Source organism: Semicossyphus pulcher, unplaced genomic scaffold, assembly GCF_022749685.1.
Source record: "Semicossyphus pulcher isolate SPU_LCO1_2020_fin unplaced genomic scaffold, fSemPul1.0.p SCAF_18, whole genome shotgun sequence".
Classification (NCBI taxonomy): Eukaryota; Metazoa; Chordata; class Actinopteri; order Labriformes; family Labridae; genus Semicossyphus; species Semicossyphus pulcher.
The window spans coordinates 1,180,907-1,302,802 of NW_027211691.1; the positions used below are offsets into that span (position 1 = coordinate 1,180,907).

General features: G+C 44.5%; 3 protein-coding genes across 6 annotated transcripts; 1 reads left to right on the forward strand and 2 right to left on the reverse strand.

The window, feature by feature from the left end:
- The first annotated feature begins 27,621 nt into the window (after positions 1-27,621).
- Positions 27,622-38,693, forward strand: tecrl2a (trans-2,3-enoyl-CoA reductase-like 2a). Of its 2 annotated transcripts, XM_069667219.1 has the most exons (14): positions 27,622-27,665; positions 28,303-28,324; positions 32,506-32,556; positions 32,871-32,922; positions 33,251-33,295; positions 34,586-34,689; positions 34,856-34,971; positions 35,823-35,928; positions 37,013-37,085; positions 37,322-37,365; positions 37,456-37,513; positions 38,261-38,349; positions 38,441-38,486; positions 38,566-38,693. In XM_069667219.1, exons 1-14 carry the CDS (start codon positions 27,622-27,624, stop codon positions 38,691-38,693), a joined length of 978 nt encoding a protein of 325 aa, XP_069523320.1. The 2 variants fall into 2 exon arrangements, with proteins under 2 accessions (XP_069523320.1, XP_069523323.1); XM_069667222.1 differs by lacking the exon at positions 28,303-28,324 and having other exon boundaries at positions 27,622-27,645.
- Positions 38,694-41,484: 2,791 nt separating this feature from the next.
- abca4a (ATP-binding cassette, sub-family A (ABC1), member 4a) lies at positions 41,485-79,588 on the reverse strand. The gene is made up of 51 exons (XM_069667215.1): positions 79,523-79,588; positions 78,660-78,753; positions 78,428-78,569; positions 78,115-78,254; positions 73,141-73,268; positions 71,164-71,361; positions 67,711-67,800; positions 65,797-66,031; positions 65,500-65,639; positions 63,031-63,147; positions 61,405-61,602; positions 58,780-58,985; positions 58,524-58,700; positions 58,211-58,433; positions 56,884-57,105; positions 55,510-55,714; positions 55,340-55,417; positions 55,042-55,227; positions 54,132-54,152; positions 53,587-53,764; positions 53,362-53,493; positions 53,125-53,264; positions 52,878-53,015; positions 52,442-52,620; positions 52,071-52,167; positions 51,039-51,244; positions 50,686-50,740; positions 50,468-50,548; positions 49,427-49,602; positions 49,159-49,283; positions 48,969-49,067; positions 48,694-48,883; positions 48,155-48,249; positions 47,868-47,900; positions 47,439-47,544; positions 47,248-47,322; positions 46,976-47,145; positions 46,666-46,843; positions 46,443-46,558; positions 46,064-46,211; positions 45,850-45,973; positions 44,846-44,975; positions 44,620-44,740; positions 44,450-44,512; positions 44,260-44,366; positions 44,038-44,179; positions 43,191-43,325; positions 43,007-43,110; positions 42,839-42,931; positions 42,476-42,725; positions 41,485-41,604 (listed from the first exon to the last, which is right to left on the reverse strand). The coding sequence occupies exons 1-51, from the start codon at positions 79,586-79,588 to the stop codon at positions 41,485-41,487; spliced, it is 6,972 nt and encodes a 2,323-aa protein (XP_069523316.1).
- Positions 79,589-81,663: 2,075 nt separating this feature from the next.
- On the reverse strand, positions 81,664-121,507 carry arhgap29a (Rho GTPase activating protein 29a). 3 transcript variants are annotated; one of them, XM_069667216.1, is made up of 22 exons: positions 121,204-121,507; positions 103,319-103,462; positions 99,193-99,289; positions 97,955-98,027; positions 97,437-97,497; positions 96,478-96,624; positions 95,367-95,428; positions 95,169-95,279; positions 94,972-95,052; positions 94,359-94,541; positions 93,826-93,963; positions 93,539-93,729; positions 91,244-91,413; positions 90,509-90,637; positions 88,993-89,091; positions 88,696-88,859; positions 87,618-87,806; positions 86,962-87,099; positions 85,502-85,737; positions 84,795-85,110; positions 84,569-84,677; positions 81,664-83,563 (listed from the first exon to the last, which is right to left on the reverse strand). In XM_069667216.1, exons 1-22 carry the CDS (start codon positions 121,505-121,507, stop codon positions 82,581-82,583), a joined length of 4,125 nt encoding a protein of 1,374 aa, XP_069523317.1. In that variant the 3' UTR covers positions 81,664-82,580. The 3 variants fall into 3 exon arrangements, with proteins under 3 accessions (XP_069523317.1, XP_069523318.1, XP_069523319.1); XM_069667217.1 differs by having other exon boundaries at positions 81,664-83,560; positions 121,204-121,495; XM_069667218.1 differs by lacking the exons at positions 103,319-103,462; positions 121,204-121,507 and adding an exon at positions 100,206-101,224.
- Positions 121,508-121,896: the final 389 nt, after the last annotated feature.

A 121,896-nucleotide genomic window follows, 5' to 3' on the forward strand; every position in this document is an offset into this window, starting at 1 on the left:
ACAGGCCATAAGGGAATATGTTAGTATAAATAAATACATCACATCATGTTACAGACGAAACTCGGGTGCGATCTCTCCCTCTCTCCCCCTGCTCGCTCTCCACCTCTTCATCTCGGCTCATACGGTCGTTTTCGCTGTGTTTCTAATGTCAATACGATCGTTTAGAACAACCCACGGAAACCTTTAAAACAAAGAGCAGAAACTTCCCCTGGATATGCGCGCTGCGGACGTAAAGAACCCCCGCCTGCTCCCCGAACAAAGTATCCAGAGCCATGTGGAGAGAGAGTCACGTCAGTGGAGGTCCAATATGCTCCATGATCCGCCATCGGGGTGTCGCAACTCTCTCTCTGTATGGCTCTGAAAGTACCGTCACTCAGTCAGTCGCTCAGTCACACACAGACCCATGTGTAGGGCTGACCCCGGCTTCCACAGGTGACTTATGACCTACACAGGTTTGATAGTTGAAACAGTGTGTACAGTGTGTCTAGATTCCCGTAGATGCAGTCAGGATTTGAACACATACTACGAGTTACAGGCACATTGGACGTTTGTTTTGTCCACTAGTTGCTGAGATTTGCTCGACTAACAGACCCACATCCCAACAGAGCCAGGATGCTTGTGTGGCTAATAAAAAACATATTGTAATAAACAGAAATGAACATCTCGACCTGGATGGACGCTTTCATCACCTTCAGCAGAACATCACGTCACCCATCAGATCACATCTACAGCCCCACACTCAGCAGAGCAGCAGACCTGCAGAGCTCGCACAGCTTGAATGAAGCAGCATCGACAGATCTTTGGTTTGCTGTGAAATAACTTTGGTTTGCTCGGTCTGATTGTATCCTCATGAGGTTCATTCATTCGCCAACATTCACCCTCTGAACAGAACCAGAAAGAACCTTGATTAATTTTTAAACTCTGCTTTAGAACAACACGTCCTCCCCTGCTCTCTGCATCGGAGGCGTTCTTGTTACCTGCTGCACCTCGAGCTTCAGTGCTGTTCAGGTGTCCTCCAATGTGTCGGCATCCTGCACACATCACAAAGCTGTATTTGTGCCATTGTGCTGTGTGAAGGACTGATGAGAAAGTACAGTTTGATTAGGTGGATTTTAACATTGCTGAATGAAACCTGTGACCTCTGTCACAATGACAAACACTTCTAAATGCACCGATGGAGTCTTGTAAATCTGAACCAGCGTGGGTTTGGTTCAGAGAAGGATTCGTTGTGTTGTCTCTTCCTGCCCGTGTTCACATCATGTATTTTTCACATCATTTGTCGTCCTCGTGTGTTCTTCATGCGTTTCACTCTTTACACTCTTTATAGGAGCCTTCTTCCAGCAGGGAGGGCATGCAGCTGTTACTTTATAAGTCAGGCCTTGGCTGAAAACCCAAACTAATGAGGTCTTGTACTCTTGAACACCTTGTCAGTTATCAGTGAGGTAATCTCATTTTTCACTCGATGCTCCTACATCTCTGTGTTTCACTCACTCCTTTTTTTGCAGCCGTGTGTGCAGACAGACTGTCGCATCGCCTGAACGCTCCAGCTTTAATCTTGCAACAATCAACATCCATCGACAGACGTGTGTCTTGATCAGGTGACCCTGAGCAGGCGGCTGACGCCCACCTGATCGCTCAGTGTGAGCAGGTAGATGTCTGATGAAGTGAAAGTGTGTAGCAGTCTTTAGAAGCAGTTCTCTTCTGCATCGGTCTGTGACATTTAAAATGTTGGAACAGAAATACAGACACGTCTTTGTCTCTGTCTCTGTGTGCACGGCACGAGTGTTACCAGAGGACGTACGGTGATGAGAGAAACCCTCATGTTGACTCTGTGCTGCACATTTTGAATTTACCGACATCTTCCCCCAGATACTGGGACAGAACTCTGCAACACTTCCAAAGTTACAAGAAACAGGCGACATTAAGACTGCTGAGCCAGGTGAAAAACACCTTTCCTACAGCACCCTGCCATCCCTGTCTTACATCTAATCACTTCCTGATTTCACTCTTCTGATGGATTTGAGCTCTTTCTGAAAATCGTTCTCCACGCTGTGCAGCGAGATGAGACTCCTGACTTTGAACCAACATGCTTTAAAACATTCATCTTGTAAAACAGCCTCCGTAACTCACGTCTGAAACAAAAAGAGAACCCAAACCACTGATGCTGATTCGTGCTGGACTTTTATTATGTGTGTGCGAAAACATTGCAGGTCATTTGTGGTAGAATTTTAACTGAACACGACAGAAGAGCACGAGAAAGCTGAGTAGAGCTTGTGCTACTCGATGTCGGGAACCTTCCTGCAGTCAGGAGGGCAGCGAAGAAGCTGCACCTGCAGGCGGCGCGAGCAGAGGTCGTATTTAACCAAACTCAAGAACCGAGCACAGCCATCACTCAGACAGTAAACACTAAATGTCTCCATCTTTGTATCTCTCACATTCGTCCACCATCTGTTCAGTCTGACTTCTAATTTTTTAATTTGCATTTCACATTTGGGAGAGCGGGGGAAGTTAAACTTCAATGTCATGTTTATTTTTACGGCACATTTTACAGGAAACGTTTACTCCAGTACCGATGACCGAGCGCGAGGACGGCGAGGGGACACGGGGTTAAATCAAAGAGTCAATCGAGTCAGCGCGGGCGTTATCTGAAAGAGCCACCCGCCTCCCCCGATGAGAATCCACCTCACACTCAGCATCACTCAGCACGACGAGGACGAAACACCTCTCTCCATAAAATAATCCATAAACTGTCGATGGGAGTGACTGAGAGATTCTGGAGCTGCACTGACATTTTTAAGGGTCAACCATAAAAGACAAGAACCATCCAAGATGGAGGGAAATCATTACTCAGCTGGTTCACGCCTCCTTATCACGCTCCAACAGCCGAGGAGGAGAGAGGCAGAAACATATGCAGAGCGCAGAGGAGGAAGAGTCTTGTGTTTTTATGCACGTCAGGTGTCCAGGCTGCTGCTCCAGTTTCAGCTCATCATTCTTACATTAATGACACACTCAGACTGAAAACTTAGAAGCTGCATGAAGAGGGACATAAATCTGACACATCAGGCTGGAGGACATGAATCAAACGGCAGAGTCAAAATGTGAAGTGCTGTCAGTAAATCAAGAGAAGATTGTGAAATGAAATGTTGGATAATGTGTTCTGCAGTGTTGGTCAAAGAAGAGACGCCTGTAATTTAAGACACAGGTACGCGTAGATTTATTCACCCGCGGCTTCAGCAGCGACATCACGCGCTCGCAGCCTTCAAACAACCTGCCTCTTGTCTTCCAAGCTAATAAATCACACCATGCCCGAACCATCCGCGCTGTACGGTGCCGAGCTAGCAGCATGAGAAGAATACATGCAAGGAAGCGTTGTTTCCATCGCTCGTCTCTGAGGCGGCTCGGCTCTGCCTTTAGGCTACGCTTTGTCTTTGCCTCCCGACTTCTGACAATCCTCAGGGGTCGCTGTGCGCAAAGTAAGAAGTGATTGAACTTATAGCACACTCACAGACACTCCCATACAGCAGCTGTGTAGGAACAGCAGGCGAGCTCTATTTGCCATGAAACATGAAACAGGATGCAGTAATAATGGCATACCACAACAGAGAGGCGGATCATTATGGATTCAGGCTGCCCGGTTCCTTATCGCAGCAGCTCCGAGCAGAATGGCAGATTGTGGTAGCAGCTTCATCTCCCTTCACCTCTTCTCATTAGCTGCACACATGATGCTGAAACACCGGGGACAGTGTTCATTAAAGTCCCATGTTAGCTGCAGCTCCGCTCAGCAGCTCAGGTTGAAAAATCATGTGAGATGAGGGTTCAAGTGCCGGTTCCTCTCGCTGCTGGATAACAATCACTTTAGGGACGCACACAGATGATTTAGCCCCGGGCGAGGTCACCCCCATCCCATATACATAAAGCTTTAATCTGCCTGCAGCGGAGGAACACGAGCCTGCAGGTCACCTTTACTGTCAGGCTCTCTTTACTGCTGGAACAGTGTCGACAGGAGATTGCTTTGATGAGACGTTAAAGCACAAAGAGTTTCCATCATTGAACTGTTTCTAAATCAGATCTAAAACTTCGGATCTGAACGTCTCTGAAACAGGAGCTGTTTTGGTTCCAACAGTGTAAGAACGATGGCGCTTACATTTTTAACGTCCCCTACAGGTCTGCTGTGACACAGAGAACAACTCAGAGACAGATGTGAGACATTTTACAAAAGAAACTCAAACTGAGAATCAAAATGGCAACAAAGACGTGCGACGAAGCAGAAGAAGCTCCAAGAGTTCAATGAGCGATTTTTGTCATGTCTGAAGTTTGATGAACTTCCAAACATCAGAACGAGATTCTTTTATTTCACTCTTATTGTATAGGAACGAGTCTGTAGCATGTAAACATGTCACACAGTATTTTCTGCCTCAGCTAATTTCTCATTATCACTTGGAAACATGTTTTTATTTTATTTATGGGAGTCAAACAGAACTCATGGAGCCGAGGGCTGCCGTGGTACGGGCCCACAGTGTTTGTAAAATATAACAATTATCATGACAGTGGATAAAAGAAGAACACAGTGAATGCAAACAATGACAACAATATCAAAACTGGCATCCATCATGGACAACTCCTCTCCCCCCCTGCGATCTCCGTTTTCTCCAGCCACACGTCCTTTACATTCTTTGACTCTGTTTTCACTTCACCCGTCCCTTGTGTATTTCTTCCCGTATTTTGCCCACTTACCGGGCGTCATGTTTCTCCCCGGCCGGGGTTGCTAGCTTGAATTGTCCGGCGTGTTAAAGGATTCTGCTGCAGGTGTCACTGCTGTGACATGCATTAACAGAGCTTTTTTGCTGTGGCCAAAGGTGTCGCTATGAGGGAGGTGAGAGCGAACCAGAACAGAAAATAAAAACACTGACGACCTGAGGGAACTGCAGAGACGATCACGGATAGGGATTGACAAAAAGTGGTCTATTGTTGTTTTAAAGTATTGATTAGAGGCCTTCAGTGTAAGTGTACTCTTTGTTATTAACGACACGCAGCAGAACTCTGAGCACAGATGCTGCTGGTGCACGTTTCCTTCCCTAAAAGCAGCTCCTGCAGCGTTCTGCAGGTTTAACATTCACAACAACATCCTGACCAGAAGACGGGTGTCAAACACTTTGACAGAGTGTCAAGAACAAGAAGCGGGTGTGATGAACCCCCCCATCCCACAGAGACGTCACCGTCCTTTCATCCTCCGCTGTGAGCTGAATAAACCCGGGAAGAGTCTACATGTGCGGACATTTTCGGTGTCATGGCTCGGGACAGCAGCGTTGGATGAACCCCCCCCGGCATGGAGCCGCCTCGGGCTGTTTAAGGAGAGCTCTTACTGTCTCACCCCGAGGACACGCTGCTGACAGCCACACTCAGGCAACTTGAATCAGACGCTCAGGTTAGCTCAGTGACTAGCTTCAGCTAGAATGTTGACATGCAGAGGGAAGGGCTAACATTTAGAGCGCTGACACGCTGTCAGGTTGATGTTTCCAGGAGCTCGCTGAAACTCACAAATCCTCCTGCTGGTCAGCAGACAGCGTTTTACCCTCAGAGCAGCAAGAAGATAGATTTATATCCCAAAGATATAAAAGTGTTTTAATTGCATGTTGACTTTTAGGGAAACGTCTGATGAAATCCAGCGTAACTCCAGAGCAGTCTTATGCATATGCACATCCTGCAGTGGATAGTTCATCTGCTTTTTCAATCACACTTACTTCTGAGGTTCATAATGAGGGCAGCAGGGAGGCGGTGAAACGCAGCGATGTGAGCAAATGAGACACAGAAGAAAAACAAGAGAGAAGTCAGAACAAAGATTAGTACATACGTGTCGGTGCAGGACACAGGTGAGACGTACGTAGGGCTCCGTCATGGAGAGAGAAAGTGTATCTGTCTAACTTCTCCACAGACATCACAGCTCACAGCGCTGACTTCCTCTCTGGTATCACAAACTTGGTGCAAAGCGACATCCCTGGAATCTGGTTGGTCCTCCAGGGAGACTCGGAGGAGCCGTGTGTTTTCTGTGCTGAGTTAACTTTTACACGACCAGAAAAAAAAGTGAGACGACTTAAGAGAATGAAACTTTTCAAAACAAGTGAAAGAAACAAATGTTCACCTGGTGGTGCCTGCACAAGTTTGAAAGCAGGTCGTCTCAGATACGTCGGTGATGGTTTACAACATTAGTCAGAGGGGACTGACTGGGTGACTGCTCGCTGAGTTTCATTCATTTAAAGTCGCGCTGCTCAATATGCTCCTACTCTTAATACATGACAAACCTCTGACATGGTATTTAAATGATACCTGCTTAAAGTCCTGGAAGATACACCTAGTTATACACCATGCTGCCCAAAGACTGACCACAGTAACTACAGAATAAGACTCAAAATATGCCACATCCTACCAGACAATTCCACACTCCATCCATCCAAGTTACATCAGCGACTGTTCACCAACATGTGACCTGAACGGCTGAACATGGAGCAAAGAGTTCTGAGTGACAGGAGTGAAACAGGATACAGAGAGAAGAGAGTCTGAATCTGATCGTCATCAACACTGTTTACAACAACCATGGAAATAAAGACGATGATGTGAGGTTGGATTAACAGGATAATGATATCATGAGGTGATAAGGTCAAGTTAAATAAGACTAAGTCCAGACTATTAAAGACACACAGATACATGAAATCAACTTGTCTGTTAGCTGGAGTTAAAACACTTTAGACACTAGACTCTAACATCTCTGTAGTTTCTGTTTAAAGGCGAGCAGAGCAGTGGAGGAGGTTTCCTCGTTGTTGTGGACAGAGAATATGGAGTTCATTTTGTCTTTATTATGCAATAGGCTGATTCCAGTCATTTACAAACAAGTTTAACCAAAGTTGTCTGAATGTAGTCTTGCTGTTTGGCTTTGCTTTTTTCACCTGTCTTAAAATGTAGGAGTAAATCTGTCAGTAGAAATAAGAAGGTTGAGGACCCAGATGCAGACTTAGATATGACGAAAAAAAATCCAACGAAAGACAAAAAAGGAAAATCAAAACACTAGAAACCAAACTCAGGACTACAAAGTGAAACAGGAAATTCTCTACATGAATGCAGAACTAAACCAAACTAAACCCAGACAGGGACACGATATACTAAATACAAAAGTAAACAACAAGAACTCAAGACAACAAGAGGCTAAGAGACAAAGGAAAACAGGAAATCATATCTAAACACCAAAATACAAATCAACAACAAAACTAAACTAGAAGACTCACGACACAATCTGAGCAGACTCAGTGAGGTTCCTGATGTCAGTCTGACACAGTGGGTTAACAGCAGACCATGTGCTCCTGCTGGTGTAGAACAACAACCTGGAGCCCCTCCGGTCCGTCTGATGAGGTAACCCACTCATGATAGGCTGAAGGTTTCTGGAAGGATTTTTATTACTCTGAACCGGAGACTATAAAAAGTTATGAACCCACTTCTTCGAGTTTCGGTTGCCAACAGTTTTCATGCTTTGAAGCTAAGGTTAGCTAACGGTAGCATCCATCGGTAAAAGCCCCCCATCGTGGTTAACCTTATTTACCATCTGTGATAACGTCACACGTCAGGGACACGTTACGAACACGTGGACATCAATAAAAGACAACTGAGGATGTTTTTAGACTCAGAACGGTTGAATCAGCGAGGAGAGCCGCACTGCAGCACTTTGATGTGGCGGCTTGGAGCTGGAAACAGTTTAATGCAGAGGCGTGACGTCGCCACTTAACAACCGGGTTGAACAGTGGATGTTGCCAAGCTGTTGGTTCAAGCTGAACCCGAATGAAACTTGTGTATTTGCATAAAAACATTTTAATCACAAAAACATGTTTTTATCGCAGTGTGGAAAGTTTTGCTTTCAAACGTTTTCTGTTTGATTTTATAATAAAGACATAAAATTAACTCTGTGAGAGAAGATGTTTCAGACGTGATGCAGCCGTTAATCAGAAAACAGACAAACTGTGTGCTGAGGTGAAACATGATCAGGTAACGTGCAGCAGCTCACCGTTTCTTTGGTTTACAGCTGGAGGATCACTTTCTATCACTTAACATGCGTTCATCTGTTGACTGCGACGGTTTGCTTATCCACACATTTTTAGGGATGTTGAAATTAGAAGGAACTAATTCCTGCCTGACATGTTGGAAGTCAATCGATCACCTTTACGCTTTAGAAAACAGGTCAGGTGAGCAGTTAATGGGCCAGAACATGAAAAACCACCGGTGTGGTGTTTTAAACCCACCACACTGAGTATTACTGGAAACACCAACAGCTTCAGGATGTGTTGACATTTCTATTAAAACTTTGGACAGCACTTTGCTTTCATTGCCTCAGGATATGATGCACATTATAAATGATAAATAAATAAACACACAGTGAGGCTGAAACATGGATTACCTGTACGAGGAAAAGAGAAAAAGACTTACCTGAACAAAGTCAGCCGAAGATTCAATTCATGAAATACAAAGTGTAAATTAAAGTTGTTGATTGTTCTTGGAACATCATCAGAGATCTTCAGATGATTTCAGCTCTGATTTTTAGTCTCAGGCTTTTATTGAAACAAACTAACTACAGAACAGGATATCAGCAGCAGCCGTAGCAAGGCCGAGGCTCTGGCCACTGGCAGGCAATGCATCCTGGTACCTGTAGGCAGCACCAACACAGCCTACTGATCTGTTGCGTCTTTGAAGCGAGTGGAGACAACAATTATTGAAATGGATCCAGTGTTCAGGGAGGGAGCACCGGCCGGCAGCCGCCAAATGAGATGCAAGGTAACTAACGGGGCAGCGCGCATCACATCACAGCCACTAGAAGCGCTTGTTGTTGCTCCTGACAGGCTCAGGTCGTTTTAAGTGTCTGACAGCACTGTGGCAGCCATGCTATTTTACCTTATGCTCTCTGTTGTTGTCTCTAACCAAGTCTCGCTCACGGAGAAGTCTCGCGCAAGACCGTAGTTGTTGCAGGAAGGAGAGAGGAGTGAGAGAAGATGAAGACGTAGAGGGAGAGAGGATCTTCAGCCATCTTTTAGATAGCACTGAGCAACGCTTTCTGTACTCCAACACAACAAACAGTACTTCCCCTCTTCGTCTTCTCTCACTCCTCTCTCCTTCTTCCTGCAACAACTAGCAAAGCTGCAAACAGATGGGCAGCAGAAACAGACAGGAGGGAGAGCAGCGGCGATGGCAGCACCGGCAGACAAGCAACAGTGGAACACAGAAGAACGGCAGCCCAGCCGGAAAGCAGCACAGGGGAAGAGCCGCCATCAGCACGGGAGCGGCCACCAGTGGAGTGAAAGGAGAGGAATACAGAGTTCAGGAAGTGTTACGACGTGATGTTATGGCAGCGGCAGAGTGAGGAGGTCTCCCAGGCTGCGTGTATATCCTTTGGGTTGAGCAACATTCTGGCACGTGAAGAAGAAACTGTATTTGAGTAGGGGTTACCGTTGTGCACACGCTGGTCTGTACCTCAGTGAAAATGCTGCAGCAGAGACTCATGTTAGAAGCATGTTTATCCCAGCAGCAGCGTGGCACGAGTCACACAGGGAGACATCTGTTCACACACAATCTGTCATCCCCCCCCCCCCAAGCATTTCAGCAGGAACACACACACGTACATGCAGCGTGCAGAAACACACTCACAGGGCAACCCACTCACACAATCCCACGCTTCAGCCCTCCGTAAACATCAGACCACAGGACAGAGGGTTCATCCTGGAGCAGTTTGGTCTTTTCACACCTTTCGTTACAGCCTCTCTCTCTCCCTCTCACACACACACACACACACACACACACAAACACTCATCGGGTTTTCAATATGCCTTATCAGTGAAGGGCAAACCTTGGCCTTGGTGTGCCACCTTTCTGTGCAGAAAATAGCATAACTCTGAACATTTATGCTTCAACAGATCACGTCTGCTAAAACATCAGGATCAGAGCTGGTGTGTGTGTTAGCACGTGATGGTAACACTACTTAGAAGAACTAATGAACTAAGAATACATTGTGATTTAACATTAACAGGATTATTTGTGTTTTGTTTTCCACTTGAGATTATGACTGCAGCCTGTTCCTCATCAGCTGTCTGTGTCTGCTTTTATCTGCTTGCTCCTCTTAACGGTTAATAACCAGTTAACTGACAAGATTAAAATGTACTTCTTAGATTGGATGAAAGTCTGAGACTAGGGATGCTTATTTAGAGTTTTTTCTGACTGATAACCGACCTGTTAACGGTCATAAATCGTACGCTTACAGTTGGTCCAAAATGCTGCTGCTCGTCTTTCAACAGGCACCCGTAATCCAGGGTCCCCCCATTCTGGCCTCCCTCCACTGGCTCCCCGTTCGTTTTAGGATTGATTTTAAGATTTTATTGTCCGGTTTTAAATCTTTAAATGGGTAAGCAGCTCAGCACATCTCTGACCTCCTGCCTGTTTATAACCCTCGAGGTCTCTGAGGTCCGCTGACCAGCTGCTTCTTGTTGTTCCTGAGACGAGGCTGAAAACCAGACTGACGTGCATGTTCAGCGCTTTGATGTTTGTTGTGCTTTATAAATCAAGTGAAGAGGATCGGATCATGCTCGCTCATTCTCTCTAATACTCACAGAAACACACACACACACACACACACACACACACACATACACTAAGAGGTAAATTTATTGTCCTCAAACATAACTACCAGGGACACCGAGCTGCCCACAGACTCACTGTCCATTGTGCACACACAATAGGAAACATATTGATATATTTACAGATGACAAGGTGAACATTGTATTGATTCCATTTGTAACAAACATAAAGACTGACATTGAACACCTGTTGATTTGTAGAGTCTGCAGGTTCTATAAAAGCTTATATTGATGTCAGCGTACCAACATGAACGCCGGGACTAGACAGAAAACTCTCAGTCGTTCATCCAGTCGTGTTTGTTTACTTCTTTACAGTGAAGAACACTGAATGAGACGTTCAGGAGCTGCTGCTGCTCCTGGTCACGTGTCTGCCGCTCCTCGCCGTCTCCATGCATCACAATCACAGAATCACTTCAGCAGGATTTTGTGTTTAATAGCTGATATTGTAATCAATGAATTACAACTATGTCTATCTAAGTCTGTTGCTGTTTAATACAAATGCAGATAAAGTGCATCAACCAAGTACCTCGATCTGGGTGTAGTTTGTGCTGTGAAGCTGGAGCCCGTATCCAGAAGCCTTTGGGCGTAGATGGGTCATTTTCAGGACTGCCCCCAGTCCGCAGACTTCAAACACTGCTGCCTCCCTCCAGAGGCAACGCTGCACCTGCCCCCGTCCCAGTGCGTAGCTTACTTGCTTCAGTTTGGTTTGCCGGAAGGGAATTTCCTCCCGTCCCTGTGTGCTCCGCCTGACTGCAGACAGCTGAAAGGTGGTTTGTGTGTTGATTTAAAATGTATTGGTAATCCCAAAACAGGAGAAACCAGACACTATTAACTTGTGACTATTTTATTTTCACAGCATAATTAACTTACCTGAACACCCTCTGCCTCCATCGTCACCTGGCCCCTCATGTCCCTGGTGGTTTTCAGAGGGGGGGGGCTCTGCCTGTCGCCTCAGCTGCTCAGTGATTGTAATGGGAGAGCTACGGAACAAAACAGCCTCCCTCGTCAGGTTAAAGGTGTAGGGAGGAGAGTCCCCCCTCAGGCTGTCCTCTGAGGACGGAGCTGCCGCCCTTTTTCACTTGGCCCACTAAGAGCTCCTTCAGCCACAGAGCTGCGGTCTGCGACTCCCGCGACTGCAGGTTTTTAATGGTCGATGGCTTGGCAGAGTGAAAGATCCCATGCCACCACCTTGGGACAATCCTGCATTTTCACTATGCACAGGTGCAGTGGCTGAGGCTTGGGATCGGGCGTCTTCAGCCTGGACTGTAGAAGATTGGACACAGTGACGTTCTGAACTAATCCTAAAGACAAATGAACACAGTGAGCGAGCCTGCTCTCAGACAAAGTTATACATTTTTATAGTATTCAGTGGTTATTTTTATTTATCGTTATTAGAAAAGATTTACTGTCTTTTTTTGCCTTGCTGATAAATTACAGCTCTTCACAGGATTAGTAACTGAGCTAACAGTTAGCCCGTTAGATAGACAACACATTGAGTTTTTATTTATATATTTATTTATCTGGGACGTAACTCATGCCAGTTTCCTTCACATAAGTCAAAGAAATTGAAACGTCACCGTATGAATGATATTACTGTTTCAGAATCATAAATACTTTGTCCCCGTGGGGGAATTTGGGCATTCCAGTTGCTCCGACAGACAGAAGCATGAAGAAATATAAATAAGAAACCCGTCCAGTATGTACAGTTTATATACACAATAAGAAGAAATAAAGATAAAACATAAAAATGCTGAGAAATGGGCTCTATGGGGATTTAAATAGGAATGTCAGAAATAAATAGAATTGCCAGATTAAGTGCAGGAACAACATTATTAACAGTGTAAATGCAGTATGTCAGATTATTGCAAAGGCCAATAAAGTGAAAATCAAATCAAACAAGTCTATTTATATTCAGACACCCAAAATACCAAAGCTGCATTAACACATGATACACATATAAAATTGATGAATGTTAACATAAGTTCATAATCATTATAATAACTCCCTTTGAAGGTTTGGAGCATCCAGAAGTGAGATCTTTCCTGTTGGCGTTTGTGGCTTTAAGCTTAAAGCTTGTTGTCTCTCAGCAACAGGCCTGAAGCATCTGAACCACGGTGACGGTGGACAAAAGACAGGTGACTAATGGGGAAAATGTTTGTGTGGATTGCTTTAAAAAAAAAAAGCATTGTAATTGCTAATTGCTAATGTAATTGTTGATATGATCATGTCTCTTTTAAATGTGTTAAAAACATAAACTGTTGGATTGTTTGTTGTTTTGGTTCAGATTACAACCTCAGCGTGGGACGCTCGATATCCCATCGGACTGCTGTACCGCAGGTTGTCAGTCTTATAAACTTGGGAATCCGAAAATCGTTATAATTGAAGCACTTTAAGTTTAATCAGCAACAGACAACAGACAGTGAAGATCCTGGACTACACCGAGCTGAACCTCTAGTTTAAGAATCATTTCAGCATCTCCAAGTTGTTTGTTGTCATTTCAGGACCTGAACTTCACTGCTGTCGTGTTCTCAGTACTCACCCTCTTTCTCAGCTAATATGCAATTATTCACATTACACGTTCCCCATCAGCCCTGCCTCAGCCGCAGCAGGCCGCTGTTTTCAGGTGGAGAAGCTCTGGTAAACCCACTGCAAGCTACCTGTTAGCGGTTAGCGACTAGCTGGTGAAGCATGTAGCATTTTAACAGCAAGAGTCGGTGGTGGCCAAACTAGAGGTAAAAAGGTTTTGGACTTATATTTGGTTATGGGTCGAGAACAACAACCCCACATGAGTGTTGATGCTGCTTCATGTTTGTCAAAGTGTTAGCCACGTCAACTTTAAAAGGTGAGAATACGTCCGTCTTGTGTTTGGTAGCTTGTTCTGCTGCGCACGCATGGCCAAAACATCGATTTAAGTTGAAGGACGTTTAAATGTTGTCAGTTAACTATGATACGCAAATGATTGGTTATAACAAACACGACTTTCCATTTTCATGCGGAAAAGAACTGGTGAGGGATTGAACTCCACACCTAAAGTCTACAATCAGCCAGACAGAGGCAAGAGTCATTCCAGGTGTTACAGCCTGCCCTCCATGAAGCTGCCCAGTCATTTCCATTACTCATACCTCATCTTTATAAAATGGTCAATACAGTGTAGAGCAGGCGCCTTTGCTGCATGTCATCCCCCACTCTGTTCCCCCAACATGTCCCGTCTCTCCTCAGCTGTCCCAGCAAGAAAGGCAAAAATATTCTTAACAAAATACAGCCTCAATAGATACAACAGATCTGAACTTAGCCCACATGAATGTGAAAAGAAAGCAAAGGTTAGTATCAGAAGAGCACACCTGCTGGATGTCAGCACGTCCACATCTGACAGCACGATTACACTGTTACCATGACACCACGATACCACCAAAGACGACAGCCTCATCAATCTTCTGCTGTCTTTCAACACACACGCACACACGCACACGCACGCACACACACACGCACACACACACACACACACACACACACACGCACACACACACACCAAGTTATTTTTCCTTTCCGTAGCTAGTGAAATGTCTTTGAGGCTTTGGACAAAATCATCATGAAGCAAACCTCAGAAACTCTGCAGTTAGAAATGAGAGGCGAACGTCTTTACACATTTTGACTTTCTCACTGATTCTTCCTCATTTTCTTTTCTCCCGTTTTTATCTCCTCTGTGAACAATATTTGATTTCCATCAGGAGTTTGTCTCTTTGTCCTTGTCGTCTCTCATCCGTCCTGCGGCGCCGTGTTTCTGCTCTAATAGAATCCTGAAGTTCTCCATTAAGGTGCTCTTCTTTCTGTGTCTTATCTGATTTCTCTGCCGTCTCGTGTGCTTCACTTTCTCCCACTCTTCTTCCATGGTGGCTCCTTATTTTCTCTCTGCCGTGTGTTACCATGTTTTTCATGGTTTCTGCACCTCTGCAGGTCTGAACATCCTGTGCCTGCAGCTTTTATTTCCTGTGTCTGTCTGAGCTGTTCCATTCCCCGCTCCTCTGAGTCTGACCTTTCTCTGCTTATTGCCCCGAAGGTCATTTCTATTTCCTCATTCTGACTTGAGGGTCCTTCTTTTGCAGTTTAACACCCAGATTTTCTCCCGGGCGGCTCCTAGTTAACAAAGCAGTCAGAGGAGAGCAGCATCTCATTGCCTGCTAACATGCACAGCGAGCCCACAGGTCAAGGTCTGGATTTCATTTCATTCAAAGCCCCGCTGAGATTTGTGCAGCGTTTTGATGGATCTGTTGGTAGCAATGAAAACATGTCCTGGTGATGGAAAGATGTGAATGTAATCTGAGGTACGAGTGGACTGTTGAGACTTTCTCAGTTCAGTTTCTGTTGCAATAAACTCATTGACCTACATACAGGTACATACGTATATAGAGTGTTTATTGTTACCTGTCCTTCTCAAGCAGGAAAGGATTAAAGTCTGGACATCAGCGCTCTTTCTTCAGGCGCTCTTTGGACCGGAGCACCAAGACGAAACAAGAGAAGAACATGCAAACTTCTCACAGCTGAGAGGAGGCCGGAGGCAGTGAAGGAGCCAGGAATGTTTTTGTGAAGCCAAAAACACTACGAAGTCAACGACACATATTTAGTCAAAATAAGGCCCTCAGTTTGTGCAGAGCCTCGTGAAAGACGTGAATTCTGTGATGCAAATGAACAAATACACAAATGTGCATCATTCAAGTCTTCCTGCGAGTTTGTGTTTTCAGCGAGACTTCCTCCCAACGTCCCGAGACTGCGTCAGAAAAGGTCGATCCAAACTCCAGACGGACCATGTGATGTGGTTATTTCTGCATCCCTCAGCACATGTGTTGCTCTTCATTCAGAGGTAAATCTGTTTCAGGTTCGTGTTTATAAAACCAGACACATCAGTGCCTGGTGTTTCTTGAAAGGTGAATTTCTGTGTTTAACTAATGGTCTTGAATCAGTCGGGTCAAAGTGTTTGCTTCGCTTGTGGTCTAAACAGATCTTTATAGAAGTTGGTCAGACTTTTGTTTGCCAGATGGAGCAATAATGTTATCAACGCTAACATCGGCGTGGCAGGTATGATGATGAATTTATCTGAATCTATAGTTTCTGTAAATCTCTTTTTGAGAAATGATGCAAAATAAACTGAAAAAAAATCTCTTACGAAATAAAAATATAAAGAACAACAACAACAAAACAATGTCAGACGAAATATTAGTTCAGCACTGAGGATCACGACGAGCAGGGAGGGCATCTGTGTGGAACTACACGGAGGTTACGATGTATAAGACGGAGTATTAAGACGACGAAGATTACGAGAATAAAGTTGTAATTTTAGTTTATATGTTGTTATGTAGGGGAATATCAGAAGAGCAGCAGCTGCCTGCATAAACTGAGGAACGTGGAGCCTCTTGTGAAGTTAAACTTGTAAATGATGATTGCACAGGAGGCTGTCTCCTACGTGTCACTGCAGACTGCGTCACCGTATAACACATGATAATAATAACAATGATAATAACTTTATTTATATAGCACCTGTAAAACAAGTTGTGCTTTGACAACGAAGCAAAGCAGGCAACAAGCAAATCATAAAACCAGCAGATCACAAGAACAAGCACAGAACCCGACCACAGGAGAACCCACACAACATGGCCCGGCACCCGGCCCGGCACCGAGGGGACGAAGCAGGAAGAAGTACAAACAATAAATATAAATAAACTAAACAAGATAAAAGAGAGGAAGTGAAGCAAACAGAGAAATAAAAGCTGGAAAAGCAACAAAATAAATAAATAAACAGCAAGGGCTATAAAACAATAAAAGACTTGAAGGCAATATAAGCAATAAAAAGAAATAAAAGCAATAGAAGCAATGTTAGAGAAAAGAGCAATAAAAGGGAAAAAAGCAATATAAGCAATAAAAGAGCAACAAAACAAAAGAAGTAAAAGCAACAAAAAGATGAAAAAGAAAGAATAAAGTGAAGTAAAGAAAAGAAAAGATAAAAGCCAATAAGAAGACGACGTCACATAAAAGTGAGTTTTAAGAAGAGCATTACACAGCTTTATATTTAATAAAGGTTTCACAAATACAAACACAAATACGAATCTTTTTCTATTATTATAAATATATCAGGACTCTGAGTCAGATTTGAGCTCCTTTCTAACCAACACACAGGCTGACAGGGCCTAAAATCCCAACGTTAGTCTCTTAATGTCAGACTCTTTTCTTTAATGTGGCCCTGACACTCGTACAGAAGAGCTTCACAGAGTCCTGATGACACCAGTGATTTTACAGCTGAACTCAAACTTCATGCAGCTGAAGCAGCAGGTTTCTGTTTGATAAGAAAGTAAAACAGAGCTCACAGTCAGACGCAGGAATGTATTACTGTCAGATCCTGTGTTTGCACTGCACCATAGCAACAGAGATATTACAAGAGAAGAGGAGACTCGACTGATGTAAAGTGCTGATTTCAGGTCTGCTTCAAAAGTGTGAAATGTTCAGTTATTCAGAAGAGCATGAAACGCGGGACACTTGAACAGTACGAAGCATCAAGGATGCACCTCGCTCGAGGTGGTGGAGAACATGCCTTCTCTAAAGACAGGTTAGATGGACCCAAGTGATTAGAGCTCATTGAGGGCAAGCCTTCAACCTGTGAGCTCGTCCAGCCTTGAAATCTTAAACTGTGTCGGTAAGAAAGTCTGCAGGAGGCATAAAAACATCACAGCTGTGTGAGGATGTGGAGGAATGTGCGAAGAAAAGGTTCAACAAACAAACAAACAAACAAACGAACAAACGAACAAACAAACGTGCTGCTGAAATGAAGTGAACGTGTGAGTGTGACACGTGCGGCTGAGGTCATCTGAGGTTAAAACAAACGAGTTCCATGAAGAAGAAAAAGTTCTGCAGCCTTTCAAAGCAGCTCTGTAATTTACTGTTTCAGAGAAAGGTTTAACATCGTCAAACGCTGCACTCGTAGCGAGGTGACGGAGCTTTGTTAGCTGCTGGAGAAGCTTTTCAAAATGTTAAAACTCAAGAAACAGAGGAGGGGTCAAAGTCATCATTCGCTGCACTCAGGGAACCACTCAGTGTTTGGTATTGATCGACAGCTCGTCAGCCCACACTCATGTTTTAAAGTCGCCTTCACTGAAATGAGACTTTGAGTTTTTGGGGGATGAGTTTGTGAAGCAGTGCAGATAAAGCTGCTGTGCTGCTGAGTGACATGAAGAGCTGTACTGTGTCTGAGAGGCCGGAGATATACCTGCTTTTTAACCGCCTGCGTCATGCACGGTTACTGTGATGTTCATTCTGATTCTCTTAATATTCTGTCCTTTTTCTCGTTATCTCTGCTCTAATACTTCTCGCGTACGCGTAGCACAGCCCAAGTTCCAGACAGACACAGGGAAAACATGACAGCCATCATTCGCACGCGAACATGTAGTTAAAAGCAAGTATATCTCCGGCTATACGGTCACATGACCTGCTGCAGGCTCACATACAGGACAGAGAAAGAAAACAGTTTTGTCCCTTGTGTCCGTCCTCCTGCTCCCTGTGGTCTAAACATTATAGACTTATGAAAGATGGTGAATCAGTTGCATCCAATTACATAAGGTATGTGCAAAATGATATATGTGCAAGAACAGTACATATATATATATATATGTATTTTTTGTGTTAATGTTAATTGGCTCAATGTCTCCTTTTACACTTTTAGAAAGTTTGTATTCTGTAGTGAACACTTTTTAATCTGTATTCGACTTCAGTTCATTCTGACGCTCTTCTCTCTTTTACGTTGTATTTCTAAAGCTGACTCTGGACTCCTGCACCTGTGTGAAGGGCAGTAAACATCTATCTATCTATTTTCTATCTCCAGCACAAATTGTTCCAAAGAAGTCAATGCCAGGAAAGTGATCGAGGGTTCAGCGTCACTCCTTCAGACGTGTGTACTGTTGGCTGCACTGTGAGAGATTTAGAAAGACATGTCTACCTTCATGTTGGGAAATAAAACTGCCTCTCTTTATTTCATAACATCCTAAAAGAAGTGTAGAACGTTTCCTGTGATACGGCAGGTATCACCTGTTTCACTAAATAATGTTCTGAGAAAGAATATTGAGTTTCTGCTGCTGAGTCAGAATCTCACTTCCTGCTCGGGCTTCATCTTCCATCACGAGTCACTTCAGAGCAAAACCCACAAAGAAAACGTTTCGTTTCTTTACAGTTAAAAAGATGTCACCATTTTCTGCTGCATATCAGTGAATTCCTCCCCTTTAAACAGGTATCAGCCTGAACGTGTCACAGCAGTCTGGCTGATTGACACACAGACCAAACGTTTCATCTTACAGAATCTGACGTCAGACGATGAACACGGATCTTCCAGCAGGATGTAAGGATGTCGGTGTTTGGGGTCGAGCTGCTGGCTGTTCACACAGTCTGTACACCTGCTGCCCCCGTACCTGTCTGCTGCACCATCTGTGTGGACGCTGACTCCGACATCACGCGAGTAAAACTAATGAAACGATGATGTGTGAGGCTGCAGTGACACGTCGTAATATGTTGACTGATTACTGAGGATCTCTTCTGCAGCGAGGCTAATATCTGCTCCCTGTGGTGTTGATGAGGAAACACACACACACACACACACACACTCCCTATGAGAGGCAGTTAATGTGCTGAAACATTTACTTCATGGTTGTTGTGATGAGGACTTCAGAGATGTTCGCAGCAGATGTTACTCTCTCGTTCACTCAGCTCCTGCTACAGACATCAAAGCTAACTCTCCCTCTATATGGATTTTCACAAAATTGTCATGGCTTCTGTTTTAACAGCCTCTAGCTCCCACAGAATCCAAACCAAAGGTTGTTTTTACCTTGGAAGGCATTTTAGAGCATCAGCTCCTTTGTTGAGTCCTCCCACTTAGTTTGCTTCTTCGCTGATGAAGGGGAGCGAGAGCTTCAAAACAAAAGTGCCCAAATTTACGAGGTCAAAAGTTCACATCTGTCTCCTTTTATCCAACCTGTGCTCGAATGCAAATACTGACGTCATGGCCCTTTTAACGGAAGCGTTAAAGACAAGGGATCAAAATATACACAACGAAAACAAAGTGGTAAGCGCGCTGTCGCGTCACTGAGAAGGCTCTCCCGGTTCAGATGTAGTGGGCCGTCTGCATGTTCTCCCCGTGCATGTGTGGGTTCCCTCAGGGTTCTCCGGCTTCCTCCCACAGTCCAAAGACATGCTCGTTAGGTTCACTGGTGACTCTAAACTGCCCGTAGGTGTGAGTGTGAGCGTGTCTGTCTCTGTGTGTCAGCCCTGTGATTGACAGGTGACCTGTCCAGGTGTAAGCCCGCCTCTCGACCAGTGACAGCTGATGGATGGAATGATTCTTTAACTTTTTTGATTATTTACTTTTACTTTCTGTTATAAAAACAAAGTGTTCATTTTCCTCCTCTAAACTTGTTTTTTAGCAGCAAGGATTTTTTTTCTCTATCAATGATGAAGTTTGTGTAAACCCTGATCAGACTCTCCACCTGCTGCAGGACTTCACACCCTCTCAACATAAAGCAGAATAAAAGGCAGCCTGAGCCGACTCCCTCGTGAGCAACATGCTTCAACACAAACCAGATTCTTTAAAAAAGATCAAACAGAAACATAAAAGAAACAAATTTAAGAATTGAAGAGCTGCCTGCTCGGTGCAGCGCCGCCTGCTGCTGGCTCACCATCTCCCCCTACTGGAGGAAGCCCGCCTGTGCTGGAGCTCAGGCTCTAGCAGAGTGCAGCAGACCATGTGGGACTAATATATAGTGTGTGGATGAGTTTACAGATTGTAATTTGCAGCAGGCTCTCTGCAGCGTGAGGAGGCTGAGCTGTGTAATTGTTGGACTTTAGATTAATAAATAAATGAGTCACAGCGTGCTGAAGTTTGAACGCACAGCCGACTGTTCCACAGGCTCCTTTATATTCAGACCCACGTCTCTGTCACCCTTCAAGCACCCACATGAGAGGCTCACATGGAGGAACGGCCGCAGGTCCCCCGACCCTCCGTGTCACAAGATGTGTGGGGTGCACTTCAGTTAAGATCCAGGGCCGTAAATATCATCCTGAGGGACTGTGTGAAAATGATAATCGGGCGAAGGGAGCGCGATGAAGAAAAGCAGCAAAAGGTCATTATTTCTTTGACGGTGCATATTATAAGTTCTGTGAAGACGTTTAGGTTGAAAGTGGAATTTAACACTGATTATGATTTTCATGCGTGCAGGGTGCTGCAGAGGAGAGTTCAAAGATAACATCATTAAGGGCCCGATCAGACAGAACGCGCACCGCACTGCCTTTTTTGTGGAAGTAAACACCTGATCAGACAGAGCGCGTTTTAGCAGCTGGGGGCGGCTTTTTTTTCTACTGTTGTTAAGGCAACCACCGAATCATTAGCTGTCATTAGAGTAACCCTATATTGTAAACTGACAGAAGGCCCGCCTCTCCTTTCATCCGATTGGACAATGACAAAAAACGCCCATGACGTCGGGCGCTTTTCTGCTTTGAGTTGAAGTTTTTTCAACTCGAGGCGCTCGGAGCGTTTCCTTAAAAACACGAGGCGCTCTGCAAAGCAAAAGCAGCGCGCATAAAGCCTCTCATTGAAAACAATGTCAAAAAAGCCATCAGCTGCTAAAATGCGCTCTGTCTGATCGAGCCCTAACCCTGGTGCAGATTCAGCCCCACACACAACTCTTATTCTGACACTTTGTATCACAAGTGCCTTTGATAGAGTCTAAAACGTAGGCTCAGGAGACAGCGAGTGAGGCAGTCGATGCATTGATTACCAGATACCAGACCACATATAAGTTCTCAGAAAAAACATGTTTTAAACTGAATTGTTCGCTGTGGTTCAAAACAGCTCTCCGACACAGCATCGGGAGAGGTTCGGATCTCTGCTGCCGTGCTTCAGTAGCTCCTGTTTCAGACAGATATAAAGGATCAAATTATTTATCAAGTGAAGACAGAAAACAACAACATGATCTGCAGACAACATAGTAAAAGATAGTTCTGTCAGCATCATGTGTTTGGTCATGTAAAGTGAGCCAGGCCACAAAACAATGATAGAGATGATATCACATCCATACACGGTTTCGGACCAGGTGTAAGAATATCAAACTTTATATCTTTACTCAACAACCCTGTACCTGACGTCTCTCAGTGTTGTGTCCTTTTGTCTGCAAGCTTCAGCTAACGCCCGCACATACGCACATACAGTGCTACACTGATTCTGGGATAATGTAGCTGAGCGTACGTTCGAGCAGGAGGACTGTTCGTATTCATTCATTCATGTCTTGTTCTCTCTCTCCCTCTCTGTCCTTCCTGTATCCTGCTGCTGTCAAACTTGAAATCTGCTCTCCTCTCTTCCAGACCCTCCTCCACCACGTTCATCGCATCAGTGTCTGAGTCCAGCTCCTGAGCTCATCCTGTCTTCACCATCACCACCACCACCAACAGTGTCTAGACTCCAGGTGGTATCCTATCCTGCTCTCGGCCTCTCGACATCTACAAGTTCATGAAGACTTTGCACATTTCATTCTTTCCAAACTTCCATCCATTATCTATACCACTTATCCTGTTCAGGGGGTCGCGGGGGGCTGGAGCCTATCCCAGCTGTTATTGGGCAAAGGGCGGGGTACACCCTGGACTGGTCGCCAGTCAATCACAGGGCTGACACACAGAGACAACCTTTTGCACTCACACATACACCTATGGGCAATTTTAGAGTCACCAATTAACCTTACGAGCATGTCTTTGGACTGTGAGAGGAAGCCGGAGACCCCGGAGGGAACCCATGCATGCACGGGGAGAACATGCAAACTCCGCACAGCCCCCAAACCGGGGTGCTAACCACTGCACCACCATGCAGCCCCTCTTTCCAAACTTGTAAATAAATCATTGTTCAGTCTGAATGAAGTCTCTCCTGAGTGAAATATATTTATAAAACACATAAAGGCTCACAGCCTGCAGACCAGCAGGACACAGACCGCGGCTGTGATGTCTCAAACCTGTGATCATAGAGGGAAACATCTGAGCTACGGACACACATAAAGGCTGCTTCACACGGACTTTTCCTTTAAATGAACTCTCACATTTTACATGCATCAAAGATCACACAATCCCTCCTAACCTGATCTGTAATCATACAAACAGATCACAGGTGCCGACACGATCCTTTACTGTGCAGCAGTCCATGATGATCAGAGGTGCTGACCGTACTGACCAGCAGAGGACAGTGTCCTCCCATGTGCATGAAGCATGCAGGTCTGCATCACACTCATCAGTGCATGGCAGCGACTTTACTGCATGTAATCAAAAGAAAGATTTAAAAGGTGACAAGTCCATATCCATATCTTCTAATGTTAAAGCTACATGTGTGTCTGATGACCTCCTCCTGGTGTTCATATTACCGGCTCTGTTGCTGAAACCCGCTGCTCCTTAATGCTGTATTTCTTAGTTAGGGCTGCGTAAGAGGATGAAAACACTCGTCTCTCTCTCTTCACTGCTGGTTTACATTTGCCCGAGGCCTTCGGGGTCTGCTCCGGCTCTGCATCTCCCCTTTTCCCCCAAATTGAATCCCCTCAGGCGGCAGAGCGACTGCACGCTCAACTTGAAGGGGACGAGTGGCAAAAACTCAGCTGAGTAAGCACATCTGAAGAAGAGCGGGCGGAGCAGGCGGAGAAGAAAACACAAAACTCAGAGACATTTCTCACCGACAGTGTGTGTGACAGGGGGAGCTGTGCTTTGTCTGTCGGCTCAGACAGCTTCAGTCACTTATAATGCAGTTATGTGTTTGTGTTTATGCACACCTGAGGGCTGAATGCATCTAAATAAAACCCTTTAACCAGGATGATTCTGCCTAAACGGGCTCAGCCTGGTTCAGGAGTTGTTTTAGTACCAATAACTGTAAATGCCTCTGATACAGCCTAAACGTCAGTTTAGGTACCTGCAAGACGCCATATGCAACCATCCAACACTGTAATTTACATCCCAGAAACTAATTAAAGAGTTTTACCTGAAATCAATAATTCTTCGCTGCTAAACAGCAGCCCGCACATGGACGTATCAATGAATTATGGATGCAGTTGATAACAGCTGGTTTAGAGCAGCGTAGAAGATTTCAGGTGATTGATCATGTGACAATAACAAATAACTACGCTGGTTAGAGCTACGCTGAATAAATCTGTTCCATGTTGAACATCGTCGTTTCTCCGTCACTCTTTGCAGACAGGCCGTCAGGAGGAGCAGTGAGCAGAGCTGCTGCTCACAGTAACTCAGCTGGTTAGGGTTCCTTCTGTGTTCATCACTCATGTTTTTAACAGGAGCCGAATTATCAGCAGAGGTCAAAACACACAGATGTGGTCATTAAAGCCAGAAAAAACAGTGAATGAAGCCGTTTCAGGTTAAAGTCAGTGTCTTCTCGCTGCTCTTTGGTTGACGCATGATGTCTGTGAGGGGGCTGCAGGCTGAGCTGCTGCTATCATCCTTATAAGTGATGCCATAACACCATTTTTTTGTCAACAGTTTCTGAATATGTGTAAAAAATATGTAAAAAAGGGAGCCCACTTTCCTGACACCTTCATGCCAACTGGTTCCACTCCTCTTTCACAGTCGGCATCTCGTTCTTCTAAAGCAGCTCAAGCAATGATTAGCAGAGGGAAGTCGGCCTGGACTTAGCAGACTGACTGGCTGTTGTCACTGTTTTTTTTAACCTTTATTGATTGGACAGCTGAAGAGGAGGAGAGTGGGAAACGACATGCAGCAAAGGACCAATGGTGGGAGGAGTACCTGCTGCCCTTGTCGGTCCCAAGGACTGTAGCTTCCGTCTATCGGGCGCTTGCTCAACCCACTGAGTTAAACCAGCGCCCTGTTGTCTCTACTTCTGCTGTAGGCTCTTTGATCTTTCCTTATTGAGTTGAAAACGTTGAGGTTTATCATTCTTAAGGGCATCAATTTGATCCTGATCCAGTATCAAGTTCATTTTATCAAACCAATCTCTACCATCACAACCGGAGGCCTGGAATTGAAGACAAACTCATCTAACGTCATCAATGTTCTTCCTCTGACAAACATCTACCTGAAACTTTACACTGACCTCTGAGGAGCCACCACCGTATCCTCACCTCCTCTTTCACTGTGTGGTGCTCTACATCCTCCGCCCACTACCACTCCGTTCACAGGTCAGGAGCAGGTCCCTGTGAGGGTCCTGCATGATGCCATCCTATCACACTGCCTCTTCAGAAAGCTTCCATCCCATCTGCTCCATCAGCATCAGGACCACACCTGAACAGTTGTTGTAATATGTAAAGGGCCCGATGGAAGCAGCCATCCTCCCTACGACTATGCAACATGAGCAGACTGAGCACACCTGCAGCTTGTCGTCATCACTCGTAACATGTACGTACAATTCATACGTACATACGTACATACGTACATCCAGCATCATGTATTTATTTAGTTTTAGCTTTGACTTGATCTTTACCTGTCCTTCGTTCATCCTGCTTCCTCACCAGGTCACATCCCTGTGAGAACATGTGGTGAATAAGAGATTCTGATAGCTAAGATGATCTGTAGTCTCTATGCGTTGTGTTGTTACCTTCAGGCTGTAGTTCTCACCTCATCCTCAGTACATAGAAAATATTGCATGTTTTGCTTTACAGGAAGCAGCTGCTATAAACAATCTATCAATGCATGCTTTAAGTAATGCCCTCTCCACACGGGCATGCAGTGGGAATGAAACCGACACAGAGGCAGACTGCTGGAAGGAGAAAGTCTGTTTTTTATGCCCTCTGAGTTTCACCATCAGCAGATTTTGCACCACTGCTTCTTCACTTAGCAAAGAAAGTTCTTTAAAGAGAAAGAGCACAGGGCCCTGAGTCAGACTGATGCAGGGCTCGTGACACGTTGACTCTCAGAATCTGTTTTAAAAGCTTAAAGAGGAACTCAAATTAAACTTGAGGATGAAGTTATCTGTTTTTAGTGACCCCCTGACAAGATTATAAAACTTACAGAGCACGTCTGCATGAACCACAGACTGTATAAAAAGGTGGCCGACATGACAGCTCGCTAAAAGTGAGTCCAAACCCTCTCTATCGCCCCCTGCTGACTGGCTGCAGTATAGCTCATAAAGCCCGCCTCCTCCATGTTAACAGATGGGACATGAGTCAAACTATAAAATCAAAATACACGTCAAATAAATTTTTCTCACACATGGTTTCTGTCATTATAGTTAGTTCTTATCATGCTGATTTATGTCCTGATTTACTTTTAATTAGTTATTTGATGCTATAAAAAAGGGGTGTGACCTTATGATTGACAGCTCTGTGGACCAATACGGCTCCTGCAGCCGATCTGTTCGGGATTAGCAGATTAGAGGACGATCGGTGAGAGGAGACGTAACTAAAACAATCACTAGTCAATGAAGTTTCCATACCTGTGAACGTTAACCTCAGACCAACACAAGAAGCTGTTCTGCTGTGAGACACGCCGTATGCGTTTGGGTTAGCGGAAGTGGCTACAGCTCTGGCTCCAAATGACGTCACCATCGCAGACGGCAGCGCCTATCACGGCGGCTATTTTGGCATCACTTCCGCACAATGACAGCAGATGGAGACGCGTCGTTTTTGGCATGAACACAGCGACTGCTCAAAGTGAAGTCATTCATAGTACAGTTCACTATTTCAACAGTTTCTTACCTTCTTTCATAAACTACATTCTGCCACTCTGATTTAAGCCCCTTATATTTTATTTTGATGTGATGTTTGAGCCTCTTTAGTTCTCCCTTTAACTTGTCTACATTATATAAAGGATACTTTGCTTGTCAGCAGCTCTGCTGGGATCATCTGCTGACAAAACTAAAGTTACACACACAAAAGGACTCTTAAAAGACTTTGGTCTGACCTGTAAAAGGCCGTGTATCGTTACTATTAACAGACAACAACTAGCTTCCTGTTGAGATTATTTCCCATCATGCTCCTGGTGGAAATTTACAAGAAGACAAACACTGGAGCAGAAACGGACGCAGCTTTAGTCCTCTCATGTGTGCAGAGGTTTGTTTTATGTGCAGAGATCACGGCCGTATCTGGGTTAGCATTACGAGCTAGCAGCTTAGCGAGGCATCTTCTTACTACCTACTTCAAACTTTCACCAGGGTTCACCGCTGCCATGCTAACACCTTGTGCTAACAGTTAGGTAGGGTCCAATGCTAGCGCCACATTCAGTGAGGACATGGCGACGGCAGCCCTACACAGAGTCCCCTCCATGTTTACTATCTATCCTGTTTAATACTTCCTGTTTGGTGCTGCAAAAAGCGCTCCTATTGGTTGATAACAATGTTCATGTTATTGCCTTTACTGTTTGCATGTGTAGACTAAAAACTCATGATAACATTAATTATATCAAAACATCAAGAGGAGTAAAGACTGACCTAAGACAGCTCAGACACCTCACAGCAAACGATCGACGGGAGATCAAAGTTCAAGTTAAAAGTTGTGTTTCTTGCAGAGATGTGAAAGTTTTGTGTCTTCTCAGGTGTGTTATCATCCTCTGTTTTCTCCTTCAGTCTTCTGTTCGGCTGCCTCGCTCTCAGGTGGGAACCTGCTACCTGAGCCAAGTCTAGTTTCTCTCCAAAGAGAAAAGGAGATGCAGGAGGAGGAAGGAGGAAAGACGAGCAGCAGAGAGAGAGAGTGCAGGCTTTCTGGAGTGCCTCGAGTGATTCTGTGTCCCAGCACTATCTCAGAGAAGAGAGAGAGAGGGCGAGAGAGGGAGAGTGTGCATGAGAGAGCGAGGAGAGAGAAGGAGGTGGTGAAGAATAAAGGGTCAGTCCAGGGATTGTCCTCGAAAGGAGAGGAGCTTCTGTATGTGTGTGTGTGCGGACTGAGTGTGTGTGTTGTGTTTACTTACACTTACTTTTTACAGCCAGAGGACAAATTAATAACCCGCCGCCATGAGCCGGACCACCTTCTTTGAGGTAAGTCTGAACAGGATTAAGTGTTTGAGTTTGAGAGGTTAAAGTTTCACGTGTTTGTTTCATAAGGCCTCAAGAGACTAACTGAGATCAATATTAACACATAATAAGGTTGATTTAATCATTTCTTCTTTATTCTTTTAATGGTTTGGATTCTCGTAAACATCTTTAGACTCTTATTTTGAAAATATCGCACTGTCAGATGACCTCAGGCATGCAGCTTTGGGCATCACTTACAGTCAAACAGAATAACTTCACACACGTTGAAGCTCTTAAATTAGAGGAACACATGCAGGGAAACTTCACGAACTAAAGTCATGACTTGAGTAAATGTCTGTCTGGTTTTTGGGAGATCTTTCTTCTCTGCGGCCTCGTTAGGAAAAGACAAATTTACTTCTTTCTGAACTCTAAAAGTACAGCAGAAGTTTAAAGTGTCTGCAGAGTTTTTAATGAATGAAGCAAACTGAGCAGAAGTCGTGATTTTCCTCTCTGCCTCCAGTCTCGTCTCCCGGGGTCTGATGAGTTCTAATGAAGAGGCAGACGAGTAATTCTCTGTTAGTGCAGCGGGCCTCTGAACTCAGGATAATTTACAGCATGCTCTGGATGTGATCCACGCTCGCGCTGTTACAGGAAGGCTGCAGCACATCAGCAAATATGTAGATGGTCTTTGGGAAGGATCAAAGTGATCCGGCCTGATCTGTAAAGTTTAGAAATGAAAAGATGACTGTACTTTACATATAAAGACACAGCCAGCAGCTGGTTAGCTTAGCTTAGCATGATGACTGGAAACAGCTAGCCTGGCTTTGACTTTAACAAAATGTAAACGTTTCTTGTCTCCAAACTAACACATATTGATGGCTTCTGTGGAGAAAACAAGCTGAACAAAGTGGTAGCCTATCTATAATGAAGTATAATTAACATGTAGATGCATGTAAAATATGACTCAAACTTTTAATGTTGACAGGTTTTTTCTGTTTAAAATTTTGCATGTCAGTTCGAACAAGATGGCGGACTCTCAAGCGGCCGAGGAGTTCACTTTAAATGTAAAAGTTTTTGGTTTCAACTCGATGGAATAGCTAGAGCTAGCAAATGTTAAAAATAATAGGTTAAGTTACGTGAAATTGGTTTTGATATCTTGCCTGCTAGCTGCCTGTTGCTAGGCGACAGGAGCAGCGGGAACAGCTAGTGCAGAGAAACAGGAAATCGTCCGTAGACCAGACCGTGTCATCCTTGGAAGGATGCAGCCCCTGAATTGAGACACAGCTTATGTTCTTTCAGGAACACTCGATTGAGAGAAGCTGGTACACACGTTCAGCTTCAGACAGAGACAGACTGGCTGTTTCCCCTGTTTCAATTCATTGAGCAAAGTAAGCTAAGCTAACTGGCAGCTGGATGAAGCTTCATATTGAATAGGTGAGACATAATTTCTGGAACCTTTATCCTGCAGCAGAGTGAGCACTAAAGATTTGTGTACAGACAACACGAATATCAGATTCCAACATGCTTAACTTGTGGAACTTCAAAACACAAGTTTTTAACCAAAATAAACGTGAACATTTTTTGGGAGCTACTTTTCAAGGAACCAGTCGTGTGTTTCCACTGTGGCTCAAAGGCCGGTGACATTCAGGCAGATAGTCGCTGACTTGCGAAAAAGTGAACACTGTTTTGGACTAATTGGGGAGTAACTCTCCTCATGTTGGGAAAGTTATCTTCAAAGAAAGCGCAGTGAAAGTGCCCTCTGTATTTTCTGCTGTTAGCCGATCATTCCACTGTAACCAATTTCTCACACTAGAAGTAGTTTTTTAAAGTTACACTCTGAGAACCAACGTTGAACTTTTTCTGAGCCGTACCAAAATAAAAGGTTCAACCATTTTTCAACCAGAGCGTGCTGGAACAGAAAGCAGAAGGCAAACTGTGAGCAGCATGCAGAGTGCCCGCTCAGAGCTCAGGTGTTCACTTCCTTTGACTGAACTTTAGTACAGTTTGAACTGAGAGCAGGAAGGACAAGCGTTAACACTTGGCAGCCACATGCAGCTAATCAGCTTCAACATTTTCCCTCTCGGTGTTTGGACTGATGATTCCTGAGGTTCAAGATCAGCCATTACGTTCATCAGCTCGCACATTAACAGGAGCCATTACTGCTGAGAGACCTCTTCAGTTAGCATCCATTACTCTGATTATTAAAGCCAGGGACGAACAAACTAATTATTTCACCTTTGATCTTTTTAAAAACACGGAGAAGAAAAACACTTTAATTCTCCTCACACAAACAGAAGCCCTCTGAAGTGCTCTCAGGCACGTACGCTCATGTTCTGTATGACCTGTGCTGTCAGCAGCGCCACGCGCTCCCCCGAGAGGACCGGAGCGTCTGATAATCACATTTACAAGGGCACAGCACAAGCCAGTGCACACCATTTTACAACACAGGCCCTAATGACACTCCTGATGCTCTGAGTGAACACGCAGATGCATCAACATGTGCCCCGAGAACGCAGCTGGGGAGGTGAGCAGATGGAAGCAAAACAAACCAATCTCCCAGGATGCCCTTCACCGAGACGTCAGCGTGCTCGGTGCTCACATCCTGCAGAGCATGAACATGCAGCAAAGAATGACGAGATGAAATGCTCTTATTGTTTATGTTTGAAGAGGTGTTTTTAAGTGGAACCTTCACTGTCTCTGTATCAGGAGTGTCGACTGTTTAAAGATAAGTGTGTTTAGAAAAGAGGAAGAAAAGGAGAGCGGGTTGATGTGTGACGCTGTGATTCATCTGCTGAAGGTGAAGGTGCTGCTGACAAATTAAAAGAGAATTACTTTTAATTTTCCACAAGATTAAATGACTGAATCATTTTGTGTTTGAGCAACACAAACAGCAGATGGTATATACATAGAGCCCTCTCTCTCTCTCTCTCTCTCTCTCCTCTGTGCACTCAGCAGATCTTTAGGTATCCATTAGCCGGTTATTACACTGTCCAGTAAGGGAACCAATTTAGCGAGGACAGCTCTGCTGAGCAGCACAGTACGGAGTGCTTTCAGGGCAAATTGTGGGCTGCCACCCGCCGTCCTGCTTGCATATGCTGTACATCACCAGTGACATGCTCTAATTAAAATGAAGAAGATGTGTGCAGGAGAGCAGCAGCACGACAACACGCCTGCTTCTTTCCCAGCAGAATAAACAGAGTCCTTATTCAGACGGAGATTACTGCAGCTGATCGGGAGGACAGGACAACACCACTGGGGAGAGTGTCAGCTGTGATCATATTCATATATTCTATAAGACAATTCTGATAAAGCATATTTACATACATACTTTTTAGTTAAAGGTATAATAAGGAGGATTTTGTCAACAACACATTAAACTGGGCCCCTCCTCCTCCTGAGCTCTTCACCACCAGAAGCTCACGCTCACGCTCTCATGGGAGAACACGCCCACCCCGCCGAGCTAACACCGACAGCATCACGGTTACCTTTGTGCTAGCATGCTTAGCGCCGGTTACCTTTGCGCTAGCATGCTAACTGCCGGTTAGCTTTCCGCTAGCATGTTAACCGCCGGTTAGCTTTCCGCTAGCATGCTAACCACCGGTTACTTTCGCGCTAGCATGATAACTGCCGGTTAGCTTGTCCCACCCAGCTGTCCAACGGAAAGAAGGCCAACTGCATCGCTCTCTCACCATGTTCGCCGGTCTGAATGGGGCCCAGTTGCTAATTTGAACCAATCCCACACTCACCTGTACGCTGTGATTGGCTCAGGGAACCACGACAGCGCCCCTCCTGAAAACGTCCCGTGCAAAGCAAAACAACAGAACAGCTGCAGATGGAAGGGTCTCACAGGGGTCTGCACACACACTCACCAACACACATGTATAGGGGCCCAAAGTGATGATATGTTTGTAAAAGTCTATATTTTATTTTTCTCCTACTTATTAAACCTTTAAGTAAGTTTTTTTGTTTTTGTCTGTATTTCATTCAAAGGGGTTCTGATTTTAATTTTCAGATTTTGGACATTTCTTTAAAAGAAACCAGAAGGATAAAAGGCATGCAAAGTCTAAGGAAACAAGTATGTACATATGTATGCAGTTCAACCCATGCATGTTTTAAAGCAGCAACACTGGGTTCGACTGCATGTTAAGGTCATTGTAAAAGTGTTTGTGGTTAATAAGTCCTGAATAGATGCATAGTAGGTGTGAGGACTAACATTAGGACGATATCAGTGTGAGGAACAGGAAGAACTCTAAGCAACACTCGAGGTCCTGATGTTCATCTGAATATCAGCTGTGATTCGGTCATAGGTTCCTGGCTGAGGCGGAGTGATACACTAAGTGAAAAGTCCCACTGATGTTGTCTCAGCACTCATTGAAGGCCTCTTGTCCAATCAGATTACCTGGTCAGAACTACCTGTTACTACTTATAAGAAGCTTTGAACAGACTGCAAACATATAAACCTTTCCAGTTAGATACCTGCACACAGTTTCTTAGTCATGTTATTATATATTATTAATAATAGTCAAACTCACTAAACATGTTAGTAACACTGTTAATAACAGCAAATAGAAATGACGGGCGAAATCCTCACAGCTCAGTCTGAGAGGGATGTGAGAGTGTGTGTGTGTTTACTTTGTGTGTTTTCTGTGTGTGGTTACTGTGTGTGGTTACTGTGTGTGTTTACTGTGTGTGTTTTCTGTGTGTGTTTTCTGTGTGTGTTTTCTGTGTGTGGTTACTGTGTGTGTTTTCTGTGTGTGTTTACTGTGTGTGTTTGCTGTGTGTGTTTTCTGTGTGTGTTTTCTGTGAGTGATTTCGAAGCATAAATGAGTTTATGAACACGTACTTCCTGCTTTATAAAGATGACACACTTTGTGTTTTCTGCAGGTGAAAGTCCTCGATGCTGAAACCAAAGAGCAGCTTTGTTTTCTAGATAAGGTACGCCGACACTTTGACACTTTGAGTTTGACTGTTTGTTTTCCCTTTAACAGACAGACCGAGCATGTTCTGTTTCTGTTTATCGAAGGCTTCATTAATAATCTATCATGAGAGTTTTTTTCTTTTTTGTCTGCATGGTCCCATCAGTGATCATCGTCGTGTCATTGTAGACACATGTTCCTTCATCTTTGGGATCTTCACCAGAGTTTAAAATGAAGCTCTTTGAGTTCAAACAACTTTTGAGTTTGTAATGACCGTAAACCTCTCCACAGATGTGACACCAAGGTTATATACTTTGTTTGTTTCCTGTTCAGGTGGAGCCGAACTCAACGATAGGAGACATCAAGAGCCTTTTTCACAGGTCATGTGAGTGTTTGTGTTTGTCCTGTTAACTGTTGCTGTGATACTGTGTGCACTGCTGTTTTCTGGCCTTTCATGCTGTACAGAATGTGAGAGATGTCAATTATTTTTTATTTTAGGTCATTATATAAGATCAACATTATAATTATTATTACACTGCTCCACTTTTTTGTCTTTAATCGCACATTTACTGTAAACTCAAACTTAGGAAGAGCGGTCCTGTTAGTCCTCAAACGTTCCTGAGGTCGTCAGCCTCCATCAGAGCTGCAGAGCTCAAACTTATTGATGTAGTGTGTGTGTGTGTGTGTGTGTGTGTGTGTGTGTGTGTGTATAGATCCTCACTGGTATCCAGCGAGGCAGGCCCTGAAGCTTGATCCCAGTAAGTAGCCATGTTGTCATTATTTACTTTGTGTGTCTGAGCGTGTCATTAAAGCTGCAGTAGAAAATGTGGCTCCACTTTGGACTTCATTACCCACAATCACTGGGAGGAAATGCACTAAACTGCGGACAGTGTTTTATTTACCACGGAGTCGCCCAGAGTCTGGTGCTGCGTACAAAATAAAAAAGATGTTCAGCGATGTAACAAACGCTCTCTTAGAGCCATAAAGCTCACAGCTTCTGTCTGCAGGTCTTTGATTATCAGAGCAGCCCGATCTATTTCAGGAGAATACCATGCTGCTCTGTTTATTAGGTATGAACAGTTTGCATTGTGATTCTACGGGTGCCCTGAAGGTCTAAACACAACAACATTTCATAAAACATTATGAGGTTTCACAAAACGCATGTCTCTCACTTTCCTGAAATGCTTTGTGAAGAATCATTTTATGAAGTCTCTTTGTATTTTGGCCTTCAGGGCCACCGTATGTTTATAAGTTCTGTGTGTACGTGTGCGTGGGTTTTTATTGTTACATTCCAGAAGTTTTGACAAAGTTTTTTTTGTTTTTCATATTCAGCTCATGAGCACAAAACGCACAAACATGTTGCATGTAGTCTAATCAATATCACACGTATAGTGATCGATGGACGACAAACCGCTAACCGGACGTATGTTCGCGTTCGCGACAATGCAGTCCGACTTTACATGATGCCATGAACTCATCAGGAAGCTTTTTACTGGGTTAATAAAGCACTGCTCATTTTGTCACGGACCCCGAGGCTTCGTCCACTCCCTGTGATCCAAAGGTTCAATCACCTTTGTTCACTTCTTCACTATAGAAGAGCATGAAAGCCATTTAAGGCCACGATCACTGTCCTGTTCTGCTCTTTATGTTCTTAATAAACAAACTGCAAATTAAAACATTAAAGGCACAGAAACAAGATGAAATGTACCATGAGTACTGTGTAACATCTGATGTTACAGGGTGTTTCTCTGACTTTGACTGAAGTCTTTGGACGATGATGTTGTTACTGAAAAGCAGAGTGAGCCTTCAGTTCAAAGCTAAGTGGGCCAGTTCTCCCCGAGGATGTGCTAAAAATGTCATCCAATTAGTTCAACATATTAACTGTGCCTCCGTGAGCCGTCAGGTAGAGAGGACGTGTGCTGAAACCTGAGCAGACGTCAGTTTGACACGAGATGTTTTTTACACACGTTCACTGCTTCAGATGAACTCGATAGTGTTTCAGTTTATTGTGATTTATTATAAATGAAACGTTTCTTCTTCTTCCTCAGAGGATAAATCCCTCAGAGACGACGAGATCTTACAGAATCTACCTGTGGGGACGTCTGCCACCTTTTACTTCAGAGATCTGGGTCCTCAGTTAGGATGGACTATGGTGAGATATATATATATTTAATGACATGCAGGCTGTCATCATATTGAGCGACTTCAGTGTGGGAAAATCCGACTGAATACTTAATAAAGACAGGATTAGGATTTAAAGTGAAGGAGAAAATATTGTTCTCCATCACTGAAAAGTTTACCTGTCCCTTTTTTCACAGGTGTTTCTGTCGGAGTGCGTCGGGGCCCTCCTCACCTACCTCCTCTTCTACTTTAGAGTGCCGTACATTTACTCACACAGATTTGCCTTCAGCTCCAGTCCCCATCCTGTTGTCACGTGAGTGGAAAAAAAGAACTTTTCTTACCTAAACCTGAGGAGCAGATCAAGGTTCGGTCCACGTCAATGATGACCTGGTGCAGTGACATTAATCACCTGCATGAGAAGGTCTTGACGCATGTCCAAAATCAACTGTCCAGAAGGAAAACGTCTTTGTGTGACGTTCCCGTTTCTTGTAAAGTGTCCAAACAGACAAAATGACCGTTTGATGAGATGATGATGCTTACGAGCGAACGGTTAAATCTAAAGTCTGCGGTAGCTTACAGTTTAGTTATGTTAAGTTTATGTTTGTTCTTGCATGTTGTCAACAACACATTAAACTAGGCCCCGCCTCCTCCTGGGCTCTTCGTCACCAGAAGCTCACTCTTACGCTCTCTCACCCTGCCAGCTAACACCAACAGCATCATGGTTACCTTTACGCTAGCAATGTGACCCATTACCCCAACACAATACAGACCCTAGTGGTCAGAGTGAATCCTTCTACCAATATTTATACACAACTATTTACAATATTAGACAACACTAATCACATGCTTCACACTACACTTTGTTTTATGTGACACAGCGACAGTTTTGTTGTAGAGAAACTACAGCTGCTTAAAGCATTGTTTGTTTCCTCTGCACAGTGCTATGCTAACCGTCTTCCCCTTGTACTCATTGTTCGTACTAAGCTAAGCTAAGCTAACTGCCTATTCCTTTATATTAACCACAAAGGCATGAGAGAGTCAGTTTTGTTGCTGCAGTGACCCAATTCAGCACCAAGACTCATTTTAATTTAACCTTTTCTATGTAACATTTTAAATCTGCTGCAGAGGTATTATATGATGTTTGCCCTCCTCTCTGTCTGTCAGGCTGGCCTGTGCCTGTCACTCCTTCCACTACATGAAGAGGTTGGTAGAGACGATCTTCGTGCATCGTTTCTCCCATGGCACGATGCCTCTCAGGACCATCGTCAGGGTGAGGACGTGACTGCCCTTGAAAAGAAGAACCTCTGATTACGTGCTCACCTCTTTTACAGGTGTGGCCTCTTTTCCCGCTCCCCTGCCAGCTGTTGTGTTTTAGCCTGAGGACTTCTTCTGATACAGAAACCTGCTTACAGTCTCAGAGCACAGTGTGGTGAGGAGAGGTGGGAGGTTTCATATTGTGCATCTTTAAGCTGTGCAAAACAATAAATCAAACCAAGTAATCATCTAGTTTATTGGTCTTAATTTTCCCCATAGACGATAGGTGATTGTAGCAACTTGGATGCTAGCATGCTAGCACTTGTGTAAATTGAGCAGCTAACTTTGGCTAAAAAAAGAAAAGGCTTTCAACAAGGATTGCTGAATGATTAGACATTTAAAATGACAAGTCCCGCCCGAAATCCTCTCGTCTATTTGTTGTGACAACAGCAATCACGCTGCAACAGCCCAAACGGTTTCCATTGGAAACTGCAAATTCAAAAACACAAAAGTCCAAAATAAATGAAACGTGCTGCAAAAAGCCGAAACAAAAGCATCAACATGAAACGCGCTGCAGATACAGAAACAATGTAAAGTCAGGAACACACAAACTCAGAAAACACGTGCAAAAGAAAAACGCTGCAAATCCAGTCAACATAACGGAAGTGCTGCACACCTGTAGGGGGCGCTCAGTGTAACAGCTAAGACCAATGTAGCTTCCGTTAGCTACGGATCTAAGTTAGCAGAGCGCAGCTAGCAGTACTATCAGCTGACTCTGCCTGGTTTCAGGGCTCAGGGCACAGGAGTGTGTTAGTGTTCACTCCTCAAGCATCAGTGACTAAATGAACATCATGCTGTGTTGAAGAAGACTTGAAACTAGAGACTGAGACCATAAACTCATTAGGAACATGTTTACTGAGGGAACACATCAGGAGAGGAGGAGGAGCATGTTCTCATAGACTTCTATAGGATCACATTTCTTTTTTGTCGCTCCCTGCTGGCCATTAGAAAGAATGCAGGGCTAAGGTATTTACCTAGAGGATTCATCCACATACACAGAGTCTGCTTTTCACACCTGTTGTGTTTGTTTCCTCTCTCAGAATTGTGCCTACTACTGGGGCTGCTCAGCCTGGTTGGCCTACTATATCAACCACCCTCTTTACACACCTCCATGTGAGTCAGCCTCTGTATACACACACACACACACACACACACACGCACACACACACACACACACACACACACACGCACACACACACACACACACATTGATGTTTTTTTCTCTATTTCCTGCAGCATATAAACACCATCCTCTCTCTGTCTCTCTCTCTCTCTCTCTCTCTCTCTCCCTCTCTCTGTCTCTCTCTCTCTCTCTCTCTCTCTCTCTCTCTCTCCCTCTCTCTCTGCAGCATATGGAGAACTACAAGTCAACTATGCATTAGTCATATTTGTGGTAGGTATCTTGGTGTTCACTCATGCCAACATGCTTCATAAATAAACAGCATGCAGTAGAGTGTGGATGAAATGCTTCTTTCTGTTGCAGATGTGCGAGCTGGGAAACTTCTCCATTCACCTGACTCTTAATAACCTCAGAGGAGAAGGTGAGCGGTTTACTTCCTTACACTTTAAAGGCACAGTGTGAAAGATTACACAGATCTATTAGAAGGTAAGAGGGGATATACTTTCTTAAAATGGTTTAGGACTCTATCCTGAAGTTCCACAAAGGAACAAAGTCATACATACTGCGTAGAGAAACACACACAAACATTACGCTCAACAGCTGTTTACACACGCATAAACACCTTCTGACAGGAGCGACATATTGACTCTGTGCACGACCCAGGGAAAGGACGAATAGAAGATTTTAGCAGGAATTAAATCTATTAAATATAAAAGCACATTTTCACAAGTGTATAAGCACCTGAAAGTCTTTCATTACCTTAGAATGAGCTCTTCATGTTGACAGCAGGAGCAGGTCCTCTTCCACAGAGTCAGCCATGTTTCTGCCATTTTTTCTACGGTAGCCTGAATGGACAAACCAAACATAGGCTCTAGAGAGGGCCTTTAATTTGTTTGTGTGAGTTTAGCGCCCTCTGCTGCACGCCTGGAAGGGGAGGGTGAGGGGATCTGTTGGTTGCAATCTGCAAACTCACCACCAGATGTCACTAAATCCTTCACGCGGCTCCTTTAAAGGAAGAACACACCAAGTTTAGAAGAAGAAATACTAAAACCATCCGAAATCATTCGATCATTTACTTTGCACTCTTTGGAAACATGGAGGATGTTTGTGTCCACAGTAGATTGAAGAGAACTGCTGTAAGGAATAAAACATCTCATGTGTTCTTCAGGATCCAGGAGCAGGAGGTTTCCTGTGCCCACGAAGAACCCCTTCACGTGGCTCTTTTACTTCGTGTCCTGTCCAAACTACACATACGAGGTAATACTTTATAGTGCTGTAAGGTAGCACTGTTCTCACCTTGTGTTGTATGTTTACCTCTCTGTCTGCCTGTATTTAAAACATGCTGCAGGTGGGAGCTTGGGTGAGCTTCTCCATTATGACCCAGTGTCTGCCAGGTGTGTACGGACTGTTCGTCGACATACATTCACTAAATTTGCTCCAAAATGTTCTGATGTGTGTGCGCTTGTGTTGCAGTGGCTTTGTACACGTTGTTGGGCTTCATTCAGATGACCATCTGGGCCAAAGGGAAGCACAGAGCCTACAGCCGAGAGTTCAGGGACTACCCCTCCCACCGCATGGCCATCATCCCCCTGATCCTCTGACAGTGATCATCACACGGACGGCTGGAGAACATCAGGGGCGACATTCACTCCCAGCAAGTGATTCTACCTAACAGAGAAGTTTGGGTCTAAAACTATGCAATACTTTTATATGAATGAATGAAGCAATAATATCAGAGCAATACACTGAAGCATTTCAAAGCAACTGGAGACATTTTACTCACCTCTTTAAGTTTCTGATCAGAGTTTGATTTGACATTTTAATATGAAGTCAAGAGGAATCTCCACATTCTCTTCTCAGAGCTCTTTTAACACCAGTTACTCACTATTTGATTGGATATGTTGGAAACTGGACTTTCAGGACTTAACTTAAACTTTTTAGCATTTTATAAAAACTCTTATTCAAACCACAGAATGAATTTAGATCATTGAAGTTGTTGCTTTTGTGAAGCGTTCAACATTTTGGCTGTCTCCATCTTTTGGAGCATGAAGTGACCGTGGCCTGATCCCACATCAGCCCCTACTCACGACCACTTCACTGCAGAGTGTCACCCCAAATCACTCGCAGCTGTGGAGGGCACTTCTAATGAAGGGGGAGGGTATAAATGAATAGCCTGATTATGGGACGCCCTCCCCACGCTACCGGAAAAAGGAAGCAGCCGTCACCATGGCAACGGACAGACGTCCTGTTTGCACGGCTGTACACAGGTGAGGAAAGCTGTCCCTGTAAACACATGAGACTGAGATATGACCTACGTTAATATATTTTCATGCAGGCTATGCATGCACACAGGAAGTCAATCAAGCGACTTGTCTTCTTTGTTTTATCTTTTATCTTTCTGACACCACACATTCTGTGATGATGTAAAGTCAGCGTGAGGAAAACAAAGGTGTGAGTGCTAAAATATTTGACAAAGTAGAAAGACAGAACTTTTACATTTATACGTTGTTTCCTCCGTTCTCCTCTTGCACGTTTACTTCCTGCTAGGGCGGTCGTAAGCCTGCACCTGTGCAGACTCACTATTTAAGGGCTTAACAGTCTCCTTACACTCCGCGCTGGTTTGGGACAAACGGACAGGGAGTGGATAGGGCGAGGGGATAGGGGCTGATTTGGGATTGGGCCCATATTTGGACAAGCTAGTGAAGCTGGAGAGCGTTGAGGGGTTAGCAAACATTTCAGCACGCTAGCATTAGTTTGGTTAGCAATGTGGACTGAACATTTATGTTAGCTGCATTTCGGCTAGTGCAAATAAGCATCCAAAGTACTCATCGAAGGGTCGTAAAACACAACAAAACGCTGAACAACACATCTGTTAGAGTGTCATGGTAGCAACCTGTCAATCACCTGTAGCCACGCCCTAACCCCTCCCCTCTCTCTGGTCTGTGTGACTCTCAATGGGAGCATCAGTAACTAAATGAACATCATGCTGTGCTGAAGAAGACTTGAAACTAGAGACTGAGACCATAAACTCATTAGGAACATGTTTACTGAGGGAATACATCAGGAGAGGAGGAGGAGCATTTTGTCATCTGCTTTCATACAATTAGACTTCTTCCTTCAACCAGAGGGGGCGCCCCCTGCTGGACATGAGAAAGAATGCAGCTTTAAGACACTTCTGACACACCGTCTGTGGTTGGATGGTTCTCGTTTCCTTGTTAGCCCAGATTCTGCTGCTTATTGTAAATAATTGAAGCATTAATAAAGTTTTCAGGTTAAGAGAAAATATGAGCGCCGTACAGACGAATATTTACAATGTCATGACATCAATTTAAAGGTGCAGCATCACTTATTTTCTCTAAGGAATGCCAACAACAAAGACTCTTAATGATGCTCATATTTTTATGTCATATTGTTCTGTACATGAATGTGTAGAGGGCTTCTCATTATCAGGCTGTCACTGATAGCTGCTGTGGTTCGGGAGCCCTCACTGTCTCATCTCAGGTTTTAATAAACTGTTTTCTATGAATGTGAGCGTGTCTGATGTCAAACAAATCACACAAGGTGTCTGAGAGGAAACGTCCACATGTTCAGGAAAACATGACTTTATTTCAGTCACATAAATATTTAACAAAGCAGAAAGATTGGCATGAAAACATCACATGACATCGATGTGATAATAAGATTGATGTAGAAATGATCGGCTGGATTGCACTAGCAGATATTTGGGTAAAACTTTGATGCTTGAATTAAAGCTGCATCAATAAAGTGCTAAAACTAAACTTCTCTTTTTATCTCTAAAGAAGGCAAACAGGATCATGTCGCTTGGCATCTGAAGCAGAAAGTACACAGGACCTACTCTGTGAAACATCATCAGTCACAACTCTAACGCTGTTTCATTCTGTGTAAGGCCTACGAGGTGAGCAAAACATGGGTCATACAGCAGGCACGTTAATTCACACTTTCAAAATAAAAGCACACTATCCCAGTCAACTGGAAAAGCAAAGCAGAACATGCACAGCATTGCCACACGCAAAATCATCAGCCAAACATGACGTGCTGTCACACTGAAGCGGCGGCCTCCATCATGAACAGTATTTTAAGGTAAAGCACACATTAGTGGATCAACAAGGACGGCAGGAGTCTTACTTTGGAGAACACAAGCGCTGCATCCTCTGTGGTTTTAGTGTCCCACAACTGCAATTAGCAGGAGGGACTCCATGAGTAACTAGAAAGAATCTCCTGCGTCTCATTGGAAGAGGAGGTTCATGTTCTGCTAACTACCTCTCAGTCCTCCGAAGCACACCCACATCCGTTTGGTCGCGTTTTTTAAACATGGCCGCCCCAGAAATGTAAACTGGAGCTGGTCTTCTCATTGAGCTCCCCGCGGTACGTTCACTTCTCCAAAGACTTGATGGCAGTGTTCTCTACGTATCGCTGAGCTCCAGCAGCTTTTGGATGCAACACAATGGTGTCGTCCTCTCTTGACTGTTGCTTAGCGAAATTCACAAACACCTGCCGGGACAAAGAAACGTCAGAATGTTTCCCTCTGATGTAAACGGCTGCAGCGACCCTGAAAAGAAGGAAACTCAAAGACAGACAGAAGAAGAGAGCAGGGCTGCAGCTGACCTTTATTACTGTTATCCATGAGTCTGCTGATTATTTTATGATTTTATTTCACTGTTTGTTTCCTGTTTTATCTCGTCATTCACACTTCCCTCTTGTGTTGCTGCACTTCCTGTCTTCGAGTGTGCCCCACCCTTATTGTTTCCACCTGTGTCTGATTACCGCGTGTGTATTTAGTCCCTGTGTTTCTTCACTTCAACTTTTCTACCCTGCTCCTTGTTTCCTCTCGGCTCCCTGTGTTTTCAACTTTTGCAGGACCTTGTTGTTTTTTCTTCTTCTTCTTTTGTTATTTATTAATCCTACATCCCTTTCTGTTAAAACCCTGAACATGACAGATATTGCCTAATTAATTACTTTAATTATTAATTGTCTTCATAATGCTTCTCTTGTCAAATCAACAGTTAAAACCCAAAGACTCACATCCTCATATTTACAAAGGAAGCAGCAAAATGTGCTTCAAAAAGAAACAATCCATGAATGATTAAAATATTTGATGATAAAATGTTTTTTAATTGGTAAATCATTTGGAAAAGAACAATTTTAATATTTTATCTGTAGATGTGTGAATGGATCATCCATTAAATAGCGGTGAAGATATTTATGTGTGTGTTAGAGCAACTGACCAACAGAGCAAACCCTCGATCCACACAGCCGGCATAACAATTACAAGTTAAGGAATTACTAATTGGACTGGTTTGAAAGCCATCCTGACCTCCTGAGGAAAAGCGTAATGATGAATCAGGTACCAGTTGGCACGTACCTGGTCGAGTGTGGTCTGGGACACTGAGTAGTCCTCTATTCTGAGCTTGTCTTTGTTAGCCAGGACCATCTGAAAGATCTTGGCCAGCGAGGAGGAGGAGATCTTGTACTGCAGCGTGTTGTAGTGTTTCTCTCTCTGGATGCAGCCGGGGAACGTGCTCTCCATGAACGCCTCGGCGGGGTTCAGGTCCGGAGGGAAACCGGGCTTAGCTGCTCTGATCTTCATGGTCACCACGTAGCCGTCACCAAACCTACGAGCACGTGGCATCATAAGAGATCACAGAAGGCTTGTTGGGTTTTATATTTATAGCTGCATGAATGTTTGGAGACGTTTAATATGAAGGGATGAAGTGAAGGAGCTCACTTGTATTTGAGATGCTGAATGGTTCCCAAACACTTAAAGGAGCCGTTGACCATGATTGCTAAGCGGGTACACAGCGCCTCACATTCCTCCATACTGTAAAGACGGAGGGCAAAGTTAGAACATAAATCTGTGCTCGTTAAAATGCATCCACAACAGCAGAGAGTTTACCTGTGTGAGGTGAGGACCACCGCTCGCCTGTCCTGAATCACACTCATGATGGAGTTCCACAGGAAGCGTCTGGACAGAGGGTCCATACCTGTAGTGGGCTCGTCCTAACACACATGAATGGTACACGTTAGCATCCACACAGAATCACCAAACATAGCTGTGATCCTCATCAGTGTTTCCTCACCAGCAGCACCAGGGCAGGGCAGCCTATCATGGCGATGGCTGTGGAGAGCTTCCTCCTGTTGCCTCCGCTGTACGTCCCGGCGCTTTGGCCTGCGTACTCTGACAGACCCAGCTTCTGGATGGCCCACTCTGCAACCTGAGCAGGGGGAGGATACATGCCATGTGATACAATGCAGGCAAACTTCAGTGATACCTGCAGTATTTTAATCTGGGAGATTCCAACTTTTTGGAAGTAGATTGCTTCAGGTGTGAGGTGTGCAATTTGAGCTGTTTTGGCCAAAACGTAATCCCGGCAGATAAATACGTGCAAATAAAGTTCTTGTTGTTTCCACTGACGGGCTCAGATTGTTATTCTAAGTGTGTGACAACGTGACAGAAAGGATCCCTACAGAGATAGACCTTTTTGTTACAGAGGAAGATGATTGTTTTAACCACACACAGACGTTACATCGCTCTCTGCAAACACACCAGACTCCATTCATAAAAACAGGGATTTAAGCTCACAGGACACAGGAGCTGCTGGTGTACTGCTGCCTGAACCTGTTCGTTTATTTGTGTTATTGTGTGACTTACTGGGGTTTTAATAGTAAGCTAAAGTCCAACACAGTATTTGTACAATACAGAATAACACTAACAAACAAACCTATCAAGGCAGCAGAAGACAAGAAGCTCACAGGTCTGCAAAGTAAAATTGCTGTTTTTTTCAATGGAGTCTGGTGTCTTTAACAAAAGCGACGTGACAGCTAACGTATAGTACCTTCAATAAGAGGTTCCCAATGAAGATGCTGGTGCAAAGTTTGGCTTCTGAGACTGCTAATTTTAGACACTAACATCTATCTCTCTCTCACCCTGCTGATCTCATACTCCGGGACTCCTCTGAGGCGGGCGTAGAGGTGCAGATGTTCTCGTCCTGTCAGCAGCTCATCGATGGCATCAAACTGTGGACAGTACCCCATGTTCTGGTGGACGTCCAGGATGCTCGTCAATATGCTGAAGATTTAGGGGAAAGCAATTATGTTAAACAACAAGAATCCTGATTACAGCCTAAAAATAAAACCTGAACTACCGACCTGTGTCCAGCGACCGAGGCCTCTCCTGAGGTGACGTCTATGTCTCCAGTCAACATCTTAAAGGTCGTGGTCTTCCCGGCTCCGTTCACCCCCAGCAGACCAAAGCACTGCAGAGGATCAGGAGGGCAAACATGATGGATGAACAAGAAAGAGACCGAATGTTTCCTCTGTAGAAAGACTTCACACAAACCTCTCCAGCTGAGACTCCCGCACAGATCCGGTCCACTGCAGGGATGATCGTTCCCGGGTACGTCTGACAGGTCAAGAGGAGAACCAAGTTAGGAGAAATATGGAAGTCTATTTAAGGTTCAAAAGGGTTTTTAGCATTCATCCATCATCCATGATGATTTTAAAGTTCACCTTTGTGAGGTCTCGGATCCGTAAGATGTCATTTGTCTGTTCACGCTCATAGATCCGCTCTCTCTCCTCTGCCACGTCTAAATCTTCGTTTAAGACAAAAGGCTTCGGGCACTCTGATATCCTGCCAAAAGAGAAGACAATTCTCCATCAGGGCAGAAGAGTGCAGCATTTAATACATCACAGATACACCTGGAAATGTTGGTTGTTCAAGCTCGTCTCCACACACCAGTGATCCAGGAAGAAGCGGTACTGGAGGAGAAGGTTCAGGATGAAATAGACGAATCCCTCGACAGCCATGCAGAAAAGGTTCTTCCCGAGAAAGTCCCAGTCATAGGGGTCGGGACTGTAGTCCTCACCTGAGGAAATGCAGAGACAAAACCACCTGTCAATCAAATGTAGTTTGTCATTGACTCGAGGAAGTTTCTAAAGAAGCTCAGTGGCATCGTTTACATCACTTTTTTAACAAAATGCTGATTGGAGTGAAATAATTCATCATTTGTTTTCTAGCTTCTACAGAGTCACCACCTGGTACTACAGAGCAGTCTGCATGTGGACATGTCGTCCTCATAACAAACACCTGATCCTGCCTTTGCGTTAGCACCTGGTGTTTGGATTCGTTTTTGTTATCCCGTTAAGATCTGATCTCTGTCCTGCCCAGGAGTGATCTGATGGCAAACCAGCTGTAGGCTGGTGTCACATTTAGATGTTTTACTGGCACCTCATCCAGGCTCGTGGCTAACTCTGTGCTATCATTTTTAAATGTCTTTGTAAATGGACCCGTTGTTTAAGGAAAGGTCCAGTTCTGTTTAGACAGCACTGTCACTCAATGAATCCTCCACTTCTACCGGTCCCTGTATCGCTTCCTTCCTAAAACTTAATGTCATGTTCAGGTTTGATAAAGGAGAGCTCAGAGATACTGCAGTCAGAGGTCAAAGGTGGATACCAGACTTCCTCCAGATGTGGTCAGGCAGATCCGACCACGGCAGCTTCATACCTTTAAAGATGTTTTCTTTATCTTCAGGTTGAGTACAGATCATGTTTTATTGTCAGGTGTAAAAGGGATCTTTGGTGCACAGGTGAGGTCTACAGTGTGCTACATCTCTGCAGTCTGACTTCTGAAGCAGCCGGTAACCCAACAGTCATTCAGTGAGTGTTCAGAGTGTTGAGACTGTGGCTGACAGTATTTGCTTCCTGGACTGTGAGGGATGTGAGTTTGTGTTTTGTCGTTACCAAAGCGAGCGAACACATCCGTCATGGCCTGGTTCATGGCCATGTCTATGAGCCCTCGGCCCAGGCAGTAATGTGGGAAGATGAGCAGCACGGTCTTTAACAGCTGGTTGAGCTTGTACAGAGCCTGCACATGAATCACACACACACGGATAAGGATGATGAAGAAGATACGAAAGGATGAAATCTACAGAGACGGGCCTGATGGCGGTCTTACTGTGCTGCTCTCAAACAGGTCCAGGATGAAGGTGATGGCGCTGCTGTTGATGCCGATGAAGAGGTTGATACAGGACAGAGAGACGTAGGCTGTGCTGGGCACGCTGAATATGAAGGACATGGGGTACATCATGGGGGTCACAGACCAGCTGCGAGAGAAAGAGATCAGAAACGGACTCAAAGAAGCACGTACGTCCTAAACTTAACGTCAAACATGAAGGATGCAGAGATTACTGGAGACAGATGTTCCCGCCGCTTCTATTCAAAAAGGATCTTCCTAAACAAACACAGTCAAACTGTACCAGAGCGATTGTGATTATTATTCATCATATGTTGTTAAAAGTTAAACACAGTCAGAGTTTAAAAGAGAGGAAACCTACCCGTAGAGCATGAGCAGGGCGATGAGAGGCTGCAGGTTGTTTCGTGAGGTGTAGCACTTCTTATCAAAGAAGATAAAGATTTCCACCACCATCGCTGCACTCATGGAGTAATTCAGCTGGAGCAAGAGCACAGTCACAGCAGACATCAGTGTTTCATCTGTTCTTATTAACATGCCGTTGACCATTATTGGCTTTGGTGCACATCTCTTGAGGGTGTCTTTACCATGTCCCAGAGGAAGTTTGCCATCCAGTAGACCAATGGGCTGACACCGCTGACAAACTGCAGGTGTTTGGCCTGGGTCACCCTCTCCTGGATTAAGTAGAGGACGAAGCTGGCTGGAACGAAGGACATGGCAAAGATGACGCAGATGGCCACCACGGCATCCACCGAGGTGGTGAGGCTGGAGGAGAGACAGAGGACAACTATCAACTGAAATAGCGAGAGATCCACAACAGGACATCCTTTATCCTGCAGACACCGAGAAGGGTTTCAAACTGTTAAATGTGATGAAGGTCCAGTCTTTGGTACTCACACGGTGATCTCAGAGAGCTGCTCTTTGGTGAGGTTCAGAGGGTGGTTGATGGCAGTGATTCCATACTCTGCCAGGTTAGCATCTTTGGGCAGGTTAGCACGGAGGATGGCGTTGTTGGCCACGTTCATGAATGAAACCATGGCATGCCAGCCCTTGTTGTTGTACCACACCTGTGAAGAGCCCAGTAAGTTAAAACTACAGCATGTCCTTGGTTTGTGACAAAGTAATGTCGAGTCTGTTTCATCTGCCTGCTGAGGCATTACTGGACTCACCTTCACATTGTTCTGAGTCTCCATGTACCTGAGGAACAGCCCTATGTCCTTTAGAGTTCGTTTGCAGTGTTTGCCCTGCAACCCAAATGTTGAGGCTCCGTTACAAAATGACGGTGACGTGCATGATGGCAAACCAACAGAGACAAAGATAATCGTACAAACAACACATAACATTGACTTTAAAGCCCTACCCCTGTAACGTTGAGCAGTCGTCCCAGCTGTGCCGCCACATCCTGGATGGTCTTCGGCTCCAGATCTAAAACAGGAAGTTGTCCACCTACTGATATTCCTCCGTACCTGGACAGCACAGAGAAACTCCTGCTGACACCTCCTTTACTTTAACTCCAGCTACTGCAGCAAGAAACTGTGATATCCTTAAAAACAGACTGTAGGCTAAATATAAATTGGATGTTGCATCTGTTTTTGAATAATTGAAGCCAGTGCTTGACGTGCCTTGAACCGGCATTCCTTCTAATGACCAGCAGAGGGCGACTCACTGGTTGCAAAATGGTCCACAGACCAACGGTGACACAAATGACGGCTTCGTCCACTTCCTACAGACACTCAACATTTTGGACCTAACTGTAATCTGAAGCATTAGGATACAAACGGGAAGTTACCTTTGTTCGTTCACCCAGTATTTGCTCTTCAAGCTGGAAAGAAAGAACAAACAGAGTCACAACTTCTGAATAATTCTTTGAACTGTTCAGTTAGGAGCTCTTTTTGTCTCGTGAACTCGTCTTACAAATACCTACAGAGCTGTTGTGTGATCACAAAAGTTCTCAGTGTAGAGGAGAGAATAATAAGTGATGTGATGTTACGAGGTTAAATTAATGAATGCATTTGATCTCAGGTTTTTTCTCTGTGCACAAACAAGAACAGGTTTGTCCTTCAGAATAGACGGTACCTGGTTCTGATGAGGCTGGGATACGTCTTCACCAGGTAGTCCGAGATGTTCCTGCCTGTCAGGTCCATGAGAACATCTCCTGTCGACTGGATCCTCTGATGGACAAAATGACACGCTGCTAGTTACTTATGGGACACTAATCTGCAGAGTGTTTATATACAGTATACACCCCGCTCTATGTTGGCCTCATCGATAGGTCACAACTTCTTACCGCTTAATCAGGACAAGAAAGAAGTCATAATATTTGTGCTAAAGCAGAAAGAGACCAACTGTCTGTTTACGTCCCATCATCGGCCGGTCGAACACCTCAGGGTTATCTTTGACTCGGACCTTTTGAAGCCAACATTAACCGTTTCTTTTGTTATATCAGAGATGCTGTAAAGGTCAGACCATTTCTCTCTGAGGGTGACACCAAACAAACTGCAGCAGCCTGAGTACTGAAGAACATGGCTGTAATCTGAGTTGAGTTGAGTTGAGTTGTATACCTCCAAATATATTCCATTTAGTGGAAGCAATATAGCAGTCCATGCAAAACGTACCTGTGGAGGAGGCAGGCCTCCCGCCCCCTCAGGACACACGGGCAGCATGGTGAGCTTCCTGGCTGTGCTGCACTGACAGTGTGGAGACGGCCTGAGGGAGGACCACTCTGAACCAGCCAGCATATCGATCAGCACAGGGTTAACCAGCCCCATCTCCCACTCTGTGGTGATGTTGTTACAAGGAAAATCTCTACGGAGGAAGAAATGGACCAAATGTAGTCAAACCGAACATCAGAGGGGACCGTGTGGAAACAACGATCTGTCAGGTGACTCACTCCAGTGGCTCCTCGGCCATGCAGCGAGTCCCAAAGCCGGGCTTGTCCAACAGCACTTCAGCAAAGTATCTCATCTGCGCATCTAGAGGACGCTCATTACTGCAACGGAAAAATGATAAATAACACAAAATGTATTCACGGACACATAACAGCTAAAGAGTGCATGGGGACACTATGTCCACGAGCCCACCTGAAGAAGGTGTACTGCCTCCCGTACATCCACGGACTGAGAGTCAGGCTGGGATACTCCCCGAAGGGTGGAACGATCAGAGTGAACGTGAGCGCCAGGAAGACGAAACTGGCCGGCAGCACAATCTGACAGAGAAAAGATGCACAACTGCAGGTAACATACGAAGCACTATGGTGGTAATACGGTGGCCCTGAAGGTCAAAACACATCTGAAATGTAAGCAATTAAAAATGTATATCTTCCTCTAGTAAATGCACAAGAGACCACACCTGGGCGAAGAAGTCTTTGTAGGAGCGCGTCGCGTGGTGCAGCCTCTTGATCAGCAGAGCGAGGAACTGTTTGACGGTCAGATGAAGACCTCTGACCTGGTACGACCCCCGGCCATCAGTGCTCTCTGGGACATCACACGGAGCCTGGCCGTTGGTTTGCAGAGCCCCGTCCGTCTCTGGAGCACAGAGCTCAAGTTTTACTGTCTGGCTGGATCACGCTCCGTTATTTCTAGATTAAAGAGGCCAGCCAGCAGGCTAAGCTCGTCTAGTCCTCTATGAGCAGCATCTTATATCAGCAGTGTTCTACAAGCCTTACAGATGTGGTTCATCACGGTAACTGCTGCGCAAGTCAAAGCTCTGAGTGTGTTTGAGATGCCAAAGCTGACGCGCTCTGCAGGTAAATGTTGTCAGGAAAAACATTTTGTCAAATGATGTTTAAAATAAGAATTGGATATTTGGGAAAATATGCTCATTCGTTTATTTTCCAAAAGGTTTGTGAAAAGTTTGACACCATTTCATGTGAGTTTGGTAAATATTTAACTCCTGCGAGCAGCCAGTTAGCTCAGAACAAAGATCCGGAGAGTTAGCCTCGCCTGGCTCGGTCCAAAGGTAACAAAGACGTCGGCCTGCAGCTGTGAAACTCTTTACATTTATCAGATTCATTCGATTAATAGAAACAACATGGTTTTACAGTTTTAAAGTTTTGGCGTCTGGGAAGAGATGCTGAGATATAAACTGTAAATTAGTTTTAGATGTGTTGTTGGACAGAGACGGCTAACTGCTAATCTTTAGTCCTCCCAAAAATGTTAGCATAACAACCAGTCCACAGCTACTAGCCGGCAGCTAAGCTAACTGGCTGTAGCTTCATATTTACCACCCAGACATGAGAGTACATCACAAAATATTGAAGTCTTTTGTTAATTGTTCATCAAAGGACGGTTGAATATGTTTCCTTAAATTAACAAACAGACCATAAATGCTAACTTCTCGCATTTGTGTTTTTTCTGCAACAGCAGCTTTTTTCTGGAAGCTGAGTTTCACCTTTTGTTGTTTCCTTAAAAACGTCCACTCTGTTTAATCCACAGAGTCTAGAGAGAGAGATCTGTCGCATTGATTTATCGTCTGAGGGAGTTAGAGAAGTGGATATTAAGGATGAAAAGAATTGTAAAGGAGAGAGCCACAGAGACTCAGCCACACATTCAGACATGCAGCTCACCAGCAGGATGAGGAAGCTAACATAAAGTTTGTGTCTGTATTACCTTGTATACATTTCCTGTTGGTTGCGTTCCCATCAGCAGTGACCTTTAGGAAGATCTACAAGGAAACAGTTTTATCGTCATGAACAAAGATTAGCAGATGCTCACGATTACAAACCTGAGTGTAATCAGTGTGAAGGTGAACGCCAGGCCGCGACTCATGACAGATTGCTTTAATAAAACTCTCATTGCTTTCTGTTGTACTTGTATTAAATCGCTGTTCAGCTCTGAAAATGAAAATGTAATTTCAACAGTTTGATCCATTGTCTCATTTTTAAATCCTAGGGACTCCGTGTGAATTTGTATAATAACTTTTTTGACCTTTGTTTCTTCCTGCTGTTATTATTCCCTCTCACCTCCTCGAGCGACGTGTCGGACACACCGAAGCTGCTGAGGCCGATGTCCACCAGCGTCTCCTCCAGCTCCCTGAACAGGCTGGCGTACGCTCTGGGCTGGAAGTTTCTGTTGGGCAGCAGGTAGGTCAGCTCCTGACCGATGGCCTCGATGAGACGAGCCTGCGGCACGTGATGATGGATCAGGGCTGTGATGGTCTCTATGTCACCTGGAGATGAGCGATAAAGGTAGATTTTGCCTTATTCAGACTTCCTTCTCACCATAATTGCTTTGTTTTGTTTTGGAAATCTCCAGTAGGTGTGTTCATCCTGCAGCAGTGAAACAGGCTGTAATGTCTGCAACATAATCCTTGATGGGTCAAAGGTCGTCCACTAAAAGTTCTTGTTGTTTCCACTGACAGGCTCAGATTGTTATTCTAAGTGTGTGACAACATGACAGAAAGGATCCCTACAGAGATAGACCTTTTTGTTACAGAGGAAGATGATTGTTTGAACCACACACAGACGTTACATCGCTCTCTGCACACACACCAGACTCCATTCATAAAAACACTGATTTAAGCTCACAGGACACAGGAGCTGCTGGTCTATTGGTTAGTTTGTTTCTGTTATTGTTTGTTACCGAATGTGATTTCTGATCCCAACAAACCATTTTAATCTCACAGTAACAAACACAGACTCACAGATCCGGGCAGAATTACACCAGCAGCTCCTGTGTACTGCAGGGTAAAAGTTCTGTTTTTGTGAATGGAGTGTGGCTGAAGCAAGTTACTGAAGCAGTTCCAAAACTTTCTGTACCTATTGATCATTTGGAGCCCAAAATATGTAAGATTGTTGTAAAATGTGCATATTGCATTGACTCTCATATTTCTCCAGAGGCCTACAGCCTACGCTGAGTACAGGGTGATTCCAGGTTTATGCAGCAGGTGCAGTAAGTAGGCAAAGATCCAAAAGTGATATTCAACCACAAGAGATTTTGCTCTAGTGCATGTTGAATACTTTAAACACAGCGACCTTATTTAGTGTCGACCTTACCGTCCAGCTGTCTGTCAGGCTTCTTCTCCTGGTCCACTTTAAACTTGGAGCACGTTGAACATTTACAGGAGCAGTCCTTTGTGCAGTCACAGCTCGCCTGCAGGAGGAAACGTGAGCAGAAAGCAGAATCAGCTTTCTTTTTATGTCATCTCCTGCATGCATCAGAAAGCTGGTGTGTTTGTCTGATGGAAATATCTAAAAGATATCACGCCACCTGTTTCCTCTGCCACTTTAACTTTGATGCAGATGTTACTGAGTGTTTATCATCTTTCAAGCCTGATCTGTGGCATGCTAAGGTCTTACTTCTGTTCTAGATGGACAAGAAACACACTTTGGCAGAATATAAATCCTCCTTCCTCCTAAGTTCCCACCTTCGGACCGTCGCGTTTGATCCGTCGTACGAGAGTGAGGTAGAAGCCGGCTCCGAAGCAGTTCTTGAGGAAGATGGGCGAGCCGCAGCAGTAGAGACGACCCTGAGAGATGATGGCCACCCTGTCGCTCAGCAGGTCGGCCTCGTCCATGTGGTGGGTGGACATGATGACTGTGCGCCCTGCAGCATGTGGGCGATAAAGACGGCACTCTTTATCTGACATCATGTAAATGCATGATCTCTATAAGTAGCATCACATGAGATAATATAATAATATAATATAAAATAGTAAAGTTGGTTATTTCATGGAGCTACTGAAACTATTTGTCTTTTAATAGTGGAAAACAAATTTAACTATTTCATCTAACAGATGCAGAAAACCTCCACACTACCACGACAGTATGTTCCCTCTTCTAGCCAGCAGGTGTCAGTATTACCTGCACGGTATTTCAGCAGCAGGTCCCAAATGGAGCGTCTGGAGTAAGGGTCCACCCCTGAGGTGGGCTCATCCAGGATGACCACCTTAGCCCCTCCAACAAACGCCAAGGCCACTGATAACTTCCTCTGCATGCCCCCTGAAATAAACACCATAAATACTGAGGGTGCACTGATCAACCTGCACAGAAGGTGTGACTATCTGTTTAAATGAAACACTTTGCAGCAGCTCTTCTGGGACCGACTGACCTGAGAGGTTCTGGGTCAGTTCGTCTCTCTTGTGGGGCAGACCCAGGTCCTGCAGCATGTTCTCCACCTCCTCCTCGGCCTCCGCGATTGGACGTCCTTTCAGCAGCGAGTAGAAGAGGATGTGCTCCGCTACAGTCATACTGACAGAGAACAGGAGAAGGAGCTTGTCTTATCATATCACACTAGTATGTATTCATGTTAACTATTTAAAGTTCAGAGTGGGGGGGGGTCACACACTGATGAAAGAGGATGTTGTGTTGAGGGCACATCCCCAGAGACTGACGGACGGTGTCCATGTCTGTGCGGATGTCGTGTCCGTAGATGGAGGCTGTTCCTGAGGTGGGAGGGAACATACCGGTCAGGATGGACCTGAGAGAGAGAACGTGAGAAAGTTAAGCAGAGTAACGCAACAGATTATTTTTATGTTTATATGTTTGCATGTAGAGAATCAGTGTGACGTACATGGTGGTGGTCTTCCCTGCTCCATTGTGGCCCAGGAAGGCAGTGATCTGGCTCTCAAAGAAGTTGATGCTGAGGCCGTCCACAGCCGGTGTGGAGCTGCCAGCGAACACTTTGACCAGGTCGTGGATACAAACACCTTTCACCAGGTCATCTGGCTCCGCTTCAAAGAACTGCTGACCTGCAAACAGACAACAATGTGTGTTATTAAAGTGTAACTTTACCAACAGGTCGTGCAACAGTTAAACAGGCTGTAAGAGCTGCGGCGTGGAAGCAAACGCGCCCAATCAAAGTACGTCCACTAACAATCCATCCATCATCTACACCGCTTATCCTGTTCAGGGCTGTGGGGGGGCGGGGGCTTATAACAAGTGAATTTCCCCCAATGGTGGATCAATAAAGTCTGTCTTATCTCTCATCTTATCTTATCCCAGCTGTCATGGGATGAAAGGCGGGGTTACACCTGGACAGGTCACCTGTCAATCACAGGGCTGACACACAGAGACAGACAACCTTTCACACTCACACTCACGTTCACACCTACAGACATTTTAGAGTCAACGATGAACCTAACGAGCATGTGTTTGGACTGTGGGAGGAAGCCGGAGTACCCGGAGGGAACCCACGCATGCACGGGGAGAACATGCAGACTAACACAGAAAGGCCCACTACGTCTGAACCGGGGTTCGAACCAGGAACCTTCTAGCTGTGAGGTGACAGCACTAACCACTGCACCATAATGTAGCCCTTCAGTAAAATGTCTGAACAGATTAAAGAAAGGATCCACACAGAGAGATGGACCTTTTTGTTTAGGTGCCGTTTTCTTAACCACAAACAGCCGTTACAGCTTCCACCAAACTCCACTGAGAAAAACACAAACTTTATGTTGCAGAACACGAGTGTTGCGTTTCTACGGCTGCCTTGATCACTTAGTTTGTTCATGTGACTATGTGCTGCTGGATGTAATCTAACCTATAAAACAACAAGTAAAACCACAACACAAACAAACAATAGAAGCAACAGTGGACCGGCAGCTCCCGTGTCTGTGAGCTGAAATTAGTGTTTTTGTCAATGGAGTCTGGTGGCTTTGAAGGGAGCGATGTAATCTTTAACTTCTCATATGTTATGAAAGAGGTGAGACACATGAGGTCAGGGGATTGGAATGTCATGAGGTGAGAAGAAAACCGTTTCATCACTTATTAACCCGACATGAAACTGAGAAGCTGGCAGAGTGTGTGTTCACATGTGTCAGCGAGCAAACACACACAAGGACAAAGAGTTCACACACAATGAGTGGCAGAGAGGGAAAGTGAGAGCAAACAGAGCGAGCGAGAGTCTGCTGGGAGAAGTATGACAGCATCCATGAAGAGGTGTGTAGCTAATTACGCTGTAACAAAAGCAGCTCTGTGCAACGTTAAAGACTTTAAACTTGAAGATGTGAAACAAACATGAAACTACCGTGTCTCTCCTGGCTCTCCAGCCTCTCTCTCTGATCCTGGTGCTCACACGAGGTGGTCTTCTTCAGAGTCCGGCGTCGCTCCTGGTTCTTCTGCTGGTTTGAGTTCTTATTCTCCTCCTTCTTCTCCTCCTTTTTCTGCGGCTCCACTTGCTCTTTGTTTGCAAGATTATCAAAGCCTGTTTTATCTGAACACAGTTATTATGAGATTATTATTATTATTATTATTATTAGCACTGAGTTCCACTGCAATCTTTTCTCATGCATGGTTAATGATTGACGTTGATTAAATGAGCGTACCTGCAGCTGGAGCCACACTGTTGAGCCAATAACAGGGGAGGAAGGGGAAGTAAAATGGCCGACTGATTCCATACTGTCCTGAGATTTAAGAAGTTCACATGTAATAAGTTAGCTACAGTAAGAAAAGTAAAGAAATCCAGAAATTATTTGTATTTACAGCAAGTACCGACCGGGGAAGACGTTGTCCAGGTACCAGGCGAGCACGGCGTACAGCACCGTGTCCAGGCCCATCATGCAGATGGAGGTGAGGAAGGAGAACTCGTCCCCCTCCAGAGGGCTCGTCTGGATGTTGTCCCACTGCAGACCCAGGCCCTGCTCCTCGTACCTGGACAGGTACTCCGTCCCGAAGCCGAAAGCCACCTGGGACAGCAGACTCTGAGAGAGGAGGACATCTGTGTTTTAAACCTTCTCTCGTTAGTGCACGTCTTTAACCACCTTCTCTTTGAACCAGCGGACACACAGAGCAGGTGAATCAGTGGCTGCAGCTCAGTGAACAATCCCTGTCAGTACAGGGGCCTGTTTCAGTCGCCTTCTTGTTAGTTGCTTAGATTATAATAATAACTTTCTGTCGTGTGTTTCCCTGATATATTTTGCATGTCCTGTTTTTGTCATTCCCTCTTGTTGTTCTACTTCCTGCCTTTGTGTGTTTCCCTCCTGTGTGATTGTGTGCCCCGCCCTTCTTGATTTCACCTGTGACTTTTGTCTCACCTGTCCCTGATAATGCTCACCTCCACGTGTGTTTAGTCTTCTCCTGTTTCTTTGCCTGCATGTTTTCTCCTCGTGACTCTTCCAGGGTTTCCTGGACGTTGTTTTCTTATTGGATGTTTATTTTGACCTGCTCGCCTTGAAGATCCGACTGTAAGATTTTGTTTTTCCTTTTTGTTTCAAACACTTCATCTCATTGTCTTCTGTTGGGTCCTCTCCCTTTGTGATTATAATCAACCCTCACATTCTGCCTGAGGATCTGGAGCAGCGTTTGGTCATAAGAGGAGAGCAGGTCTGAGATAAACCGAGGTACGAAGCCAGAAGGGCCTAAACGAGTATTTTAAGATTAATTATAAAGACACTGGGAGCCAATGTAGAGAAGATAAAACAGCTGTAATATGATCACATCTTTGTGCTGCAGCATTCTCTGCAAGATGGAGGCAATGGAGACAGTTTTAGGACAGACAGGAAACTGCAATCATCTAGATTTGATGAGATAAAAGCGTGAACTTTATAGGCCAGAGCTGCGAAGGACACAAGTGATTTGATTTTGGAGGTATTACAGAGCTGATACGAACATGACCGGACAGCGTTTCTGCAGGGGGGTCAAGTCTAAGGTCAGAGTTTGTCACACCAAGACTTCAGGCAGAGGGTGTTAAACTGGTAGCAAGAGGTGCAAAGAGGTCGTTATAAAATTAAGCTCTGACACTGGGAGAAACAATAAGACCTCAGATTTGGCGAAAGATGCCAAACATCAAATGTTGAATGTACGAGCACTTTAGACGTGTTCTTAAACTAATTCAGTCGCCAGGTTTCAGTCGAGGCGAGACGCGACTCACCACCAGGATCTTCATGTCCTTGGTGATGCGTTCCTGCCAGGCGAAGCACAAGATGTGCGGCAGGTAAAGGGTGAAGTAAACGATGCCGCAGCAGGCGGCTGCCAGGTTGGCCTGGTTGAAGAAGACGCTGAGGAGGAAGCATTGCATGATGGTAGCTGTAGTGAAGGTCAGCAGAAAGAGGAAGAGGATGAGGGGGTTGCTGTAGTTCAGGACCCTTCCTCCCTGTAGGAAAAAACGGAAACAAACAGGTGTCTGTGGTTATAGCCTTTTTAAGTACATATACACACTTTGGGACGCTTTTTTAGTCAACTTGTCGTGTGAAATTAGGGCTGATTAATACCATGCTGATATTATACAGATATTATTTGAGTAATCATGGTGAAACATTGCTTTGCACAAATCGTCCACTAGAGGTCACAACAGTCCGTCTTTGTATGAGGCTGAGCCGCCGACTGACTACAAGTGATGACTTGTGACTTTTACAAAGTACGACAGGTAATCATTGACGAGCTCATTCCTGCAGAGCTGTTGACATAATTCCCATGATGTCATGTTGTTCACAGCTCAGTCATTAATGATTGATCCGTGTGCAATCAGAGGACGCTATGATCAATTCATTATTCAAGGGAAAAGATGTGGTAATGATTGATGGTGAAACTGGGTGATATCTGGACATTTACATATAAACGGGCAAGAGCAGAGAGACGCTGAATTAATCATTAGAAAGACTTCACGGGTGGATGAGGTTGTGATGTCACCAGACTCCACTGACAGAAACAATGATTTAACAACACAGGAGTTGCTGATCTACTGCTGCCTTGTTCAGTTTATTGTGTTATCATATGTTACATAAATATTTTGGTGCATTTAAACAAACCATTTAAAACACCAAAGCCACAATAAAACACAAGCAAACTAACTGATACAGGCAGAGATGGACAAACATCTCCCGAGTTCTGCAAGTTAAAATCAGTGTTTTTATGAATGGAGTCTGGTGTGTGTGCAGAGAGCGATGTAACGTCTGTGTGTGGTTAAAACAATCATCTTCCTCTGTAACTAAAAGGTCTATCTCTGTAGGGATCCTTTCTGTCATGTTGTCACACACTTAGAATAACAATCTGAGCCTGTCAGTGGAAACAACAGGAAGTAAAGGATCACTACAACTGGATCTCAAAAGTGTTTGTACCATTCAGTCATTCAGACCCAAAAGATGCTTAAAAATACTGTAAATCCACTTTAACAGCCGTCTTCTACCTAAACATGAAGTTGTTTTTGGGACAGTTGAGCTGACAGAGGAAACAGGATCTTTAAGTAAATCCTTCCTCACCATGATGATGGCGGTGAGGAGAGCGGTGCTGGTGCCCATCATGAGGAAGCTGTCAATGAACCACGTGGACCAGATGACACCGTTGGTGACCCCCACGGCCTTCATGGTCTCCTTCAGCCGGAGCTCCTTCTCCAGGACGATACTCTTGACTATCATGGACACGGAGTAGACCCAGGCCAGCACCATGAAGATGGGGAAACAGCGGTTCAGTGTCAGCATGAAGCTGGAGGAAGGGGAGGAGAAAGAAGACGGAGGAAGTGTCAGCTATTGAATACATTATTTAAGTTACTAAATCATCCTGTTGTCCACTCACAGATCATCCACATAACATGGGTAGGGCATCTGCTGCAGGTAAACCCCCAGCGGCCACTCCTTCCCTGTCTGGGTCCTGATGATGCCGTGCTCGATGATGTCCTGCAGGTAAGCAAAGCCGCCCCAAACATACCGCAGGTCGTCCATGGGATCAGCTCGAGGGCCGGGGTCCCAGTACCTGCGTAACACACAAACACTTAGTGTCTACGTTTACCATAATCACACTGAACATCAATCGTTTCCACTTTGACCCTTACCTGTCTTTGACCTTGTTGGTTCGCTCCACTGCATCAATATCCATCCGGATCTTGAACTGAACATGAGGCGGGACTTTGGTGGTCCAAGGGTACATGTTTACGAAGACGAGGCCGGCCCAGAACTTTGAGTCCTTCAGCAGGTCTAAGGCACGATAAGTGACGGTGTCCTCGTCAGGGAGAGCCACAAACTTATCCAGATTCACACACTGGGTGAGGGAGAGAGGACGAGAGAGAGGCAGACAGTAAGGGACAGGTGTGCCAGTGTAACACCTGGGTGAAAGTGGAGCACCAGACAAAATACCAGAGTGCTGTCTGTCTGTGAGAATATTGGATTTTGCTTATAAGATAGATAGATCGACTTTATTGAGCCCGAGGGACATTTAGGATGCTTTGTTTGAACCATAAGCAGAAGTCAGGTTATGGTTTTCTGGAGCCAGAAGTGACCATATGTGGATGGGAGAGTGGAACTGGAAAGCAGCGAGGGGCTCAGGAGAAAAGCTATCGTGCATTCGAATGACCCCGCGATGTATTGCAGATCTTTGGACCCCTCATGTGCCCGGGCGTTCCCTCCGATCAGATGCAGCTCAGATCGTTGTTCCTAAATCTCGGCTGGTAACCGAGGATGACCGGACCTTTGCAGTCAGGGGCCCCAGGCTGTGGAAGTCTCCGCTGATTACAGTAAGACAGGCCGACATGTTGAGCTAAACATAAACACGCTACGATACTGACAAAGACGATGCTAATGTCCTGCGATTAAACTGCCACATTCACCATCTTAGTCTTGAATATTTAGCATGCTAATGTTTGCTAATGAGCACCTAGCTTAAAGTGTAACCAAGGCTGATAGGCATGTCAATAGATTTACATGTATTTGGTCATCGTATAGCTGATTGTTGCGGCGCTGGTTTAGCTCAGCGGTTAAATCGGCGACCATGTGCAGAGGCTTTAGTCCTCGATGCGGCGGGTTCGGCTCCCGCCCTCGGCCCTTTGCCGCATGTCATCACCCATTCTCTCTTCCCCCATTTCCAGCACTATCCACTGTCCTCTCTCTAAATAAAGTCAGAAAAAGCCAAAAAATAATCTTTAAAATAAATAAATAAATGAATAAAGCTGACGCTGCATCCAGATGACAAATCAGGGGGGCATTAATGTGATTATATTTCCTCCTGAGGGGAACTTGTGATAAAACAACTTACAAAACATTTCACCTTAAGGCCAAAAATACAACTTCATGACCTTTGATCACTAAAGATAACGGGACAAATCACCTGGAAACAATGAATCCATGTGTAAAATATCGTCCCCATCGAGGAGGTGGAAACACGATATGAATACATAAACATTTTGTAGCTCCACCCTCCCATCCAAATATGGTCACGTCTGGCTCCAGAACAACAACATGGAAGTCTGAGTTCCAAAATGACTTGTAGGTCCGTCATTGGGATTCATCCTCTGAGGATCATGAATGTCCTGACAATCCTTTTAATCACTGTCGAGATATTTCAGTCTGAATGGACAAACGATCCTTTCCATCCCTGCAAAGTGTGTCTGACGGAGCCGTTCACCGCAGGCTACGGAGGGCCTCGATCCAAAACAACAACCTACCCCAAAGATCGACTGCACACAAATCTTTACAAACCCAAAACACACATCCAGAACACATGCATATATGCATTTACAGACACAATGTACACAAAGCACAGAAAACGATTAAAATCTCAAAGACCGTCCCTTCAGTTAAAGCATTCACCTTCTAACACTGCAGCCCCACTGTGAGCAGGGATACTCATGCATGCCACCAACGTGCAGCCAACCAGCCATCAAGCCCACGGTCATTGTTGTGGCCGTATAAAGGACGGAGGATGGAGTGACAGCTGTATCTAATCGGCCTCAGTCGTTCCCACTCTCTCTGTCACACTCAAGTGCTGTAAGCTTCAACTTGGACAAAAACAAAGAGCACCAACCATCCACCCAGCCGTGCCCCGAGGTGCCCCCCGTGTCACCCCCCAGTGCGATAGGCCTCTCATCCCGATTAGCCTCCGCAGGCGAAGGCGAGATTTTAACTTTGTTTCAGATGCATCGCTCTTCTAAACGTGGAGGGCCCTCACAAGAGAAGGTTTGTGATGTTTTTAGGGTTTTCTTTTTACCCTCCTCTCCATCAGCAGGAGACAAAAGAGGCTCGACAGCTTGTTTGTTGCTCTGGCTCTCGCCCACCTGGGTAGATCGCCATGTCTCTGGAGGCGGGGGACAAATTGTAGGGCCCAAAGAGAGCTTATCTAAACGCTCACGTCACGTCAAGCCTTTTATTGAGCTCAGATTCATTTGGCAACCACAAATAAACAAGTGACAAGACCTGTGCTTAATGGGATTATACGATGAATAGGCCCGTCCTCGAACTTGACCTCACAGGTGAAGTGGATTCAGGCCACATTCTTTCTGTCCGATCGGAGAAAAGGACGAGAAGTTGGCAAAAACAATCCTGACACCCTGTTTTCATCTGAGATGAGGAGCGCCCTTTAACCAGTCAGAGCGATTCCACACACTGAAACACGTTTCTCAGAATCCGGTCATATCTAAGAGGCGTTTATGTCACAAGATGAAGGACAGACTAAAAGTCCCACTCACATCTCCGTACTGGTTGAGCATCCGAATGACGCGGTCAGTGAGGTTGAAGATGTCTCTCCAGTCGAATTCAGGCACGTCGGCTGCTCGGTCCTCTGGGGGGCCGTTGTGCAGGAAGTTGAGGATGTGTTTGGAGGAGAACGGCGCCTTTTCCAGGGTCCTGTCAATGAAATCACTCACAGACGGATTACGGATGACGTCCTGAAACAAAAAGAAGGGAATAAACTTTGTTTAACATATTTTTCTTTGTAAAGAGAAAGACCTTTTGTTTGTTTTTTAATGTTGCTGAGACATAAAGAAGATGTAACAATAAGGAAAACAAGACAGGGAAGGAAACAAAAACATAATGCATCTGTCAAAGCTTTGACTGGTCTGTCACAAAAAAAGGGTAAAAGTTAAAGTTATATCTCAGAGGTCTCAGTTTCGTTCTCTTTGGCGGCATCTAGTGGTGATAAACGGTAATTGTGGGAGCACACTTCAGATATCCAGACAGTGCTGCATGTGTGACGTCCACGGTCGGCTCCGGTTGTAACTCTTGATTTTCCTGGCTGACGGTCGCTTTCCTTTTCAGACTGTTTGCTTCATCTGAGTGTCGAGTTTGTTTCTTCTTCTTTGGATTTTCACTTCTTGTTGAAGTTGTAAATGTAAATGACATCATCTCTCTGGGTTCTTAAAACTAAAAGTCTGGTGATCAGAAATACATCACAAAACAGAGGTTAAAGTTATAATCTCAAGGTACTCAGTCTCGTTCTATTTGGCGGCACCTTATGGCTATTAAGGTCAATTGTGGGTGCATACGTCCAGATAACCAGACGTCTACTGGCTCCCTTTGTAACGGTTGTAACTCTCGATTTTCCTCGCTGATGGTCGCTTCAAATTTGTGTCAAATTTGTTTCTTCATCTGCAGTCATCCATCTTTTCTTTGTTTGTTCAGTCATAGTAGATTACGGTTTACTCGCAACACTTGAAGAGAGCGGAAAAGCAGCCGCTTAGCTCCTTAGCTACTATACACTGCAAATGCAAAGGCTTTCATCAGTGGGCCACAGGCTCAGTCAGCATGTGTTCCCTCATTCAGAGAGAGAGAGAGACTTACAGACATTTATTTACATGAACATCTTTAAAGGAGATTTCTGGTCACCAGGTGTAATTTACCTCACAGAACACCAGTTACTGTTCAACGGCTGCCTCGGTCTGTTTGTTTATTTGTGCTACGACACAACACATGTGACAATACGTGTGAGTCACACAGTAACACAAAGAAGCGTCTCTGCAGGGTGAAATGGTGGCTCTTAAGAGGGATGTAGGAGCTATTTCTGGTGCAAAGAAAGGATCTGGATTAGATGGGAAAGGGAAAGAGATGACATATTTTAGAAAGATAAGGATCTGTATGCAAGCAGGAAAAGATTAGAGAGGAAAAAAATCAGGATAAAATAACAAAAACATAATTTACCAGCTCGTTCAAAGGGAGAGTGTTTGGCGTTTAGAGTTACAGTGATGTTGCAGGCAGTATTTGTGTACATGGTACATTCATTCTTCCAATATTTGGTTGTGTTTTAAAGGATTGTGTGTGCTCATTACCGATGGTGCACTGTTTAAACCTAATTATTCAGACACTTTATCTCGTCCTACCCGGATCATCTTCACTTGGACTCCATCTTGGAAAAACGCCCAAATCTGAGGAGCCACTTCCTCCCAGGCCTTCCCCATCGTCCTGAGCCGCTCCAGCTCCTCAAATGTCGTGTTAGCCTGCAGAGGGGATGGAAAGTCGTGTTGGTTTGCACGTTAGTGAGCGCTCTGCAGGACAGGAAGTTATCAAAAATAAACCCGCACACAGAACGTTTCTTACAAACAACTTAATCCTGGTGCACAACATCAGAAGTCTTGGGACACGTGGACAAACAAACGTGTAAAGAAGAGATTAACATGCAGGGGGAGTTCATGTCTGTATACACGTGCACATGTGTACACAACATTGAGACACTGCGATTCACACAGTGTCACAGTTCCTGCTAATCTCCTGCTACATACCATTCCCACATCAAACTCTCTGTGAAAGCAGGCTTTGCAGAGACAACACACACATTCTCACACAGAGGATTCCCGCGGGCCCGTTCAGATAACCAGCGACTGTGCAACAAATGCTCCCTGTGCCAAATCGTCAAATATTTACCGCACGCTTATCGTCAGAAACCCTGGATGTGTGTGGGTACAGTGCTTTGTGAGGCAAATACCAAAGGCTGGCTATTTCAGTATTCAGTCATGTGCAGTGGGGGATGAAAGCCCTCAAGAGTACACCCAATTAAACGCCTTCCTCTTGTGTGTGTCTGATTTTGGGTGACAATGGGGACAATGGGGCCGGGGTGACAATGGAGGCCGTTGGTGACAACTGGCCGAATGCATTCAGCCTGCCCAGTGAATCCCAGTCAGGTTCCCACAAGTGAGCGCTTCCTCATTCCCCGGGGCAGTTTGAAACAGCAGGCAGGACGAGGAGGGGGGGTTCTTTAAGGTGAATTCTTCCAGGGGTCAATCAAGGGCTCTTGCATTTGGCCAAGATGTGGTGCCTAACGTAGCATGCACCCATGTATGTTGCAACAAAGTGACCGCTGAAGCAAGCTGGCTGATAAAGGTTAAACCGCATCACGAATATGTCACCTGTGAGACATATGTAACTTCAGGTGTCTGGTGTCTGATGAGCTGATCAGCCACAAAATGGGCCCTAATAATGGCAGAGCAATCTTTGGGACTTTTGTAAAGTTAGGATCCTGTTTGTTTAAACCAGAAACACACGTTACATCGCTTTCTTCAAAGCCACCAAACTCCATTGAAAAAAACGTTGATTTAACTTTGCAGAACACAGATCGGCTGGTCTCCTGATTTCTTTATTTGTTAGTTTGTTGTGACTTTGGTGCTTTAAAGGTTAGATTAAATCCATGTGTGCAATATATGCAATAACACAATAACAGAAATGTGACTGATTTAGACATCAGTAGACAAACAACCTGTGTGAGGTAAAATGACTGTCTTTATGAATGGAGTCTGGTGTGTTTGCAGAGAGCGATGTAACGTCTGTGTGTGGTTAAAACAATCATCTTCCTCTGTAACAAAAAGGTCTATCTCTGTAGGGATCCTTTCTGTCATGTTGTCACACACTTAGAAGAACAATCTGAGCCTGTCAGTGGAAACAACAAGAACTTTTAGTGGACGAGCTTCAATCAGGCACATGTGACGCTTTTATGCAAATGTGAATGATGTGGCCTGTGAGGGGAATTTATCTGCTCAGTGTCGGGAGTGAAAGAGCAGTGAGGGCAGGGTACAGGTAAGATCTGCATCAGTCACAAATAGTTTAATGTTTCCTCTAAAATAAAGAAAACAAAGAGCCTGCAGAGGTCCAGTTTCTGTCTTTAAAAGTAACAGATTAACCCTTTAGTCATTACTCTCTCAGCGCAATTAAGATCCCAATCTGAGGAAGGAGGAAAACAAAGAGGGCAGTAAAGGTCAGGGAAGAGGAAACACCAGTGTGTGTGTGTGTGTGTGTGTGTGTGTGTGTGTGTGTGTGTGTGTGTGTGTGTGTGTGTGTGTGTGTGATCACACATCTTTAAGGGCCGACTCTTGCTGCTTACATAACACAGAGAAAGCCATGGCGCCAGGAGACTGTGTGGTAGTCACCACAGCCGATCAGCTTGTGCTCTTCCATTGCAACCGAGCCATCCATGACTGCTGCCCCCCTGAGGGGCTTTGACCAGCACGTATCTACATCTGAGCACAAAGGGCTGGACATGACACCAGGGAAGCTGATCCCCTACAACGCATTGTTAACTGCAGCAGGCCCGCTTGTGCCAGAGGAAACCAAGAGTCTGCATGTCAACAGAAGAGCAACACAATTATTATGTCTCCATCTTTTTGTTGTTGTTGATGCTACGTTTGTCTGTGTTTGTTCATTCGACCAGCACGGCGACCCAGCTCTGCTGCTGTTTATACCAAATAAACACAAAACTCATTAGAATCCTTGATAAACAAGATCAAGACTTTAATTTCCACAATCTAAAATTGATTGTTAACCCATGCTAGCTCTATATGCGTCAGTTCAATGCTGCTTACGTTCCGTATGATCTGCCTGACAGCGGGCGAGTCGGGGGCAAAGAGGATCTGTCCCATCAGCATCGGCTTCACAGAGTTCCACACGATCCTGGTGGCAGGGTTGGACTCCAGTTCTTCCATCAGATCATTGCAGAAAGGAGCTACAGGGCAGGTTAATGGTCACATTTATGATAAAATGGAGATATATAATATAGCAAATGAATGCATTGTTGTAGTCTAAAGAAGAAGGCCTTTCATTTTACAGTAAAGCCTTGAGATGGAACAAGACCTGCTGTAACATCTCTAACATGAACTCACTGGTGCTGTTGTCGTAGGTGTAGTGTCCCTGTGTCCCGCCGCTGCTGATGCCCAGGAAGGCTTTGTAGTTATTGTCCTCGTACCAGTTGAAGGAGGTGACTCTGGAGAAGGCGCCCTCAGAGTAACCACAGACAAGGCTGGAGGCGGCGGCCATCACCTGCCTGAAGGACAGGTTGTTCTGGAGGAGAGGAGTCAGCACCTGCAGGAGCTCCCTGGAGCTGCTCCTCTGGTACAACTGAGGAGGGAAAGAAGGGAGCGTTTATATGTGACACAACAGCTATTTAATGGTAAAACTGTGTTCATGAGTCGACGATGGTGATTCAGAGACTTATACTGGGTGACCAGGCGTCTTTAAATAGAAGTCCTATAAGCTTTGATGGGCAGGGATCCCTTTATTTAATCTATCAGTACAAACACTGAGCAGCTACACTGAAAAATCTGGTTCATTGATAAGAGAATACAAAACTGTACTTTGGACATTTAGCGTTTTTATTTTGCAGGTGTTGTGTGTCGTGCATGTGCAGTGTGTTTCCTGTTAATGAGTTTGTTTTTGCAGCACGTTTTTTGTTTCCATCACATTTTTTTGCACTTGTGCATGTGTTTGAATCTGCAGCCTGTTTCTTTTGAGGTAAATCTTTTGAGTTGTAATTTTTAGTAACAAAATATTTCAGCTGCATTTAAACTATACCGATCAAGGCAGTGCTAGACCTCCTTAAAATTACAGTTTTATTCAATGGAGTCCGGTGGCTTTGAAATCAGCAGTGTGACTGTTGCATGTTCAAAATAAGAATTACAAAACAAAAAACAACACATGTAAAAGAACAAAAACTCCCCTTTAACTCCTTAGAAGTTGACATGTTTGATATTTGGGGTTTTTAAAAGAAGTCACTATTCTTCCTTAAGATTTATTTTTGTTCTAACATCTTTGCTCAAACAGTTTTTAGGTTTTTTTTCTTTTAAGGTAAATCCTTTGAGTCCTAATTTTGCGCAACAAAAATGTCCTGCAGAATTTTAAGCCTTTAAAACTCCAAAGTCCCTCAAGTAAACAAATAAAGTAACCGATCAAGGCAGTGCTCCACCAGAAATATCTTAAAATTACTGTTTTTTTTCGATGGAGTCTGGTAGCCTTGAAGCACATTTCAGAATACAAAAGCTCCCTCTGACTCCTGAGACACGTTTCACAGGAGGATGACACCATTCTTCCTCAAGATTTATTTCTGTTTTATCTTTTTTTGGGGAGTTTTCAGGATATTTTTCAATTTTGCAAAAGATCTTTGAAATCTTCCCCCTTCGATATATAAAGAGGCATAAAGAGTGTCTCCCTGTCTTCCTGTCTTCCTGTCGTCCGTCGCGACATCAGACCGTCTGTCCTTGAGACAGAGAAGAGTGTCTTGCCAACAGGATGTCAGCTACACTACATGTCCCATGGAAACATCCACAACAAACACAGAGTGATACTACGACACACCTACACTTAATGTTTCACACAGGTCGACCACACATTACAGGGACGCAGCTGCATAAATAAAACATCATACACTGTTACATAAGGCAGAGTTGCTACAGACACGGTAATGTATGCATTACATATAACTCATGTAGCAGTGACTCAGCTCACACTGAAACCATCACATCTGTTGAACCTTGTCCATGTGTGCAGCTTCACCTGCTCCTGCAGCCTCACTGTGTTTTCCACAGGGCTGCTCCCATAATGATGATGTATCTGTTTTTGAAGCTAACGAGGCTTGTGCTACATTTAGCCTTCCTCATACGCACCGAACGATATCCCCCTGCTGTCTGTGTTTGCGTAAAAACTCAGGCAGGAGGAAGCAACTGTTTCCTGGCGGCTAAAATTAGCAGGCGGTGAACTTTTGAATGGAGCTGCTCTGTGGCTGAGTGGGCCACGAGTCTTACCTCTCTCAGTTTGTCCGAGGCCGAAGAGACGACACGAACCCAGGAGCGGATGTCGATCCCTTCAGAGTGTTTGTCCAGCTCCAGAGGAAGCTGGAAAGAAACACAAATACATCATCTTGATATGAAAAGTTCAGCATGTTTTTCACTTTTACTGAGTGCAAACACTTTCAGGTCAATGTGCAGCATTCTATTACTCAAAAGGAACATCATATTTCCTCTAAGCCAGTTTCTGTGTGACTAAAGGATGGAGCAAGAAGGACCGGGTTTATTTCTGTCTCTCAAAACAAGATAAAAATACGTCCACCTGAATCAAAATCTTATGCAGTCACTGGAGGAGCTGTGCAATGGTGCTTTTACCTCTTACCACTTATCAGTCTTGTGTTTTATGTGGTACATGTGCAATATTTGTAGTTCATGGTGGTGATTGTTCTGCTACTCTGGTTACATATGTGTTGCAGTTTTATTGGTACCTTTTTAATGTATTAGTAGTACTAACTTCTTACTATCGTATCGTATCACATCGTATCGTAGCGTATCCTATCGTAGCGTATCGTATCGTAGCGTAGCGTATCGTATCGTATCGTATCGTATCACATCGTATCGTATCGTATCACATCGTATCGTATCGTATCGTATCGTATCACATCGTATCGTATCACATCGTATCGTATCGTATCGTATCACATCGTATCGTATCGTATCGTATCGTATCGTATCGTATCACATCGTATCGTATCACATCGTATCATATCGTAGCGTAGCGTATCGTATCGTATCGTATCGTATTGTATCGCATCGCATCGTAGCGTAGCGTATCGTATCACATCGTATCATATCGTAGCGTAGTGTAGCGTAGCGTAGCGTAGCGTAGCGTATCGTATCGTATCGTATCGTATTGTATCGCATCGCATCGTAGCGTAGCGTATCACATCGTATCGCATCGCATCGTAGCGTAGCGTAGCGTAGCGTATCACATTGTATCGTATCGCATCATATCGTATCGTATCGTATCGTAGATGGATCTATAGATAACATGTTTTAGACAACCAGTGTGAAAAACCTACCATCATCATTCATGTGTTTTATCATTTATATCTGATACAATGGATAAAGCATATCCTTTATATCTGCTGGTGCTGCTGTCTCTTGAGGATCTGCTGGTTTACAGAGATCCTCCAGCCAGTTCACACACAATAGACTAAAGGAAGCAGCACGAGGCCAAGACACAGAGCTGCCAGAGAAGACATCCTTCCCCTTCACATATTCAGAGAGCAGAGAGCACACAGAGAGACTTCTAGAGGACAAAACCCCCAAACCTCCAAACCAGTAGAGGATATCTTTTCTGACCGCACAGAGAATCACATCTGATCCTAGTAGTAACATTATCAGGTAGTAATATTCTAACCTGAGCTGTAATAAAAGAAAGCTCAGTGCCGACATTTAAACCAAGCTTAGACTGTAAAACACAGTAAATGATGGTGAAAAGCAGTTAGCTTAGCTGCTTTAGCACAATCAGAGACAGACGGACAACCAAACACTCAACTCAGTCTCATCTGACTGAGCCTGGATGAGCAGGAGGACGGGCGCTGCCATTGTTGCAGTGTGTTTACTCTTAGTGCCCTGTGATCTCTCTGCACTAAGCTAATTACAGACAGAGGAAAAGTCAGCTCAGCTAACACGTACGAGTGTTTCACAGTCGTCTGTCTCCCGCTAACCCCTGAAGCATGTCGACAGAGCTGCAGCAAGCTTTTTAAAGACTTCGCTATTTTTGGAGGGAACATATTTATAAGTACAGTAACATATGTGCTTTGGATGATGAAGTATCAGCAGTTTATTTACTTTAAATCACTCTTACATTCCCCTGAGAAACATCAGTCCCACCCTGTGAGTCAGACTCTTATAAAAATATAACATCTGCTCATCTGTTGCTCCTGGCTTCAAACCTGCTGAGTGACAGGCCTGTGTGAACTAGTCAGGTTTTGATCCAGATGTGATTTAGTACAAACTGTTGGTATCAGGTCAGACAAAGGCTGCAAACAGGAGAGTGCAGTAAAATACATGTAGAGCATTTAATATCATATCAGCCTTAATAGGCTACCTGACAAACGTGCCATTTTCAAATTCCAATAAAACTAACACAAACAATAACATCTCTGAACTAATGAACTTGTAAAGTAGACGTATACACTTAAATACATCTTAAATATCTTGTCATACATCCTGCCAAATACTCTCCAGCCCCATGCCAGCTTAACCTAAAGACCTTGAGCCAGCTGTTGGCTCAGCCTTCTGTGAACTGCCACTGAACTTCATTGTAAATAAGCGAATTAACTTGGCAAAATCCCAAACAGCTCGATACTGTCCTCTAAGGACGCACAAACTCCATGATTCAGTCTGCCAAACTATCATCATGTAATATGATGTTTCTATAAGTTTCATACAGTCAGACCACAAATGGACGGCCTAAAGAAGTCTTACTGCCACTGATGACAGCGACAGGAAGTGTGTAAATGTGGAGCATTTAATAAAGCCAGAATAGAGAATTTGTTTTTCTTTTACACTAAATGACTAATAGGGTGCACAAAAAAGTGCTCCAGTCGATTGCTTCAGCCGACTAATGGCTGCAACATAATCCTTGATGGGTCAAAGGTCGTCCACTAAAAGTTCTTGTTGTTTCCACTGACAGGCTCAGATTGTTATTCTAAGTGTGTGACAACATGACAGAAAGGATCCCTACAGAGATAGACCTTTTTGTTACAGAGGAAGATGATTGTTTTAACCACAGACAGGCGTTACATCGCTCTCTGCACACACACCAGACTCCATTCAGAAAAACACTGATTTTACCTGACAGAACACAGGAGCTGCTGATCTACTGCTGCCTCAATCGGTTAGTTTGTTTGGGCTGATGTGTGTTACATAAATACTGTGTTGGACTTCCAACTAACCATTTGAAGCATCAAAGTCAAACAAAACCACAAACTAACTTAGTAATCAAGGCATTAAACTCCAAAGTTCTGCATTGTTAAATTTCTGTTTTCTTTAATGGAGTCTGGTGGCTTTAAAGAGAGACAAAACAATCATCTTCCTCTGTAACAAAAAGGTCTATCTCTGTAGGGATCCTTTCTGTCATGTTGTCACACACTTAGAATAACAATCTGAGCCTTTGATTGGGTGGATTTCCCTCATAGATTACATTGCAGACATTATAGCCAATTTCGGGGCTGCCGGTTGAAGCAATCTCCTGCAGCAACTCCAAAACTTGGCAGTAAGTTTTAGCAATGAGCCTCGGCACATTTCCACGATCTACAGGGGGTAACTATTGAGGGTTTTATTTAGCTAAGATAGTCGCTATGTTTACCTTTGTTGTTATTTATACCGTCGATAAGAACAGCTTTTTAATCCTATAATACTAACATCCGTATCAGCCCTCTTAATCCCAGCCACACTGACCAGCCGGAAGAGCTTGAAGAAGTCGACATTGGCGTAGAACTTGTCCTCGATGACTTGCAGTCGCTGTGCGGGGAGGATGCACATGGCGTTTCGAACAGCGTAGAGTCCTCGGCGGCTGGGGAAGATGAGGAACCGCTCCAGCAGGGTCAGGCTGCACGCGACATCCTTTAGATGAAAGTCTGGGACCCCAAAGGCAAACTGGAGAAGAGAAAGTGAAGGTGGGTCAGGATGGTTTCAAACAAGCACTTCAGATATATACTTATCCCAGCTTACACAGTGCAGGAACAGGCGTTTCGGGCATGAAGAGGCAATGAAATGGCGGACTGCACTTTGATAGCGGCCATCATTCAATCAATCGCATTAGGTCACATCCTACTCTTGAAGATGTCTAATCTCATGCACACTCACACACACTCTCACACGTTAGTGGCACAGCCTTCAGGTGTAATCAATGTCTTCCTCAAAGTCACTTTGACCTGCGGACTGAAGGAGCCGCGAACCGGACTGACCTTCTTTCTGCACAGCCACAGTGTGCAGGAGCCTCAACTTAATATGTTAGTCTTTATAGTCTAACTCGACTGAATGCAAACGCGTGTGAACCATTGTTCTCTGACATGCATCAATGCAACCTGTACATAAAGGTTATACAGGGCCGTCTGCAGCTGGGAGAAATGATGAAGCTTTCATCTTTGCTTTAACAAACGTCCTACTGATACTGCTGACTGCCCAACACCAGCACCACCAGTGTGGACTGAAAAAACAATCATTTTTATCACACTAGTATCCATCCATCCATTAGCTATACCACTTATCTGTTGTTATTGGGCGAGAGGTGGGGTTACACCTGGACAGGTCACCTGTCAATCACAGGGCTGACACGCAGAGACAGACAAGCTTTCACGCTCACACCCACACCTACAGACAATTTAGAGTCACCAATGAACCTAACGAGCATTACTTTGGTCTGTGGGAGGAAGCCACAGGAAGGCCCACTACGTCTGAACCGGGACTCGAACCACGAGGTGACAGCGCTAACCACTGCACCACACTATTACCTTGATCATTAACATAAAAAAGCTTTGTACTTCGTCTGCATGTTTATAAGGATCCGATATCACCACTTAAAATATTGCACAACTTTGCAAGTTGTAACGACTATAAGACGAGCACCGTGTATATTTAGGAACGGCTCTTTCACAGTTGATGACTCATTTGTTCTTTACATGAAGACAGGATTCCCACCCCCAGGGGCAACATCCAACCACACCGTTACAGGGCCTGAAGTATACCTGCCTGCTGGTTTCACACACAGGTGATATTAGTGATTCAACGAACGATCGAAACTGCAGGAGCAGGAGAGGCGTGTCTGGATAAACCGTGTGTTTGTCTGTGTGGAGATTGCCACAGGGAGATTTCATCCAGCTGTTTGTCAGCCATACACACAGCAGCATCCGATGTATCCAACATACCTGAAGTCACCTCATCACACATGAAACATGTTCCCAGAGACACAACAGAGAGACAAGTCTTCACCTGTTGAACACTCGCTGCTCCTAACAAAGACGTGTTGTTCACATCTGTAGAGGTGTGTAAGATCCTTTGTTCATGACGAGCAGGTGATAACAGTTCCTCTCTGCTCTGTTTGAGTCTCTGACACTAAAAATGTATTTTAATGTATTTTACTGATCAGTCACATTTTTAACTCTATTATTAGTTTATGAGCTGAGTTTTATCTTCCAATATTAATGTACTCCAATTATACTTTTATACTCCTCATTGAAAAGCACTGACGCTGCATTATTTTATACGAGTGTCGCTACACAAATATGTAGATTATCATAATAATCATTCGTATTTTTCAGTAATGTCTCAGAAATGATGATGAAAAGCTACACAGTCTCTCCTTTGATATTAACCCCCATCATGTGTGTGTGTGTGTGTGTGTGTGTGTGTGTGTGTGTGTGTGTGCTTGAGTACCTGTTCAGGCCTTATTTGGGCATGGATGAGCTGATTCACCACGGGGCCTGTCAGAGGAACGTCTCTCAGCAGGAACGACGTCAGCATCTCGTCGTCCTTCAGGATCGACTCCACCTTTATCCCCCGACCTGCAGAGACACAGGAGCAGCTCGATGTGAGAATTTACCCTCTGTGCTCCACAATAAAACTCTCTGTTGTCTTCAATTTGTGTTATTAGGCTTAAAAACTTTGTGCTGGAAACACACATTTAAAGTCGGCCGGTGCGTATTGGAAACACTGGAAGAATCAGGAGACGTATTGGCACACATTCAGGGCAAGCTGTGACAAATCCACGGCGTAACAACGACAGGAGCTGACGATGAATAAACACCTCATTGTCTCATTATTTCAACATGCCTGTCTGTGCATGAAGGAAGCTATTTCACTGCCAAGCAAAGTGCCGCTGTGGCTTACACCCAGGTTCTGCCCTACATTGACATGCCTGGCGATGAAGCTCGCATGCACACAATGTAAACTATGAAGAAACCATGAAGCAAAGAGTGCAGAAGAGAAGGGAGAAATATCGATGTGAGACGCCCAGATAATGTAAGAAATGCACATTTACATCCCTGATCGATAAAAACGGGGGATTAAAAGAAGCTCACGTCAGACAGACGAGTGAGGCAACATGAAACATGGTAAAATCCCGACCTCCTCATTGACGGTAACTTCTTGTTTTTGTGGCTGGTTACACAAACCTGTGAACTTCTAACTCTGATCACTGACACGTCCTCGGGGCTCTTCTTCAGAACAAATAAATACTTTGTCATGTCATTACTCGTCTGTGTTTTTAATGTGAATGTGCATGTTTGGCATCCAACCTCTGAAAAATAACGATATAATTGCATTGATTAATTGAATAGAATATTTTATGAGCATGGTCACTGAGTCCTGTTCCAGCCTGATCAACCACAATGCTCCATTCATGATCCATTAAGATGAGAAGGTAGAAAACAGCCTGTAGCTCGTTAGCTTAGCTTAGCACAGACTGGAAGCTAGTGATATTATGTTCCTAAACAATCCGATTTTTTCCAACTGTCTTTGTGACAAACACACAAAGTTCAGTCGTACTTGAAAGCCGCTCTTTTATTACCTGTGTCCAGATTTCAGTGCCTGGACGAAATCATTAACACACGTTTTGATTGGCAGATAGATACAGTGCATCAGAACAAATATAATAGAACATTTTTCATATTTTCACCCCACACTCCCCAAACCAGCTCTGATGACCAGACTACCTCCACCACATATTCCTCTTCTGCGCTTGCCTGGAATAAATCCACCCCCCCTTTAACTCCAGTCCAGTTAGTGGCTGCATGAACCTCTCAACTGTCTTGCCAAACACCAATAAGAAATGCAGCCTCCTTTTGTTTACATTCACTGATAGAAAGCTAAAAAATAAAGTAGACGTGGAGCTAATCTCAAAAAGAAAAATGACAATGGTGTGAAGGAACGGAGACGTGAGATCTGGAAGAAAAATATGCTTCGATTTTTATTTGGTTTCCTGTTTTTAATACTGAACTTCTGAGCTGCCGGGGGGCTTATTTGTTATCTATCAGCAAACCAAAGGCTGTTCCAGCTGCTTCTGGAGCCGAGTGCACCAGATGGGAGGACAGCTGGGTGTAACGTTACATCTGGCTTAGAGCTGAAAGTAGCGACGGTGTATCTTTTACTCCTAGGATGGAGCAGCCGTAAGTTTAGAAAGTCAGATTGGTGTCCGAGATAAAACAAACGCTAAACGTGATGATCACAAAACCTAAAAGAAAATCACAACGACAGAGCGTCTTTAAAACGAGAGAGTCATCCGTGATCAGACAGTGGGTTGGCAAACGAGTTCTGTTCGCTCTCAGCTACAGCATGACACGCGGCGCTGTCCACGCCCCGCAGGTGCTGATTGAGCTCAGATTTGATGCCAGTGGGGCCTTTCAAAGCAACGAGAGAGACATGATTAATGTTCATCGGTCAGCAGCATGCTTATCATTATTGATTACAGTTTTGTGTTTTTCATATCTTCTGTATAAGAAATGATGGGAGAAGTAAGAGAGTGGAGCCGTGTGTTGCTTGGCAACAGTCACCGCTTTGCGAGTGTTCACATGGACGCGCATCATGAGACCGGACGCAGCAACGACGAGTCAGTTAGGCTCGGTGCACTCGGTGTAAATCTGAATCATGAAGCCGGCCGTAGCTCAGTCAGACGTTATTATTTTACTCCCAGCTGGTGCACTCGGCTCCTGGTCTTTATGCTAAGCTAAGCTAACTACAGCGTCATATTTTAGGGACAAATATGAGAGTGTTGACCAATCTTGTCTAACTCTTAAATGAATATCCAATACCCAACCTGCCATCACCGTCCAGCAGGCCTGTCTTTTGGGCTGCGTTATCTGGGGCTTATACAACAAGTTCTACGCTAATGGACGGACGCATGCACACGCACACGCGCCCAAACACAGCCTGTTTGTAATCGAGGGCCTTGTACATGAAACGCACACCTCCACTTAAACCTTTCTGCTTAACACGACCCCTCATGATGAGTCCATTTCAACAGTTACATAACTCGGTTCTCAACATGATTCAGTTTTCTCCCCCGGGGGCTCATGGGAACTTTAGTGGAATGTGGATGTGTATCTGTTAGCTCTGCTGGTCCGTCGTGATTCTCCATGAGAGCGGCCGCTCAGAGAGACGCAGACGTAATCGCTCACAGGAATCTACTCAGCCTCGTTCCTCTCCCATCACAAAGGTTTGTTTAGCCAGCAGGGACACATGCTATATATACACCACACATGTTCCAGTAATGTATACGCTAACAGAGAGTAGTTTGCATGGTGTCCCCAGAGATGGGTTCAGTGTTTCTCAGCATGGATGGGAAACACGTGAATCGTTTTCCCACCAAATAAACAAGGAGCTGGAGGTGAAAGTAAGCAGATTACCTTACGGGCCGTCTTAAACCATGTCATGTAATCCTGTTACACTGTGTACAACACAGATGGACTGAAGGCAGAAGGAGTAAGAGGTGATTTATGCTCTGACGTGGTTTTTGACTGAACTCACAGATTCCAAGTTTTTGAAATGTTTGGTGCAAGAAAACATTTTTATGTTCCTCCAAAACACTGAGAATGAATGAAGGTGCTAAACACTGTCAGTGAACTAACCAGGTATAAACTTAAAACTAACACAGATTATTGAGCTGACTGAAGTGTGTTACAGACACAGGCAAAGAAAACAATGTACAGAGTCAATACAGCCAACGCTGGTACCAGACAAACATCAGGATGGAAATAAGACAAATAATGTCAAGTAACAATCTCAAACTTTTTCAAGTAAATAAATGTTAAGTCTCTGTCTCTCTCTGAATGAGGTAACACAATGACTGAGCCTATGGCCCACTGATGAAAGCCTTTGCATCTGCAGTATATAGTATTATTATGGGCTGGGTGTCTGTGGCGGCGCCCAGTTAGTGACGCGTTTTCCATCAGCCAGCAGTGGTTGGTCTGCCAGAGAGGGTAGGCGGAGCTAAGCGTCTGCTTTTCCGCTCTCTGCAAGTGTTGCGAGTAAACAGTAATCTACTATGGCTGAACAAACAAAGAAAAGATGGATGACTACAGATACAACTTCAACAAGAAGTGAAAATCCAAAGAAGAAGAAACAAACTCGACGCTCAGATGAAGCAAACAGTTTACAAACAAAAGCGAGGAAAATCAAGAGTAAGAACCATGACAAAGGGAGCCAGCCGGAGATGTCTGCTTAAATTGGGAAGAGTGTTTTCATTATTATCAACTATTGCCAGTGGGAGGCACTCTAGAGCACAAAAATTGAGAACGCGAGATCAACACAATTTCACCGGCTTATAGATGCTGATTGTGTCTTTTCCCATTACCAGTGAAGTATCCTCCTGTCGGTCTCTTTTCTGCTGCGTCACCGTCTGATGTCACAAACGCGCCGGAGACAGGGTTAGTAACCAGTGAAGATGTTACGGTGGTTAGGTCTTTATTGTATCTATTACTGTTTATTTGTAGATGAGATGACGAGGAGTCGCAGAAGTTACAGACGGAGTGTAACATCGCACCGGAAAGGGGGCGGAGATTAACGTGTCTACACAGGTTTTGTGTTCCCATCAGTGCCGATCGGAGCCGAGGTGATAATTACCCGGGTCTACTGCAGCATCATTTGACCCAGGTCTGAATGCCAATTGTAGGCTTTCCCACTCAGCAAAAAAGCCGGATGTTAGTTGGTGTTAGTGGGTTTTTTGACCAGAGGGAAAGCAACTTAAGAGGACCTGAGTGGTTGTGGTAGGGTGGAGGAAACTAAGAGGGAAGGACTGACTGACTCTGCAAAAAGGGAGTTAAAAGTTACAGTGGTCATTTGATCCGTGATAAAAGCACAAATCACTTTGTCAGGGTCTCGGAACGATAAGCAATGTTTGACTTAAGCTGAGGCTCACAGACTCTCATCACAGAATTGATCTGTTAATCAATCTTAAATGTAAAATCACAAATCATCCCAAGGTGTTTATGCATGTGGTTGGATGAATGTGGGAGAGCTGAAGGTCGGTGGGTTTAGGGGCCCAAACAGAGCCCTCATTTAGCTTCAGAAAGTCTAGCAATATCCAGTCTTTGATATCCTGGAAGCAATCAAACAGCTGGTCTTTAGATGGAGTGGTTATATGTAGTGATGTAGCTGGGTATCATCTGCAAAACAAATGAATGAGGAGCTGTGCTTGCTAATGAGGGGACCAAGTGGGAGCATTTATAGAGAGAAGAGAAGAGGCTCCAAAAAAGAGCCCTGAGGAACCCCACAGGTAAGCAGGTCGACTGAGGAAAAAGTGTATCTAAACCACTGACCTCTGTTCCAACTAACCGCTGACCTGACTGACCTCGGCTCTGCCTCTAGAGAAAATGATGTTTGATCAGTGTGTTGATGAACAAGTGGAGCACTGACCATAGAAACGTTCCGGATGTGTGCGCAGTGAGTCCATGTAGTTACTGATGGTGTTTATTTCATTCCAGTGGTGACCCAGCTGCAGAAAGTGTGGGTCGCTAAACAGAAGCTCCTGAGCATCCGAGTAGAACTGAGCCAGTCTGAGGGAGTAAAAGAAATCACACATATCACCAGCAAATACATATTAAATATGTTAAAATAATATGTTCTCTCTGACTCGATTACATAATGTTCTGCTCTTTCATCTCAGATCAAATGTTTCATCTTTGGATAACAATGACCTCCCTCTGCCAGCTCATCAAGTGATGCTTACATGGAGTTGTTGTAGTTGGACACCAGGCCAGGTGATTCACCACGGGTGGGGTACTGAAAACAGGGGTTGTTGGCGTTACAGAAGATGCCCTGGATCCATGGAAGGATCCCCGCAGAGGGCATGGCCTTGTTGGGGAAGTGGCCTGAGGTAGAGGAATATTTATGAGCAAGGACCACACAGGATATTTCTCTGTCTGTGGATATAAATGTTCTTATATGGTAAGCTTCCTTACATTCATGTTGACGGTAGAGTGGATTCACTCTTCTCAGCCACACTAGTCCCATGAAGAGCATCACAGGCCACATGATCTCCGTGAAGAAACGCACCTGGTTCGAGGTCACAACAAAAACTTTGTAGACACAACATACATATCCCAGCATGTTCGCCAAGAATTTTCATAAAGCTTGGTGTTCGGGTGAATCATGGACCAAGAAAGAGCCCACTAAACTCTGGACTGGATGAGTCACAGACAAGGTTTTTTACCAGTTCCAGATCCTAATAAAAAAAATAGCCATTAATGTAACAACCATTTACTGATGTTATGTCATTTGATATTTGTACCTTTTTACATAATAATCACTGTTTTCTGCTTTTCACAAATGTGTGTGAAGCATGTGAATTATTTCAAATTTATAAGTACTTAATAAAAACACCGCTGAGAGTAGGAGGACTAAACTATTTATGGACATCTGCACTCAGCACCCTTTAAGTTCTAACTGTTGTTGCAATGAGTGAATCATTCACAAATTTTTGGTTAATTTCAAAGATGCAAAAAAGTTGACATCCAGTCAATGCATATACGTAAGCCTTTTTGGAATTTACAGTAAGCCAAAAACAATAAAACATCAAACTTGTCAGTTTCCAATTTGAGCCCCAATAAGGCATTAAAAGATGATAGTTAACTACATCATTAAGTGTCTTAGAATTTGTCTTTTTTATTATAGAGCTTAACAACATGAACATATTACAATTGATGACAGTAAACAAGTCAGTATCGCCTGCAAAGAATGGCGCTAAACAGTAACAGCACTGTAGCTAACGGTAACCCTCACAGGGATGAGTGTAGTGTGCTATGTTTGGATGAGAGGATTTTACCCTCTGCCTCCTTCGGACGGTCCAGTTCTTCCACAACAGGAGTTTGACCTGCCTTCCTGCCCCCATGACTCCTCCTTTTCGCCCCCGCAGGGGCTGGCACCAGCCGACAGACCTGCGCCCAAACAGTCCACAAAGCTTTCATGAGATAAATCACGCTACATCATTTTTTACAACAATACATTTAAGACGTGAGATACTTCGTACCTAGACAGCTACAGCTTGTAGGTTAAGTCTTCAATAAGAGGTGTCCATTCATTCATTAAGCAAGTATGTGAATGCTAGCATTAGCCCTGTAACGAGCTTACTGGGCTCAGGACACTTCACACAGTCAGCATAATTACAGACTTTCCTACGGTCTAAACTTCCTCTCAGTTCTATCGTTGTTAACGTCACAAGCTAAAACAAAAAGTATCACTCAGTCCCAGTTCATACGTAACAAAATATACTGTGATACAGGTCAGTTACAACTATTGTGCTGCTTTATAGCTACCACATTAATTACAGATACTTGGACTAGATTTCAGTGCATGTCTATCGTACAGCGACACGTCCCTTACCTCAGAGGAACACTTGCAGTGCAGATTGATGTCCAGTAAATGAAGCATAACACCACATATTCCCCCGACACCCTTGTTGTCGCAAACACAGCTCGGATCCAGACCTTGTGAATAGTTAAGCAGATTGCTTTAATCTCCTTTCTCACTTGTGGGAGACTGCCAGCACTCTGATCCATTTGTAGAGCTATACATGACCTAACCCCCCGGCCTGGGTTACACCACATAATCCTAACTCTGTTATAATCTACCACTGGTAAAGAACAAATGTGCAGATTCTAGTTACATAAATTGTCACGGTGTATCATGCTGTTCGGTAATAGATCCATTTACTGCACAACATGGACAAAGCTTTTTTTGCTAACATTGCAGAAATTGTCTTCATTGGAATAATTATTCTCGATAACTTTTCAGTCAATTTTTTTTAATATAATTTAGGATGTTAGCGAATAAAAAGTAAACTGTTTTGGAATTGCTCCAGTAGATAGCTTCAGCTGGCAGCCACGAATTGGGCTGTTACGGCTGCAAGGTAATCCCTGGGGAAAAATCCACTCGATTAAAGTGCGTCCACTAAAAGTTCTTGTTGTTTCCACTGACAGGCTCAGATTGTTCTTCTAAGTGTGTGACAACATGACAGAAAGGATCCCTACAGAGATAGACCTTTTTGTTACAGAGGAAGATGATTGTTTTAACCACAAAGACGTTTCATCGCTCTCTGCAAACACACCAGACTCCATTGATAAAACCAGTAATTTTACCTCACAGAAAACTAAAGCTGCTGGTCAATTGATGCCTTGATCAGTTTGTTTGTTTGTGTTGTTGTGTGATTCTAGTGTTTTAGATGTTCTTTCTGGCTCACACAGTATTTGTGTAAAGCACAGTAACACACACAAACTGACTGATCAAGGCATCAGTTGACCAGCAACTACTGCGCCCTGTAAGGTTAAATTACCACTTTTGTCAGTGGAGTCTGGTGGCTTGGAAGAGAGCGTTGTAACAGACATTTCTGGTTTTAAAAAAAGGATCTTTAAAGCCACCAGACTCCATTTACAAAAACAGTAATTTTACCTCACAGAATATGGGAGTTGCTGGTGTACTTCTGTAGGTTTCCCTCTGTTTTCGTGTTACAAAAGTTTTGTTTTGATCAGCTAATAACATTTTAAAACACCAAAGCCTCACAACATCTCCAACAAGCTCACAGGTCGAGGCAGCAGTAGATTAACAAATCCTGTGTTCTGTGAAGTAAAATCAGTGTTTTTATGAATGGAGTCTGGTGTGTGTGCAGAGAGCGATGTAACGTCTGTGTGTGGTTAAAACAATCATCTTCCTCTGTAACAAAAAGGTCTATCTCTGTAGGGATCCTTTCTGTCATGTTGTCACACACTTAGAATAACAATCTGAGCCTGTCAGTGGAAACAACAACAACTTTTAGTGGACATACTTTGATAAGTGCAGCCATAACAGGCGGTTTTGAAGCTGCAGTCTGAAGCAATCTCTTGGAGCAAGTCGAAGTTAGTACATAAAGTTAGTATATAAAAAATAAAGGATTTAAAAATGCTGGAGTCATAGAAAGAACAGACCATCGTGGAAGTTGTCAGATATATTTTAATAAGTTACAAAAGGGTGTTTGTTCTCATGTACCTGTTTTTTACATTGAACTTTTCAACATTCTGTCAACCTTGTACATTACTATGAAAAAACAGATCTCATTTAAATACATGATGCACTTCCAATTACTTACATAGAACCTGTAAGGTTTAGGTTATTGGTAAAACTGCTTGAGTTTAAAAAAGACAGCTTTGGCTATAAGGAAATGTAAATCTTAAAGTAAGAAAGATAAAGCCGTTTTACAATCCAGTGGCATCTAAAAGCTTTCAGTGAGTCGACAAGAGTTCAACAGTATAAAAACAAGTGGATGCACAGTTTACCCTTTGCAACTGCTGCTTGATAACAAATGTCAATACAGATACCCAGTTCAGCTTGTAACAAGGGTCATTATATTGCTTTATACACAAGTATTAACAAAATGATTAATTAGCCTACATGTAACAGTTCAGACTCAGAAAGGTTTGTGTGACAGTGTTCAGGTCGGGTTAGTGCACCAGACTTGTTCTCAGTGTTGTGGCTACGTGCACGTCTGTAACAATTCAAACATAGTTTTTTTTGGTTTATAAACAAACATAGATAATGAGCCTGTGACAACTCTGTACAAATGTTCAAATAAAAATGTAATTGCACAGTTTTAAAAAAGAATTATAAATATTCTGACCAGGCGTCAGAGTGAACTGAGCAGGTGATTGATACATGAAATATTGGTGAATCATGTTGTTAAAAATATACAGCGTTTTAAGTGCATCTCGTTTCTTTTCGAGGACCAAAATGTACATTTCATCGTCCACAGTGTCCACAATCAGAACATCCGGATATCGTCTCTGCAGAGTCCACGCAGATGTTTCTTCTTCTTTGCACACGTTTGATCATCGTCTTTTAGATCTCTCAGATGATCACACAAAATGAGCCTCTCTGTGTTCCACCTCCTGGAGCCGTCTGGGCCTCAGTCTCTGGTACACTGGTTTGTTCTGGTTTTGGCCCAGTTCCTCCGGACTGGAGCTGGGAGACTGAGACATGGCCGCCTGCTCGGCCTCATCCTCGAGAGGCTCATCTACAGACACCTCAATCTCAAGCCCCAACTCCTCCTCATCATCATCATCCTCCTCCTCCTCCTCCTCATCTTCTTCCTCCTCTTCCTCCTCCTCCTCCTCCTCCTCGGCACTGTTAGCTAATGCAAAGTTCTGCAGCGCTTTAGCTTTGCTCCCTGGCGGGGGCTTGTAGAAGGTCCCTGGGGGAGGCTGGAGAGTTCTGGGAGCCCTGAAAGCTGTAACGACCGGGTTGTACTTGGTCACATTGTCCTCCCGTCTTAAAGTCCTGTTGGGTCGTACAGCGACGGTGAAAGGCCTGTTGGGGTAGATGTTGCTGACTGCGCTCCCGGTCATTGCAAGAGAGAAGGGTGATGAGGACAACGGGACAGAAGCTGATAAGCTGCTGGCCTCCGTTGCTGCACTCTCTGCAGGTGAACCAGTCACAATTCTTACGTTCCTCGACGCAGCTTCGTGCTTGTACTGTTTGTCCCAAGTTCTGCGCAACGTCTGCGTGTCAATAAACGTACTCCGGTAATGTGTGCCCGCTCGGGATTTTGTATTCTCAGTTTCGTCCACCTCTTCGATGGACTGGTCGCAGCTGGCTTGCCTCCTGTCCTCTTGTTCGGTGCTGTTCCAGGTGTTGTTCTCGTCCACTCGCCCTCTATTGAGAATCTGTTCGGCCGGCAAGCTCGCCGGCCGTGAGGAGAGCTTTGTGCGAGGGTGTCGAAGCTGGACCCTGGTGACGATGTTGTGCTGATAACGACGGACGCTCACTTCACCGGGTTTCTCGACCTCGGGGACGCCTGAGGACAAAACTCCATTGAAGGTCCCTGAATCCACTTCATCTGCTTTAAATACAGAGAAGAACAGCAGGTTAGACATGGTTATATCAGGCAGAATGATAGGCAGCAGTGGAGCCAATATAACAACGACAACCTCAGATATCTTTTACCCAGCACTGATCGATCATACGGCCTGTCAGTCTGCAGCTTTTAGCTTGAACATCAGACTTTTATACATTTCCGACCAACTTCCTTCTCATGGTGCTCATCACATCACTGAAACTTTTAAACTCTTTGTGATAAGTTTGATCATTGAAGCAGATCAAGGTTTAATTTAGCTAATGAGCTATTGTTAGCAAAAGCTCAGCTTACAGCTGTAAAAGTGCCGCAGAAGAGCGTCAGAGAAACAGATTTATGCAGTGTTTAACCTGATGTAATGAGCATGTCAGTTTGTTGTGTGAAGGAGCGGACCTCTGTAGATAATTTGGCTGTGAGTAGAAACATTGTGATTGACGGGCAGCCACAGAATAAGAAACCAAACACGCAGCTCAGCTCGCAGCCCTTTCTTAACATGAGACTTCTGTTTTCAGCATTTTGCTTTCGATGTTCTGAGTCTGTTTGTTTTGGAGTTGAGGAGACCTCTGCACATAATACGTCTACAGCTGGAAACCTCATGAGCGATGAACACTGAAGGGATCCTGATCTAAGCACAGAGCTGATGTTAGCAGCAGCTCGGCTCGCAGCCTCTCCTGACGTCCTGTGTCAGCTAAAGACCGTCTATGAAACACTCAACTTTCAACTGCTTTATTCAATGTTTTTTACTGGCTTAAATCATCATTAAATAAATCAATTAATAAACGATATTCTTAAGTTTAACAAATGACCTGATTGGTTTCCTCAGGCCTCTGTCATTATCAGGATTCTCTCTCTTTAAACCGGCACTTTAGATCGATGTTTAAAATCATGCCGATCATAGTTCGATCACACCGCCTGGCTCTTAAAACTTGTACATTTATAAACATCGAGTATTAATTCCTTCTTTTGGTTTACCAGCTTTGTAACAATACTGACCAGGTTCAAAGTCTCTCCCATCGAGGCTCGGCATCGTCTCCTGAACCTCAGCCAGCAAGTGTGAAGAAGGAATGATGGAGGAGTGCCTCTTATACACCTTAGAGCTCTGCTGCAAACGTGAGACAGACAAGGATCTCCTTTAAAATGTGCTTCAAATGATATTAATGTTACACTTTCATGCCAGGACAATAAAAACTATCTCATATTAGCATTAAAAAATAATTACCTCCTTAATGTCTCCCAGCGACTTGGAGTGCCGGCTCAGCTGCTGCTCCTTCTCCTGCTGGGTGAGGCGGGTGTCAGGGCGCGGTGTGGCGTCGATCTCTGAGGGTGAGGAGGGGCTCAGGGGGCTGAGGGGGGCGTCGAAGACCATCGTGTAGTGTCTGATCAGGAGCTCGATGATGAGGGCCTGAAACGGGTAATCCACCAGAGAGGAGAGAGAGACCTCAGCGTCCGTCTGCCTCGGTTTGATCAGCGTTGGGCCGAAGATGATCCCCAGGTTGCTCGCTGTCATTTTGTTCTCCTCTGATTGCTCTGTCACCCTGCAGAGACGAAGAGTCATTGATTATCAATCTTTTAAAAATCTTGACCAAATAAAAGCATTCTTAGAAATTATTTTTAGCTCCTCCTCCTCCTTCAAAAAGCCCTGCTAGCTCTCTTGTTAGCTATCTGCTTTTAAAAACGCTGTGATCATCCTGCTGCTGGTTTATTGGAGGTTCACAGTAACAGCTGAAGGAAAATATGGGATTCAGCTTCGGTCAATTAGACTGCAAAGCTATGGATCTAACCTGTCGATATCAGGGAAGAAGGCTTAATCAATAAATAAAGATCTTATCTCTTCACTTTAGCCGTCAGCTAACATAAAACCATGCATTGCACTGTTCTGTAAAGTGTATAAATGTTCAGTATAAATGTGTTTAACTCATCATGTACCTGTGCAGATGCTCTATGAGGAACTGCAGTGTCTTATAATGAGCCGGCGGCAGCTGCCTCAGCAGGTCCTTGATCTTGAAGAGGACCCGGTTCAGATCCACGCTGACCTGGGCCGGGGTCACTGCGATGGGACTGAGCCGCAGCGCCTCCAGCTCCTCCACAATGATACTCTGGCTCTCCTTGGCCAAACCGATGAAGTCGTTGTAGTAGCGGAAGAGGATGAGCGGCTCTGGAAGCTAATGAGGAAAGAGTGAGGGGGGAAAAAGTAGCAGACAAATAAATGAAACAAGGAAGTGAATAATAAACAGAGGCAGCTGAAATATGTGAGTAAATAAACAAGTGGGACAGAATTAGAAAAGAGATAAACTATTACGGGACGAGAGGTGGGGGGGCTACGTGCCAAAATAAACAGAGACAAATAAATACTGCAGTGGCTTTGTTCTGTAGAGCAACGAGATTAACTATCGAACTTCCTTATTTAGATGACCTTCTTTGCAGATGTAAGTAAATGTATAATAACTCTATACTGATTATGTAAAAGAGTACGTCAGGCATCTTTAGACCTGGGCCCTATAGTTTTATATTTTAAGATCTAAATGAAACATGTACAGACAGTAGTTTTGGACAGTAGATTGCTATAGTTTGTGTTAAACATGAAAGATCCCAAAAAATGTTCATGTAACACATACATGTGTTCTGTAAACTAAAATCATTGTATTTATCAATGGAGTCTGGTATGTCCACTTAAAGTGTGAGATTTCGTTCTGACAACATTACAGACAGAGTTCCTACAAATAAAGACATTTCTGTTAAAAAGTAAAATGCTTTTTTGAACCCAAAAACAGACGTTACATCGCTCTCTTCAAAGCCACCAGACTCTATTAACAAAGTCAGTAATTTTACTCTGCTAAACAAGGGAGTTGCTGGTCCACTGCCGCCTCTTTGGATTTGTATTTTTATGTGTTACTGTGTGTTAAAGTCACATTGGGGTGGATCTGAACTGACAGTTTTAAACCCCAAAGTCACAAAATAACACAAATAAACTAATCGATACAGGCAGCAGTAGAGCAGCAGCTCCTGTGTCCTGTGAGGTTAAATCAGTGTTTTTATGAATGGAGTCTGGTGTGTTTGCAGAGAGCGATGTAACGTCTGTGTGTGGTTAAAACAATCATCTTCCTCTGTAACAAAAAGGTCTATCTCTGTAGGGATCCTTTCTGTCATGTTGTCACACACTTAGAATAACAATCTGAGCCTGTCAGTGGAAACAACAAGAACTTTTAGTGGATGACCTTTGACCCATCAAGGATTATGTTGCAGCCATTACAGCCTGTTTCACTGCTGCCGACCAAAGCAATCTAAAGGAGCAATTCCAAGACTTTTTGTATGTTAGTTATTTATTCCCCGACATATTTTTAAAAAAACAGGGCAAGATTCCTCTGTTAGAATAAGCTGGTGTTTACCTGTCTCAGGTAGAGTTTGAGCACGTTGCTGATGTCGTGGGGATACAGCTCTGAGAGCTCCACCAGATGCTTTCCATTCTCAAACGCCTGGCACAACTTCTCCACCCGGGACTTGGCACCATTCACGCGGTAGATACCCTTCACAGCACAAAAACAAAATGCATTCAACGCAGGAAAACTAGATGCATATTTCAGGATCACCATGGAAAACTGGGAAATCACAGCTGCACAATATGAACATGCAGATCAACACATTAATATGCATGCAAACTGTTAGTTCAAGAATGTTTAATAAGTGAAAGAATGACACAAAACTAACATGAACTGAGGATTAATTATATCTTTATAACAGAACTTTTTCTTTTCAGTTATAACAGGAACCGTATGAGTATAACACTGAAGCAGGCCCCGCCCAATCGAGCCCAGATCTGTTTCTATTTTGAATTCTGTTCAAGTGTAGCTCCTAATGCTACACATTTTGAGCAATCATGATGATTGAAATTTGTTAGAAACATTGTGTGACAAAGCCAGAAAGTTACTTTACAGATTTCTGATATTTTGTTGTCTGTCTTTAGTCCACCCTTAAAGTTTGTGTTGAATTTGCTCCAACAAAGTACAGCTGTGATTATTTTATCCCTCATATTTGACTGAAGTACCTTTATATTGAGCGCTCTGTTCTCTATTTCTGATGTACACTTCCGGATGATGAAGGGGATGCCGTCCTGGCTGTTCTTAGCCGCCTGAGTGAAGTCGATCCCGAAGAGGTGAAGCCTCCCCTGGAGCTTCTTGTGGCCGCACTGGATGGCCAGAGTCTCCAGACACTTCTTATGGCACGCTAAGGAACACTGTAAGGAGAGAGACAGAGGTTAACCTTATTAACAGACAGCTGAGAGGCGGAGATGAAAACAAAAGACAAGAAAGGAAACTGTTAACAGAAATACACCTGGAGGAGGATGAAGTTTAATTCTGGTTCCTTTTGTTCAGAACTTCCACAAACACACTTTGTGTTCTGTAAAAGCAGCTTATGAGACAGTGTATCCCATTGAAATCCTTTCATTGAGGCTGTTTGTTGAGGGGCTCCTCCTGCTAAAGGCAAACCATTCATTCAAACTGCTTTTTACAGCTTTGGCACCAAATCATGCAGTGAAAAGTAGTTTGTTTGTGAACAGCTCCTTGATTTAAAACCACAAAGTCTTAATGTGTGGTAACCTCTTGAACCAAACCCACAGAATGATTGCGATACACAGCGGAGCTGCGTTCTCATGTTTTGTCCATGTGTCCGTCAGCATTACATAACCCTGAAAACTTAAACAAACTTCAGATTTTTGTTTTCAGCTTCTTATAAATATGGAAAGAAACTGGATCTAAAATAAACCGGTGGGGGGCACAGGGGTGACGGAGGACGGACAAAAGGTCTTCAGTTTCCACGGCCCGTTCCCGGCTGAGAGCGGTCGCTGGATTTGGTCTCTGAGGAGATCTTGTGTCCAAATTTTAGCTTTTATTCAAACGTTTTGATGAGGGCAGAGGTGGTCCCTCGCTTTGTTTATGTTTGATTTCAGCTCAACAGGAGTGATAGAGACGCCATTGTACACTTTGGCAATGTCCATCTTGAACTTGTAGTCCCCTGAATGCTTTGGACTCGCGTCATTGACTAAACGTCCAAATCAAGGATCATGGTGCGTTTTGTTCCACTAGTTCTGAAGCAAAGGAGAAAAGAAAAGAAACCAAGGTTACCTCCTCGCACTCGGCTCCGTGAAACACCACCAGGCCGTCACACTCTCGACACTTGGATGGAGCTCTAAGCTTCCTCAGCTTGTGGGTTTGAGCGGCCTTGGACATCTGGGTGTTTCTGAAGGGACCCGGGGAGCTGGCCGTCTCGATTATCATCTCGCTTAAACCTGCAGAGGGGAGGGAAGGAAGGACAGAGAGCTTCATTACATGTTCTTTACGCCTTCCTAAAATACTACAACAAATACACAATAAGTAGCAAAGAGACAGAATATATACAGAACATGAGGAATAAGTTCTCACCTGTATCAGAGGGCGATGGAGGCTCTCTGTCATCCAGGTCATCAGCAGACGACATGGTGCCGGTGGAGGGGGTTCTGGGTAATCTCCTCTTGAAGTCTCCTGGACAGTAATGCACGACACACCAGTAAGTCCACATCTCCACACTCACATCAGGTCAGAGCTGTCCTTTATCTCTCTACGTCACAGTGATGGAATGAGCAGCACTGAGACGGCCTCCTGGATTTAAGGATCCAAACCCAAAGGTGTGGTCCTCTTTATGCTAATGATCAGATTCAGGTGAAGGTAATGGCTCATTCACACCGACACTCAGTGTTTCCATGAGGTCCATTTAAATATGTTGATCTTCTAATGAGCCCAATAAAGAGGCTCATCAGGGATAGACTCCTCCACCATTAACACCCTGGAGGTTAGAGGGGGGGTGCCTGGAGAGGATATCGTATTCTGACTGTGTTTTTTATTTATCAGTGTTAATGTGGAGGCAGAGTCCAGGACAAGTTTACGTACAGGGACGATAAAGTTTATCGTATCGTGATCTAACAGCTTACGTTTAATCGTTGCTGATTCTGTAATAAACGATGATAACATGACAATCAAAGATCAGGAGAGTCGGAGTAGAAGGAGACATTTTCAACACGCTGCAGTCGGATGGACCCGAGCGATCTGGAGGACAGTGTGGTTAACTCTTTCACACACCAGCCAGTCCATCTACCACCCCTCAGGTTGTGACTACCTGAAAGGCTGCTGGGGGCACTGCTAATGCAAAACACACTCCGTTAAGTTCAAAGCTTTATGTAAATATACAGAGACGACTTCAGAGGAGACTGCAATAAAGTTTATCGTGTCCTACTGTATCGCATCATATCGCATCGTACCGTACCGTACAGGATTGTTCAAATGAAGAATAGATACGTGTAAAAGTGTAAGCTGTGAAACAAAAGGTCCTAATTTGCATAAATTGATGCAGTTTGGATTAAAATCTCGTTTAGTAAGCGATTCTGTATAAAGACTTCACACAGGACACATATAACCTAACCTGTAACCAAACCACTGATCTGTGTGTTTTGTGGATTGTAGACAAACAGACCAACTTGTTGCATAATGTTGAACACAGAGGCATCACTGTCAGCGGTTACTAAGAGAACATGCAAACAAAGCTTTGTGAACATCAGCTTCAGAGGGGTTATTAAATGTTCGGAGACCGTCAGCGCTGAGGAATGCCCCTCCTGTCCATCACCTGTGTGTGTGGTTTCTTTATCAGTGACATCACACTCATACACCTGATATTTAACGCTCAGTGTTGTGTAACAGCTGAAGGCAACAATTTGGTTTCACGGCTGAGTGGTTAACATAAAAGCTCGACAGGAAGTAGAGGTGTTTTAAGTTCACTGATAGCTCAAATGTCACAGCAAAAACATTCCAGTGATGACTGCAGGTGTTAAATAACTCTCCTCTTAGTTACATATAAAGTAAAACCAGACAGTTTATCAGATGAATCTGGCTGCCTGCGCGGTCCTACCTGGGCTTGCAGTGGGTGAGTCCATGGAGCGGGACTCGCTGCTCCCTCCTGCACTCTCTGAGTCGCTGCACATCCCTCCACCCTGACTGGCCGAGGCCCAGGGACGAAACGAGGCCTGAATCCGAAGAGCTGGATGGAAAGATATAACTGTGTTCAGAGGTGTGATATTTTGGCTCGTGCATTTGTTCTAAAAATGAGTCATTTACATTTTTGTTCCTCAAAGTTTCAGACGACTTTAAAACCCCTGAAAACAAACTTACAGCAGTGTCTCTGTTTTTAATCGTCCCTTTTCTGTTACAGACTTAAAGATTAGATTTATTTCTATTTGACAGGAGCTGCCGAAAGATTGAATCTCTGAAACAACAAAAACACAAAGATAGACAATCTAAAGGCCTTCAGAGTGCCACGGCCAATTGGCGCCTATAAACCTTAACCTATAGAGCTTACCACTGCTGTCTTCCAGCTAAACGCGCCTTTAAGTTGTGAGTCCATTAGCCACTGAAGCACCATTAGCCTAATGCTGCCTGAAAAGATCTGGGTGGTAAAATAAAACAAAGGGAGACAACTACACAAAGAAATGGCTCCAGTTTACGGCTTCTTCTAGCTTCACTTTTAACGGAGAACGTTCCTCACATGCAGCGTTTGGTGCATTTCAGTCTCCAGTGTGTGCGTTTACACCTCCGTCTGTTTGTCCTGTGAGACGTGTGCTTTAACTCTCTGATTCTGTCCCCGTACCTTGGATGTCAGTGCTGCTGTTGGAGCGCCTCTCTGCGATCTTGCCGTGATGGTGGTTGATGGGGCCGTCCACGTCTTCTGCACAGAGGGGGTCAGAGGTCACGGACCCCTGGGACAGGTTACTGTGGGAGGAGTGGCTGCCACTCAGCGAGCGCTTGTTTAAAGGCATCCTGCGGAGGAAAATGATGGAACGAGAGTGATGATGTTGTATAAAGTGAACATTTTAAGACGCTGAAACACAGGTACTGGTTGGCCTGGTCTTTTCATTAATATCTTTATAATAGAACACTTACAGACCCAGACACTCAGACAATTAAACTCTTTATCTTTAAATCCCTGCTGTTAGCGTACAGCTAGATTTCCTAATTCTATCAGGACTGAACAGATCCCTGAATGATCCGGATATCTGATGAGGCATCACCATCAAAGACAGACGTTCACTAATGATGATTAACAGAGTCAGATGTTCCTGTGAATCATGCCGACCATTGTTTATAAAAACATCTGACAATATCTCACAATATAGCGTATGTAGGTCAGCGGTCTATATTTAACCTTTGGAGGACCAACGTTGTGGGTGTGTGTGAGTGTGTGTGACGTTTCATTTCCTCTCTCCAAAGCTGAACTCTTTTGATCAGAAGGATCAGAGTCGGGAGGCGGGGAGAGGGGGAGAAAACTGAGAGGGAACAAAGCACTCCCTTATTTCCTTCTGTCTGTGTGTGTGTGTGTGTGTGTGTGTGTGTGTGTGTGTGTGTGTGTGTGTGTGTCACCATGAACCTGCGTCAACAAACCTCTTAAAAAGGAAACTAGCTTCTTTTGCCCAAAGCTTTCCAAAGACCCGACCTTTTCATGTTGGTCAGATTAAACGTGTATTCAGTGTTGAAGCGACTCAAAACTTTCACAGAAGCTCGGTGGTCAGAAGCCCACCGCCCAGCTCCTCTCTCCCGTGACCGCAGTCATTTCCTCAGGAAGCCCCGACCAACCCAATTGTTTGACGTTTTGCTCAACAAGCTCTCTCACTCACTCACTCCCCCTCCACCAGTGACCACAGACTATTCCAGTTACTCCTTTTTCACAGCGTTTGAAAATGATCTTAAAAATTAAAGGCAACACTGAAGTGCCAAAGCTGCAGTTCCTCTGGTGTCCACTTGAGGCTGTCTCCAGCAGTGAGTCAGTCCCCATAGAGCCCCATGTTAAACTTTACAGCAGAAATAAACATGTTTACAGCCTGGTACAAAAAACAGTTTGGGTCTCTATAGCTCATTTCTCTCTTCATGACAACTGTACGGGGAGAATCTTTATACAGCTCACCTGTTTACATTATATTAAGGCTTAAAGTGATGCAGCATTAGGGGCGTGGCCTCTTTGAGTGACAGCTGGGAGCTGTCTGCTAGGTGTCCCCTCAGCTAACTCAGTCACTGAACGTAACCTCTGGGCCGTGTTTGTGCTGTTGGAGCCTTTTGGAGATTTGTTCATGTAAATATCAGACAGATAATCTGTGTTGCTGTGCAGACCGTCCAACACGTGTCACACACTGTTTTTACACTCATCATTGTATTTATATGTTAGTACTAATTAGCAGCTATCTGTGTCTGTGCCATTCCTTTACTCCCTACCATACCTGGCTTGTTAGCTTAAATGATTAACTTACGAACTAGCCAGCTAACCAATTAGCTTTTAGAGTGACTATAAATTCTGATAACTTAGCATCTGTAACCCCTCGCTCCTCTCCGGCTCCTCCTCTTATCCATATATGGTCACTCAAACAAAACAAGATGGCGACAGCAAGAAAAGCCAAACTCGAGGCTTCAGAAAGGCCGCTCTTTAAAGTTGGCTACGTCCACTTTTTTATTCAGTCTTTGTGTGTTTAAAACCGTTTGTTATTTGTAGCCACAGGATCCTATGATGCCACAGGATCCTTTGATGCCACAATACACGTGGAGAGACTGAAACACATTTCAAATAATCAAATGAAATCAAACTGAGCTCCTGCTTTATCTGTGCAACACAAATAACTCATTTCCGTGATCAAATCTGAGTAAGTAAACATAAACACTGATCACTCAGGGGGCTGACGGAGTTATTTTTAGGCACTCAGTAAGCGACAGATTTCAGTTTGATTCCAGTAAGGTTCATGACTTGTTTGTAAATTATTTAATAGGACAAGAACGTTTGAAATGTACCGGACCAAGTTAGAAAGTTTCACTTAAAGTCGGTAATTCAAAACGTAAATATTTTCTCGACCGTTTGATTTAAATCTCTGTCAATGATTGCAGCAGTGTCTTCATGTCTCACCCTGTGCTTTGTGTGACGACTGGGTCATACGAGTGGTGCTCCAGGCGAGGCCCGTCGGTGGGTAAACTCCTCACAAAGTCGATGTAGCGCTGGCCCGGCTCGTACAGTTTGGCGTTCTCACACAGAGTCTGGTGGTTGACGGGGAGAGAGACAACCTGGGCCTGCTGGAGCTGGAACCAATTCACCGTCACCTGAAACAAAGAAGCAACAGTTCAACACCTCCAACATCCTCCTCAACACCGTGTCCAAGGTGTCATAAACATTAAAACACAGACATCGGGACTTACAGCCTTGAAGGTGAGGTCGCACTGGGAGACCATCTCTCGGAGCTGAGTGATTATCACACTCTTGGTTTTAGCCAGATCGACTCTCTTCACCCCGACATCCAGCTGACAGGAAGTGCAGTGCTCTCTGGCCTCCTCCGCCTGCCGACACAGGAAAGACAAGTCAACCTCATTATCAATTATCTGATCAGCAAAACATTTAACAACTGATTTGACCCTGGATTGATGTTCGCCCCCCTTTAGTGTCACAGAACAATTACCTTCAGACTGACCGCATTCTTGTTATTTCCTGTTTCGTCTTATAAAAAGGGAGCGCTAACAAAGCTGTGATGAATACACAACCTTAAATACCTCACCTGGCAAGGTGCAACGCAGCTGACAGTGTGAACTATGAAGTGTTTTGCATCTGTAACCTAATTATGCAAACTTCTCTTTAAGAATTTGTGTCTGTTAGCTGTTTTGTAGATTGTTGAAGGGAAAAAGGAAGAAACTAAATCAGAATGTTGATTTAATGAGTTCAGGAGGAGGTGCCTTACCTTCTGCAGGGCCTCCTCCTCCAGCCGGCGCCTCTTCTCCAGCTGTTTGAACGCCGCTGCTCCTCCTCCTCCTCCCATCTGCTCCTCCTCCAGCCGGCTGGTGGACACCTTGGCTTTCTCGTACTCCTCCTGCCGCTGGGCCTGCAGCAGCCGAGCCTTCCTCAGAGCACTGTCAGCTTCGTTCTGGAGACACAAACACACACACACACACACACACACACGGTGAGTTCAAACACAAACAAACATAAGACTACACAAACTGCACGTACAGCATGTGCAGGGTTATGCAACATACAGAACAAATGTTGTTTCTTCATCTTTCTTGCATTTGATTTGTCCACTATAACCTCATGTCCAGTGATTAACAACAGCTTTTAAAATGCAAGAAAATACACAATGATTTCGCAAATCTTGTACAACCCATAATCAAACGATACTAACCAAACCAAACACAAAGATGTGGCCTTTTAAGTTCATATCCTTCTTTAATTTTACAGTAATCATAAATAACAATCATTAGTAAATAAAGAGTGAGTAAACATCTTTACATTCTGCGTCCTCTCTGTGTGCTCGACCCTCTTCTAAAACCGACGTCCTGTGGAAACCCACTCACCATTTTCTTCTGCTCTCTCTGCCACTGCTCTTTGACCTCCTTTCGTAGTTTGTCCAGCTCATTCTTCCTGGTGAGGAGAGGCTAGAAACACACACACACACACACACACACACACACACACACACAGTCAGTAAGTCATTTGTTTCCTTTCTACAACAAGTCCCATTTCAGAAGCTTCTTGTGCTTCGTTTGTTTACCTGCATGAATTTGTTGCTTTGGAGTATCGCTGCGGTCTGAAGTACCAGCTGGCTGTATTCGATGTCGTTCTTGAAAGCCGTCATGTAGGTCTCACAGAAAGGCATGAACTCCTAACACGAGGAGGAGAAAATCTTGATGTTAACAACATCGAACAAGGCAGCAGCAAATCTGTATTTCCTATTTCAGCATCTTCTCACCTTCTCACCAAGCGTCTTGGCGGATTCGGCCATTTTGGCGTAACTCTTTGCGCACTCAATATCTGCAAAGAAAGCACACTGAAGTTACTCTAACAACATAAACACGGCTCTGTACAGGTGTACACACGGCCTTTTATGTGTGTGAGAATGTTTGTTAAATGCTGAAAAACCAAACTAACTAAAACAACATGAAAGCATTCTCTGATGAGATCACACGTCCTCGAGTCATGACATGAATCTATAATCGATGCGTAAAGAAAGCATTGACCACAGCCGACGTGTTAAACAAACATGCATGTTTGCCTGATAGCAGACTGTACGGCCTGACTGAGTGTGTTGTGTCACTGCGTTGACTTGCCAAAGTGATTAAGTATTAAACTGGAAGCATTCATTAACAGGTGAGCAGAACAAAAGGCCCTCACACCGCACACTCAGCCCTGAGCCGGGATAACGCTGCATTGTCTTAAATCCAGCTCCGGTAATGGAGAACATTTTCTCAGGAAACTGGACCCTAATTAATCCTCTCATAAGGCCACATTCTCAGCACAGCATGACAAATCAATAAAGCAAAAACCTGTGTACAGAATTTAGACCAAAAATTTAATTCAATCCACAATATTTTTAGCCGCCTTTTGCTGCCAGGAGCAACCGAACAAACGAAGCTGGAAAATAATCTGATTTCAGACTGAACAAAGAATCAGAAACGATGAAGAAGCAATTTAACTAAAAAAGTTAGTTGGGCCCAGATTGATCGAAAACCTGAACTATGTAAAGTAAACTAATAAAACTGTTTTATCTGTCTTATTTTGAAAATCCACTTCAAACAAGTATCAGTCAAAAATAAAGCCCCCCCCTCCTCTTAATAACGTCCTCTGTCGTGTTTGATCTTCACCGTGTGTAAGGAGGAAGGTTTCGAAGTGCTCAGCTTGAATGTAACTCATAAAGATCCCCTTCTTACATAACTACCTACACTGAACTTCAGCACATCAAACACCAGGTAATATGGTCATGACATCAACACGCAGCAGCTGACGTTCAGTGTGGCAGGTGCTACTTACCTGCTGCCTCTCTACATGTCAGACATTCTTCCTCCACCTGTGTCCTCACTTACCCATACTGAGGCGCTTCTCCACCCACGCCAGCAGCTCTTTGGTGTACTTGGACCAGGCCTTGGCGTAGAGCAGCGCTGACTCCACCCCGCTGTCCTGCCGCTGCAGCGTCCGGTCCACCTCCTCTGCCCGGACCGGTGGGGACGGACCTGTTAGAACCAGACGAATACCACGAGGAGGGTTATTGTAGATGGAGCTTAAACACACGTCAGCCATGATGGACGTACTACGTGTGTGTTAAGCTGGCTACATCTGTGTCTGTGAGTCAGCGAGACAGGCCCACACTGACCTTGAGTACGGGTGATATGAGCTAATACCATTTTAAGATAATTTCTTCTGACACGAGAGTCTGCTGAGATTACCCCACAGCAGAAACAACACAGACCGACAAAGCAACCACATCAGGTTAAAGGGAAATTCTGTTTTTTTTTAAGCTGGGTCCTTTTTTTACATGTTTTTGGGTCTAAATGACTAATAGGTACAAACAGGTGTGAACGTCTCCAGTAGATGTGTTCATCCTGCAGCAGTGAAACAGGCTGTCATGGCTGCAACATAATCCTTGATGGGTCAAAGGTCGTCCACTAAAAGTTCTTGTTGTTTCCACTGACAGGCTCAGATTGTTATTCTAAGTGTGTGACAAGATGACAGAAAGGATCCCTACAGAGATCAGTGGAAACAACAAGAACTTTGAGTGGACGACCTTTGATTGCACCCAAAGACTACATTGCAGCCTTTACAGCCTGTTATGTCACTGCCAGCTGAAGCAGTTCCACAACTTTCTGTATCCGTCATTAAGACTTTAAAATATGTAAAAATCCTGCCATGGTTTAAAAATACCAAAAATGCCCTTAAAGACTGATTTCAGCTTTATTCCATCTCATTCACCAGGATTAGTTTCTCTCCACACTTTCACAGAGCAGCGCTGCAGCACAGGAGCTGCGTGTGATTAAATCTGCCTTACCTGGCGGATCATCTTTCTCCGGACCGGATCCTCCAGATTCCACTGAGACGTTCTCGAAAGACTGAAGATGAAAAAACAGAATCTAAATGAGGAGGCACGGCTCGCTCTGCTAACACGCTTTAAACCAGACTTCCTCTTGAGAGCAGTTATGAAAGCTACGGCAGGAAAACAACAATACATCGTATCATTCATCATTCGTGTGGCCATTTCTGGAACATGCGTCAACCTGCGAGTGTCCGCTTAACCTCTGATCTCTGCGCCCTGCCGGCTAATGTTTCATATCTGTAGCTTGAACATTCAGGGGCAGTGGGGCACATCCTGGCGTTCCTGGGACACTGAATTAACTAATGATAGATGTGTTTGAGAAAGGAGCCACAACAAAACACTATCTGTCCTTTCTGATTGATTCATGTTGATGTAAAGTAGAAAGCGCCAATCAGACGTGCTGAATCAACCAGGCTATTTGTTCTGGGGCGATGGACAGAACTAGAGAATATAAACATAAAGACTTTTCTTACCCTGCTCCTCTTCGTCAGGGGGAGCCCCAACACTGATCCATTCTCTACATCTCCCATAAGGAAGTCAGACACTCTGAGGGGAAACACAGAGGTGGTTTAGAAAGGATCAAACTGTGGAGGAATAAGTTTCACACAACACTCAAAAATCATCATGGACTTTAATTCAAACGTGGCACTGCTGCGTTTTAGTGCATCACTTCCAAGAAGTCGATGCAACTAACAGGGGACGCGTAAAAAAACAATTGATGCATCATCGGCCGGGATATCCTGACTCTGGTCTCCTGCGTTGTTAACCGACAGTTCTCATAATGAAACTTGAACGTGTTTTATTTGATCTTCAGGGTTTCAAACTCCTCACCTGCAGTGTGTATATTATTTTTATGGACATATTTTGGATGACAGCATTTAAACAAAAATCAAACCCCATAACCAAACCTAAAGACACACACACCTGCACACACACACACACACACAGGGAGGAGGGGTACAGATAACCAAGAGACAATTGTCTAAAGATCATTGGTTTGGCTGATTAATCACCTCTATATGACATATATAGTATATACATTTTGTCCATCCATCATCTGTACCGCTCATCCTTTTAAAGGTCGCGGGGGGCTGGAGCCTATTGCAGCTGATCACCAGTCCACCTTTCCCACCTACGGGCGATTTGGAGTCACCAGTGAACCTAACGAGCGTCTGTGGACTGTGGGAGGAGCCGGAGCATGCACGGGGAGAACATGCACACCCCACACAGAAAGGCCCTCTGCATCTGAAATGGGACTCAAACCAGGAACCTTCTAGCTGTGAGGTGACCACTGCACCACCGTGCAGCCAATGACGTTTGTACCTGAGATCATTTATATTAAAATATAACTTACTTTACATGAGACAGATTTGTAAATAACGAGAACGATCAGGTTGTTGTAGGAGAATATTCGTGCGTTAGACTCGAGATAACCTGCTGCTCTGCTCAAAGCAGGTCGTCTTTCTCTTGCTGGAAGGAATGGTGGTTATTTGGCTGGCTGTGAGTGCAAGCCAAGCACAGCTATGAGGAAATGGATATCATTCAAAGGTCTGCGTGCGTGTAATTAACTACCTACACCTTCTTTAATCAGTTGATGAATCTGCTGTTTGATTTCTCCTGCTCCAGGCTGTTTTCAGATTTATCCACCTTTTACAATCAAACATTATTTACCCTTTTAAATAGTTTCATATTGGCTGTCAATCATACTTACACATTGCCAAAGGTGAACGCCAATGTGTCGATAGCGGTGTAGATCTCTCCGAACAGCTTCTGCTTGTTCTCCTCGTTCACCTCCTTAAAGTTCACTCCTGTCACAAAGTGATGAAGCAGCAGTGAGTCAAACTTTGGTAACAAACTCAAACCCTGCATTCTGAACACATCCTGCACTGGCGCCACTGAAATATCTGTTTTTAAGGAATGAGGCTCACGGCGTGATTCATCATCCTGTGCATGACGTCAGGAAGGAGTCAATAAAACCCTCCTCGCGTCATACTGTACTCCTTAAATCACACGGAGCGCTGGACAAGTGTTCACTTTGTATCTGAAACATTGAAATGGAAAAGTCCCTCAGAGGAATCCAAAAACAACTTCGTACCTTAAATCAGAAAAGATAAGCAACGACTGAGCGTGTGTATATTTGGCTGTAATCTGGGGAGGCAGTAGTTTCCTGCTGTAAGTCTAAACACGGCGATGACTGAGCACAGAATGGGAGAAACACAGCAGAGTAAATACGGCTGTAATCAGTCTTCACAGTAAACTTCCTGTCCGGACCGAGCAGAGAGATGCTCAGAAAAATGAGTCCAAACACGCAGCAATAAATCAGTGATGTCACGGAGCGCTTTGCTGCCTCCATGGTTTCCTCGGTCTTTCCTCTCCGGCAGAACAATGGGGATTTCTAGAGTCCGAACCCTCAAGGAGCAGATATTCCAATAACCGTCTGTGTGACTGAAAGTTTCCCTCGTGAATCGAGTCTTTGAAGCAGAAGAAGAGATTTATGGATGGAGACAGAAAGTAGGGAGCGTTCTGGACAAATGAATGAATTAATCCTGAAGTTTTCTACAACACCAGTTAGACTAACCGCTCCAAGAAGTATCCTCAATAACTCTTTAGTCAGCTGAAGACACCAGCGCCTACCAAATACGAAGATAACTACTCTGCACTGAGTCTAGGTCGTTTGAAGAGACTTAAACTGTTCTTAAACAGGCAGAACTACCAGTTACCTACCTTAACACTTCCTCCAGCTTTCTCTAGAGTCGAACAGTCTGGATCATGACCAGCAGACGCTTCTTTGGTGCGACTGAAACCAGATGTGTCCGTCCCAAAACCTGAAGCTACGGTTCTTTAGTGGGTCCAAAGGTATCTTCCTCTCTCATCACAGAAGATAGAAAAATAAATCCAACGTCAAAACACTCAGAGATTCAGACACAGGAAGTGCTGACAGAGGGGAGCACAAAAAAGGATTAGACGGGGTCCGATGTCCTCGGGGGGCCCAGGAGCCTCTTCCAACCCCAGGCCAGCTACAGTAGCCACCACCATTCAAAGCACGTATCTCTCTTTTGCTGCTTCATCTCCACCTCTTCTGTCCAACCCCCGACCCCCCAACAGGACATCCTGAGGCTCACTGGAACACAATGCCCGTACGCGCTCAGGCCCCAACCAGAGGTCCAAACGTGGAAGTTACATCATCGGGGAAAAATGGTATTGTTTCACTGGAAAAGCACAACACACTCGAAACACTCGAGTCAACTGCAACCTCACAGAACTCAGATCGAAGAGGAACTTCTCCAATAAACAGAAATGTGACGGTGAAGTAACTTGATGTGTAACTGAATCACAGGAAGTGACAAAACTGTGTAGAAACAACGGTTTAATCTTCACAGAAACACGACTCTCTGACACGAACACTGAAAAAAAACGACATTTCAAATCGTCTTAAGGTTAAAATTCATGTCAGACCAAAACCCAAACTCCTGTCACATGACCGATCTCCATAAACAGCAGCATATTAAAAATGTTCATATTTACATGACATGATTTACATTTGGAAGTGGAGAAATCAGTGGTTCAAGTGAACAGCTGATATCAGCCTGTCCCTGTGTGAGGGTCAGGAAGTGAGCAATTCTGGCCCCCTAGTGGCAGAGAGGACGCTACAGCAGGCTTTGTACATTAACAGAAAGGACTACATGATTACAGATAATGTAAATGTTAATTATTACAATATTTGATGTTTATTAAAACACAAGTTCAGAGATATCGTTAACGCTAATGTCCTTAACCCTTTGTGCAGTAGAGACGTTTACATTCGTGTTTCTGTACAAACTGAACTTAAAGGTCATAAAAGTCAATCAGCTACAATAACTGATAAAAGTATTAAAATTATGTCATAAATAAGGAAAAACTGGGCTTGTTCTTTTCATCAGAGTTTGAAAGATTGATCCAGAACTATTCTGAACGTAGAAACACGAACAAACATTTCTCTACAGTGATGTGAACCTTTTTGTTTTTGAGATACTCAAATCTTTACGAGCAGTTTAAAGACGTTTTGACCGTTTTAAATGCAACATAAGACCAGTGCATATGTTGTTGTTTTTGCATATTGTGATGTTATTCCTCGATGTATCTTTAAATGCTGCAGATCTGGAGATGCACGATATTATCAGCACATTATCGGTACCTGTAGATAAGGGCTTGAAAATGAACTGAACTGTCATTTTCCTGCCGATATTTTATGCAGATAAAACAACGCTTTAATTCTGCCTGAATGCTCGACGAGTCTCTAAGAAAGAAAACAAACAAATAAATCTGGCATTCAGTACAGAACCTCAGTTTAAGCACTTTTCTTATATAGTGAATGTGTCCATTTTAAAAAGCACTGTGTTATGTTACTTCTCGGCCACTGCAGTAAGAGTAGGCATGATATCACTTCCACTACAGGGGAGACTTGAACAGCATGTGCCTAATATATCGGTATCGAAATCTGCAATCGGCAAAAAGGGTTGGAAAATATCGGCCTATCGGATATCGGCAAAAAATCCAATATCGTGCATCCCTTTGCAAATCCTTAGATCTGTGCAACCTAAAGGTTACGCAAGTTTTGTTTGTTATGCTCTAGATATTATGGTTTACATTTTTTCAGTTAATTTTGACAGGATTATGTAATCAATCATCTCTGCAGCAGGAAAGCGGTCGCAAACTGCCGGTTGCACATTTCCCTCACGTTTAACGCTGCACGTAACGTGACCTGAAGACAAACATACAACATGATGTCCCGGAGAGACGGAAGATAACTTTGAGCTGCAACATAAATAAAGTTTCAGGCTGTGATACTTTTTTTGAAGAAACATGAATTAAAGATTGATTTATTGGAGAGGACAGCTGAAGAGAGACAGGAAGTGTTGGGAGGAGAGAGCGGGGGATGACATGAACCAAGTGATCGGCAGGTCGGGAGTCGAGCCTGCGATCAGTGCGTCGAGGACTGTGGCCTCTGAACATGGAGTACCCGCTCTACCAACTGAGCTACACCAGCAAAGAAACATTAATTAAACCTATCAATCCGACTAATGAGCTTTCAAATGTCAGGCCAACATATTGAGAAGTTCCTCCTCGGCGTGCCAACATATTTAAATGTGGCACAAATACCCACGTTGCTGAAAGTTTGGATTTGCATGCAACTAATAATTGTTTATGGCACACAAATGGGTGTGTACGTTTGGACTAATTCCAGATATTTCACTGAAGGTGATCTACATGCATCAATCATCTGCAGCCTCCTCGTGCTTTTATCTCTTTACCGAGAGAAAGATCTTCAAAGAGCCGCGCAGCTCCTCTTTACAATGCAAATGGAGACGAGGTGAACTCAGGAGGATTCCTGAGTGCCGGCCAAGTAAAGAATCGACCTGCATGCCGGATCATCACCTGAGAGTGAGGGGTTGTAAAGGATTCCTCAGTGGAGTTCCCTCTGGACTGGCGGACGAAGCACAAAGGACACCCGGGCCTCCCGGCCGCTTCGATCTGACTCCAAATATTATTTTCTTTCTCTCTGTGAGGGTTCAAACGCACACTGCTGCATTTAAAGCAGTGACTTCTGAGGAGCTGCATTACTTTGAGGCTACAGTGAAACCTTCCCTGGGAAGAAGCCCGGGGAGGACAGTGTGAGAGAGAGGACAGAGTCATCGTGGATGTCCAGCAGATAAAGCTGTCAGGGGAGGAGCGGGGTTAGATAAGCAGAGACAGAAAACAGAGCCGAGGGAGAGCGGAGGGGTAGCTGGTGTGTTTTACAGGGAAGCTGTGAGATACATGTGTGTGTATGTAAGGGAGATCTGCTCATCATAGCCGACCTTTGACCGTGGCGATGACGGTTCCAGCTGTACTGAGGATGTCCACAGAGTTGAGGCTCTGGTGTTTGCTGATAATGGCCTTCAGGACTCGCAGCAGCTCCCCGAGGCGCTCGTGCACCGCCTGATGGAGGCAGTCCTGGTGCTCTGAGAGAAACAAAGACAGTTTTACTGCAATGAATATTTAACCTTCCTGGGTGATGATGCTTCAATGTCTTCTGTTCAATCTACCTCTAAATAACACACAGCTAGGGTCTAATATGGAGTACGGCAGTCTATAAGTACACATCTTCCACAGACACAGATCGGGACCGTGAAAGTGAAATGTTGAGAGAAAGACAAAGTAATCTTTGAGTAAATGCAACTGTAAGAGTTGCTTCTGTGTTTTCTTTAATTTCGGGTCTAAATCGGTACATAGATGAAATTGCTTTGGGATACTGCTCCAGCCCGCAGCTGCAAAGCAGGCTGTGATGGCTGCAAAGTAATCCACAGATTGTTTTTCCAAGTGTGTGACAACATGACAGAAAGGATCCCTACAGAGATAGACCTTTTTGTTACAGAGGAAGATGATTTTTTAAAAGCATAAACAGCCGTTACATCACTTTCCTCAAAGCTACCAGACTCCGTTGACAAAAACAGTAATTTAACGATGAGTTGCTGGTCTCCTGCTGCCTCGATCGATTAGCTAATTTGTGTGACTTTGGTGTTTAAGACGTTCTTTCTGGTCCCACACAATATTTGTTTAATGCACAACAACACACACAAGCTAACCGATCGAGGCAGCAGAAGACCAGCAGCTCCTGTGTTCTGTGAGGTTAAATTACTGTTTTTTTCAATGGAGTCTGGTGTGTTTGCAGAGAGCGATGTAACGCCTGTTTGTGGTGTGGGAAACATCATCAGCAGTATCTACAGCATATCAGGCCCTAAAGTCTCATTTAAAGCTTCTTTATCCCTGAGCCTCGTTAACCTTTGACAGATAAGATAACTCTGACACAAGCTATTATGCAATTATGATAAAGAACAAGACACCTGTGAGGACAAGAAAGTTACAAGTATTCAAGGCTGTTTATTGCGTCTCCATTTATTGTTTCTGTTGAATGTTTTAATTAGGAGACTTCTGTATTTCCACCCGGAGGCTCAACAGTTCATCATGTGCTCTAACACCTGAGCAGATTGGACCCAGCTATTTAAAATCTCCTGCTTTAATGATGCAACCTCCCTGAAAACAGGATTACTGTGACAGTCCAGCTTTGTTTGGTGAAACGCCGACCACGGCAGCCGTGTCCGACTGCTGCCAAAACCACACTTAGAACTGAAACGGTTCGAACCCGACGACTGCAGGAAGCGCGCAGGAACCGTGTTTGTCTATGCACTTGGTTAACACTCAGCTAGTTAGTCATTTAACCAAAGAAAACATGACATCTCAGGTATGTGGCGCACTAAATGTGACTTGACTAACAGTGAGTCATCACCGATTGCAAAGGGACTAAATGCTCTTTGCTATCCGGTAACCTTGACACCGCGCTCTTTGCAGGGTGGAGGAATGAAGTCATGAATGAGAAAATGTAAATGAGGACTTGAAGTACGATTAAGATGCTTTTTACCACTTTCTGGAAACATACTGACACTACAGGGGAGTGTGACTCAGTTCTGACACAGCTAGCATGACTGCTAGGAGAGGGGAAGGGGAGGGAAAGGTAGACACATCTCTCTGAACCTCTCTCACACAGAGAGACACTGATTGTTGGGTTGCTCGGCTGTAATCACACTAAATATGCAGTAAGCTGCTTGGAGGTTGGTTAATTTCATGCTTTAAATGTGCTAATCATAGTGAGGTGTATAAATGAGTTTATTTTCGGTCAGATCTCTTTGCAACTTTGTGTAAATATAGGTAAAAACACACACATGCAAACACACACACACACACAAACACATAGAATGGACACAGGCCATGAAAGCAGCATTTTGTGCTGACGATCACCCCCGGATTACCCCCTCATGGACGGGGGATCAGAAAGACTTTAGCTGTCTCCCATTTTGTCCTTTATTCATTAGCCCTCTTTTTTGGAGCGGGACAAATAGTGCCGCCGGTGGGGCTAATAACGCTCGGGCTGTGTGGACACCGTCACAATGCTAGCTGAGGCCCTGACCCGGAAATCCAGCCAACTGAGCAGCAGGTGACAAGTTCACTTTGACCAACAGGTCACAACACAACACAACAGACATCCAGAACAAAGCGCTGAAACGTCCGTGCAGCCAATAAACTACAGAGCACAACACTTCTATATGTTTCATAAGAATGTTTTAAAGAGGGGTTGTCATGCTGTTTCACATTGTAACACATATAGATCATGTTACAGTGTTGGAGGTCCAGACTAAACGTGGGTGAAGTTTCGGATCGGCAGGTAAAAGTATGTTGGAGTAACCCCCAGGCTTCTCAGCTCAGTCGGCAGTTATTTCTACACACTGCACTTTGTGACGTCACAAAGTGCAGCCTCAGCAGGCTTCGGAGAGCTGGCCAATCACAAGAAAGTGGGCTTGTAGGGGCGGGGTTTCTTAAAGGGACAGAGCTGTTTCAGGCAGAGGTTGTATGAGGGCCTGCAGAGAGACGGTGTGAGAAACTACTCCACAGGTATCACAGAGGGAAACATGAAGCTTGTAATTAGCATACCCCCCCTTTAAGCTTTCATATACAGTTTGACAGCCTCGCTTTTTGGCTAAACTTCAGCAAGGCTGGGGGCCACCTCTACTGATCCAGAGTCTGTCACTGACTTGAGTGTGCAACTTAAATGTGCTGTTTATTTTCCCCAGTACCTGCTAATCCAACCCTACTGTGCTACGATTGGTTGGGAAAGCCAATAAGTCAGGACTTCAACCCAGGAGATCGTGTTTGTGTCTCCAAAACCCAAACCGTGATTGTTTCTCTTAGACCCAACCGAGACGTTTGGTGCCTTATCCTAATGAAACATGTGGGGACGAGAAAAATATGTCGGTTTGGGTTAAATCCATCAGTTCATGTGGACTTTGCTCAGGACAAAAAGGCTTCCCTTCAGAGGCCCTGAAGGCAAACTTTGAGGCCACACGTTCAAACCAATCACAGCACAGCAGGGCGGGACTGGGCGAAGCTCTTCTGGGCAATAAAAACTCCCATGAACTCCCAAAACCAGATGAATAGGTGTGATGGTTCGTAACATTCTGTAACTCTCGCCAACTTACTTTTCCCATCATCTGGTTAAAGGAACCAGAGGGACGCGTGGCTGAGGAGGCTGCTCCCATACAGAGGAGGAGTATGTAAGTAACAATTATGAACAACAACTTCCACACACAGTCCAGCCACATACTGAGCTGCACATAGTCGTGTTCCTCAGTGTGTAATCATAATGTGCCGAATGCTGCTGCTTTACTGACAACTTAACTGCAGCCAATCAGCACTCTGCAAATCAACAACAGGCACTTCACATAAACTCAGAGATGTGGAGTGATTATGTAAGGTGGAATAACGCTGGAATAAAACTTCAGAAGGTCAAAGGTAAGTCCAGGTGAGAGACAGACCATCTCTGCAAACAGTCTGCTAAACACCCAGACACCAACATGATTACATAAGAGCAGCACAGACCCAGACTGTTCCACTCATCATGAACTCCTCTGTGCCAACATGCTCCGCTGCTCCCAGCCTGCCAAGAGCTCCTCCACAGGACCTGGAGAGTCCTCTCCTCCGCCATGGCAACCGTTTTCATCCGTCTTCATCACATGTCATGCACGGCTACTTCTCGTGCCAAGGACAGAGTGCTTTTTGATGACGAAAGCTTCTCTGCCTTTCATTCAGCTGCCCAGCTCCCCACGAGGCAGGAAAAGGGCCGGTGGTGATTCTGGCACTGCCACACATCAGACTGAGGCTCGAGACTTCTATACAGTCAACGCACAGGCGAACAATAAGGGTCATCATCTGTGAACTGAGCGATTTACAGAGATGTGACATGTGTGCAGTTCAGATCACAACCCATCCAGTCACACATTTTCACTGCTGAGATCAATGACACTGAAACACTTGACAGGAAGTCTGTCTGACTCTGTGATTTCATGGGAGTATTTTTAAACACTAATATCTGTACAATCTGTACCACCTCAGATAAACAGATAAAAATTTTTTATTTATTAATTTTTTGGGATATTTTCATTTTTATGAGCAAAGTGCAAAGACGTTTTGACAGTTGCATCTGCAGTGAAATACTTTATCATTAAATTATCTTAAGTTTTATTAGTTATGCAAGTTGTGCTTTAGCTATTATAGTTAGTTTTTTTAGATTATGCAAACAACGTTCTCCCACGACTACATTGTAGCCACCGCCTGCTGCCCGCATGTTGTCGTTACATCTTACACACGGCACAAACACTAAATGTAGTAACCACATCAGTAGCCCTTTTCACTGCCAGTTCAAGGCGGGATTAGTACGCCTCTGCTACGTTCTGTCTCCTATGTAAAACGCACGGAGGCAGAATGGCGGGGCGAAGTCGTTCCGCCTCTGAGCGTTTACACCTCATGGACGTTTCGCTTCCCCAGCGCTGTAACAACAGCTTTACACCGGCGCTGCTTGGGCTGATGTAGAATGGCAAAGGCTGCATGACGCCCGAGCTTCGTTACAACGCTGAGGCCGAACCGCTGAGTAAAAAGGGCTGATGAACGTCAGGGTGAAGCCGTGGTGTCGGACACAAGAAGAAAGAAGAGTCCAGCTGTTACATTCTTCATTTAGATTTGGATGATGTGATAAAAGATCTCTATCAGCCAGTTTGTGCCGCCTTAGGTTCTCTACCTGTTTCACATCTCAATGATGAAGGATTTCAGAGCTCACACGTCAGGTAAATGAGTTCACATAAAACAACACTTGAAAACTTCCCAGCAGAAGATTCTAAACATTAAAACATGTATAATATACCATATTTCCCTGTTAGCTGTTAACAGAAGCCCGTCTTCCCAAAGACCTTCTCTCACAACCCCGCGTACAATCATGTGATAAGGGTCACAGTTTACAATGAGCCGCTTCAACCCTTAAGCCCTCAATCGGTCCTGGTCAGTTTAGATCCCATTTATGGACATTATCCTTTCAATGACCAAACGCACACAATGGCCTAAATCATCCCTACACAGGCTATACACCCCATTCATCCACCGAGTAACTGAATCCCGAGTCCTGCAGGCATCGAGCCCGGACGGGCTGGAGGTTTATTAAGGACGAGACCAAACCCTGAATGCCCACGAGACAGAGGCTCTTCCTTTGCAAAGCTCCATGGGCTTCAATCCTCAATCAATGGCGGCTGTGTGGCCTATTGGACCATCCTAAATGGAGGCTAATTAGCAAGACATTATGGTTGCGTCCACCAGCCCAGCAGGACGCAGGATAATGTACAGAGACTGATTATTTAACCCCTCGACTGCCATTCTGGGTGTGACACAAAGGGAGCAAGACGAGTTCCCACCAGCTAAAAGGAACAGCTGATTAGTGCGTTTTGTTTCAGCTGTTGTTTTGTTCTGTTTAAGACGGGAAAGAAAGTTTGAAAGGAATTTTTTTTTTCAGGAAAAAGTTGCATAACAGAAGGTGTTTCAATGCGCAAATATTAGCCCCGACCAAACTGGGAGAAAACAAACACGCAACTGGGAAGATGGGTCCATTCTACCCCGGGAGGAACACTGGGTTTCGCTGGAGGATTTGTTTGAGTGCTGAAAACTCACTATTGTCCCCGGGGCCACTAGCAAACAGAGGGACCGGTCCCCTCATGGGGCTGCCACATGAAGCATTTATGGAACAATAAATCACAACGGCAGCTTTTCACTTTCACGGGAAAGCAGGATTTGAGTGTGTGCGTATGTGTCTTTGTGTGTGTGTGATGGTTAGTGGTGGGAGGATTGTAAGGAGTGATAGGGGAGGAGTTCTGGTGGAGGGGAGGGGGTGTTATTTGGGGTAGTACTCTCCCTCGGGATTTGTCCCAAATTTACCCCTGCACCCCACTTCCCTGCTTCAGTGGGGGTTATGAGAGGAGGAGAGAGCGGGGGACATTCCTGGGCATAATAAGCCCTGGTGAATGAAGGCTGCAGGGGGATCAGACTCTGATCCTGATGAGAAGGAGGCCGCGGATCAGGAGCCGCTCTGAGGGCTGCCAGTAACACATTGCCAGGTTTTTACTTCATTAGCGTCATGGAAACCCAACATTCCTGCCTCTTGTTTGGGAGCGGGGACGGGAGCTGCAGGAGCGAGGGGTGGAGGGGGATCCATAATGAAAACATTGTCGGATCATTCACCATCGAAATGACACCTCAATACCAAAACACTCTGATGCAGAGGCTCACTGACAGCCGGATTTCATGGGTTTAGGATTCACTAACATCAGGACCTGGACGTCTACCTGAGAACATTTTGTCCTGATGACCTGGTGCAACAGAAAGAAGGTCACATGCTACGCCACTTTCTCATATCTAGTCATATATGATACTCCACCAATGCTCGAGCCCCCGTGCAGCTCCAAAGTTGTCCAGTTGTTGCACGCAGTAAAATCGAATATTAATGCAGTAAGTGTCGGCAGGCATCGGACGAGTTCTTTGGTTTCAGAAGCGTTCTGGTTTCGGGCCTTGTTGTGTTGTCCAATCACGTTTGATCAGCCTTTGGTTGCACGCAAGAAAACAGTCCATGTGCAGAGCAGGAGAGGTGGAAAGAATTGGCCGGACCACAATCCTGGAACGCAATCATTGAACATTTGGCTTCTGATAATTATCATAACCAGATATCTGCATGAGCGCAGGTAACCAGACAGTCAAAGGAAACGTCTCTTAATTCCAGCTCCATTCTTAAGTTGGACTGTAAACAATGACCAACAGAAATATAAGAAGTCCAGGCCAGGATATTGGTTGTCCATTATCCGGATATCTGCCGGCTGCTCCAAAACCCAAAAATATCCCCAAGAGGATTATAGTTGAAGTAGCCGATAAGTTCCGAAAGTGCACAAAGTCCAACAGATTTAGAGCTAACGGTGTCGGAAGCGGATGTTTATACAGACTCAGACAGAGCTCGATCCATTTGTGCAAAGAAACTTTACAAAACGACACGCCTGCAGTGTGCAAACTATTTTTCCAAAGTGAAGCTTTGATCATAAACATTTTTGCAGTAAATCGTTTGTATAGAGCACAATTAAGGTTTCTAGGAAGATGCTGCTTTTTCTTGATGCGTCACAAAAGGAAACTGTGAGACCTTTTCCAACCAAGCATCAATGGCCCGACTCTTTGAAGCACAACACTTCCACCAGGGTCTGACACAAAATGACTTGGCAACATTCCTCTCGCTCTGACCCTAGCTATGCTCAGTCATGCATCGCAAATGATGGGAGCAATGTATTATTTATGGTTCAAAACATTTGAGGGGACGGAGGGGTGCTTATTGCTACAAAGCAAGTGTGAAATCACTAAACATGTCACAACTGGGTCTGCAGAGGTCCGATCAAATGGAAGCAGCTCCTGGCTGAGGGGGCTAAAGAGGATGTTGGACAGGCTAGCCATGACCAACGTCAATCAAACCCTCTCAGTGTGTCCTATTGAGGCCGGCCACAGCTGGACATTCCAGCAACTCACCCAAATCACCCAAATAGAAGCAGTTGTTTCAAAGAAATTGTGGATTCATCAAAAGCTACGGTTGGTCGAGGTTTCAACGGCTCTTTGAGACTCTTCAAAAGAGAAAAGCACCCAGATGTGGGTCTAATAATCAATCACCGAGTGACTCAGTAACCCTTTGTTTTGCTCCAATGGATCCGTCTTTAATTGGGTAGGGTTAAATGCCACATTCTTTCACATTACCCTCTCACCACACCACATCTTTAATTGGGTATTTATGCGCAATGCGAAAAAATGCCTGACCATAACAGAGCCTTGCAAAATGGGTCCACTTAACCTTTAACACTTGGGCAGGGTCACTGCAATGGGTGGCCCATACATCCCTCGATATCCCCCCCCCAATGTACTTCCTGTGGTCAGTGGCCCTGGTCCACCTCTGTCGACAGACCACCGGCGGTCCGCTCTGCGGATTAGCAGATTACATGCAGCTGGTAAAAGGCAGGGGGACTTTGCCTTCCCAGACCTCTGTGCTCATACCGGGGCATTCCCTGTTGCTTCACCTTTGAAGCTCTTTTTCCCATGACTGCTTACACAAAGAGCCGGCGTTTAAGAAAGAGCCCCAGGCTAGACACACAGCACCTTCCACCTAGGTGGGGGGCTTTTATGTTGCCTCTCTGCAGGCTGCTGCCTTTGTCAGGCTTGTTAGCTGTTAGCTCAAGGAACCAAAAGTGAATGAAAAATCATGCTCAATGGAGGCTGAAGACAGGAAGTGCTTGACACCAAGTTTGAAGAGAAACCCAAGCTAACAACGTATTGTAAACTCTAGAGATATAGATCTGATCAGGATCCATTTTATTAAAATCCAAGCGTGAATGTTCTGAGCCCTCTTTCAAGTCAGAGGACACTTTCCCCTCGGATATTTCTCTCCTTAGTTGTTGCATATAAATGAGTCCCAGTGTGGAGTGAAGAATTTTGTTTTTCCCCCTCTTTCATTTCTCTTTGGAGCTGTCTGTCACCGTGAGGAAAGACAGGCAACCTTTCTCTGTGGATACCCCCCCACATCTCCACCACCACTGCCTACTGTTGATGCAAAGCTCTGAAGGTTGGCATTCCAACTATGCTTTCTTTAAGAGAAACTGCAAATCCCCCCACCGTGCAACCTCTAGCTGGCAGCCAAAATGCTCCGGCATTAGGCTGAAGAGACTACAGTTGCTCTCAAAGCTGTGTAAAGGAACATCAGCAGGCCTGAGAGCTGGGAGGGCTGTCCAACAAGCACAAAGATGGGCCCCTCCAGCACACCTGTCAAGGGGCTGAGCTGGGAGGTGAGGGGGCTGAGGTTGGGGGGCAAACGCAGCACTGAGAACAAGAGGACACTGTTAGCTTTACGAGCATCCTTATCCTGACAGCATGGGCTTTGTGTGCCAGAAAGCTTACACTAGAATAAACCTTATCATAGCTATCAAGGCCTTTTAGGTACTAAATTAAATAAGTTCATCTTGCAAGTATCTAAAATCTGAGCATCATCAGGTGTTTAATGGAGATGAGATGGTTACGCATACACCCTGAATAATGCTGATTATTAACGGACACTTAGGACAGATATTCCCATCACTTGAAGACTTTGTTCAGTTGGAAGATAAAGAAATGTCGAGAGGTGTCACCAACTCGAGCAGACACTTGGCTTCCACAGGGGTTGAAGGTATGCTGAGCTTTGGAGGCGATACTGATCCACACCTGCCGGTCCAGTCTGAGGTTCTTCTAAGGTAATAAGGGGGCTGATCTTCATTCACTGTTAGTAGTAAATTATGTTGATTTAGGAGCTTCTGTCCCACCAGTTGGTAAGCAGGAATGACACTGAAAAGATTTGTTCTTGGAAGCCTGCATCCGGAGAAGTGAGATTAAGTGATCCAAGTGAGAGGTTTGGGTATTGTTGCCTGTGTGCTGTGTGCTTTGACAAGTTCAATCACACCCCAATAGCTCCACTGTCCTCCCCTGCCCTCCCTACACTCCAATGGGACCTATTTTGAGCCTCACAAGACTGGGCAGACCCCGATTGGTCCTGGCTATGCTTCACGCTCAGTCTGTTTACCTCCACATCAAACAGGGTCTCTGTTCCTTTCACTGAGCACTACAACCGAGTTCCTAAACTTGCAGAGTTGTGGACAAAGACAGTGGCTGGTTATCCTTCTTTCTCCCATCAGTCCCACTGGCCTTTAACAAGTTATGAGCTGCTCACAGCATGGGGCTGACCCTGTCACATGCTCGCATGCCCGATGGTTGGCTCTGGTAGGAAGGCAAGGCCAACTACATTTAGGAGCCCCTTGCTTCGCGGGGTATAAATGCAGAACTGCATGACTAAATGGAGTAACTGTTGTTGTCAGTTTTCTCCAACATGATCATCTCAGTTTCAATCACCGTTGCGTTAAGTTCACTTAGAAACTGGAAACAGCTCAGCACACTGGCATAAAACCCCAAACTCCAGCTCGTGTTTTGGGGGTGTAATTGCACAAGTGTTATGCTGACAAGGGTGTAGGCTATGTTCAACGCATGTTAGCAAATCAGGCTCTGGATCAGAACCTGTTCTCACTCAAGGACCAGTGAATCTGGAGGCCATGATACCTTTACCATGCCATAGGTACACACAGCTGGAGTCTGTGCTGCTGGAACTGGACATGCAGTTTTCCATGGGACAAGAAGAGCAGACTAAAACCCATTACTTACTAAAATTAGCACCTGTCACCTGCAGCAGCTCACCACTTCATTATGGCTGACTTTTCCTGACAAATTAACCCTGCAAACCCGACTCAGACGGTTACAGAGACGAGACGGTGGACTTACCGCTCAGCACGCTGAAGTGATCTCTGGCCCGAGTAGCCATTCTGACCGGTGGGATTTTTGTTATTTGATTTACGATTCAAACACTTCATCAGAGGTTAATTAATTTATGAGTTTTAGAAGTTTACCTGTAAAGTCAGCCTGGACAATTTTCATTCAACCACAAAATACACATCATGACAGATGATCACAACAATAGCAAAAACATTTCATAAGTGTTGCATCCCTGTGAGTAGCTGCAGCTGAATCAGTTGGATGCATTAGTCGATGATTTGCACCACGCGCTTCAAAGTGCAGGATGTTGAATTAATGCTGCCTTGCCTAATTCCACATGACTTTAATCCCACACAGGGGTAGAGACCCCAGATTCAAGGGTTACTTGAGATTATTCAGAGGATAAATTTGCCTCCTTTGTTTCAAAGCCTTAATCCGAGGAGGGTGAGGGGAGGTCTGGTGGTCACGCAGCCCGACGGGTGTTGGTTAAATGTGTCATTTATGCTCCGAGTTAAATGGCTAAGAGTTCTGTTATCTATAATTTACTTACAGTTGGACAAAAAGTACAAACAGTTTATAAAGTACAACCCCCTTTAGAGCCCACAATCCTTTGCTTCTCATGTGTACTGTGGGAGCTTTATCTCAGTGTGTGGCAGACAGCGACAGCCCCCTGGAACAAAGCTGCCCCGGCAGAAACAGAGCCCATAACGATAAATCTGAGCAGCGGGAAGGAAGGAGAGACACACAGAGAGAGGGAGCTCCCTCGGGGTACAACTTGAAAACAAGGCACAAATCTTCAAGTGCAGTCGGGCTATTAAACTTGACAGGTCAGCATGGGTTTGCCACCTGTATACAACCTGCCTGACTGTCGTGTATGAAGAATAAACAAAAGATAGATTTCACGCTGATGAGGCTCTGTACAGGCCATGATTTAATGTGTCGCTTCCTCGGACGGAGGGGATAAATGGACCAACCATATGTCATCAGCAGCTTGCACGCAATAGCTATGATTTAAAGAGAAGATCACCCAAAACAATTAAGCTAATGTAGCTAATTAATCCTGCCAGGCAGCTTAGTTAGCCTGATCAGTGTACTGCATGATTAAATCGAGATCTTTGGAAATTTCCGTTATGGCACCAGACTCCCAAACCATGAGGGCGACTTGATCTTTGAGAGTCCTCTTCAAAGAAAGGAGGGCGAGTTGTCTTGAGCTTGGGGTTATTTACAGCAGCTTTAAATATGGCTGCAGAAAAAGAACCATAAAAGGAACTTTCTGGAGGCAAGAAGAAGCGAGCAGATCTTTACAGTGCATCCCAGACCCTGTGGAATAGTCTGTCTAAACACACTCAGTTACAGCCATTAAGAAACTTGGGAATGGTTAGTGAAAAGCCCAAGTAGGGCTAATTTTAGGCTGGTATTTGACAAGGGGTGATTCAGAATACAATTATATAAAAATAGCATAAAGGCTTTCTCTGAGGACCCGGAGCAGAATCAGTTTCCCACAAAGCTTCAGCATCGCGACAGAAAACTCAACAGGCTGCCAGAAAGGGAAAAAAACACATGACGTAAACTAAAATTAAAATAATAAAGTTTAACATCGATGCAGCCATCGTAGCATTTTCTTACTGCCAATGATTTGAAGAAGAAGCAGTAAAACCAAATGACGACCCACTGAGTAATCAGGTGCATGACAGAGGAACACCGAACATTACACAACACCTGAGAACATTTTTAGAAGGAATCTGTAAATGATTGAATCCCTGAGAGCCTGCAAACATGACACTGATTACCTGAGGACACTTCTGACTCCATGCTCTTGACTCACAGCCAAACACACGGCTGACAAAAAGAGGCGGGGCCTACGAGTCACACATTAACACTGTCAAATTAAAAGGGTGACTAATGATGATGGAACTCTGACGTGCTTTACTGCAGCCCATCGCGCGCCGCCATGCTTCCTAGAAAGAATGTCTGGGATTGAGCAATATTTACTTTCACCTGCAGGATGACCTAGTGGCACTGGGGACAGAAGATCAGCCAAGCAGGTTTAGGTAGATTAATATTCAGGTGCTGCATTTAAAAGGAAACCGCAGCACGTGAACTCCCCTACATATTTAGTTCAAAGGACTAAGAGGAACCAAAAGTTTTGAAATGCTCCAGTAGATTGCTTCAGCCTGCAGCTGTAAAGCAGGCTGAATGGCTGCAACTTAATCCAAGCAGGAAAATGTGCACGATCAAATAGGTCCACTAAAAGTTCTTGTTGTTTCCACTGACAGGCTCAGATTGTTATTCTAAGTGTGTGACAACATGACAGAAAGGATCCCTACAGAGATAGACCTTTTTGTTACAGAGGAAGATGATTGTTTTAACCACACACAGACGTTACATCGCTCTCTGCAGACACACCAGACTCCATTGACAAAAACAGTGATTTAACATTACAGAACACAGGAGCTGCTGCTCTGCTGCTGCCTGTATCGATTCGTTTATTTGTGTTGTTTTGTGACTTTGAGGTTTAAAATGGTCAGTTCAGATCCAACACAATGTGAGTTTAACACACAATAACACAGAAAATGAATCCATAGAGGCAGCAGTAGACCAGCAACTCTCTTGTTTTGCAGAGTAAAATTACTGATTTTGTTAATGGAGTCTGGTAGTTTTGAAAAAACTGAAACGAGTGACTTAACTTCTGTTTTTGGCTTAAACATTAAACATTACTCTTCAAGAGAGGAGTAGGAATTCTATCTGTAATGTTGTCAGATCAAATTCACACACCTTTAGTGGACATACATACATCAGACACATTTGGCTCCGAGGAGAACTTTGCAGGTATTCCAAACTGCTTTTTAGCTGCTGGCTGAAGCAATCTACTGTCACACTGTAAGCATATGTTTTATAACATCTGATATGAACTGTATATCAGAGACTATATAGCAACACATGGCTGTTCGTTCTCTAGGTATGAAGGGAAGGGAAGATATCCTTAGGGAAGGTGTTACAGTGGGGACAGTAATACTTGTGTGCAAAGCAATCGACTCAAAAGACGAAGGCGGACTGTCTCAAAGCTGCACATGAACATAGAGCTGACTTATCAAAACCTGACAAGAACCAATAGAGCTTCTCTATTTCAATGAAAGATAAGTCTTCTATGATTAAAATAAAGACAGATTAAGATGCAAAAGGTTTAATGAATAGCTCGTTGTATGTCTGACGAGCAGATTCAAATTAAAAGCCTTCCTGTGACACCTTCACGGCCTCAGCCCGACCCAACATCTTGCTGGTGCAGTTTTTGTTCTTCAGCAGCTGACGCACAGAAAACTGGCGATCATTCTGCTTGGCAGCCTCCAAGCATGAAAACACTGATGACACACCTGTCCCAGTCACACAGGCAGCCACAACAATACACCCTCACACCTAAAATAGATGACGAGATGCACAATGATCTCCTGCAGAGCTCCTGCAAAACACAGCAACTTCAAAACAGCATTACCAAACGTTCGTTACGCTAATCTTATGATGGAGGGCTTCAGAGGCCCCATCACCGCCACAAAGAACACAGCTCCAAACGTCCTCTGTGACCCCGGCTAAGACCCACCTTCAAATAATAATCCCCTCCAATTACTGACATGTCCTCCACAAGTGCCCACTGGACACGGTCACGACCTTGAAGAAGAACGTAGATATCCGTCAGACTGCGGAGACACACTTAAACATTTTCTTCTCAGGCACGAGTAAAAAACAAGATCCAGTCATGCGTCATCGACTCCGCCACAGCTGACCAGCAGCCACTCTATAATTACCATTTAAGGATGATGTGCATTGCAGGAAAAACAAGCTTTTTTCAAACATTCTTAATGGAACTGGCTGAAGAAACCCCCCGGGGACCAGTCCCACAGGCTGCAGCTATTTCTGACTTGGGAAAGTATCATTTCTGCAGGAGCTGCCAGCTAGCAGCAGCATGCTAGTCTGGAGATGCCTCCTGGAACAATGGGTGTCAGACTCACATCGTTGACCGTGAATGCAGGCAGTGTTGCGAGCGCTCTAAGCTGAATATTGCTCTTGTGGAGGAGGGTTCACTGAGGTTTCAGTGAGCAGCTCGGGTAATGAGAGGTTTGAACTATTGTGAAGCGCTGCAGAGACAATATGGCCATAAATTAGAGGGGGGATTTAAATCACATCCAATCACAGCACAAGTCAGTGACTCCCAACAATCTGTTAGCAAAGCCCTGCTGAAGCGCCAGAGCGCTAAACCTCAACAATGACACTTTGAAGATGTTTATTGATGACAAGCAGAAACTTTACTGATGTGACCGACAAAACAAAACACAAAGACCTCGACGTGAGGGCACTGGTTTGTTCAAATGCTCCCTAACTTATCGGGGCATCTCTTTATTTTTTAACCTTGGTCCTATTTTTACACAACTTGAGGTTAAAATGACAAATAGGTGCAAAATGGAATTACGCCCGATCAAAGCTCGTCCACTAAAAGTTCTTGTTGTTTCCACTGACAGGCTCAGATTGTTCTTCTAAGTGTGTGACAACATGACAGAAAGGATCCCTACAGAGATAGACCTTTTTGTTACAGAGGAAGATGATTGTTTTAACCACACACAGACGTTACATCGCTCTCTGCACACACACCAGACTCCATTCAGAAAAACACTGATTTTACTTTGCCGAACACAGGAGCTGCTGGTCTACTGCTGCCAGTTTGTTTACTGTTATTGTGTCACTTTGGTGTTTTCAAAAGTTAGTTTTTATGAAACACAATATTTGTGTTGCACACAAAACACAACAAACTAACAGATGAAGGCGGCAGCAGACCAGCTCCTCCTGCGTTCTGCAAAGTAAAATCCTTTGTTTTTTTGAATGGAGTCTGGTGTGTGTGCAGAGAGCGATGTAACGTCTGTGTGTGGTTAAAACAATCATCTTCCTCTGTAACACAAAGGTCTATCTCTGTAGGGATCCTTTCTTTCATGTTGTCACACACTTAGAATAAATAAATAATAAGTGGACGCTCTTTGAGCAGGTGTATTTGCCTCAAAGACGTGCAACCACAGGTGGTTTTGAAGCTGCAGACAGAAGCTATTATCTCAAGTTTTAAACTTTTTGCATCTATTAATGATTTAGATCCCAATTATATGAAATATATAAAACATATAGGACCCAGGTTTAAAAAAATCCTTTAAGTGTGAGTTTGAAATCACTCAGAGACACAATGGGCTCTTTTCTCTGTTCTGTTCTCTACATCCTAATCAGCCTGTTCTCCCAAATCTGCCCTTTCCTGTGTTTAGCCAAAATAAGCCTCTAATGGGAATACAGCGCTTTACAATCACGTGTTGGCATCTCAGTGACGCCATTTGCATAATTGAGCTCCTGCTTACTGGACCTGTGAGCTGTGTGCAGTTACATTGGCAGCAGAGTGGGCTGACAGCCGCTGAACGATGTTACTCATGAGTTTGTTTTTCAGCCCATTTAAGGTCTGATGTTCTGATCATCAGCTCACGCTCTGCGCAGCTGGGAGGACACGGATCATAAACCGGTTTCTTAATGACAAGCAGTGAATGCAAAATGTCTAGCATGCCAGCCCTGCAACCTTACATTGCAAGATCCTTTGTGTGCATTGCTCACCTTTAAATAATAAACAGACCACAAGTTACAACTGAACCTGGTGGTGAAACAGAAAATGTGGAGCCATTAAAGCTTAAGGTGTGTTTCTTTTTTCTACATCAAAGCTTTGTCTGAGCTGCAGACGTCGATCTCCTGCACATGATGATTTACTGCTTTGATCCCTGACACGCTGACAGGTCACTGAAAAGTCTCTCAAGCTTCAAAAGTGCCTGAGCAAGTCTTACTCTCTATAATGCCGACATGTCCAGCCGGGTCAAGCACCTTACTGACCTCTGAGGACACAAAAAAAGCCTGGGATTCCTTCTGCGGGGCCCGGGCGTCATGGCACAGAGCTCACTCAGCTCATTCAGACCGTCCCTACCAGGTCTGAGGATTCATTCATCTGGGTCTGATCCAAAAGGCAACTTAGAACATAGCAAGTCAGGAATGTGTTAACCACCCACACACATTCACACAAACAGGAGTGTGCCTCAGCCCTGCCTCTGCACTTCCATGAGGTTTGAAATGAGCCATTGCAGCACTGATGAAGGGAAGTCTTTTAATTACAGGCTTACAGGGCGTTCTGTCCAAAGGCTGGGCGTCAAAGGTTCCTGCAGAGCCGCTGCTGTCCTTAATGTATGAACATTTAAAACAGAGAACATTTAACCCAGCGTAAAATCTTTGTTTGAACAACAGGTTGTGTTTCAACAAATGGATACGGAGTGATGTGATTAACCCAAAATCAATCGAGCATATTGAAATAGACATGAAAAGGCAGCCTTTCAAAGCCTCCAGGCTCTGTGGTGAAACTAAATCACTTCATTAAATGGGGGTATTTTGTCCTCCATCCTCAAACTAAAAAAATAAGTTATCCGAATTGAAAAAATCTTTCTTCTCTTGTTAAAATGTCCTTCAGGGACATGTTCTCATATTGTTCTGGAAGAGACTGATAAACACACTTTTCCTGTATTTTCTTCCTTACAGACAGGAGGGCGATAATCAAACTAACAGTGAGATAAGGCTGGTTGACTGACCGAGCAGCCAAGGCCGCAGCGGGACAAAACAGGTGGACAGCCGTGGGACTGTGTACTCTGTGCTGAGAGCAACAGTGTGTACACAAGAGCTGACTGGCAGCTACGGCCCGTTATAAACCCCTCTGGCTGTCCGAACACTGTCCCACCACGTTTCCCTCCACACTGCTGCAAGTTCAGATCTGACTGAACATACGTGTTGTGGAGAAAGGACGCGTTTAAACACAATGATGAACCATCACAAGGAACAGGGGAAGAGGATGAGTCAGATATAAGAAGCACTCACACGTGTTGAATAGTCCGCATCCACAAAGGCCAAAACAAATCATTAACAGGTTCCCTCCTGTTTCACTTATCAGCAGACAGTAGTGCTGTTTACTGCACATCCTCAGGAAATCTGATACGTATCAAAATACAACGTTTACTACTCAATTATACTGTAAGCAAGGCGACATGCTGTGCTTTTTATCTAATATTAGGGAAACTGTTGCTATAGAAACACCACATAAATCAGAGCAACTTTTATGCATTCAGAACAGCTGGATCTGCTTTTGTATTTATCACAATCCCTGTAACAGCCGAACTACTGCTTGTTACATTTGGAGCAAAAGAATTAAGAATATTCGTATTACTACTTCCTTACATCCCAGCAGACAGAGCTCAGGTGAGTATCTGAGTCTGTGTGAGTTTAACTAATAGGAGGATGGGGTGCAGGGCAGTGCCTAAAAGAAGATGTATTAATTTAGGGTCAATAACATTTTTCCAACAGCTGAGACAGACAGACATTAGTGTGTAACTTGATTCGTCTCTTTTTCCTAACGTACCTTTGGAGTTGAAAACCTCTTTGAGTTGCAGAAGCACATCAGCAAACTTGCGCACGTCGCTGACCAGCTGCATGATGTAGTGTGGGTCTGAGGCGGGGATGTCTGGACTGTCCGAGCTCACGGAGACGCTCTTAGAGAACTTGCCCGGCCCCCAGGGGCCCACGCTCGAGGGGCTTGGTGAACCAGAGCCGGTGCTCGAGAGTCTGGAGATACCTAGCGGGAGTTTGGTTCCACTGCTGCTGCTACTGCCACCTCCACCTCCTGATCCTCCAGCAGAGCTTTGGCGCAGCATGGCAGCCAGCATGTCTTATGGTCCTGTGGCCCTCAGGCCTGGTGACGGTTATCCTGCAGCTCTCACAGCCAGAAGTGCTCCACAGCAGGGAAGAAGGATGCTGCAGGGAAGCAGAAGATGTCAATCACTGCCTGGTAATGACCATTCAGACTGGGTTGCATTTGTTGACAATAGTAAACATGTAGATTCTCCGTATTAAAATGGATAATAATGAACCTGCAGGGAGTTTGAATGAGTCTATTAGAAGAAAATGAGGTGTGTAGTCAGAGAGCTCCTGGGTAGTGCTGTGAACTGTTCTGAGTTCTGTGGGAGGTCATTCAAACAAGCACCTGTTAGCTGAATCAGCCTCGGTATTCTTCATCTTAATACAACAACAACAACACTGAACACAATCCAAACAT

What these genes read in the sequence shown, in the direction of transcription:
- tecrl2a (XM_069667219.1), top strand. Translation starts at nt 27,622, where the DNA reads ATGAGCCGGACCACCTTCTTTGAGGTAAGTCTGAACAGGATTAA. An exon ending in AGTCCCCATCCTGTTGTCAC is followed by an intron (nt 34,972 to 35,822) that starts GTGAGTGGAAAA and finishes TCTGTCTGTCAG; the next exon opens with GCTGGCCTGTGCCTGTCACT. An exon ending in GTCCAAACTACACATACGAG is followed by an intron (nt 38,350 to 38,440) that starts GTAATACTTTAT and finishes AACATGCTGCAG; the next exon opens with GTGGGAGCTTGGGTGAGCTT.
- arhgap29a (XM_069667216.1), bottom strand. Translation starts at nt 121,507, where the DNA reads ATGCTGGCTGCCATGCTGCGCCAAAGCTCTGCTGGAGGATCAGGAGGT. An exon ending in CTCACCCACTGCAAGCCCAG is followed by an intron (nt 89,092 to 90,508) that starts GTAGGACCGCGC and finishes ATTACTGTCCAG; the next exon opens with GAGACTTCAAGAGGAGATTA. An exon ending in CGCTGGGAGACATTAAGGAG is followed by an intron (nt 84,678 to 84,794) that starts GTAATTATTTTT and finishes TCACGTTTGCAG; the next exon opens with CAGAGCTCTAAGGTGTATAA.
- abca4a (XM_069667215.1), bottom strand. Translation starts at nt 79,588, where the DNA reads ATGGGGGCAGGAAGGCAGGTCAAACTCCTGTTGTGGAAGAACTGGACC. An exon ending in TTCATCGTTGACTCTAAAAT is followed by an intron (nt 53,765 to 54,131) that starts GTCTGTAGGTGT and finishes GTCTGTTTGCAG; the next exon opens with GTCAGCAGTTCTTTGAAGCG. An exon ending in CGCTTCTTCCTGGATCACTG is followed by an intron (nt 44,741 to 44,845) that starts GTGTGTGGAGAC and finishes CTCTTTTGGCAG; the next exon opens with GATATCAGAGTGCCCGAAGC.